This window comes from Monodon monoceros, unplaced genomic scaffold (assembly GCF_005190385.1).
Source record: "Monodon monoceros isolate NGI ecotype Baffin Bay Population unplaced genomic scaffold, NGI_Narwhal_1 Super_Scaffold_6, whole genome shotgun sequence".
Lineage (NCBI taxonomy): Eukaryota > Metazoa > Chordata > Mammalia > Artiodactyla > Monodontidae > Monodon > Monodon monoceros.
The window spans coordinates 37270116-37406627 of NW_021703783.1; the positions used below are offsets into that span (position 1 = coordinate 37270116).

At 51.9% G+C, this 136512-nt stretch overlaps 8 protein-coding genes and 1 non-coding gene across 20 annotated transcripts in view; 3 read left to right on the plus strand and 6 right to left on the minus strand.

The window, feature by feature from the left end:
* Positions 1–7692: 7692 nt before the first annotated feature.
* Positions 7693–7765, plus strand: TRNAK-UUU. The gene has a single exon. It is a non-coding gene; the product is annotated as a tRNA-Lys (tRNA).
* A 3918-nt stretch (positions 7766–11683) lies between these two features.
* On the plus strand, positions 11684–19470 carry CCDC65 (coiled-coil domain containing 65). The gene is made up of 8 exons (XM_029204472.1): positions 11684–12003; positions 12562–12729; positions 15943–16112; positions 16511–16649; positions 17829–18026; positions 18229–18447; positions 18818–18970; positions 19068–19470. Exons 1-8 carry the CDS (start codon positions 11872–11874, stop codon positions 19383–19385), a joined length of 1497 nt encoding a protein of 498 aa, XP_029060305.1. The 5' UTR covers positions 11684–11871; the 3' UTR covers positions 19386–19470.
* A 360-nt stretch (positions 19471–19830) lies between these two features.
* Positions 19831–23592, minus strand: FKBP11 (FKBP prolyl isomerase 11). The gene is made up of 6 exons (XM_029204511.1): positions 23343–23592; positions 23092–23157; positions 22624–22711; positions 22294–22327; positions 21872–21942; positions 19831–20069 (listed from the first exon to the last, which is right to left on the minus strand). Exons 1-6 carry the CDS (start codon positions 23478–23480, stop codon positions 19852–19854), a joined length of 615 nt encoding a protein of 204 aa, XP_029060344.1. The 5' UTR covers positions 23481–23592; the 3' UTR covers positions 19831–19851.
* Positions 23593–24465: 873 nt separating this feature from the next.
* On the minus strand, positions 24466–50425 carry ARF3 (ADP ribosylation factor 3). 3 transcript variants are annotated; one of them, XR_003791021.1, is made up of 9 exons: positions 50218–50425; positions 35811–36050; positions 34884–34994; positions 34523–34647; positions 33794–33951; positions 30999–31054; positions 29919–29955; positions 28725–29563; positions 24466–24541 (listed from the first exon to the last, which is right to left on the minus strand). XR_003791021.1 is itself a non-coding variant. In XM_029204506.1 (8 exons), exons 2-7 carry the CDS (start codon positions 35956–35958, stop codon positions 29927–29929), a joined length of 627 nt encoding a protein of 208 aa, XP_029060339.1. In that variant the 5' UTR covers positions 35959–36050; positions 50218–50425; the 3' UTR covers positions 28346–29563; positions 29919–29926. The 3 variants fall into 3 exon arrangements, 2 of the variants coding, with proteins under 2 accessions (XP_029060339.1, XP_029060340.1); XM_029204506.1 differs by lacking the exon at positions 24466–24541 and having other exon boundaries at positions 28346–29563; XM_029204507.1 differs by lacking the exons at positions 24466–24541; positions 28725–29563; positions 29919–29955; positions 30999–31054; positions 33794–33951 and having other exon boundaries at positions 34573–34667.
* A 5817-nt stretch (positions 50426–56242) lies between these two features.
* Positions 56243–62344, minus strand: WNT10B (Wnt family member 10B). Its single transcript, XM_029204488.1, has 6 exons — positions 62093–62344; positions 61625–61738; positions 60584–60703; positions 60199–60461; positions 58053–58426; positions 56243–57432 (listed from the first exon to the last, which is right to left on the minus strand). The coding sequence occupies exons 3-6, from the start codon at positions 60655–60657 to the stop codon at positions 56974–56976; spliced, it is 1170 nt and encodes a 389-aa protein (XP_029060321.1). The 5' UTR covers positions 60658–60703; positions 61625–61738; positions 62093–62344; the 3' UTR covers positions 56243–56973.
* Positions 62345–69274: 6930 nt separating this feature from the next.
* Positions 69275–73461, plus strand: WNT1 (Wnt family member 1). The gene is made up of 4 exons (XM_029204489.1): positions 69275–69577; positions 70306–70559; positions 71247–71512; positions 71998–73461. Exons 1-4 carry the CDS (start codon positions 69474–69476, stop codon positions 72484–72486), a joined length of 1113 nt encoding a protein of 370 aa, XP_029060322.1. The 5' UTR covers positions 69275–69473; the 3' UTR covers positions 72487–73461.
* Positions 73462–84291: 10830 nt separating this feature from the next.
* DDN (dendrin) lies at positions 84292–88714 on the minus strand. 2 transcript variants are annotated; one of them, XM_029204452.1, is made up of 3 exons: positions 88554–88714; positions 86633–86704; positions 84292–86225 (listed from the first exon to the last, which is right to left on the minus strand). In XM_029204452.1, the coding sequence occupies exons 1-3, from the start codon at positions 88712–88714 to the stop codon at positions 84353–84355; spliced, it is 2106 nt and encodes a 701-aa protein (XP_029060285.1). In that variant the 3' UTR covers positions 84292–84352. The 2 variants fall into 2 exon arrangements, with proteins under 2 accessions (XP_029060285.1, XP_029060287.1); XM_029204454.1 differs by lacking the exon at positions 88554–88714 and having other exon boundaries at positions 86633–86841.
* A 1054-nt stretch (positions 88715–89768) lies between these two features.
* Positions 89769–103705, minus strand: PRKAG1 (protein kinase AMP-activated non-catalytic subunit gamma 1). 4 transcript variants are annotated; one of them, XM_029204493.1, is made up of 13 exons: positions 103648–103702; positions 99609–99657; positions 97628–97719; positions 92716–92825; positions 92435–92516; positions 92278–92336; positions 92092–92137; positions 91935–91989; positions 91496–91622; positions 91222–91387; positions 91026–91063; positions 90611–90757; positions 89776–90475 (listed from the first exon to the last, which is right to left on the minus strand). In XM_029204493.1, the coding sequence occupies exons 4-13, from the start codon at positions 92785–92787 to the stop codon at positions 90371–90373; spliced, it is 897 nt and encodes a 298-aa protein (XP_029060326.1). In that variant the 5' UTR covers positions 92788–92825; positions 97628–97719; positions 99609–99657; positions 103648–103702; the 3' UTR covers positions 89776–90370. The 4 variants fall into 4 exon arrangements, with proteins under 4 accessions (XP_029060323.1, XP_029060326.1, XP_029060324.1 ...); XM_029204490.1 differs by lacking the exon at positions 97628–97719 and having other exon boundaries at positions 89769–90475; positions 103648–103705; XM_029204491.1 differs by lacking the exon at positions 97628–97719 and having other exon boundaries at positions 92716–94546; positions 103648–103700.
* A 1843-nt stretch (positions 103706–105548) lies between these two features.
* The window catches only part of KMT2D (lysine methyltransferase 2D), a 37285-nt gene continuing 6321 nt past the window's right edge, over positions 105549–136512 (minus strand). For 2 of the 6 annotated variants that reach the window (XM_029204432.1, XM_029204427.1), the window contains 50 exons: positions 136305–136467; positions 135800–135965; positions 135586–135700; positions 135282–135439; positions 134928–135073; positions 133386–134789; positions 132183–133291; positions 131596–131709; positions 131135–131245; positions 130503–130607; positions 129575–129756; positions 129261–129425; positions 129056–129165; positions 128910–128957; positions 128030–128251; positions 127681–127800; positions 127478–127591; positions 127127–127257; positions 126895–127042; positions 126630–126695; positions 126341–126451; positions 126002–126175; positions 125813–125897; positions 125341–125582; positions 125169–125242; positions 124909–124959; positions 122971–124782; positions 122683–122862; positions 122468–122604; positions 120356–122235; positions 118698–118821; positions 118467–118551; positions 118291–118357; positions 117958–118190; positions 115215–117857; positions 114941–115081; positions 114650–114817; positions 114331–114490; positions 113630–113705; positions 113283–113458; positions 113044–113174; positions 112223–112355; positions 112017–112144; positions 110728–111868; positions 109725–109861; positions 109496–109626; positions 107523–107808; positions 107207–107280; positions 106971–107079; positions 105549–106831 (listed from right to left, as the gene is read on the minus strand). In XM_029204432.1, coding sequence (XP_029060265.1) covers positions 106739–106831; positions 106971–107079; positions 107207–107280; positions 107523–107808; positions 109496–109626; positions 109725–109861; positions 110728–111868; positions 112017–112144; positions 112223–112355; positions 113044–113174; positions 113283–113458; positions 113630–113705; positions 114331–114490; positions 114650–114817; positions 114941–115081; positions 115215–117857; positions 117958–118190; positions 118291–118357; positions 118467–118551; positions 118698–118821; positions 120356–122235; positions 122468–122604; positions 122683–122862; positions 122971–124782; positions 124909–124959; positions 125169–125242; positions 125341–125582; positions 125813–125897; positions 126002–126175; positions 126341–126451; positions 126630–126695; positions 126895–127042; positions 127127–127257; positions 127478–127591; positions 127681–127800; positions 128030–128251; positions 128910–128957; positions 129056–129165; positions 129261–129425; positions 129575–129756; positions 130503–130607; positions 131135–131245; positions 131596–131709; positions 132183–133291; positions 133386–134789; positions 134928–135073; positions 135282–135439; positions 135586–135700; positions 135800–135965; positions 136305–136467 — 15879 coding nt within the window. In that variant the 3' untranslated portion in view covers positions 105549–106738. The remainder of the gene's footprint in view (positions 106832–106970; positions 107080–107206; positions 107281–107522; positions 107809–109495; positions 109627–109724; positions 109862–110727; positions 111869–112016; positions 112145–112222; positions 112356–113043; positions 113175–113282; positions 113459–113629; positions 113706–114330; positions 114491–114649; positions 114818–114940; positions 115082–115214; positions 117858–117957; positions 118191–118290; positions 118358–118466; positions 118552–118697; positions 118822–120355; positions 122236–122467; positions 122605–122682; positions 122863–122970; positions 124783–124908; positions 124960–125168; positions 125243–125340; positions 125583–125812; positions 125898–126001; positions 126176–126340; positions 126452–126629; positions 126696–126894; positions 127043–127126; positions 127258–127477; positions 127592–127680; positions 127801–128029; positions 128252–128909; positions 128958–129055; positions 129166–129260; positions 129426–129574; positions 129757–130502; positions 130608–131134; positions 131246–131595; positions 131710–132182; positions 133292–133385; positions 134790–134927; positions 135074–135281; positions 135440–135585; positions 135701–135799; positions 135966–136304; positions 136468–136512) is intronic. The other 4 variants (XM_029204428.1, XM_029204429.1, XM_029204430.1 and 1 more) reach the window with 4 other exon arrangements.

Consider the following 136512-nt stretch of genomic DNA (forward strand, 5'->3'; position numbering starts at 1 on the left):
TCTAAATTCGTATACTCGTTTAGCAAAATGTTATGGAGTGTCTATATGTGCCTAGCACTATGCTAGGAGCAAGATTTATAGTGAGAATAGGGTGGGGCCCTTGCCCTCAGGGAGCTTGCGGTCTAATCGGAGAGTCAAGCATTAAGCACAACTGGATCTATAACCTATAATATAGGTTATAAGGGGAAATAATCGGTTACTACTATGAGAGAATAACAGAAGGGATCTAATTCAGAGGTGGGATCCAAGAGGGCCTCTCTGAAGAACCCACAGTGAGGCTGAGATCTGAAGGATGAGTGGGGGTCAGCCTGGGAAAAGGGGAGGGTTGTGTATCTGTGTGCAGGGGGTGGGGTCATTCTGGCAGAGGCCACAGCAAGTGGCCTGGGGCAGGAAAGAACAGTGTGACTAAAACATCGTGAGTGAGGAGACAATGGCAAGGGATGACATTGGTAAGGGAGGAAGGGGCTGGCACATCTTACCTGGTCCCCTGACCTTCTCGCTTACCTAGTTGCCCTTCCCTGGTCCTGGAGCCTTGGCCTTAGTCTAGCAGCTCCCCAAAGCTGCAAGTGCCCACCATTTCCCGTGGCTCCTCCCACTGCCCTGGGACCCCCACAGAGCAGGCCTCCTAGCGCTTTATCAGTGTCCTAGGAGGTGGAATGGTAGAATTCTCACCTGTCTTATGTGGGAGGCCCAGGTTCAATTCTTAGCTCTTGCCACTGCCTTCCTTTCAGGAAGGTAGCATAGCTCAGTGGTGAAGAGCACAGACTGCAGGCAGCCTGCCTGGGTTCTGATGGTGGCTCTGTCACTTGCTGTTTGATCTTGCCAAGGCACTTAACTGCTCTGTCCCTCATTTTCCCTATGTGTAAAATGACACTGATGATCATGCCTATTTCCTAGGAGTGCTAGGAATTAAAATTTGTTAAGCGTTTAGAACAGTGCCTGGCCTGTAGTAAGTACTAGATGAGTGTTTGTTAAATAAAATAAATCACTGGCAATAAATCATTGCAACATCTGCTTCCCTGTCTCATCCCATGCTCTTCCACTTGCACCCCTAAGTCTACAGCAGGGATCCGGGGGCCAAGTCTACTGCTCTCCTCACCTGCTTTTCTAGCCAGGGCTGCTTCTGGCCACAACTCCAGTACTTAAAAAACTAGGCAGAGCTCAGCTCACTCCAGCCCAGCCGTTCTAACCCCCAGAATAAAAGACGTTCCTAACCGTAAGCTGCAGTCAAACCCAGGTGCGCTCGTGATTGCTCCCTCAGCATTCATCCTCCAGCTGTCTCCTGAGGCTGAGGGCATTCTGGATACACCGAATGTATCCCTGAGCCTCATGTCCTAGGCCCGAGGCCTGATCCCCAAGACTGAGCGTTAAACTACTCCCAAGTGCTCCCACGCTGCCCTAGGCTCACTGTCAGGGTTGGACTTGCACTTCTACAGCATAACCACCGGCTTTCCTGCCGGTGTCCTTGAGGGCGGCAGCTGCCTCCCTGTTTTCTGTTTTCTGTTGCATCCCAGGGGCTACATATGGCACTTATCCTCTAGCCCCATTTCTCATGAGTTCTCCACCTGGCATCTCTGAGCCAGCCACACAGCCCTGCTGTTGGCTTCTCAGGTTTCCTGTTCTCTCTCCTCAGGGCCTTTCCGTGTGCTTTTCGCCCTGCCTAACATGTTCTTCCTCAGGCCTTTGCTTGACCAGCCCCTGTTCCTTCTTCAGGTCTCAGCTTACCTGTCACTTTCTCCAGGAAGCTTTCCGTCAGGGCCCCGGTCTAGGTCCTGGTGGGTCTCCCAGCCCCTGCATTTCCCCATTGTATTTTAAGCATTTCCTTACTTATCTGTGTCGACGAAAATAATCAATAAACAATCTATAATAGGAATAAAGTTTTACTTGAGCCAAACTGAGGACTAGAGCCAGGAAGACAGCCTCTCAGGTAACTCTGAGGAACTGTTCTAGAAAAGCATAGTTTACAGCACAGAACAAAGAACATCAAACAAGTCAGGGATACATTCCTTGAAGGTTTCAAAACAAAAACCCAGACCAGCACATACACAGTGAGTCAGTATGGCCTTGGCACGTGGGAAGGGAGTCTTTATCATCGATAGAGTACCAGCATTGGCTTTCTGGGAAGGGAGGTATTTCATCTTTATTTTTTATTTTATTTTATTTTATTTTTTTGATTTCCCATTTAGTTTTTTTTTTTTTAACATCTTTATTGGGGTATAATTGCTTTACAATGGTGTGTTAGTTTCTGCTTTATAACAAAGTGAATCAGTTATACATACACATATGTTCCCATATCTCTTCCCTCTTGCGTCTCCCTCCCTCCCACCCTCCCTCATCTTTATTTTTAACATGGACGTTCTTTACTTCTGGTCAATGTGCCCTTTTCCTTAATAATTAAAGCAGACGTACAATGTATGTTTGATAGGCCATAAACACACTGTTCTGGTTAGCATCAGATTCAAGTTAACTCACGTATAAGCCAGAATGACTTCCCCGTACCTCAACATGTGAAAATTTCTTTTGTCATCTGTGTCTCCCACTAGCCTGTCAAGTTCAGGCAGGGTGGGGATCATGTTTACCTAATTTGTATCGTACCCTTAGTGCCCAGTGCAGGGCTCATAATAAGCCAGGAGTTTAAGTCCTGGGGCCCATAGATGAGCTCCCAGGAGTTCATGAGGCTCCCCAAATCATATAACAGTTTTTGTAGATTTGTAGTGGATTCTTTCTGGGAGAGAGTCTGTATTCTTTATCATAACCTCAAAGGATATATAATGCCATCCCCTCACCCCGCAAAAGGTTAAGAACCACTGTGTAGGCATTCCGTAAAGGCTTGTTTTTGATTGGATGCATTCATCTGTGAATATAATCGTTGATACTCAATAAACAGTTATTGAATGGATGATTAAGCCTCCTCTTCAGGGTTAGGGTGCTTTTAATGTTTTCAACGGATCAAGAAAAACCTCAGAAGAAACCTTTGCCAGTAAAAGTTAAAGTGCCCTTGCCTCAGCCCCTGACTCGGTGGCCCTAAATACCCCCTCTCCCTTCCCCGGGCGCACAGCCTAAGACTAAAGCTTCAGAGGCTCACAGCCCCTGCCAGAACTCATCTCCTGTCCTGAAATCCACCTACTGCGCCTTTGCAGCCTGTCAGCTGAAAATAATCCTGGTGAGAACAGGGGTGGCAGGAGCAGAGTCCTACAGAAGGTTTGACGGAGGGAGACTCTGCCCCCTGCTGGCTGCCCTGCTCCCCTTCAGCCGCCCGGCCGCGCCTCCAAAGAATGAGGTCAGAGCAGGGAAGAGGGGAGCGAGGTGAGGCAGAGGGGCCAGGGGAGGGGGCGGCCCCCCAACCGGGCAGTCTCTCCCATCAAGATTAGGCTCTGTCTTCAAACAAGTCAGGGGCGGTAGCTTCTGCTTTGAAACGCCCACCGCTTCCCCTCTCAGGGCTCCTACAGTCTACTCCCAAATTAGGAGCTTGGGGAGGGCAGGGGCTGCCATGGGGGTGGAAGTCCTTCTGGAGCTCGAAGGGAGGTCCAGTCACTCAGACTTGGCTTTCTCATCGATCTCTTTTCCTGGAGCCTGGCTACTGCCGACACCTTGGGATCCGGAGCCAATTCTCTGCATCGCCTACACTTGGCGTGTGGTGTACCAGCCTCCCCACATCACCATGGAAACAGAAGCCTCTGCATCCATCCCAGGACTGATTTGTGAAGCTAAGAGAAGAATCTGAATTTCAGGGTGGGGTGCATAGGAAGGGCAAAGAGAAAACGTTCACAAAAATTGTGGGGAGAGGGAGAGAGACATCAGGGTGGTGGAGGGATTGCTTTATAAGGGTTACTGGAATAACTTGTACCCTGTGAAGAGAAGCAGCTTCCTTGACAGACCATAAAGGCAGTCCTCTCATGGGCTACTGGTCAGCTCAAACTAACCAATCCCTCCACGGGCTGTCCCTCGTAGCTGTATAATCTTGAGTGAGTTCCTTAATCCCTCTAAGCATCACTTTTCTCATCTGTAAAATAAAAATAATAGCAGCGCTTACTTCACAGGGTTATTGTAAGAATCCAATGAGGTAATGCATACACAGCACTTAATATAGTGCTTAGCACACAGTGAGTGCTCAAAAATGTATTGTTGCACACGCTTATGTTTCTATATATTTATATATTTTTTAACATCTTTATTGGAGTATAACTGCTCGACAATGGTGTGTTAGTTTCTGCTTTATAACAAAGTGAATCAGCTATACATATACATATATCCCCATATCGCCTCCCACTTGCATGTCCCTTCCACCCTCCCTATTCTATATTTTAAAAAATATTTACTTATTTATTTATTATTTGGTTGCACTGGGTCTTAGTTGCGCTCCGTGGGCTCCTTAGTTATGGCAGGTGGGCTCCTTAGTTGTGGCACGTGAACTCTTAGTTGCGGCATGCATGTGGGATCTAGTTCCCTGACCAGGGATCGAACCCGGGCCCCTTTCATTGGGAGCGTGGAGTCTTATCCACTGCGACACCAGGGAAGTCCCCCTATAATTATTATTTGTGTCTCCTTAGCTAAATTGCCAGCCCTTCAATAATACTTGAATACTTCACAATTTTTAAAGTACTTTTGCACACATTTCTCTCACTTGTCCCACCCCAATCCAGAAAAATAGAGAGGAGATTACTCTCCCCACTTGATAGGCAAAGATGCAGATTCAGAATTTAAGCTTGTTCAAAAGCTCAGCTCTAACCTGGTGCTAAAACTCAGGGCTCTATAGAGCCTGGGTTCGTTGCCCTGTTCACTCATATCCTTTCTGCATCCCAGCACAGTGACACAGATGGTCAGTGCCTCATTGTTTGCTGACACTGATCCTGGAGCAGGAGTCTCTGGGAAAAGCTAGTCCTGAAGTGTGGGCCTTGGGTTTGACCATGAAGGAAGCATAAAACTCTTAATTGAATCTATAATTAAAAACATTGCCACAAAAAGGGAGTGACTGCTAATGGTTTGGGGTTTCTTTTTGGAGTGTTGAAAGTGTTCTAAAATTTTTTTCTTAATTTATTTATTTTAATTTCTTTATTTTTGGCTGTGTTGGGTCTTCGCTGCTGCACGCGGGCTTTCTCTAGTTGCAGCGAGCAGGGGCTACTCTTCGTTGTGATGCACGGGCTTCTTACTGCGGTGGCTTCTCTTGTTGCAGAGCACGGGTTCTAGGCGTGATGGCTTCAGTAGTTGTGGCTCGTGGGCTCTAGAGCACAGGCTCAGTAGTTGTGGCGTGCGGGCTTAGTTGCTCTGCGGCATGTAGGATCCTCCCGGACCAGGACTCGAACCAGTGTCCCCTGCATTGGCAGGCGGATTCTTAACCACTGCACCACCAGGGAAGCCCCTGACTATGTTAAATTTTTTAAATATTGTGTTGGTTAAAAACAAGCAAAACATTAAAGTGATGAAAAGGAAAAGGAAGAATATTATGGTATATAAATTAAATTTTTTTAAAAAGTAAAGAAAGTGGAAAGGTAAACCACTGAACTGGAAAGTATAAATGCAAGGGAGTAATAAGATCCCAGGGTTGCAAGGGCCAAGTAGCAGCACTCAACCATCAAAGGTCAGGTGACAGTGGCTACCTCAATAGAGAGCAGATTCAAAGCAGAAATCAGAATATCAGGACTTCTCTGGTGGCACAGTGGTTAGGAATCCGCCTGCCAATGCAGGGGACACGGGTTCGAGCCCTGGTCTGGGAAGATCCCATATGCTGCGGAGCAACTAAGCCTGTGCGCCACAACTACTGAGCCCACATGCCACAACTACTGAAGCCCATGCACCTAGAGCCTACGCTCCACAACAAGAGAAGCCACCACAATGAGAAGCCTGCGCACCACAATGAAGAGTTGCCCCCGCTTGCCTCAAGTAGAGAAAGCCCGTGCATAGCAACGAAGACCCAATGCAGCCATAAATAAGTAAATGAATAAATAAAATAAAACAAAATAAAATAAGAAATCAGAATATCTGACTCACAAAGACAGTGATTGACCTTGGTCGTGGTGTTCCTAGAAGTGACCTAAACAAGAAGCCTACTAAATTCTTACTTGATCCGTATAAGCAGAAAAGTTCTAGGTCAAGGGAACAAAATTCTAACCAGAATCATAAAAACAGAGTCTTAACCCCTCAGTCAATTCCCAGACTTGAGTCACTTTACATACCCAGAGCCCTTTGAATGAAGAAGAGATTGGGTCTTCTTGAGGAAGAACCCCAGTACACTGCCAGGACACTGTTAATCTTTATCCTAGCCTTTCCCAAAAGGCCTTTTACCAGGGTTACTGTGCATTGGGGAAAAGGAAATAATCAGACTTTTCAGGAACACTGTCTCTGAACTGACACTAATTCCAGGAGACCCAAAATGTCACTGTGGTCCACCAATCAGAGTAGGGGCTTCCGGAGATCATAAGATGATCAATCAGGTCTATCTCACAGTGGGCTAGTGGGTCCCTGAACCCATCCTAGGGGTATTTTCCCAGTTCTGCAATGCATTATTGACATATACTCAGCAGCTGCCAGAATACCGACATTAGTTCCCTGACTTGTGGACTGAGGGCTATTATGGTGGGAAAGGCCAAGTGGAAGCCACTAGAACTGCCTCTACCTAGGAAGATAGTAAAGCAAAAGCAATGCCACATTCCTGAAGGGATTACACAGATTACTACCATCCTTAAATTCTTGAAAGATGCAGCAGTGGTGATTTCCACCACATCACCATTCAACTCACCTATTTGGCCTGTGCAGAAGACAGATGGATCTTGGAGGATAAGAGTGGATTATTGTAAACTTAACCAGGTGGTGACTCCAATTGCCAGATGTGGTTTCATTGCTTGACCAAATTAACACACCCCTTGGTACCTGATATGCAGCAATTGATCTGGCTAGTGCCAATAAGGACCACCGGAAGCAGTTTGCTTTTAGCTGGCAAGGCCAGCAATACACCTTCACGGTTCTACCTCAGGAGTATATCACCTCTGCAGCCCTATGTCATCATTTAGTTCACAGGGATCTCGATCACCTTTTGTTGAAAAAGCCAGTCTCATGCTCACAATATTTCATCCCCCACTCAGCAACATAAGAATGGACCTTGGGGTTGGAACACTTTCTTACCAAGAGGTAAAGTGCCCACACAGCCTGTGCACATTGTGTGGGAATCTCTCTCTCTCTTTCATGCTCAATGTGTACTCCTTTGTTCTACTTAAGCAAATGCATCAATGGTCCTCAGGCATGCCCCCAGCTATTTCATATTCTATGGGGGCGGGGGAGGGATCCTTTACTTGGCACCAGAGCAGGTGCATGTAGGCCAATTGCCCAGCATCTGCTTCCAGGAGGGACCCACTGGCCTTCAGGGACCAACACCCACTATTGAAGTTGATCCTGCTCTGTCTCTTCTCTATGTGAGTAAAGCACTGTTCCAACCAGTGCTTGACTACATTGTTTTCCTTGGCAACTCTGTTACCAAGATGCAGTGGGCAGAAGTGTTTAGACTTCTATTCCTGGTGGCCAGACAGCACTGTGATGACCTCAGCTCTTCCTCCATGTAGAGGGAGTCCTCCCCTGACACTGGTCATCAATATATGATGTTCTGCTTGACACCTTTCTGATCCACAAGATATCAAACTTGCCCATTACATTGATGACATTATGTAGATTGGACCTAGTGAGCAAGAAGTAGCAACTACTGCCTGGGTAGCTCAGCTGGGAGAGCATCAGACTTTTAATCTGAGGGCCCAGGGTTCATGTCCCTGTCCAGGCGCCAAGAATAAATAAATAAACAGAAGAAGTAGCAACTACTGCAGACATTGGTTTTTATCGGTGAAACATATGTGTGTCAGAGGATGGGAAATAAATCTGGCTAAAGTTCGAGGCCTTTCCAGCTCAGGGAAATTTCAAGGGTCCAGGGGTGTGGGGCACATCAAGATATCCCTTCTAAAGTGAAGGATCAGGGAGGGAGGGAAATGCAAGAGGGAAGAGATATGGGGACCTATGTATATGTATCACTGATTCACTTTGTTATAAAGCAGAAACTAACACACCATCGTAAAGCAATTATACTCCAATAAAGATGTAAAATAAAAATAAAAATAAAATAAAGCGAAGGATCAGTTGTGGCATCTGGCCCCTTCCACAACCAAAAGAGAGGCACGACACCTTATCGGGCCTCTTTGGATTTTGGAGGCAGCATATTCCTCATTTGGGTGTGTTATGCTGGCCAATTCACCAAGTGACCTGAAAAGCTGCCAACTTTGAGCCGGGCCAGAACAAAAGAAGGCTCTGCGACAGGTCAAGCTGCTGTGCAAGCTGCTCTGCCGCGGGGGCCACACAATCCAGTAGATCCAATGGTGCTTGAAGTGGCAGTGGCGTACAGGCATGCCGTTTGGAGTCTTTGGGAGCGCCTGTAGGTGAATCGCTGCACAGGCCCTAAGGACCTTGGAGCAAAGTCCTGCAGTCCTCCACAGATAACTACTCCTCTTTTGAGAAACAGCTCTTGGCCTGCTACTGGGTCTTAGAAGAGACTGAATGCTCCGAATGGACCACCAAATTACTGTGTGACCTGAGCTGCCCAACAAGCCATAAAGTTGGGTGTGCAAAGCTGCACTCCATCATCAAATTAAAGTGGTATATAAGAGATCAGGCCTGACTAGGCCCTGCAGGCACAAGTAAGTTACATGAAGAAATGGTTCAAATTCTCATGGCCTCCCACACACTTCTCTTCCAGCCTGCACCCATGGCCTCAGGGGAAGTTCCCTATGATCAGCTAATGGAAGAAGAGAAGACTCAGGCCTGGTTTGCAGTTGGTTCTGCACAATACACAGGCACCACCCACAAGAGAACAGCTGTAATACTACTGACCCTTCTGGGGACATCCTGAAGGACATTGTGAAGGGGAATGGTCCCAGGGGGCAGAACATAGAGAAATGCACCTGGTTGTTCACTTTGTTTGAAAGAAGAAATGACCAGACATGTGATTATATTGTTATATTAGCTCCTGTGCTGTGGCCAATGGCTTGGCTGAATTGTCAGGGACTTGGAAGGAACATGATTGGAAAATTTGTGACACGGAAATTTGGGGAAGAGCTATGTGATAAAACTCTCTGAATGGGCAAAAAACATGAAGATATTTGTGTTCCAAGAAAAAGCTCACAAAGAGTGACCTCAGCAGAGGAGGATCTTAATAATCAAGTGGATAGGATGACCTGTTACGGGAATACCGTCAATCTTTTTTCCCAGCCACCCCTGTCATTGCACAATGGGCCCATGAACAAAGCAGCCATTTTGGCCAGGACAGAGGTTATGCACGGACTCAGCAACACGAGCGTTCACTCACCAAGGCCAACCTGGCTAAGGCAATCACCGAGGGCCCAATCTGGCAGCAGCAGAGACCGACACTGGGCCCCCTGCATTGTATCATCCCCCTGGGTGAACAAGTTGATTATACTGGACCACTTCCATCCTGGAAAGGGCAGTGTTTTTTTCTTAATGGAATATATATTTACTCTGGATACACATCTGCCTTCTCTGCATGCAAGTCTTCTGCCCAAATTACCATCTGTGGATTTACGAATGCCTTATCCACCATCGCGGTATTCCACAGAGCATGGCTTCTGATCATGGAAATTAATTCTCAGCAAATGAAGTGTGGCAATGGGCCCATGCTCATGGAATTCACTGGTCTTACCATGTTTTCTGCCATCCTAAAGCAGCTGGTTTGATAGAATGGTGGAATGGCCTTTTGAAGACTTGGTTACAGTACCAGCAATAGTGGCAATCCAGGCAGGACTACTAATGGCCCAGACCTTTCAGGAATGACAGTTTGGGTCACCCCACCAGGTGAAGAACCATGACCAGCTGAGGTGCTTGCTGAAGGCAAAAAGAATGCAGAATGAATAGTAGAGGAAGGTAGTTATAAATTTCCAGTACAGCAAGATGACCAGTTACAGAAACGTAATTTCTGTAATTACAGGACTGTAATAGTTATATTTCCTTCTTGTCTTGTTATGAATATGTTTGTGTGTGTATAAAAATAAAATATCTTTGTTTTTCCCCTCTCTTATTCCTTATCATGTAACATAAAATATATTGACTTTATTTTATAATATTTCAGTACTATGACCTGGTTATTGTCTTTATTTGGAGATTAGGTATGGTTTAAGAACATGTGTATTGACGAGCGGTGGACTTGTGATGGTAAATTTTATGTGCCAGCTTGACTGAGCCACAGCGTGTCCAGATATTTGGTCAAACATTATTCTGGGTATGTCTGTGAGGGTATTTCTTTTTTCTTTTTTTTTTTTTTTTTTGCAGTATGCGGGCCTCTCACTGTTGTGGCCTCTCCCATTGCGGAGCACAGGCTCCGGATGCACAGGCTCAGCGGCCATGGCTCACAGGCCCAGCCGCTCCATGGCATGTGGGATCTTCCCGGACCGGGGCACGAACCCGTGTCCCCTGCATCGGCGGGCAGACTCTCAATCACTGGGCCACCAGGGAAGCCCCTGTGAGGGTATTTCTTGATGCGATTAGCATTTTAATCAGTAGACTGAGTAAAGCAGATTGCTCTCCCTTATGTGGGTGGGTCTCATCCAATCAGCTGAAGGCCTGAACAGAATAAAAGGGCTGAGTAAGATGGAACTCCTCCTGCCTGACTGCTTGAGTTGGGACTTTGGTCTTTTCTGGCCTTTGGACTCAGACTGAAACATCAGATGGATGGAAATATATATTTTATGTTGTAAATATTTATACTTATATTTTAAATATTATATATTTAAAATATTGGTTCTGTTTCTCTGGAGGACTCTGATACAGGCATTATATCTCACATTTAAAACAACTTTATTGAGGCACATTTTGCATATCATAATTTGCCCTTTTCAAGTATATAATGCAATGATTTTTTTAACCCAAATTCATCAAGTTGTCCAAAATAAATCAGTTTCAGAACATTTTCATCAACCCAATATGATCTCTCATGTGCATTTAATGTTAATCTCCCCCCCTCCCTCCAAGAAATTTGTAGTTTACTTTGCATCTTTATAGCTTTGCCTTTTCTGGGTAGTTCACGTAAATGGAAACTTACAATATGTGGCCTCTTGGCTTCTGCGGTTTATCCACATTGCAGCATGCATGCATAGTCTGTTCCTTTTTTATTGTTGAATAGTTTTCCACTGTGTGGAAAGAGCATATTTTGTCTCCCATTCACTTGTTTTGGGACATTTCGGCTGTTTCCAATTGGGCTATTATGAGTAATGCTGCTAAGAACATTCCTGTGTAAGTCTTTATGTGGATACACTCTCATTGCTCTTAGATTGATGTCTGAAAGTGAAATTGCTGGTTCACACTGTAAATTTATGTTTAACATTTAAGACACTGCCAAAGTGTTTTCCAAAGTGGCTGTACCATTTTGCATTCCCACCACCAGTGTATGAGGGTTCCTGTCTCTCCATATATCTCCAAAACTTGTTATTACTTGTATTTTAAAATATGGCCATTATGTGAAAAATAATCCAAAAAAGATTTTTAAATGGTCATTGGGGAAGCTAGGGATTTTGAGAAGTAAAAGACCCTCTCTCAAAAACTGACTGCGGTCCTCCAGCCGGCAGAGGGCGCTCCGAGCCAAGACCTCTTCTCCTAGCCGTTACAGCGCCATCTTAGCGAGATCCCCGTTGCTAGGAGACGGAGATGCGTCTTTTGGTTTGGGAGCCTTGCCTCACCGCTATCCCAGGCTATCTTTTGCCTGAGGTCTGAGATCTAAGGTCCAACTACCCTCCAGGGGCAGTTCCAGAAGTCACCTTTCTGGGGACATTTTCCTCCTACCCCCTCTAGCGCTGGCCCTGGCAGGCGGAGGATCCTCGCCCAGATCCAGCTATGTCTAAGAAAGGGAAAAAGGCCAAGATGCCCCTGTCCGATGAAGAGCAGCTGCTTCTGTTTCAGCAGAAGTTGCTGGCAGAGGAGGAGATGGCCAAGAAGAAAGAGAGGCTCCTGAACCAGTTCTTGAAGGTGATGGATTTTTGCATTAACTCTCTGCCCAACCCCACACGCCCCCTGCACTGGTCCTGTTGCCTTGCTCCTGTCATTGTGGTAGCCTCATTTTCATGCTAGCCTCCGCTCCTCTGGAAATCTTAAGACCCAGATATACTTAGATTTCAGGCAATATTGTCTGGGGGAAGGGGCAGTTCTCTGTGAAGCATGGAGGGAGGAAGGTGGTGTAGAGCTTGACAATCACTCCTGAGCCCCAGAACTGGGACAGTAGGTGCTATCAGCTGTCTGAGCTGTCTGAAACCGTGATATTCTCCCTCGAGATGGGTCATTACAAATAATATCCTGCTCTGATGCTTCCACCCAGAAGGAAATTCACGCTAGCTCTCCCTAAAATGCCATTGGGCTGCTCCTGTCTTACTTCAGACCCTCCCAAAACAAGAACAGGAACTCCTGAGTGTTAGCCATGAAGAGCTTTGGTCCCTCAGAAAAGAAAAAGGGTGATCTTGTTTGTTGTACTATATCAGGGCTTTTAACCCTGACCTCTGGGAGGGGGTGGTTATTTATTCCTTCACACAGGATAAGCTGGCCAAGGAGGAGCACAACTCTGCTCTGAACCTTAATAAGATTAACACACAGTGGAGGACGGTCCTTCGGGAAGTCAAGACCAGAGAGCTTCATAAGGACATTGAGATCCTCAGCCAAACATTTGAACGAGTGGTGGACTGCAAGGACAGTGTCATCAAGGCAAGCTCTCTTCCCAAAGAAACACTTGAATATGACTGTCTTGATCTCTTAATAGAATGGGCCTAGTGAAGTAATTGATCTTAAAGCCCTCCCAAGACACATGAAATGAAAACTAGAATATTGAGCCGTCATCCTTCTCCCTCTGTTAGAGGAGCCATTCTCCTTGGTCATCTACTGCCTCAAACCAGTACTATATTAGAGTTGTAAGGCACAGTAGACATCACCTAGTGACTTGAACTTAGTTCTATACCTTCATTTCAATGTGAGAAGGCTCAGTTCCAGAGGCAGGAACCAGTTTGCTCAAGGTCACACAGCTAGTCAGTGAGAGAGCTGTGACTACACACGGATTTCTTGATCCCCACTCCAGTGCTTTATTCAACCAAATTCTGTTTGGCCTCTTTGATTCAACTTCAGTGGCCCTGGATGAGGTTGAGAAGATCTCCATCGGTAAGAGCAGTTCTGTATCTCTAAGCAATTCAATCAGCCAACCTTATGTTTTGGGGAGGTTCTTGAGTTGAGTATATACCATCTTTTCTTCTAAGGGATTTCTTCTCTTGAGTTCCAAATCCCTTATTCAGGATCCCTCGATATCTGTTCCTGGCTGTGTCACTGTCCTCAAAACTGAGCTCATGAGCTCCTCCTTCTCTAGCCAGCCCCATTTCCCATCCTCCACCATCTGATCTTCCTTATACTCTCTATTTGGGTAGGACCATTCACCAGATCACCCAACCCAGGAATCTGGGAATCATCCCAGCTTTTGCTTCCATTCCTAACTTCTGTTACTAAGTCTTGTATAAATCTTCTGCTTAAATATTTTTCAAAGTCACACCCTGCTCTTCTTCCTCACTGTCCTGCTGTAGTTGAGACGGGCATTATCTATTGCAATAGTCTCTTTTTTTATTTTTTAATTTAATTATTTTGGGCTGTATTGGGTCTTCATTGCTGTGTGCGGGCTTTCTCTAGTTGTGGCGAGCGGGGGCTACTCTTTGTCGCGGTGTGCGGGCTTCTCATTGCGTGGCTTCTCTTGTTGCGGAGCACGGACTCTGGGCGCGAGGCCTTCAGTAGTTGTAGCACGAGGGCTTTGGTAGTTGTAGCACACGGGCTCAGTAGTTGTGGCTCACAGGCTCTAGAGCGCAGGCTCAGTAGGTGTGGCGCACAGGCTTAGTTGCTCCGCGGCATGTGGGATCTTCCCAGACCAGGGCTCAAACCCGTGTCCCGTGCACTTGCAGGTGTATTCCTAACCACTGCGCCACCAGGGAAGTCCTCACCAGGATTATCTTTCTAAAGCAAATATCTGATCCTGTTACTCCACTGCGTAAATCTCCTTAGTGGCTCCCCTCTTCTACAGAAAAAATCGAAACTCCTTGGAAGGAACATCAAACATCAAAGCCCTTCATGATCTGGCCTCTACCTGTACCTTTCACATAGCCAGCCTTGTTTCCTGTGCCTTTGCACATGCCATTCCCTATCTCCCCAGTTTTCCTGGGAAACTCTCACTCCTGCTTCAAGAGTGATACAAATGACATCTCTTCTATGAAGCCCTCCTCAGTGCTCTTAGTCAGATGTAGGCACTAAGTCCTTTATATCCCATTGTCACTGGGAAATCATCAACCTCATAGCATTTTTCATGCTGTAATTTCTTTTCAGGATTTACAAAATCAGAATTTAATCTGAACTTCATACCTGGGTTTTTTTTTTTCAGAATTTATTGTAATTTTCTACTTACATAACTCTTCCTACTGCAAGACCTCAAGCTCCTTTGGGGGCGCGGAGAATGTCTTTTGATCTCTGAATCCTCAGTGTCCAGCATGGTGCTGGTACGTAGCAGGTTTAGTAAACATTTCTTGAGTGACTGAATAGTCTTCCATTATCAGCACCTATTTCCGATCTTTTTCATACTAAACATGTAAGGTAAAAGCTAGCAATGTGGTAGTTTACAGTGAGTGGATCATGTGGGCATTTGGTAAATGCTTTCTTGCTTTATTCACTTTAATTTGTTTTACTTTTTTGAATAGGTAGTTCACTCACAATATTCAAAATTCAAAAGATAAAAAAAGTTATATATAGAAAAGGTCCCTCCCACTGGTGCCTTTCAGCCACCCAGTGCCCCTCCCAATAATTTTAGTTTCATGAGTAAACCTTTTTTTTTTTACACAAATGGTAGTATTACATAGTGTTCTGCCCCTTGCCTTTTTCACTTAATAATATATCCTGGGGATTAGTCAACATTAGCCCATAAAGAGCTTCTCATTTTTTTTTTAACAACTGCATAGTATACTGTATTGTAGTTTAACATGTTACTTTGTCCTCGGTATTTCCTGTGTCTTGGTAATTCGATCTAGAAGCTTGCAGGTGTTGTGTTCTTCTATTAGGAGGCACATTTGTGATGTTAGCAGCTGTTGACTATCCATTAATTCATTGGGGGTTGCAAAATGCTGATTTTCTAATAGTATTCTTTTTTCATTTACTAGTTTGAATACTTCTATAAAGAGATACTATCATTTACCATTCAGTTACCCAGAGGTATACTTTATATAAGAAATGCTTATATACACTATAGGTTATATAAGAAATGCTCTTTCTCTTCCCTTTACAAACCAGTTTAAAAAAAAAAAAGAATCGGTTGTCTGGCATCCTCTAATGGTAACTGATTTTTTTAAAAAGTATCCTGATAAACTCATAATCAGACATATTTGATATGTTTTGATCCATTGCAGTTCTTATCCATATTGATGCTCACACGGTCCCATTTTTTTCTAGTGGACATGTTCTCATTTTTTATTGCTACATCACAAACCACCCTAAATTAGCGACTTACAACAATTTATTTCACTCTGTCTCGTGGTTCTGCAGGTTGACTTAGCTTACCAGGGAGGTTCTTGCCTGACATCTCTCGTACGGTTTTCAGTCAGATGTCATTTGGGGCTGCAGTCATCTGAAGGCTTGACTGAGCTGGATGTGTAAGATGACTGACAGTTGATTCTGACTATCCGCTGGGAGCTCAGCTGGGCCGTTGACTGGAATGAACGCTTCCACATGGCCCCTTCACCAGCACTGGCTTCTCACATTCACAAGTGGCAGAGCCAGAGCTCCCACAGCCAAAGAATTGGCTTTAGAGACTAGGGAAAATAGGAACTAGCTAGCCGAATACATTTTTATTTTCTCACAGAGATGCCATTCAGCCAAAATGGTAACTCTGTGTTTCCTACCCAGTCGTTAGTGAAGGACCTGTCAGAAGCTGAGGAGCAGTACGCCCACGCGCTGCGCAGCCACTTGCACAACATCGACCGGCTCTTGGCCCTGCAGAGACGCCGGCTCAGCCTCCTAGAGGAAAGTTACAACGTGGAGCTGGAGGCCCTGACCAAGGAGTTTGAGACAGAAAGGTATGGGGACCTAAGGGGAGATATGGGGGGATTGAGCCCAGGGGACTATCTACAGCCTATGTCAAGATGCTGGCTGTAAGCAGCCACCCACTTTCAACTATCAAAATCCTACACATCTACCTCTCTGGGGGACAGGGATGGGAAGGAGGCTTTTCACTGCAACCTTTTGTACTTTTTGATTTTTGTATCATACGAATGTATTACCTATTCAAAAATCAAAATAATCTTATTCATTCTTTCTGGCCCTGAAAAGAATAGAACCCGCCTTCCCTCTGTCCTTCTTCAGTACCTAAGAGTTTGTACCGTTCATATAGTTTTATTACATACTGCTTTGCATTGTCATTATTGATCCCTATGCTTTATGCCTCAGAGCAGAGACAGTATCTTATCTCCTACAGGAAGACAATTATTGACCAACATGAAAAAGAGATTCACTACCTACAAGATGTCTTCATGGCCATGGAGCAGAGCTGCATAGATTCTGAGTACGAAAGCAAGCTGGAGTTCCAGAGCATGTGGGAAGATCTCAAAAACAAGGTACAGAGGGAGAGCAGAAGGGCAGGAACTGGGAGAAAGTGAGAGAAAATCGCTCAAGGCTAGTAGAGCTAGAAGAGATCCCTTTAACCAATATAGCCAATAAAATGCCTGTTGCCGCTGTAGGTACCCCTACTGCTTTTTGTAATTTTGTGAAAATTGGTGGGGAGGGGGAACCATTCTGAAATGTCAAGGAAGTGCATTTTAGAGCTAACGCACACCAAGGAGATCGTCTGGCTTCACCTCTGTGATTTGTAGATGAAGAAATTAAGGCCCAAAGAAGTGAAATGACCTGCCAAAGTCATGCTGCTGGTCTGTGGTAGAGCCAGGGGGAGAGTCCAGTTCTCCTGTCCCTTGGCCCCAAGAGCTTCCACCACCCTGGAGGTTGCAGACTTAGCCAGCCTGCAGACCTGGATTTGGGGGGTGAGGCCCTTTGCTTCTTTTTGGCTGCGTTGGGTCTTCGTTGCTGTGCGCAGGCTTTCTCTAGTTGCGGTGAGTGGGGGCTACTCTTCGTTGTGGCGCGTGGGCTTCTCATCACGTTGGCTTCTCTTGTTGCAGAGCATGGGCTCTAGGCATGGGGGCTTCAGTAGTTGTGGCCCGCAGGCTCAGTAGTTGTGGCTCGCGGGCTCTAGAGCACAGGCTCAGTAGTTGTGGCGCACGGGCATAGTTGCTCCGCGGCATGTGGGATCCTCCCGGACCAGGGCTCGAACCCGTGTCCCCTGCATTGGCAGGTGGAGTCTTAACCACTGCGCCACCAGGGAAGCCCCCGCTTTGTTTTTATTTTGCCTCATAATGTTTCATTAAAAATTTTTATAAGCTCTCTACATTTAAAAATTGGAAGATTTCACATAAAAATCCAAATTTTCAGCTTCCCTTGAAAAATGTAAAGATCTGGTAACACTGGGCCACATTCCAAATGGAGACATTCATGTGAAGCTGAGCAGCTGTGCTCCAACCCCCCCAAACACACACCAATGGAGCATTTCCTCTCTGGTTCGCCACAGGCCCCAGCTAGCCCACAGCGCTTATTTATATCATCTGCCTGGTTTGTAGGCATTTTCACTGGCAACCTCTGCACCACGCTGTGCTACAAACAGTTCAAGAGGGGGAGGTTGCTGGTGGAAGTGAAAGGGTGCTAATAGGGTAATTCCAAGCACTGGCTATTTTGGGGCCACTTCCCAGAATTTAGAAGAGAAGCACTTTCTAAGACTGCAACTGGAGCATACAGTAGAAGATCTGTGGAGAAGGTTCCAGGATGCACTCAAGAATTACACTGATGCCACAGAGGATCGAAAGATCGCCTTCGAGACTCTAAAGGTAAAGGACGAGAAGAGCTCCAAAGAGATTGAAGCACAGATGAAAAAAATACAGAGACTACAGGTTAGTGCAGCCCACCTGAAAGACTCACTGCTTTAACTGTTCCATTATCCCCTGTTCTCCTTTCCCCAGTTTCTACTGGGCCTCATCACTGGTTGGGGAAAGATGGTATGCTCTGGTATCAGTCCCCAGACAGTCCTTTTACCTGCTCCCTGAAGACCCTCACCTAGTCAAGTGTTTCCTCTAACCTACCCTGTTCCTCTAGGATTCCATAATTATTTTAAAAGGCAAGATCATGGTGCACGGCCGCGAGAGTGAAGAACAGAACCGGGACATTCGTGAGGACAAGGAGTTGGTCCTTGTACAACTGCGAAAACTTAAGGCCCTAAGGACTCAGGCCCGGGGAATATCACAGGAGGACTTAGTCAAACTCACCCTGGAAAGTAATGCCACCCTCAAGGCCCTGAGGAAGATTGTCGACAAGGTAACAAAGGGGAGAAGGCAGCCAGAACAGAACCAAGGAACACGGCTCCCTGCGAAGCGAAAGGGGCTGGGGAGACATAGAGGGCTTCCCCCTGCTTCCTGCCTGAGTGCACACTTGGAATGCCTATTCTATTCCATGTCCCCTCTCCTCTCACATTTTAAGTGAAATTACTTCATGATGAATGAATTTTAGAAGAGTATAAAATACTTGGAATAGTGCTTGGCACATAGCTCTCTCTGTTGGATGTATTTATTACTTTTGTCTCCCATTTGGATGAGTAGCTCCCCTGGATTGAAGCAGGGGAACCAAATCCACTATTTCCCCTCCCCACCCCCTTTCCTAATGAAAGGTCTCTTCTTGCTTCCAATAGGGTGAAAAGGTCCTTAAACTTGCTGAAATATGTAGGAAATTTGAAACAGAGGAAGAAAAAGTGCTGCCTTTTTATTCGTCGGTATTGACTCCCGAGGAGCAGGAGGACATAGAGAAGATTGACCCAGAGGAGTTTAATGAGGAGCTTGGAAAGGTAAGCTTCCTACGGCCCGGAGGCCACCGCCCAAGGCTGGGGCTACACTTGCTAACGGGTGCTACCACACCCCTTCTCCCTTTAATTCAATTCCCAGGTGATAATGGACTACATAGGGATGGAGAATTTCTGGAAAAGGTACAACAAAGTGAAACTGGAGCAACTGAGCCTTCAACACAGACGTGCCCAGTTGTTAGAAATCAATGAGAAGCTGCGGGAGATGCTCAAGCAGTACTTGGATGGCATCTCAGTGAGTGATGAAGTGCTGAGCCAGCTCAGCCCACGCTTCATCGTCAATCAAAGCAGCAACTTACCCCAGCCCCCATCCATGCCTACAGCCCAGCCAGGTGACCAAAAACCTCCAGCCACTTACAACATCATTGAAGCAGCCCATGTGATCGCCCACATCCTGTGATACAAGGAGAAAATCTCTTTTCAACCCCCAGAGAGTGTTTTGAGAGACCTGAGGACTTTGCTATTAAAAATCTCCATGGAGTTTATGAGCTCCTTGTATCTTTGCCATGTTGGATAGAACAGTCTACTTGGAGGACACTAGGAATACAGCGGCCCTAGGGGGTAAAGAGAATAGCTAGGCAACTACCCAGAGGCTTACTTCTCAGCGATGGATTGCTCCTCAGTCGGGACGCCATGGGAGCCAAAACACATACCTTCGGGACCCAGAGATCCCATGGTCCTTGGGGTAAGTTAAGACAGGAAGAGGAGGGCCAGGAGAAGAGATCCAAAGCCTCCAACCACCCCCATGCCAGGCAAGACCCAACGAAGAATGCCCTTTCTCCCCAGCCCTTTACCTTATTCCCACTTACAAAGGTAGCAGCAGAAAGTATCGGGTGAAAAATGCAAAGATTTTAAAAAATTATTTTTTATTTCTTTTTGCTCTTGTTTCTTTTCTCTTCCTTGAGCTTCTTTTTGGAGACTTTAGGTCTGCTGGCCTTTTTGTATAGGTGACACCCAATGAGGCCCAGGAGGGTTGGCACCATGGCCATGCCTACCAGAGGCAAAATGCCCTTCACCAGCTTTTGCCAGTAGTTGGCTCGGATCAGTGCAATGAGCTCCACGTCAAAATGCAGCTCTGCATCCGCTGGAGGCAGAGAGGAGGTGAAGGTTAGAATCCCTGTGCATGTTACCCAGGACTCAAATCTGAATGAAAGCGGGGAGGGCAGACCACAACCACAGCACCAACTGTAAAGCTGGCAAGATTTAAATGTGGGGCTGAGTTCTCTTACAAAGGCAGAAGCAGAGGAGGGTTATGAGCTATCTAGTTATAGTCACGTTTACCTCAAATATACAGGTGTGGCTTGTATTCACTGACAGGTCTTTGCCAGGACAGAAAAACTTTCTGTGAAAAGTACTTGTAAAGTCCATTTGTAAGTTAGAGACCTCTGTACTAACTGTATTCCGTTTCTAAACAGCCCCATGGAGAGAATCTTTGCAGGGCTGAAATTAATTGGATTTAAACTAGACTTTTTAAAATTTCACCAACCAATAAGCACATCTCAATGTGACTGTTAAAAAAAAAAAAATAGGTGTTTCAACATAAGGGCTAGAGAGGAAGAAGGATGTGGTTTAAGAAGTAAGGAGTGGGGCTTCCCTGGTGGCGCAGTGGTTGAGAGTCCGCCTGCCGATGCAGGGGACACAGGTTCGTGCCCCGGTCCGGGAAGATCCCACATGCCTAGCGGAGCGGCTAGGCCCGTGAGCCATGGCCGCTGAGCCTGTGCGTCCGGAGCCTGTGCTCCGCAACGGGAGAGGCCACAACAGTGAGAGACCCGCGTACTGCAAAAAAAAAAAAAAAAGGAGTGGAGGAATGGACAGGAATGAGTTGGGGGAGAAATGCAAACAAGAAGCACTGGAAATGAGGAGGTAACAGAACTTTGGGTAAAAGAATTTCTCTTTAGTCCCCTGACCCTCTCTATGGGTCTCTGTCTAAGCTGGAACTCGGATAAGAACTTTTATCCCAATACTCTGAAGTACAAGTCATTTTCGCTAGTAGAACATTTCTTATAACCAAAAGCAAGAGATATGCATCTTGGGAAATCTGTCCAGTCTCAGGCCTTCAAAAATAGGTATCAGCAGTGACCTGTGAGGGCTTTTAAAGTTAGGGGGTAGGCTTGGCTTTTTTTTTTTTTTAACTTATTTTTAATTTTTATTTATTTAATTTATCTTGGTTGCACCAGGTCTTAGTTGCAGCATGTATGTGGGATCTAGTTCCCTGACCAGGGATCAAACCCGAGTTCCCTGCATTGGAGGGAAGATTCTTAACCACTGCACCACCAGGGAAGTCCCAGGCTTGGATTTTAAAAGTTGTTTTTTGTTTTATTTTGTTTTGAATTACTTGACTGTGATCATCCTGGTGGAGGCTGAAAGGAACGGTGGAGATGTGGTGAGAAGCCATGCCAACTGCACAACCAACAGTTTGGAGTTGTAGGAAAAGGGCAGGAAAGAAGTCCAGAGTTCTCGGAGAGGTGGCACAGGCAGCAGACTCATGTGGCTCAAGCAGGTGTCTCCTCCCTAAAAAGTTGCTGTCTGCCAGAGGACAAGCCAGTGGCTTTAACAGGTTATATATTCCTAGTCCCTGCTGGTGATCTGAGGAGGAAGAAGGCGGCCCTGCAGAAGGAAGCCTCAGCCACTCCTGTACCTTTCAGGAAACTGGGTTTAGACCTTCTCAAGCTCCAGACAAAGTGCATAGCTCCTTGTATGTGGCTCTTAAAGACTGGGTTTTTTTGTTTGTTTTTGCTGTGCAGCACGTGGGATCTTAGCTCCCAAATCATGGATCCAACCTGCGCCCCGTGCATTGGAAGCATAGGGTCTTAACCACTGGACTGCCAGGGAAGTCCCCGGGACTGGGTACTTTGATAGCCACAGAGAGAGGCCTAGTCAGATTACCTGGGATAGATGGCGGAAATCCCCGTTTTCCATAGGCCAAGTGAGAAGGAACGATTACCCTTCGCTTCTCTCTGAGGGAAGGAATGTGAGTCATAGCCAGAGGTGGGAACAGGTGGGCCAGCCACCTCGGTCCATCTGAAGCCCCACCAACAAAACCCTCTGGATATTCACACTCAAAACGTGAACTTTCCCACCTGAGCACCAAACAGGTTGACCAGCCAAGGCGTCCATCCCCCCACATGTCTCAACTCCACCAACAAAATCCACAGCCAGGAAGCCTGAGGCTTCATCCAAAGCCTCAGTGCCCAGTGACCTTGACCTGCCCAGTGTGAAGCCAAAGCCCATTCTCCTGCCTCCTCTAGGAGCAGGGATAGCAGAGCCATGCAGAGGGGGTACCCAAGCCCACCTGCCCAGATACTCACCCCACACACATGTCTAGAAGGCTCTGCTCCAGACCTTGAGGAAGAAGACACAACTGAATAGGAAACTACCTACATTCCCCAAATCCCAGGAGAGGAGGCTCAAAGGCTCCCCATGGACCCTCAGTTGAGCTCCCCACTGCTGGAATCTCTGGCTTCCAATGCGGTATGGGGCAAGAGGAGTACCAGAAGCGGGGTTTGAACCTCAGGAGGTGGCTGGTAGAGCCCTGGGGTCTTATTCCAGGGGACATTTCCACTGTAGCTTAGGAGTTGAAGAAGCTAAGCAAGGGCTTAGGTTGGGAAGAAGTGGAATGGGAGGTACGGCTCACATACCTGGTATCACCTGCTTTTGGCCAAGTTCTATAACCAGAGGATCTCTGGTCAGAGAAGTGTCAAAGATGCGTCCATCTACCAAGCTGCCCTGGGGGGTGGGGGGTGGGGGGAAGAGCTTCTAGAGCACACACCTAGTACCTCTCCCTCCCAGCAGGGCGCGCACACACCTGGGCCTCGGTCGGCAACCCCCTAGCGACTGCTGCCCAGCATTCCCCTCGGGGCAGAAAGGGCTGGCGCTTCTCGGAGATCCCTCCACCCTTCACTTCTCAGGGCCCGGGAGGAACTGGCGGAAAAGCAGGGAGGTAAAAAGGGTAGGGAAGAGAAGCGCCCCTCCCCCGGCCACGTGCTGGAGGACCCCCAGAGCCGGAGTGACTCGCGAACCGCTTGCCACGTGTCCAAGCTAAAGCTGACGTGTTGCTGCAGGGCGCCGCCCCCCCCGGCCCCGCCCCGGCCCCCCAGACCCCTCACCGAGTAGTGTATGTGAAGCGTGTCTCCAAAGGCAGCAGGCTCAGCACACGGTTCCGGGGGCGCCACCTATGATCGCACTACAGGAGTCACGGAGGCTCCTCCAAAGATCCCGTTCTTGCCCTTAGACTCAGCACCCCCAATTCAGTGCCCGCACTGCCTCTCCTCCCCGCTCCCAGGTTCCTTGAGACCCCGGCATTCTCCTCACGAGGCCCGACCTCCAAAGAGCCCGCCCGGGACTATCTCCTCCTCACCAGAGTCTCTACTTGGAGGGTCCGGACGGGACTTTCGGTTTCGAACCCAGCCTCAGCCCGGCACACCGCCCCACTGAGCAGCAGCGGCAGCAGCAGCAGCAGCAGACGGAGCGGGAGAAGTGAGGGGCGCAGGGTCATGACTGGATGGGGGCAGGGCACGGGACACCCAGGACAGGCTGTTGGGTGGCAGCGGCTAGGACCGCAGTTCCTTCAGCGCCCAGGCCAGACTGGACGGGGCGGGTCGCGACGCGCGCCAACTCCTCCTCCCGCAGCCCTTCCTCCACCTTGTCCCCACCTCCCGGAGGGAGGAGGCCGCGGGAGCTCTCCCTGCCCTCTGAGATTCTGACCTGTCCGTTAGCCGTTCGGTCCCATAGCGAGGGGCTGGGTCACATAATGACACCCATTTACGATTACCTATTGTGTTCCAGACACTTGTCTGTAATCCTCAAAACCACCTTGAAAGGTAGGCATAATTGTTTCCATTTTACAGATGAGGAACTGGGTGTTCAGGTTAAGTAAGTTGCTCAAGGTCATCTAGCTAGGTGGTGACAGAGACAGGATTCAAACCCAGGACTACCTGAGTCCAGCCAGTTTGCGCTCTGGTCTTTCCTCTTAGAGATATATGTGTCCTCACACCTATCCTGGTAGTGTCTGGCTGGCCCACCGCAACCCAGCAGCTGCCAAAGGTCGTATCCCTCTCCCATATCCAGCCCTTCAGCTTGATTTTCTGGAGGTCATATACCCAAAAGGAGGGAGGGTGTTGTCCCATCACCCTGTCCTTCAGGTAACTGAAAAGAGCACAGGCTATTTCACCGTAAGGGTGGGATGAATCCCTGATCTTTTCCTCTGACATTACCATTTCCTTTCTCCTTTCATCAACAAAATTGTCAAAAAACCAGCTACATACACCCATTTTATGTTTGTGCAAGGACTTCGGTTTTTTTGTTTGTTTTTAGAAATTCTTTTATTTTGGCTGCATTGGGTCTTCGTTGCTGCGCGCGGACTTTCTCTAGTTGCAGCCAGCGGGGGCTGCTCTTCGTTGAGGTGGCTTCTCTTGTAGGCTTCAGTAGTTGTGGCACATGGGCTCAGTAGTTGTGGCTTGCAGGCTGTAGAGCACAGGCTCAGTAGTTGTAGCGCATGGGCTTAGTTGCTCCGCAGCATGCGGGATCTTCTCGGACCAGGGCTCAAACCCGTGTCCCCTGCATTGACAGGTGTTTTTTGTTTTTTTTTTTGCGGTACGCGGGCCTCTCACCGCTGTGGCCTTTCCCATTGCGGAACACAGGCTCCGGACGCGCAGGCCCAGCGGCCACGGCCCACGGGCCCAGCCGCTCCGCGGCATGTGGGATCCTCCCGGACCGGGGCACGAACCCGCGTCCCCTGCATCGGCAGGCGGACTCTCAACCACTGCACCACCAGGGAAGCGCCCTGACAGGTGGATTCTTAACCACTGCGCCACCAGGGAAGTCCCAGGACTTCAGTTTTTAAAAGACTTTTAAAGTTATTTCGGGTGACCTTACCAATCCCCTTCTGCATGATTTAAGCCCTCACTGCCCACTCAGGCCTTGGGTATCTGGATTCTGCTCCCTCAAAAGTCATCAGTGAGCTCACAGTCACCATATTTTGGACCACTTCTTAGGTCTTGTCCTCTTAAGCATCTCTCTGGCCCACGATGCCATTGAGCTCTGACTGCCCTCCTAAGCTCTAGGCACCACTGGGTACTGGGGATCTCCACCTGGATGTTTGACCAGCACCTCAAATCAACACACACAATACCGTACTCATTCCTCTTTCTCCTTCCATCCCACCTGCAACAATCTAGACTTCACTTCCAACCTCCTGTTTCTGTTCCTGGTTCTGCTACCAGCACTCTCTTTGATTCTCCTCTCACCCCCACATCCAACCAGTCTGCTTTGGATTTTCCCTCCACAGCCTCTCCAGCTCTTTCCACTCCCACAGCTACCACCCTAATTAAACCTTCATTATTTCTCTTTTGGGCTTTTTCTTTTCTTTTTTTTAAAAAGCCCCCTCAGCAGGAAATTTCTGGGGGTGATGGAATGCTCCATATCTTGATAGGGATGTGGGTTACATGGGTGTATGCCTGTCAAAACTTATCAAACTGTATAAGATCTGTGCATTGCACTTTATGCAAATTATTCCTCAAATTCTTTAAAAAGGAAAAAAAAATCAAACACAAACAGAACTATATTTCCACGTCTCCCTTAAATTTGTATAAGGCCACGTGACTAAGTTCTGGCCTATAAGACATAAGCCAAAGTGTTTGAAATATTGTCCTGGACTTCCAGGGAGGCTGCTTAAAGGAAGTTAATTTAACTAAGCAGTGTGTCGCAGTGCCCCACCTCCTCCCCCCCAGTCTCCTTCCCTTCCTTCTTTCTGCTGCCTGGAATACAGATGAGATGAATTACACTCTAGCAGCCATATTAGACCATGAGGCGACCATGAGGATGTAAGTAGGATAGTGAACAAAAAGAAGTCATCAGAGACTGATAACTGTAGAGCCACCATACCAGTCCCGATTGCCTACCACCAGACACCTTTTAACTGAGGTAGAAATGAACTTCTAGGGACTTCCCTGGCAGTCTAGTGGTTAAGACTCCGTGCTTCCACTGCAGGGGGCATGGGTTCGACCCCTGGTTGGGGAACTAAGATCCCACAGGCCGCGCGGTGTGGCAAAAAAATTAAAAAGAAATGAACTTCTATCTTGTTAAAACAAAAAACAACAAAAGAGTAATAAGCCCCTCAACCTCAGCCTCTCCCTACTCTAGCCCATTCTGTTCACTGTTGCTATCTGTTCAGCTTCAGTCACGCTACCTACCTACCCACTAAAAAGCCTGCATGGCTCCACATTGCCCAGGGAATTCAATTCAGACTACCTGATACGCCAATTGAAAGCTTTCATCATCTGGTCTTAACCTGCCTTTCCAAACCTGGCTTTGATTCCATTAAAATGAAAGCCTTTTAAAGACAGGAACCTCGTATTTCTCATTTCTATATTCTCATTGCCTAGTATGATGTCTGACACATTTGATGCTTGATAAATGTTTATAAATTGAATCAAATCCCCTTCATGCTCATGGCATCAGATGAACCTGCGTTGTGTGTTTTCATCTCTGCGTGCAGTTCATGCTCTTCCTTCACCTGTCAAGCTCCTTCCAGGCCAAGCTTGAAGATCACCTCCGCTGTTAAGTCCTGATCCCCTTAGCTAGAAGTGACTTCTCTTATTTTGGAACTTCAGGCACACTTGGGGACTTTAATGTATTTTCCCTTGTGTTGTGGTTATTTGTGTATTCCCGCTCCTCCCTCCCCCTCTCCTCTAAAGAGCGAGCTCACTGATGGCGAGGACAAGATATCTGGAGTCCCTTAGGTGCTAGCTGCACAATACCCTCCATATAAGAGATTCCAGACAAATATGTTTTATTTTGAGTAAATATTATATACTAAGCAGTACTGAGAAACCATTAAAAAGGAAAACCTAACTATACTAACATAGGAAACCTCTAAGACAAACATATATACCTTAAAGTTTAAAAAAAAAAAGGTAGAATAGATGTGATGAGCCCCTTTATATTTTAAGCCCTCCCCAAATGTGTGTATAGACACATATATTTAGAAAAGGAACTAGAGGATGCACACCAAAACAGCCGAGGGTGGTAACCTTTGCGGACAGTGAGCAGAGGGGAACAAGTCCTACATGCTGCTCTGAACACTTCGGTATTGTCTGGATCTTTTGCAATAAAAATTATTTTGGTTACAAAGATAAATTCAGAAATTAAAATACTGCATGAATGAACATGAGACACAGCAATCCAAGGCGATGTGTGGGAGGTGTTGAGGGAGTTGTGCTAGCGGAGCTAAAGGAGCCAGGCCAGGAGAAAAACGTCCTTGTGACTAGAGGCCATGGCAGCTTTGCATACCTTAAAGGAAAGTAGTGTTTCTAAACAAGGGAGAAAGGGTATAAAGGCAGAGGGCCAGATATTTGGGGAAAATGAACCGACCAGTTTGGCTAAAGTAAGGGATTTAGCCAGAAGACCAGACAGAGGTAACTGGAGAGAGAAGGGAGAGCTGGTTGTGGAGAGCCTTGAATGGCAGTGGGAACCCACTGAAAGTTTCTGAGCAAAGGGTGACCACGCACACCGCACTGAGGCATCGGCTGACTGGAATGGTGCCACTGAGGTGGACGGCTACTGTCTTGTCCAGCTCTGAGGCTTTGTTTGGTAGGTAATCTGAATGGGAAGGGGTGAGAGAGGATGGTAGCAGAAAAGGGCAAAACTAACACAACGTCACCCACAGAGGGCAGCAAAGCCCTCTTGGACCCGGAAGGGACCATGGAGGAAGGAGCTTCCTCCTTGGATCAAGTTAGGAGGAACCTGAAGGACAGAGAAAAGTGAGATGGTCCTGGGAAAGGCAGGGGAGCAGGCCCAACCCTGACTCAAGGCACAAGTTAATCAGAGGGCCACTCCTGGAGAGGTTTCCACCTTCAAAGGTGTCTGTCAGCAAGTAGGAGAAACTACCACAGACCCCTGGCTTCCAAGACTCATGGGGCACCCATCATGTCCAGTCTGGTCAAGGGCAATGACGTCTGTTCATTCATCAAGGTTGAGTGACTAGCATGCGCCACATAGTAAGCAAGGCACTGCTTTTTAAATGGTTTAATATGTTTGATGGATGGTTAATAAAGAAAAAGTGTGTGAGTCAGCATATACAAACCTGGGCTCGAAATCGAATGGCATGTTTTCAGGAGCATGCCTATACCCTGGCTGACTAGATGTTTTCTTTTCAGGTATGGTTATGCACTCGTAACCAGGAATGAAGCATGACCTCCCTCGCCCACCCTGCCCTTTGGCTGTTCTAGCCAGGGATGTCTCATCCCATCAATGCAAGATCTGGCATAGGCAAGAACAGATTCTCCATCTCCTATTTACTACCTAAAGGCAGTATTCCTATATTCAGAATTCAGAAAAAAGCCAGCATACAAACCCCTGTGATTCACTGCCCCAAGCTAAGCCCTCCAACCCTTACCAAGGCCTTGTACTCTGTCTTAGGACAGCTCTCAACGCTTGTGGGAGGAAGTGCCAGGTGGCCAAGTTCATTCTCAAACCTCCCGCCTGGCCCAGACTCACTGTCCAGACCTCCTCAGAGACAGCTCTCAATGCACCTGGTTTGGAGGAAGGGTCGGGGCAGGAAGGGTGCATGGGCAGAACTGGTCAGCTCTGGGAACAGAGAGCCGGAGTTCTGGCTTGCGAGGCACCCTCTCTACTCCACCGCATTCAGCTCAGAAGCCAGCTTTGCTCCTAAGCTCGAGAGCGCCCAGATACTGTCTTCTGCAGCTCATGGCCATAGTGACACAAACAAGGAGACACTTACCTTCAAGGCTTGATGGTGAACAGTCCTGGCCCAGGTTCCTCACTTCCAGACCTCCAACCACTGCCTTCAGCAGCGTTGTGCCCTTTACCACACTCAAGGCTCAGATTTCCTCAGGCCTAACCCTTTCTTCCCTTTGCTCAGGAACTCAGGGTCATCCTTACCCATCCCAGTAATCAGGGCCAGGAAACCTAATGTGAATGAAAAACCTGCAGAGGAAAAAAGGCACCTGGATCCTATGACTCCCCAGTGACCAGCCTGATACTCTAACCTCCAGTTACCAGGCTAGAAAGTAGAAAACTGGACTTTGACCCTTCTACCTCCACACCCTTCTGAACTGGGAAAGAGACTATTCTCGGTAGTATAACTGCCTGCAAAGACGCCACTCCCTGCTGCAAGCAGCAAGGGGATATCCCCCCTACACACTTACTCCCCGACTCTCACTACCCCACGTGGTACTCTACGCTTATCCCAAGGATTCCAGAGTATCTCAGAAATAGATTCCCTGGTCTCTCCCTCAGTACTGTGGTTTGACTCCATTCTTAGCACATGTCTGGAAACACAGGAGGTACAAAATAAATACCTGTCAGTTTTCTGCTTTGAAACTGGAAATGATGCAGTGACTCCCCGAAGCCTTCAGACCTTATACCTCTAGTCTGAAAAAGTCATACATACTCACACTCATTCTCCCTGTCACTGCCTCCATCCCACCTGGACCAATCCAAGTACTTCCAATGGCTTTCTCCAGGCTCATTTTAGAAGCTCCCTTGCCCAGATTATCCTGAAGTGGATCCTAGGCCCAGATCCTCTGCCAAGCCATGAATGAAGAGCTATTCGTGTTTCTGGGAAGACAAGGTCGCTGTTTGTCCTAAGAGCTGGATGCTAAACATTTACCTTCCAGGTTAAGTCTCCCTTTCCTCTCCCCATGCCCCCCCAACCCCAAAAGATGGAAGGTTTAAGCAAAAGCCACAAGAGGGCTCCCTCCACCTCCTTCCTGGCATCCTAGACCGCCTACTGAGGGACAGAGGGACTAGGTCATCCTCTTCCCCAAGTTGTCAGGGGTCAAAAGACCCCCACCGGCCTGCCATCCAGCTAAAGTCCTCTCCATTATCATGATCTTATGCGAGGTTGTAGCTCTAGAAGTTATCTATTTATTAGTATACAAATAACGTGCTTGGGAAAGTGCTCCTAACTTACCGGTCACCTCAGTCACCAAGCAGGACTTCTGAGGAGCCTAGAAGCAGAAAAGCACCATCTGATTTTGAGCCGTAAGTGGGTAGTGTTCAAAGCTGAAGAGGTTAATAAAGTGATGTCTGGTTGGAGCAGTTTAAGGGTTTCATAAGGGCAGAAGCACTGGTCCTTGAGGGTGATGACTTACTTTAATAGCAAGAGAGGGGCTGAAAAGGAGAATTACCAGGGGAGGCAGCAGGGAGGTAACTGAATACAAATGATATACTTCACACTGGTGCTTGGGGCTCTCAGACCTATTATATGCCTGTCCCTTTCCCATATCATCAGGCTGGGAAGACCTCTGTCCTCAAAGCTTAAGAAAGTGGTAAGACTCGGGAAGGCCTGCCGGGCTCATCCAGACTTCACCCCACCCCCACCCCAAGAAAGGGTAGCACCACCCCTTTCTTTGCCTGAGTAATAGCAGGAGAGGAACACAGTAGTGGTGGGAGTGGGATGGGAGGATAGAGGCTTGTCTTTTGCCTCGAAACATTATCTCTGGATGAGGCTTGGCTTCCTGACGATGCGGAACCACACACCTAAAGCAGAGGTGACGCAGGGCCATCCGCTGTAAGGAGGATCAAGTTCATTACACTACCCAGACCTCTACCCTTCACGCTTACTCATTGCCAAAATCCAGAACTAGATGGGTGAACAGACTCCAATCTATGGATGAGGGGACCCTGTTCCAACTAGAAACACCTGATGTGCAGGCCTGGGGAGATCTGAGAGTAGAGGCAGTGTGGGGCACTCCAAATTCAGGGCCCTCTAGCTAATGAAGTCCCTAATGTCCACTAAAAGGTGATAAATATGGCTAGGTTCAGGGTTAAACCCTTTACAACTAGAAAGGCAAAGTCACGAAGCCCTCATACTCTGGGGCCCAATTCATTTTAAGTTCCCTTTTGGGGTATGACGGGAAATAGTAAGCAGTGTGGAGATGAACCTAAGTCCCTCTATAACCTCACTCTCCCCAGTCAAGGGTACGCTTTACCCCGCTGCTGAGAGAAAGAGCAGTCTGGAGAGCGGGACCAGAAGCAGAAGTACCCTCACCATTAAACACTGTCCCATGGCTGCTGCACATCCAAGGATGAAGGTCTGCTCCAGAGCTGCATAAAACAAGTTTAATTTCCAACCAGGGTCACAGTCATCGCGTATCCCACATTTTGAGCAAGGAGAGAGAAGGTGAGTTATTAAACATATACAGTCTACATTCCAGAGGAGGAAAAAAGAAGAGAAAAACCAGTTCAGAACTGCAGTTACCACTGTAACACCACAAACTTTTAGGGGGGAAATTTAGGGGAAATCCCCAGGGAGAAGAAAGGCTGGAACAAAGGAAAGCAAAAAATTAAACCTACCGGAGGAGAGTGGGGGAGGGAGTGGGCAGAAATGGAATGAAACACCCAATCCCCAAAGAGCTTTTAGGTGAGTGGGAATGTAGAAAGGGCCACCCCTGCCAAAGGCCTAGCGGCCTGGGATACTACCAAGATCACTTACTGCCCCCTGCTGGACAGATCCCCAAGCAGCACTTACATAACCTCTAAGGCTGCTTCCTAACACCCTCAGCCCCACTAGTCCCTGAAGCCCCCCAAACCAAGGTGGAGGTGGGTCTAAAATGAGAAAAACCCATTTGGGACTGGCATCTACCTAGGCAGGGTCAGAGAGGGCGTGAGGCAGGAGAAGAGGCAAAGTCCTCACCAGCCACAAAGGTACAGAGTGAAGAATCTTAAGTAGGAAAGAACCAAGGAAAGGGGAGACAAATAGGCAACAGCAGTGACTAAGTTGAGAAGGCAAAGGAAAGCGGTCAGGGAGGGAGAGGCAACAGGGGCAGGAGCAAAAAAAACCTGACAAAATAGAGACAGAGGCAAAGAAAAAGTGTGGAGGGAAGCATCTGTGGGGTCAGGGGAATGAGCGCATGTTAAAATGAGACAGGAGCTCCAGCACCCCCCTCCCCCCACCAAACACACATACACACGCATACACACATACAAGGCCTAGAGAGCAAGAGACCTGCATACACCCGCTGCACCTTGGGTAAGTAACACATCACTAAGGAGCTGGCACTGAGGGAGACACCCCTGGAACCTCTCTTTCACAGTTCAGTCTGGGGTGGGGTGGGGGGTATTGATCCTCCTGCTGTAGACAAAGGTGACAGGAAGCCTGGTCCCATGGGGTGGGGCTTGGGACAGCCCTTCTGGGAAGGGGTCCCCCAGCCACGCTGTGGAGGCCCTGGGCCCTGACGTTAGCAGAAAGGTTACGGGCGGCTGTCTTGGAGCTCAGGGCGCAGCCAGCACACACAGGAGCCCACAGAAAAGCCACGGCTTCACAGAAACCGCAGAAGTCAGGACCCAGGCCAGGATCTCAGGGACAAGCGCCTCCTGTAGACAGAGACATAGTAGCAGCAGCTTCTGAACAACTACATAATAATGAAGGGAGGACTCTGAAGACCGCCGCATCTCACCAGCACCAACAACCACTTCAGAGTCCTATTCCCTCCATTCCAACGCCCAGACCCATTTATGGGAGGTGGGTGAAGAGGGCAGGAAAAAGCTGTTGGGATGGAGAGGGGGGACAGCAGGATGGTCTGAGGGTCTGGAAACAAAGTTTTCCCCCTTCAGCACATCCTGGACTAGAGAGAACTGGAGAACAGGGGGACTGATACTGAGGTCTGCTATGTCACCCCCACTCCCCGCTCCTCATTAAACCAGCCAGCCAGCTCTGGTCAGACCAGCACAACTACCAGGGTGAGGAAGCTTCTGACAAAGGACAGATGAACCACCCAGCCCCAAGATCAGAAGATGGGGGGATAGGAAGGCAGGAATAGGACTGATCTGTGTATCACCTTCTCCTAATAAAAGAGGATGAAGATGGAAAACCTGAGCCCCTCTCCCCAGTGCCCTGGGTCCCAAATACACTCCATGGTCTTGCTACCTATCCCCACCTCCCACCTAAAGCTCCTGAGGAACAGATTTAAGGATGAGGGGGAGGATCAGCTGAACACTCTGAGCTGGTAAGAGTGAGTGGGTTCCTCTCTCCTTCCCACTAAAAGGCAGGGCAGAATGGCATCTCCTTGGGAACAGTCATCTAGAGAGAAATGCCACCCCCCTGCCCTAAGCGGGGTGGAGAGGGATAAAGGAAGATGGTGGCAGAAAGTCCATCATCTGTCCTACCATCCAGGAAAACACCTACCTGCAGAGGAGAGGAAACAGTGCAGGACTGGGGCAGCCTTCCCTCCCCCTCCTTCCCTTTATCTCACCAACATGGGAGGGGAAGATGATAGGCGAGAGTGGGCAGTGTCCTGGCTCCAAGCCCTGAGCTGCACTCCACCCTCCACCCGCTCCTTGGCCCCCATTATATATCTCTCTATACAGGTATATACACGCGCACACATGCACGCACACAGAGAGGCCCGTGCAGTTTCCATGTAGAACAGGGGGAGAGCGGCAAAGGAAAGGAAGACGGGGAGCAGGAGAAGGGCCTATGGGGAGAGAGAAGGGACTCAGATGCCAAGAGCACACCAACCGGAACCAAACGAAGCCAGCTGGAGAGAATACCCCATCCCACCTCCCAACCCCAGAGCCTGGGGAGGGGGGCACCCCATGAAACCATAACAACCTTGTTTTTGTTTTAAATCCGGTAAATTGGAATGATTCATCATTACGACAGCAACTGGGGACTGGTCATGGAGGGGGGAGGGGAGGGAAGGGGAGGCAGGGCTCCTGTTGGGCATGCGGACATGATACCCAGGGCCCTGGCCACACTGGCAACAGGAAGGACGGGCAGGGCTGGGGCAGGGAGACAGCAGGGGTGGGTGGGGCAGTCGGACAGGGCTGGTGTCTGGCTCTCACTTCTTGTTTTTGAGCTGATTGGCCAGCCAGTCCAGGCCTTCGTACAGCCCGTCCCCGCTGGTGGCACAGGTGGCCTGAATGTACCAGTTGCGGTGACGCAGGGAATGCAGGCCCAACTTGTCTGTGATCTCAGCAGCGTTCATAGCATTAGGCAAATCCTGGAGCACAAGGGACACACACAAAAAGGAGCTTCAGGATCTTTCGAAGGCTTCTAGAGCGACCATCTACCACAGACTTGTAGACTAGCACCCTCTCCTCCTCCTTCAGTGTAGGAACCCAGAGCAAGATCCTAAAGAACTACTTTGGATTTAATCATCCTAGAACTCCGGATCCAAGGTACTAAAGATCATTCCACTGAGGAGGTGGAAACCAAATATGGGTTGGCAGGGAAGTGGAGATGTGATTCAGACTGGGCGTACAATCAGGTCTGTCTGACCATAAGAGTGAGGGCAGTTCCACCAAAGCAGACGATAGGTAAGATAAAAGAGGGACAGGAGGTGAAGGATCTACCACACCAGTCCCCCTGGACAGAAATGTTGCTAATTAAAGCTGGGATGGGATGGGGTGGGGACAAGATGAAGAGCATAAAGAAGCCAACTAATCATATTTCCCACACTTTCAAAATTGAGAGCATAGTCATGGGGCTTCCCACACAATGGGCCCCAAGACCCCATGATTTCCACGGCCAGGCTGCCCTCTCTCAAACCCAGGGGTAGGGAGATGTCACACCTGCTTGTTTGCAAAGACAAGGAGCACAGCATCCCGGAGCTCATCCTCTGCCAGCATCCTCATCAGCTCCTCCCGGGCCTCATTTACTCGCTCCCGATCATTGCTGTCGACCACAAATATCAACCCTAGGGAGGCAGAACACGGGCTGCACAGAGACGACAGATCAACTCCCCTCCCCCACCGCCAAACGATAACACCCTCCTTACACCCTCCAAATACCTGCTCCCTTTTCTCCTTGTCTCTCACCCCTAGGAACTGCAGCAGGGCAAAAGCTGGTCACTGATGACCAAGAACAATACCCATACTCTCTGCTCCCACCCAACCAACCCATGCCAGTCCATGGGCAATTCACATGCCCTACCTTGGGTGTTCTGGAAGTAGTGTCTCCAGAGAGGCCGAATCTTGTCCTGGCCACCCACATCCCAAACTGTGAAGCTGATGTTCTTGTACTCCACTGTCTCCACGTTGAACCCTTTGGCAAAAACAGACAATGGTCACTTGGCCTGAAACACCAGGCCTGCAAACGATGCCCCAGTGGGTTGTTTGTTTCCCCCGGCCGTGGCCATGTCCTAGCAAGGGAAAGAAAGCTAAGGCTTCCTCAGACCTGGTGTTCCTTGACTTAGTAGTGTAAAGGCCAAAAAGAAAGCCTACAAGAAGTGGAAGAGGACGAAGAGGGCCAGTCAGGAAGTTCACAATCACCTGGGTGAGACAACCTTCCCCATTCATTCTCTCAGCTTTTGACTCTCCCTCCTGCAAAAGAAATGACTCAGCCCCACTCCTGTACCTTGGCCACCAGAGGCTGCCTCAGCTAAGAAGTGGGGCCTGTGAGGCAGAGTGAAGAACAAGAAGTGAGCTATAGTCCTGGAGCCCCAAATACAGAACCAGCTGCTGCTGATGATCTGGAGCTGCCTTTACAAGGCAAATGTTCTCTCTCCTGCAGACAGGTCTTAACCGGGATCAGGGCCACCAAGGATCTAAACTGAAGCAATTCCAGGCCTCTGGCAGGAACATCAAAGCCCTTCACCTGCTTCTCAAACAACAGAGAACAAACCAGCTCAGTGCCTGAGGGCCACTGTCAGGTGCCAGGCTGAAGTTCCCGCATTAGAGAGGGTCAGGGTAGATAGGCAAACAGCAGCCCCAGCACCTGCTAGTAAGCTAAATAACCATTCTTCCCTGAACCCCACAAACTGCAAGGACTTGCCTGGTGGCCAGATGGGGGATCTAGGAATAGGGCCCCTGTCTGGCTCAGCGGTTGGCATGAAAGCCTACATCCAAGCTGTGCCCTTACCAATGGTGGGGATGGTGGTGACGATCTCGCCCAGTTTTAGCTTGTACAGGATGGTGGTCTTTCCTGCGGCATCCAGGCCCACCATCAGGATGCGCATCTCCTTCTTCCCAATCAGGCTCTTGAGAAGGTTTCCAAAGATATTACCCATGGTCACAGCAGCCGCTTTCTGAGGACAGTAGGGCGCAGTGAGGGCAGTGGCAGTCTGGTTTTGGCTTGGTCCCTGGTATGGAGGACTTGATCCTAGGCAAAGAAATGCAAACTTATTACCACCATCTGCTTGTCAGGATTTCACATTAATGGCACTGGCTAAAGTCATGGCTGGAGTTCTTTCATGACAAACTGAGAGCCTGAGGGTACTACAGAAGATCAAGGCCCACTCAGACACATCCTGAGCCTTTGGGAGCAGAGATAAAGCAGTGAACATTCAGGACCCCTGTTTCTGCCAGTAATCTACCCATGTGACTTTGGATGAGTTATTTCACCTGTCCTTATCTGCACCTGTAAATGGAGGGGGTTGAACTAGATGATTTCTAAAGTCCCTTCAGTCCTGAAATTCTACTCTACTCTATACCCCAAGGCATTGGGAGACCATTAATGCCTCTGCCTCCCCCAACCTTATCCTGAGACTTCTGGAAAGGGTGGGAGAGGAGGGAGTGGAATGAGGAGTGGCTCTTTGTGACTCCTAACGAGGTTCAGGCTTGCCAGGTTCCCAAGGTTTATGCTCTCAGCTCCAATCAAGACACTCTGCTTCTTCCCTTCCTATATTTCTACACCTTCCTTCTACACACCAAAATTAATGAGGAAGAAATAAGAAAGCAGCACTCCTAAGAGAGGCTGATCTTTTCCACTCTGTGAAATGCCAGCTGCTAACGTCATGCCCTGTTCATACAACAGTGCACTGAGAGCTGAGAGATGGGGTAGCGAGAGGCTGCCCCTCATTCCTCAGCCACATAGGTCCTAGGCTCGCCGTGGCCCGTCCCAGGACAGCTGCTCCACATGGCCACCTGCAAGGAGGCAGTCAGCTCATCCTCTGCCTCTGCTCTAACCCCCTTCAGTCTATTCTCCACAGAGCAGCCAGACTGATTTTAAAGCCAAAACCAGGTCATGTTGATCCTCTATTCAAAACCCTCTCTGGGCTTCATAGCTCCTTTTCAGTAAAACCCAAAGCCATACCATGGCCTATAAAGTCCGGCACAATCTGTATTCCCGTTTCTCTCATCAGATCTCCTACTCTCCCCTGTGTACGCTCCACTTCAGTTCCCCAATACTTTCCTGCCTCAAAGCTTCTGTCCTTGCTGTTCACTCTGCCTGGAACGCTCCTCTCCCAGACAACCTTCAGGGAGCACTCCCTCACTTCCTTCGGGCATCTGTTCGACCGTCACTTTATCAAAGAGGCCTTCCATAACCACCTATAACACACACACACCACTCTCTACACCATTTATCCCACTTTATTTCTCTTCACAGCATTTATCACCATCTGACACGTTACGTATTTGTTTCCTGCTGTACTGTTTTTCTCCTCCTACTGTAATGTCAGCTCCTTATCTATTTTGTTCCCTGCTGTGTTCCCTACCTTGACTAGTACCTGGCACACAGTAGCTGAATAACTGAACTAACTCCCAGGTCTCTACTGACCTGACTAGCAGTTCACTCAGGTTAGACATTTCTGCCTGCTACATGATAGGGAAAGATGAAGGGAGCAGTTGAAACACTACAAAAATACAAAATGCCTATCTGCCCACCCCATCCACTGCCCCCGACAGACAGAATCAGGGTCATTCATTCCCTCTCTTCTTCCCTCCCTTCTCTATGGCTCAGGACAGCCACAGAAATGAATCTTTGAAACAACAATGAAACGGGGGTTCAGAGTCACCCGTGCCAGCCAGTTCTCTGGGCCCGCGGGAGACATGCATCAGCGGGCAGCTTATTCGGCAATCACCATATACCAGTGGCCGGCATTCTCTACAGAGTCTAGGAACCAGAGATAAACACACGCACACCCCAAACCCAGTAGGCGAAAGAACAGGTTAAGACAGAGTGCACCCAAACCCAAGAATGTGAAAGGTGGATGGGGAGGAATCCTATTTACAAGCTAAAGCATGGCGGGGTTTGGTGGGAGTTTAGTTGTTTTTTCAAAAACAATTTCAGGTTTTTTTGTTTGTTTCCTACTCTCCTCAGTTTGCAGCGAATTCCAGACCAGTACAAAGGAGCCAGATCAACAGCTCCTGGAGACCAAAGTACTAGTTTGTCCAAAAAACAGAAACAATGAGTGCTTATGGAGTGTTTCATCTTCAAAGACCTCCCCAGACATCCACTAATGAGCCAGGCGTGGTGCTCCGGGTAGGTTCCGCAGATGAGCCCTGCCCCTGACCCAGAGCGCTCACGCCCCAGGGGGAGGGCCTGGCTCAACTTTGGACTCAACTTCAGTCAAGTCACCCACTAGCCATCCTCCCTGCTCATCCTGCCTCAACCACCCAGGCAGACAGATTCCCGAGGATTCCTGAGGCAGGAGGGGACACCTGCCCAGCTAATAAGATCAGATCCCGCCAACCTTGGTAATCTGTGGTAGACAGACTTCTGGTTCTGCTGCCATCACTTCCAGAAATTTAGACCTTCCCCAAGTCTTCCTAGTTTTTATCTTGTCTCCAGTTCAGGTGTCATTTCCTTCAGCTCCAGATGATACTCTGCTTTAAAGCTTAAGTAACAGGCTTTGGCCCAGATTCTGAACTGAATTTATACCATACATTTATCTTGCTTCCCTTCATGACTGGAACTGTTGCTGGCTAAATGATTACCAACTGTGAGTCAAGCAGTGGCTGAAAGATATCCCTTGCCCCAGAACACGCATACACTGTCCTTTGGTTTGCTCCTTTGCTAAGCTCTCATGCTAAAGTCTTGGTTCAAAATCTGATCCCAGTGTTACACTTATTTCTATTTTCTGGCATGCTACATAAAGCACCCTGAATTATCTGAACCACTCAAGTGGCACTACGTTATGGAGTTTTTTCTTCTTTTATAAGTCTGTATATTTACCGTCTTCCCAAGTTAACTGTGTACTCACCATGGGCAAGGACTATGCCTTTTATTTATTTGGGATCTTTCCTTGCTCCCAGTGCCAAGCCCACCGTAGGAGTTCAATCAAGCACACTGGCTAATTTTAGCCTCATCTGAGGAGGTCCTTATATCATTTCTTCTGTCCTAGCAGTTATCTCCGTGTAATGCACAGATGGTTGCTTAGCTTTCCTGTCAATTCTTGGCCATTTTCCACATATACTGACCGCAAGACTGGTTTGGGAAAGCCATGAAAGGATCAGAAGACTAAAATTGGTAAAATTTTCTCTTGTCATTTAATACTCAGTGGGGCTGATAGATAACTAACAAAATATTCAAGTAGTTACCATGTGTCCCCCATGACAGCCCAAAGCCTTGAAATTAATGGACATTACAACTCTTCTTTAATATAATCAGGAGCTTGATTGACTCAGATGAACATTCCAAAGGGGGTGCTGGCTTTCTTGTCTTGGCTTTCCCTGTCCCTGCCTGTTTCCAGATAGCATACTGCCCCTACCATCAGGATGGTGGCCACTTTCAGCTTTGTGCCATGAATACAAATCTACAGCTATCTAGCCAATTCTCACTTTCACCATAATGCATTCCTAGAGAAAGCTCTGGGAAGCAGGTGGCAAACAAACAAAACCTGGATTGTATCCCTATGTACTGTACTGCCTATAGTCATTCTCTTTTGCCACAGATGGCACTCCTGTGTCAAGAGGGCAAAATACCAGAGTTCTATGGGCTGGTAGAAACAGGAAGCAGTTAAAACTAAAGGTGAGTGGCTCAAGATGAAAAATGGAATATAGTAATATCTCTATTAACAAAGAGTATGTCTCAACATTCTATTTTACAGTTACAAACTTTGTTATCTCCTCCGTGTGTGCGACACTGCAGGAGTTCAACCAAGCACATTGGCCGATTTAAGCCTCACCTGAGGACGTCCTCACTGACAATCACTTCCTGCCCCCAATCCCTCTCTCCCATCCTCCAGGAGGGGCAGGCCATTGCTGTCACTGTTCAGTTATCTGGACTTGAGGCATGCCTGCTCCACCCTCCAGGGGATTCTGAGAGTCCCAGCTCAGTCTGCCACACACACTGCCCACTCCTGATGCAGGCATGTGTCCTGAGACACCCCGAGGGGACTCCTGATCCAGCACCTCCTCTTCAGGCTGCATGGGCCCAGGGAAAGGACGACCAGAGCCTCCCAAATCCTGTGCTGTCCAGGCAGGGCGCACTAAACTGCAGGGCGCAGCTTTATTCCCAAACAATCTTCCAGTTGAGATATCACGAATACAATCTCTATTAGATGCTATTTTTGGCACAGCCAATGGAGCAGACCAAAAAATTTAAGAAAACCAAAGCAGGGTCTGCCTGTATTTAGTTTCCTTGGTGCAGCTGGCTTGTGACCTCTGTAAACTTTCCACATTTTTGCCTCAAGAGCACTGTAATCATGACACAAGAGCTCCCAGATAGTATCTCAGTGAGTCCTATTAGGCTCCAAGACTTCCCAAAGCCAGGAAACAGCTTCTGATGCCAGCTTCCATCCATTCATTAAACATGTATTGAGTATAATGAACCAGGGATGGACAGAGGAAGACAGTTTCTGCCTTCATGAAGCTCAGTCAATGGGAGAGAAAGACTAGGAAACAGAGGATTACTGTGGGAAGATAAGAGTGGGATAAGCACATAGTTTTACGGGGACAGAAAGCTGGAGCAGTTGCTCAAGACTGGAGGATAAAGGACGATGCCCAGACATGATTCTCAGGTCACACCTGAGCTGACTCTTAAAGGAAGAATAGGAAATAATCAGACACTAAGGAATAGGGAAGGTGGGAGAGGGAACAGAGTGTGCACAGGCACAAAGACCTGAGTTAGAGAGGGCGTTTATTAGCCAAATCCAGGTGCAACTGGGAGGTCGTTTATGTGGATGCAGCATGGTGAGTAAAAGGAAGGATGAGGCTGGAGAGAGAAGCAGGAGCTAAATCATGAAGGGCCTTAAAGGTCATACTGGGTAACATGATCAGATACGTGCTTTAGAGACCATCCTGGGCTTCCCTGGTGGCGCAGTGGTTAAGAATCCGCCTGCCAATGCGGGGGGCACGGGTTCAAGCCCTGGCCTGGGAAGATCCCACATGCCGCGGAGCAACTAAGCCCGTGTGCCACAACTACTGAGCCTGTGCTCTAGAGCCCGCGAGCCACAACTACTGAAGCCCGCGCACCTAGAGCCCGTGCTCTGCAACAAGAGAAGCCACTGCAACGAGAAGCCCACGCACCACAATGAAGAGTAGTCCCCACTCGCCACAACCAGAGAAAGCCCGCGCACAGCAACGAAGACCCAACGCAGCCAAAATTTAAAAATAAATAAATAAATAAAGATCATTCTGGGGCTTCCCTGGTGGTGCAGTGGTTAAGAATCTGCCTGCCAATGCAGGGGACACGAGCCCTGGTCCGGGAAGATCCCACATGCCACGGAGCAACTAAGCCCGTGCACCACAACTACTGAGCCTGAGTTATAGAGCCTGCGAGCCACAACTACTGAGCCCGCGAGCCAAAACTACTGAAGCCCGCACGGCTAGAGCCCGTGCTCCGCAACAAGAGAAGCCACTGTAATGAGAAGCCGGCACACTGCAACGAAGAGTAGCCCCCCCTCGCCGCAACTAGAGAAAGCCCGCGCGCAGCAACAAAGACCCAACGCAGCCATAAATAAATAAATAAATAAATAAAAGACCATTCTGACAGCAGTTTAGGGAATAAGTTAAAAGGGGGAAAGACTGGAAGCATAGAGACCACTTGGGAGGTACAGTAATACAGATACGAAAAGTTCTGAAACAGAGGCGTGGCAATAGAGAGGACAGGACAGATTTGAAACAACAAAATAGTAAAATCCACAGGATTTAATGACTAATTAAATGTAGGAAGGAAGAGGAGAAGACTCAAAGATGATTCCCAGGTTTCTGGCCTGTGTGATTCAGTGGCAATTCTTTAGGCAGAAAACATAAGAGGAACAGATCTGAGAGCGAAGATGTTTGTTCTTAGATTAACGTGAATTTTGAGGTGCTAAGGTATGAAGCTCAGGAGAAAAGTCTGGTCTGGGTATATGGAATCTACATAGATAGTAACTGAAGCCCCAAGAGGAACCAAGACGATCCAGTATGGCAACAGTTACTGGCTGCCTACCAACAGCCACCTTCCCCTTCTTTCTTCTAACAGAACCCCTACTTTGTTCAGAGGTTGGCAGGGAGTGGGTATGAACTACCCCTCGCCAGCCCTAGGGTATGAAAACTGATCAGCTGAAGGGATGTGGGCATTCCATTTCTCTTGCCAGTGACTGAGTCATGAATGTTTAGGCACTACTTCTGGGCAATAAAGATGTAAGGAAAGTCTGCTGGGAGTATCTGGGAAAGTTTTCCTCAATCTTAAAAAAGAACATATGTCAAAGCTCTCTCGTCCAGCCTTTGGATGTTAATGTAGAAGGGTGAGATGCTGGAGTATCTTGGGTACATGAAGGGACAGACATAAGAACACTAGGATATCAGAGCAGAAAAACTGAGAAAACTTGGGTCCTTAATAACACTGTCAAGTTGCTGGATTAAAAAAATAAATTAAAAGTTATGTGGCAGCCTGGAAGGGAGGGGAGTTTGGAGAATGGATACATGTACATGCATGGCTGAGTCACTTTGCTGTGCACCCGAAACACAGCAACGATTAACACTGAAATCAACGATTAACCTGCAACGATTAACATTGTTAATCGGCTATACTCCGATATAAAATAAAAAGTTAAAAAAAAAAAAAAGGGTTCTACCCCTGGACTACTTCTGTGTGTGGTAGAATATACATAACATAAAATTTACCATTTTAACCATTTTTAAGTGTACAGTTCAGTGGCATTAAGTATACTCACACTATTGTACAACCATCACCACCATGCATCTCCAGAACTTTTTCATCTTCCCAAACTGAAACTCTGTACCTATTAGACAATAACCCCCCTCTCCAGCCCCTGGAAACAACCACTCTACTTTCTGTTTCTGAATTTGACTATTCTAGGTATCTCATAAATGTGGAATCAAACAATATTTGTCCTTTTGTGTCTGGCTTATGTCACCTAGACTTGTTGCTACATGTTTAATAAATCCTTTGATTGTTTGAGCCACAGGTGTGTTTTCTATCTTTTGCAACTGATACATCTTAATTGATATATCTAGGGAGAGCATGTACAGTGAGACAGGAGAAAAGGCCAAAGTCAGAAACCTAGGGCACATCAACATTTAAAGCAGTGGGCAAAAAAGAAGGCCAGGAAAGAAAGTAGGAAGCAACCAAAAGGGTAGAAAGGAAATCAAGAGAGTGAGACATCAGAGACACCAATGAGGAAAGAACGTTAAAAAAAAAAAAAAAGGAGGGTCAAAGGCTGTAGAAAGGTCAAATTAAGATAAGGCCTGAAAAATACCTACTGAACTTAACTACTAGGCAATGAGTGATGACCCTGTTATAAATTAGAACATATCTAACTAAAATTAGCCTCCATTTAACTCAACTAGCAGCATTTAGGCTCAAGCCAGAATCCTACGCCAGTTTCCCTTCTAGTCTGAGAGGAAGACTCCAGTACAGGATGACCTGAAGGAGGCCACAACACCAAGTGAAGAAGGATTCTAAATTGCCCTGATAAAGACCCAAACACCAACAAAGGGTATGGCTTTTCCTACGGACGACCCTCAGCAAATGAGTCAGAGCAGAGCATTAAGTCTGTTTCAGAATAAGTGACTTCGCTAGATAAAACAGTGACCGGATAAAAACTAGACTCACTTGTTTCCTTGGAACATTCTGTGGCACTACCCTCTCACCAAAGCTTTCAGCTTGCCCTATTCTTAGAATCTGACCAGTTTACAACTGCACCATCTCCTGATATTTGATGGCTGCTCCAATGCCCACATCGATAGCCTTGGATATCCAGAACACTGTACTTTCCTAATTACAAAAATCACTTAAATTCCATGAGTAATCAGCCTAAAGCCCTAGTAAATCTTTGCCCCAATCTGGTCCCACCATGCAGGTCAAGATGGAATTGCCAATCTTAAAATTTGTATGGAGACACAAAAGACCCCGAATAGCCAAAGCAGTCTTGAGGAAAAAAAACGGAGCTGGAGGAATCAGACTCCCTGACTTCAGGCTATGCTACAAAGCTACAGTAATCAAGGCAATATGATACTGGCACAAAAACAGAAATATAGATCAATAGAACAAGATAGAAAGCCCAGAGATAAACCCACGCACCTATGGTCAGCTAATCTATGACAAAGGAGGCAAGGATATACAATGGAGAAAAGACAGTCTCTTCAATAAGTGGTGCTGGGAAAACTGGACAGCTACATGTAAAAGAATGAAATTAGAACACTCTCTAACACCATACACAAAAATAAACTCAAAATGGATTAGAGACCTAAATGTAAGACCAGACACTATAAAACTCTTAGAGAAAAACATAGGAAGAACATTCTTTGACATAAACCACAGCAAGATCTTTTTTGATCCACCTCCTAGAGTAATGGAAATTAAAACAAAAATAAACAAGTGGGACCTAATGAAACTTCAAAGCTTTTGCACAGCAAAGGAAACCATAAACAAGACGAAAAGACAACCCTCAGAATGGGAGAAAATATCTGCAAACGAATCAACAGACAAAGGATTAATCTCCAAAATATATAAACAGCTCATGCAGCTCAATATTAAAAAAACAAACAACCCAATTCAAAAATGGGCAGAAGGCCTAAATAGACATTTCTCCAAAGAAGACATACAGATGGCCAAGAAGCACATGAAACGCTGCTCAACATCACTGAGTATTAGAGAAATGCCAATCAAAACTACAATGAGGTATCACCTCACGCCAGCTAGAATGGGCATCATCAGAAAATCTACAAACAACAAATGCTGGAGAGGGTGTGGAGGAAAGGGAGCCCTCCTGCACTGTTGGTGGGAATGTACATTGATACAGCCACTATGGAGAACAGTATGGAGGTTCCTTAAAAAACTAAAACTGGAATTACCATATGACCCAGCAATCCCACTACTGGGCATATACCCAGAGAAAACCATAATTCAAAAAGACACATGCACCCCAATGTTCACTGCAGCACTATTTACAATAGCCAGGTCATGGAAGCAGCCTAAATGCCCGTCGACAGAAGGATGGATAAAGAAGATGGGATATTACTCAGCCATAAAAAGGACTTAAATTGGGTCATTTGTTGAGACGTGGATGGATCTAGAGACTGTCATACAGAGTGAAGTAAGTCAGAAAGAGAAAAACAAATATCGTATATTAACGCATATATGTGGAACCTAGAAAAATGGTACAGATGAATCGGTGTGCAGGGCAGAAACTGAGACACAGATGTAGAGAACAAATGTATGGACACCAAGGGGGGAAAGCGGCGGGGTGGGCAGGGGTGGTGGTGGTGTGATGAATTGGGAGATTGGGATTGACATGTATACACTGATGGGTATAAAATGGATGACTAATAAGAACCTGCTGTATAAAAAAATAAATAAAATTAAATTTAAAAATTTTTTTAAAAAAAGACGGAATTGCCAGTGCATAGATGAAAACAGGAGGCAATGATTTGGACAAAGCCACCCATCATAGAGCAGCCTAAGGATACAGAAGACAGGGAATCACCTGCCTTGAGCGATAAGAGCCATCTGTGATCCCCTAGCACCTCAAACACACTTCTACTCTTATTCACCTTTGCGTGTTTTGCTTCCCAGAGCTGGAACTTCCCAAATAATGTGCCTTTAATGCAATACAGGTCAGCTGGAGATACTGGTCCCGTCAATACTGGACAGCTAGGCAGGGCTTAGGGTGGCTAGAGCCCATGGGCCAGTCATCTCAGGTTGCAAGCAGCTATGCCTATTTCACTATTACCATTTTCTCTGTACGCCATGGTGGGAAAAAGTTTGGGAAGTATTTCACTAGACTCTCAGTCCCTTGCCAGCAGGGACCATGCCTTATTCATGTTCCCAGCACCCAGCTCCATGACTGATCTGTAGCTAGTGACTGATATGCTTGTTGCTGAACACGGCTCTACTGATGATGGCAAATGTCTGTGAGGTTGAGGAAGACAGTCCTCTTCAGGTGATCTCCAATCCTTTTCCTGTATCTGACAAACTGGAGAAGTGGCTTCCATGTTCTCAGAACCCTAGGGTTCCCTGGATGAGATTCAGAGCCTGCCTGGGGGAAAGGGAGAACTATATGAGAGGCTCTAATTATGTCCCGCCACTCTCCACCACTACCACAGCAGCAGCACTGTTATGCATTTTACGTATCAGGCTTCAAATAAGATTTTATATAAGGTAAAGTTCAATTGCTTTTTTTAAAAAAAGTGGAGGATAGGGGACAAAACCACTCCAATACAGAGCAAATGTTCTTCTGCATCCTAAATCATGTTGACATTTAAACATTTATACTTGACACTCTTGTGTTTAAGCTCATAAAGGACAGGTTATGGGAATTCCCTGGAGGTCCAGTGGTTGGGACTCTGCGCTTTCACTGCCGAGGGCCTGGGTTCAATCCCTGGTTGTCAGGGAACTAAGATCTGCTACACCCAGGTATTTCACCTTTCTTCAGGAATATGGTGCTAATGGTGGATCCCTGAAATCCTGAGCCATTTCCCTTCTGGTCCATATGGTGCAGCAGATCCTTTGCAGAAGTCCATGACAAATCTCTAACACCTTCACAGACTCCCTACCTCAGTCAGTTCTTTCCTAGACTACAATACAAAGCCTTCAAACATTTGCAGAACTTTCTCCAAAGGCTCCCCATGTCCTTTCATTATCAAAAAGCTTTATTAGCATTCTACCTATATTTGCAATAGATGTTGGAAAAGGTACAGTACACAGAATTACAGATATCGCAACTCTGGATCTTAATACAGTACATTCTGAAACAAAGGCAGACATTTAAAGGAGATATGACTAAGTGAAAAGAGTGGCCCAGGAAATGGAGGATGCTGAAATACTATCTGAAATCTAAAATAATGGGCACCAGGAAACTAAATGCCCAACCTAGGACAATCAGGGTGCTCTTTTCTGGAAGAGTCAGCCATTACCTCAGAGTCACACTGAACACTATTTTTGAGCCCCCATATCCTCACCCTACATCCAAGTTGATAGTTCAGGGCCCTTGCCTTGCTCCAGCTTCACCTCCCACTTAGGCAACAGGAGCTGCCTCTGTGAGGCTGATGCTGAAAAAAAGATTTCATTGCTCGTAAGCCTACGACCAGCACAAAAAGTCATGGTAACAATCATCCCTCTACACAGGCGCTTCAGGCGGCAAGCTGTTCTTTTGTAAACCTCCTCTTTAAGGCAGCCCTGAGTGCTCATGTTATTATTTCTATGATGATGGTGATTATTAATAGCAGCTAACATTTACTTGAGGCTTACTATGTGTACTTTGTATAATACTAAGTGCTTTACATGTATTATCTCATTTAATTCTCATGCCAACACTATGCATAGGTACTATCATTATCATACTCTTTACAGATGAGGAAAATGAAGCTAAAAGAGGACAAATAATTTCACCAAAATCACACAACTAGTAATTAGCAGAGGCAGGATTTGAACTCAATTTTGTCTGATTCCAAGGTCCACACTCTTAATTACCATACCATTTTGCCTCTAAATTCACCTGCAACAAAAATGGTGAAGGGGGGCTTCCCTGGGGTGCAGTGGTTGAGAGTCCGGCTGCCGATGCAGGGGACACGGGTTCGTGCCCCGGTCCGGGAAGATCCCACATGCCGCAGAGTGGCTGGGCCCGTGAGCCATGGCCGCTGAGCCTGAGCATCCGGAGCCTGTTCTCCGCAACGGGAGAGGCCACAACAGTGAGAGGCCCGCGTACCGCAAAAAAAAAAAAAAAAAGGTAAAGGGAACTATGCGTACACCCGAAACTAAAACAATACTGTAAATCAACCATACCTCAATTTAAAAAAAAAAAAATGGTGAGGAGAGCCAAATACAGTGACATGTTTTGAGTCTCAAGCCTCTTGACATCCACTTCTAAAGGTATTCCACAGAAAGCAGATTCCATCTGTAAGCAGATTCCACAATTTCCCTCAGTTATTGATTCAACTTTAACAAACCTGGGTTTAAAGAACTTCCTCCTTCTGACCAACAAATCCCACCCACTGTCCTCTGAGTCCATTTTCTCTATTATGACTCCAGTGGAAGAGACTAGCAGAGGTAAACACACTTTATGACCCTTTGTGCACTTAAGACTTCACTTCCACTCTTTTAGCCTGCTGTCTGCTCTCCTTTACACTTGCATTCGGTTTAATAATAGCAGCTACCATTCACTGGCACCAATTCTATGCCAGACACCACATACATACACTGGCTCCCTTCTCCGTAATTACCAGGATCCCAATCTGCAGACAGCACTCTGAAGGACTTAGGTCTAATGGAGAGACCCCTTTGCCCACAATGGGGAAGCAGGAGATCTGGGATTTCTGATAAATAATGACTCTGTGTTCTAATATTTTTCTTTTGGGGTCTTACTTTCATGATCCATGACTGTTTTTTGCCTCTTAGGAAGGTGGAGAGACCAAGACTTCTTAATTACAAAGGCTAAGGACCTTTACACTCTCACTCAGCTATCTTCAGGCACTCTCCTTGACAGCCAAGCCCTCTCCTCCTCTTTCCTTAAACTGTGGTCAGAAAACCTGAGCTCACTCACATCCTGTATTCATCATGAGTGCCTAGTGTGTGCACAGACAGTGTGGGAGATACAAGATGAGATCCAATTCCTGAACTCAAAAAGCTTCTTCTCTTTGGAAAAGCAAGACATACACATAAAAATTTTGACTACGCAAGGTAATAACTATGCTGGGAGGCAGGAGGCATGTGTATATGGGATACAGGAGGACCCTTCCCAGCTGAATTCCACGGTCAATGATCCATTCTGTGAAAAGGTGAGTCAGCTTCTTTCTTAGAATGAGCTTTTCTAGACGTGTTATTCAAACTCGGGTCTAAGGTACAATGACCAATTCACTGACCCATTCCAGTCATAGCAAGTGGAGACCCCCCAACAACAAGCTCAAGACAAAATGGCAGCAAAGACTGTCAACACCTGATTAGGGACACGGAAGGAAGTATGCAGAGACTAGATTCTGCCCTGTTGCACCGACCCAAGCAATCAGACTCCTTGCAGCAGATCTCCTACCAAATAAAACTTTCATGCCATAGACCAGGGGTGACCCAATCCAACCGCGGCAGAGACAGGTTTTAAGTTACATTTCTCCCTCACCCGATGACCTCACTATTTCTTCTCACTCCTGACCACATACCACACTCCTCCTGGCCTGGCCAGAGAGAGACCAGCAGTAATACAACCCAGAAAGAAGGCAACTCCCCCCAAAGAGGAGCTACCACTTTGCTAATCAAGTGGCCCGTTTTCAACAGGGAATTCCACACACCCCCGCCCCCTTCCCGCAGACATTGGTATAAGCAATGGCTCCATTTTCTGTTCCGGGAATCCTGGTACTTCCTAAAGAAAGAAAGCGGATTGGAAGACAGAAACTCTGAGCCAGTGACAAGATGCTCCCTCCTCCTGTGAGACCGCCCCCGCTTCGCCTGGGGGAGGAAGGCACCACCTCTCTTCTCCAAGCAAGATCAGATCCCCCCCCCCTCCTCCTGCCTCCTCTCCTCTTGCTCCCCACCTGCTGCCCTCTTCCCAACGTGCGGTCCCCAAGACCCGAAAGCTCAGCCTCCACCAGAATAGTGCCCCTGGAGTGCCCCACTAGCCTGCGTTCCCCGTTAATCCCTAAACCCCCTAAACACCCCTGCGCCACGATGTGGGGACGGGGTGTCACCATAGCAAGGCTTCTCTCTGGTCTATTACTAAGGTGGAGGGGGAGAAGGAGTAGGAAAAAGCGACATTCCCTAGCCCTTTAATAGGAAAAAGATACAAAACAGCCATCACCGCCCCCGCGTCACCTCACCTTGGACTGCTTTCCTCTCCCTCAACCCCAACCCTTCAAAAGCCCACCTCCTGCAGGCGAGGGGAACCTAACTGCAGCCCAGGTCGCCCCCTTGTGCGAGGCGGAGGACAAATTCATGTGCGCCCTCCACCCCCACCCCAGCTCCGTGTCCTTCAAATGCGGGGGCAGGCGTGTGGCTGGCCCGGCGCCCCCTCTCCAAGCTCTCTGGTGGGAAGGACCACACCGGCCCATGCCAAGCAGTGCCGGGCGGGCGAGCGAGCAAGCGGGGGTGGGGGTGGGGGTCTATCTTCTCAGCTCCCACCCCGAGTCTCTCCTCTACCGGGACCCGCCTTCCCTCCTCCCCAGCCCCTCACCTGTTCCTGCTCCCAGCTCCGCCGCTGCGGCCGCCGCCTCCGCCCCTGCAGGTTCCGCTCGGCTCTCGCTCCACTCTCTCCGGCTCCCTCCGCCGATTTCAGCGCGGCTGCTCCCCTGGCCCCGCTCCCAGCTCCCTCCTTCCTTCCCTCCACCTAGCACCGGAAACCGCGAAGGCTACAGGAGCTGTACGGCGCACCCTCACCCCCAGACCAGGATACTTCTCACCTCCCCGATCGCGCGAGAACTGCGCGGCGGCGAGCGGCAGTTCTCGCGAGATCCATCACCATGGCAGCTGCTGCAGCAGAGGCAGCGGGCGCCTGAGTGGAAGACCTGGCGGAGGCCGATGTGGGGGCTGGAAACTGCGGGCGGCGGAGGCGGGAGCTAGGAAATGGGGGTGAGACAGTGGGGGGAGAGGTGAGAATCCCAAGCCTCAGAGCCATGTCTGTTATTTAAGGACTGGGCCGCATAGTGGGCACACTGGAGACTGGGACTCCTTGGGCAAAGTCAGGAAGGAGCAGAGTATGAGTGCACAGCCCTTGCTTTGGACCTTAGCTCTCATCTTCATTTTTTTTTAACCTTTTTTATATATACATTTATTTATTTATTTTTGGCTGCGTTGGGTCTTCGTTGCTGTGCGCGGGCTTTCTCTAGTTGCGGCAAACGGGAGCTACTGTTAGTCGTTGCGGTGCACAGTCTTCTCATTGCGGTGGCTTCTCTTGTTGCGGAGCACGGGCTCTAGGCGCGCGGGCTTCAGTAGTTGTGGCTCGCCGGCTCTAGAGCGCAGGCTCAGTAGTTGTGGCGCACGGGCTTAGTTGTTCCGCGGGATGTGTCCCGCGCCAGGGCTTGAACCCGTGTCCCCTGCATTGGCAGGCGGATTCTTAACCATTGCACCAGCAGGGAAGTCCTCAGCTTCGTTTCTTAATCAGGGCTACGTGCACCCCCCTGAGAGCCCTCACTGCACCAGCGTTTCTACTCACTACTAAGACTAGGTTGCTTGGGGGTGAGAATCAAGAGATCCTTTCCATAGGGAAGAGGGAGAGTGATGAATTTAAGAGACTGAAGGAAACAGCTGGACACTGGGCCAGTTAGGAAGTTGGAACTTGAAAGACAAACGGTTGAAGACCAGTATTCAGAGGTATGGTTTGAGGAAGTATACCTAGATGAGTATGAATCTTAGGATTACAAGGAAAGTGAGGGATTTTGCACCCGTGTTTCTCTATTCCTGCCAACCCCCACTTTCCTCACACTCATTTCTGCAGCTGGTCTAGACATGCAAAGCTGCCTTGGAACAGTCACAGCTGTGATACAAGAAGGGCGCTAGTAATGCTAAGAATGGAAAAAGGTTCTTGAAGTGCCCTTTCTCCTCATTTACAGCAGTACAGATCCTCCTCAGCTTACAATGGGTTACATCCCAATAAACCCATCGTAAGTTAAAACATCTTAAGTCAAAAATGCGTTTGCACCTAACCTACCGAACATAATAGCTTAGCCTAGCCTGCCTTAAACATGTTCAGAACACTTACATTAGCCTACAGTTGGGCAAAATAATCTAACACAAAGCCTATTTTATAATAAAGTGTTGAATATCTTATGTAATCTACTGAATACTATACTGTACTTAAAGTGGAAAACAGAATGCTTGTATGGGCACAGAATGGTTGTAAGTGTATCAGTTGTTTACCCTTGTGATGGTGTGGCTGACTGGGAGCTGCAACTCGCTGCCACTGCCTAGCATCACAACAGAACATCATACCAAATAGCCTGGGAAAAGATCAAAATTCAAAATTAATTTACAGTTTCTACTTGAGGCAGATCACTTTTGCACCATCATAAAGTAAAAAAATCGTAAGTCAAACCATTGTAAGTTGGGACCATCTGTACAAGGGAACACATGGCTCTTCCCTAAAGCTTGAGCCAAAATTGTTGCTTTTTTAATTTGTTTTTGTTTTTGCCTTGTTTCTTGTCTCCTTCCAAGAAGAACTAGACTGGTAGATAGCTACACTCTGTCTACCCCGTATCCCCATCAATCCCTGGTGTATGAATTCACCAGTCCCTTCCTCTTATTCCAGTTTGGGTTTTTTTTGTTTTAAAGTCTTTATTGACTTTGTTACAATATTGCTTTATTGACTTTGTTACAATATTGTCTTGTATTGACTCTGTTACAATATTGCTTTGTTACAACATTGTTTTTTGTTTTGGCTTTTTGGCTGGAGGCATGTGGGATCCTAGCTCCCCAACCAGGGATGGAACCCACACCCCTTGCATTGGAAGACAAAGTCTTAACCACTGGACCGCCAGGGAAGTACCCCCAGTTTGTTTTCTCTCTTATTTTAACCTGAAGAATAACACAACTCTGGAATGTGAAGTCAAGAGGCCCTTAATTTAAGATGGTGAAGGATGAGTGATAACTTACATGAGAAAAGAATCCAAAAAAGAATGCATATATGTATATGTATAACTGAATCACTTCGCTGTACACCTGAAACTAATACAACACTGTAAATCAACTATACTCCAATAAAATTAAAATATTATTTAAAAACAGAAAAAGGATGGTGAAGGATGATTGAAAACAAACTTATGGTTACCAAAGGGGAAATATCTGGGGCGGGGGAGAGGGGAAGGAGGGATAGATCAGGAGCTTGGGATTAACATACAGACAATACTATATATTTTTTTAATAAATTTATTTATTTTATTTATTTTTGGCTGCGTTGGGTCTTCGTTGCTGCAAGCGGGCTGTCTCTAGTTGTGGTGAGCGGGGGCTACTCTTCGTTGCGGTGCGCGTGCTTCTCATTGTGGTGGCTTCTCTTGTTGCAGAGCACAAGCTCTAGGCGCGCGGGCTTCAGTAGTTGTGGCACACGGGCTCGGTAGTTGTGGCTCGCAGGCTCTAGAGCGCAGGCTCGGTAGTGGCGGTGCACGGGCTTAGCTGCTCCACAGCATGTGGGATCTTCCTGGACCAGGGATCGAACCTGTGTCCCCCGCCTTGGCAGGCGGATTCTTAACAACTGCACCACCAGGGAAGTCCCCACATTACTATATGTAAGGTAGGTAACCAACAAGGACTTAATGTACAGCACAGGGAACTCTACTCAATATTCTGTGATAACCTATATGAGAAAAGAATGTGAAAAAGAATGAATATATGTATACGTATAACTGAATCACTTTGCTGTACACTTGAAACTAACACAACAGTGTAAATCAACTGTACTCCGATAAAAGAAAAGAAAAGATGGTGAAGGGTGAGATGGATAACAAGGATCATGTTTATAACAAAGAGAGTTGTATCCATCCTGGGCTATTGCCATTAAGGGCCTTTGCCCTCCTAAGCTCTCTGTTTTAAATGGCAGAAGACTCCTCTAGTGTTATTACAGACTCCTAGAGTGGGCCCTGTGATACCTCCACATGATTACTCTTTTCTTTTCCTAGAATTTTCTAGGCACACCCCACCAGGTTATGCCCACACACTGATCACCAAAATTATGCTTTGCAACTGCCCTTGCTAGTGCCTCAACCATACCAACATGCCTTGTGGGACTCTGACAGGAGGTGACACCTGTCAATGTTCCTGCCGAAGTCTTCAGATCCTCTCAAGGTTGGGCCCAGGTGTGACAGAAGGATGGAAATGGTGACAGTCTTGTATGGTTAGCAGCAAGTACCATGATATTTGAGTCAGAACTGTTGAATGGAACTGGAGAATCTCCCAGGCCTTCTATCCTTCACCGTCTGGAGTCTGGAGAGGAAAGTGTCTGTTGCAGCATTACTGGGCACTTCGCATGGAGCAAAGAGGAGCACAGACAGGAGGGGTGCTGCTCAGCTGGCAATAAGCCAGCCAGTGCCACTCCCCAGCTCCCCAGCCACTTGAAAAGCTAAGGGAAGAAGAGCTCTGTCCAGAGCTGAAGGAGGCCAAGAGGCCTGACTTACAGTTCATCAGTCTTTCTCCCTCCCTCTGGCTGCCATTGGCACTAACTAAAGCTGAAATTTTAGCCACCCGCTCTGTGGGTTGCACACTCCCCCTCCCGTCACTGACCCCAGGCCTGGGCCTGAGCCCAGAGCGTGTGCCGGGAGCAGGGGTGGGGAGGGGGGTGTTGGCCTTGCTGACAAAATCCATTTGGAATTTCTCAAGGTTGTGGTTTGGGGCTTAAGTTTGCCACAGAGTGTGTCTGACGAAAGAAGAGAGAATGCTAGAAAGAGAAAGGGAGCCAAAGAGAGCACAGAGGAAGGAAATAGGGGAAAACTGAAATATTCCTGCTGTGATTTCATTGGACCTTCTCCTCCCTCTTCCTGAGTGTGAGAAATTCCCATTCTGGATATTCCTTATCATTATTCTCTCTCATATCCTGTGTGTATTCTAGCTGCATCCCTCTCTCCCCAACTATCCCATATATACGTTAGGCTCAGTCAGTGCCTAAAGCCTACCTCCATCAAATTTCCAAATCAAGAATTCTCAGTGCACAAGCAGAAATTCAGGACATAAAGTTTTGCCATAAACTACTGCCCTAAACCAACACCCCTTGTGGTTCTTGCTACCCTGATGCTACCGTCATTTCACCTGATTTTGAGGGTAATTTGGGTAGCAGATATAGCTATTGCCTAGAGGAGCGAAAAGGACTATTTCTACATCCCCTAGCCAAGGAGATGACCTGATAGAGTCAGCATCTTGGACCTCCATAAATATTCAGTTATTTGTAAAGTTCTAAATTTGTGATGCAGATTCCTTTTCTGAATTGAAAATAATTGTTTCTTTTCTTTTTTTTAATAAATTTATTTATTGTATATATATTTTTAAATTTTTGGCTGCGTTGGGTCTTCGTTGCTGTGCACGGGCTTTCTTTAGTTGCGGCGGTGAGCGTTGGGTCTTCGTTGTGGTGTGCGGGCTTCTCATCGTGGTGGCTTCTCTTTTTGCGGAGCGGAGCACAGGCTCTCGGCGCGCAGGCTTCAGTAGTTGTGGCACACAGGCTCAGTAGTTGTGGCTTGCGGGCTCTATAGCGCAGGCTCAGTAGCTGTGGCGCATGGGCTTAGTTGCTCCGCGGCACTGGGATCTTCCCGGACCAGGGATCGTCCCCTGCATTGGCAGGCGGATTCTCAACCACTGCGCCACCAGGTAAGCCCTAATTGTTTATTTTCAATGATACTGGGCTAGGAATAGAAAGAAATCAGGATTGAAATAAAAGAAATTCTGTTTTCTCTAGTTATGGTTATCTCCTAAAAGATAAAGGCATTGTTTTATTGAGATTAAATGCAGAAGAGCTCTGAATAAGGAAAGACAAACTACATAGGCAAATAATTCAGTGGGAGAGCATGCTGGTTTTTCTGGTTTCCAAAGTAAAAAACTCCAATTTTGAGTGTAGGAATCCTTTATGTATGTTTCCCATTAGTCTTGCATCTATCTCCAAGTTCTTTGATTTGGAGCCAGAGAGAAAAGAACCTGCCCTTTTGGGTCCAGGTTCAATGTCGGGACATCTTCAGGACTTGAAAACCCCAGAAAGGAGGTGACCTCATGGTGTGTAGGGTAGGGGTCAAAACAAACCACAGCCAGAGGACCAAATCTGGTCCCGCAGTCCATTTCTGTGAATTAAGTTTTATTGGACATAGCCATGCCCATTTGTTTATGTATGGTCTACGGCTGCTTTTGAGTAATTATGACAGAGTTGAGTAGGTTCGACAAAGTCCAAAAGCCTAACGTATCTACCATCAAGCCCTTTACAGGGGAAAAAAAAAAAAGCCAACCCCTGTTTTAGGGCAGTGACCAAGGCAAAATTTGGAGTTGAGGCCCAGAGAACGTAAATAGGGCCTATGTTTACATCTCTAGTCCCTCACACCTAGAAGTCCCCCCGCCCCGCCCAGGTTTTTCCACACTAAAAGTCGCCAGGTCACCTGAAGACCATCTGAAATCCTTTGTGGAACCAGGCATGATATACAAAAAGTCACTGAGTGTGGGAGGGTAGGAGAAATCACCCGGCAAAGAATCCAGGACTGGGATCCCAAGTGTGGGTAGAAATATCACCATCTGTATTCACTGGTCCAGTAACTTAATTTATTTTTGTTACAAACAAGAACCAAGAACAAGTCTCGGTACAATAAATTATCCATTCCCACCCCCACTGCTGAAGAAAGAAGAAGAGGCTCAGAGAATCTTAGGTAAAATTCTTCCTTTGGAGGGTTCCCTTTATCATCTGAATTGGGGAGACAGCTTCCCTAAGGGCCTAGACAGACAACTTTCAGGGTTTTTGAGTGCCCTGTGCTCTGTCCCTTCCCTAAGAAAAACCTCTCTGCAACCATCTCCCATTACTCGCTAAGAGGGGGCCCAGGCTGCAGTAAAGGAGTTTGGGAACAAGCAAATAGGAGTGAGTGGTCTCCTGGATACAGGTCTTATGGCTCCACACAATGCCTAGGGCTATCCCTCAAAAGAAAAGAGTGGTCAAACTATAGGGACTCCCCAGCCAAAAGGAGTGTGAATGAGAGTTAAAGGGACCCCAGGTTGGGTAGAGGGGGGCACTACAGTTCATTTCATCTTAGTCCATTCAGATGTTCAAGGAGCAGAAGAGGGTGACAGCTCCCCCTCAAGGCCCTCCTACTGTGGGGGAGAAGGCCACACATCACAGACTCCACCTGACCCCTACCACCCCCAAAGCTGTTTCTAGGTAGATACTTTGAGCTTCCAGGGGCCAAGATTGACCCTGGACAGAAATCAGAGCAAAAGGCTGCAAGGGTGCCCCTCCCCTTCCCCAGCCCCTCAGTGAGGCTGACCCTCACTTACACACGTTGACCCATTCTGTGACCTTGCACTCATCGCATAGCACGTAGCAGCACCAGTGGAAGCGGCAATGACAGCGCTCAACTCGTGTCTGCCGGAGCACGTTGTGGCCGCGGCCACAGCACAGGCTGCCACAGCCATCCAGCAGGCGGCTGGTCTTGTTGCAGGCCCGGCCCCGCGTGCCTGGGGAGCCCACGGTGGGGTCTCGCTCACAGAAGTCAGGAGACTTCTCAAAGTAGACCAGTTCTCCTGAGAGGCGACGGGGACGAAGGCGGGGTTGGAAGGCTCCAGAGTTGCGGTTGTGAGTATCAATGAAGATGGCCCGGCCCAGCCGCTCCCTCAAGGCCGCCCCTACCACCCGGAACTCTGGGGCTGACCTCCAGCACGTCTTGAACTGGCAGCTGCCTGATGTGCCATGGCACTTGCATTTCCGCTTCAGGTTTTCAGTTACCACCTAGAGCATCAGCAGGGAAGAGGTGAAAGGGGAGGGCAGCAAATGGACAGAGCACAGAGGCACAGGAGAGGGGAGGGAACAGAGGGCACAGAGGGACAAATAGAGGGAAGAATGACAAGGAAATATCAGAAGAGAAAGGGCACTTCGAGGCTGGCTAATAGCCCAACTCCCTCATTTTATGGTTGCAGAACTGAAGCCGGAGCAGAGTGTAATTTGCGCATCTTCAATAACTAGCTGGCAACGGGACTCAGCTCCAGTTGTCCTGACTTCCAGTCCAGTGCTCTTTCCAGAGTGAGCACTGCTAAACCAGGGAGTCTAGCACCCCTAAATTCTGTAGGGAAGACAGCTATAATAATAGCTACCATGTAATGAGCACCTGCCAAGGACTAGGCACTATTCTGGGTGCTCTATTTGCTAGCTCAGTCTTAATGACACTGTAAGGTAGGTATCATTAGACTCTTTTTACAGACGCAAAACTGAGGTTAGTGACTTGCTCTGCTCCAGGCCACCCAGCTGGTGAGTGACAATCACCCACCACATCCTCTTACTATGCTGTGCCTCCCAAGATCTAGCCAGGCCTCGAAAGCTAGGGAGACGGAGGGCAAGTTGCACACACATACCTGACGCCCCACCCTGTTGTTGTGGATTCGCATTCGTGCCTGGATGTCCCGGGGAGCTTCCCTGGAGTCCAAGAAATCCCGAGAGAACTTCTCTCCAAAGTCCATGTCATGGTTACAGCCACCCCATTCCCATGTGTCCTGGGGGCCAGGGCTGGGGCCTGAGCCAGGGCCCGGGCTGGGCAGCGAGTGGGGAAAACTCTTGCCCCGGGACAGTGCCTGCAGCTGCAGCAGTTTGGCCCTCAGCCGATCCTGCTCGCCACTGCCCTTCCAGCCGCAGCTGCAGCTCACCAGCTTGCCCAGGCTGCAGGCCGTGGCTACCGCATGCATGACCCCAGCAGCCAGCATGGAGAAGGAAAAAGCGCTCTCTCGGAAACCTGGGGATGAAAAGGTTATGACGGTAGGGGTAAGTCTGACAGGCAGCTGACAGTAAGGAGGGCAACGGAAATAAACAGCCACACTCCAATTCCAGAAACTCCTGACTCCTGATCCTGCCTTTTACCAGCTGAGTAATTTGGGAGCAAGTCACACGGGAAGTAAGGGAACCGAGAGAGCACAGAGCCTCAGTTTCCTCATCTTTAAAGGGAGAGGATGGTTTGAGATCATCCCTGAGGCCCATTCTTGCTCTGTAAGTCTGGGATTTTCAGTTATGGATGAAAGAGCTAGCCTAAAGGGAAAGACCCCTGGGGTTGAGAGATGACTAAGAGAGAGTCCCTGAGGTCTTTGAAGATGTGTTCACTCAGTTCTACATCTGAAAGCCTTAGAAATTCCCCAGCCCTGCAGGTGGGGTGGAAGCAGAGTCCTTTGGTTTTGTGTGTGTGTGTGTGTGTGTGTGTGTGTGTGTGTGTGTAATTCAAGGTTATTTTAATCAGTCTTTTAACCAACCTGCCCTCCACCACTCCAACATCCCCAAAGTATGGGAGCTGTGGGGCTGTCCTTCCTCTTTCCAGCTTCTAGTTTTATATTTGCCCATTAAGACTAGTCTTTATGTTTATCCTAACCTGCTATTACTCTATAAAACACTGGGAGAGGGAGAGAGGTGTGGGTGATTCTCCCTAAGGCCCTCTTAAAATGTTGACTTCTTTGTTATGTTTTGGGGGTCACAGAGGCTCAGGATGACAAGCCTTTCCCAGGCTTAGATAGACATGCTTCTCATTTAGGCATCAAAGCCTTCGCCTACACCAGGCCCTGTGGAAATGGAGGGGGTCCCTCACTTCCTTCTAGGCAGGGGCTCTCTGGAGCCCTGAGTGGATGAGAGATAGCACCTCTCTAGGGGCCAGGCCTCTCCCACCCCAGGATGCAGGGCTCCTGGCCCAGCCTCCTGATCCTCCAACCCCAGCCCTCCAGGGGGGAAGCTGTTTGCACAAGTCTTGGGAATTCCCCTGAAGATGGCAGCTGCCTATTAACCCTGTGGTCCCCAAAGTATTGCCCCCACCCTTGGGCTGGGCCTGAGAAAGATGTTTACTCCTCTAGGGAGTAAACTCCGGCATGGCCTGGCAAGAGACAGGGCTGCCTCTCAGACCAGGGCCCCCAGACCAGGCCCCGCAGTGACCTGTTCTCCGCCCCTCTAGCCGCTCCTCACCTGCTCAGGTGAGAGCCACCTGGGGCCCTCACAGCACAGAGGAGGGGGATGCTCCCCGGCTTCAAAGCCATCAGGGTCTTTGTTCCCACCTTCTGCTCCTGGGAACCCCAGTAATTAGGGGAGTAGGTTTAACCCTTAAACGGTTGAGGGCGTCACCCCACCCCCGCTGAGGCTCTGGGGACACCAGCCTGGGCTTGTCCCATGGAGAGGGAGGGACAGAAAACTGGGGGAGGGGAAGAAGGGGGGCATTTGAAGTTTCCAGGGCTGGGGGCATCTCTTGCTCACAGGTGCAGCCCAGATCAGACGGGCGGAGGCAGGAAAGGGGCGGGGGCGCCTAGGGTAGGGGAGCAGGGACCCAGCTGCCTTGCCGGCAGTGCGCAGGTGGAAGTCAGAAGCTCGGGGCCCCAGACGGGTGGCCAGACCCTACTCCGCGCGCGGCTCCGGGGGGAATTCCCGGAGAGGCCCCTCCCGGAGTCGTGAACTCGTCCCTTCCCGCCTCCGCTCGCCTCGGCCTGCCCCCCGCCCCCCAGCCCCGGCGGCGGCACAGACCCGCCCCGCCAGGCTCACCGCGCTTGAGGATGGCGCTGTGGTGCGGCAGGCGGCCGCCGCCCTCGAGCGCCGAGCAGTTCCAGCGCTGGTCACGCAGCTGGTGCTGACACTCGTGGACCGCGATGTGCAGGCCCTGAAGCGCGGACGCCGTCACGTCGGGGCTGCGCAGGCACAGGCCTAACTGCCGTTTGCTCAGGCCCGACAGCGTCAAGCATACGGTGTTGGCGGTCAGCGGCGGCTCGCCGGGCAGCTTCAGACCCAGAATCTCATTGCTTAGGGCCCTGGGAACCGAGAAGGCATTTGAGGGTCAGTGGTCCAGGCCTCGCGCCCCCTCTGACTCCTCCCGCCCCGCCTCTAGCCCAGGGCTTTCTCTCGTGGGCTGGGTGACAGGGGAACTGCTCACCGACTGCACAAAGCCAGGAACAGGAGACCCGCGAGGCCCGAGGGCGGAGGCCGCGGCCGCGGCTTCTCCCGCATGTCGAATCCCGGGCCCGAAGGCCCTGGTGGGCAGATCGGTCAGGTCCTGCGGGACAGGGAGACTTAAGGATGGCTCCGGAATAGGGTGGCTCGCCTAGGCAACCAAAGGATGCTCAGCTTCGGGCACCTAACTCACCAGTGCCACCCCACCGACCGTTCTCACCCCCCTCAAACAAAACAATAAAGATCACGCCTTGATTCCCAGAGTACCTGGGCCCTGGAGGAAGAGTCCCCGCCTAGAAGCTGGGACTTATGCTAGTGCTCTGGAGCCGATCTAGCCAGACACAATGCCTGGCACACAGACACACTCGCGTGCAAACAGAGGTATAGACCCACAAACAGCTCTCCACTACCTTGCCCACCGCTGCCTTTTCAAGGGCCCCAAGACTGGCTTCCCCTGCCCAACACAGCTTCACCCTCTCACTGGGCTGCTGGGCAGGACCGAGAGGGGGTTCCCCACCACCCCCAGCTGGCAGGGTGGGGGTGGGGGGCTGTCGCCTCCAGGCGCCGTCTAAGGCCAGCAGCTTCTCTGAAAAGGGTGGAGAAATGGGGTCCCCATCCCACTCTGCCCGCTTCGGCCCCAGTAGGGAGCGAGGGGAGGCTCCAGGTGCGGCCAAGTCAGGGAAGGGACTTTGGTTCCCTCCTGAAAGGGACCGTGGCGCAAGCTGAGACCTCTTCCTCATCTGCCACCTTTCCTAACTACATGTTCCCCTCCTCCTAGCATCGCCCCTCTGGTCCCCACCAGGTCCCCAGTCTCAGTCCCCACCCCTTTGCTCTCGTTCATTGCCCTCCAAATCTGGGGCCACTCCTTTATTTGCGGTGTCTTTATTTCTGGCGATATCCCTGGCTCTCTCCGCATCTCTGTGCCCCCGTGGGCGGATGCGTGTCCGTCTGTCTGACTGCCACTGTGCCCGTCTCGTCCCCGTGTGCGAGCCCCTGCCCTCCCTGCTCTCCCGGTCCCGATTACCTCCAGCTGCTCTCGTGCGGAGTCCGCCACCGGCGCGGTTGGGTAGCCTGGGCTCGGGCTGTTCAAACCGTGGGGAGACTGCGTCGGGCTCTGCCCCCTCGGCAGAGCCGCATTCTTCCAGGGCAGGGCCACTCCTCTTCGCCGCTTCCCCAGCGCCGCCGCGGCCGCCGGGAGGAAGGGAGGGAGGAAGGGAGGGAGTGATCGAGAAAGCTAGCAGGCGGGCGAGCAAAGAACTGGGGGCTCTGGCTCTACTCGCACCGAGCTCACCGGCGGCTCTGCCGCGGCTGACAGAGCTGCGGCCCCTCCCCGAGCCCGGGGCATCCCCACCCCACTCCTCGCACCCCCCGCCATGACCCGGGGAGCCCAGCCGCTCCCCCTCCTCCCAGCGCACACACACACCCTCTCCCCCGACGCCTGGGTTCAGGCTTGGCCCCGCTGAAGGGGGAGGTGGGCCAGAGTTCCGCTCACCTGCTCTGGGACCGCCCAGGCTGCAAGAAGGGTGCAGTGACCCAGTCTAGGGAGCCAGGACCCTGGTCCCAAGTGGTCATTTCTCTTTGCCTCAGTTTCCCACTGATAGCTGGATGGCTGCAAGGTGCCCTTGAGAAGATGAAGATGGAGCTGAGATCGAGCTTTTGTCGCTGGACAGTCTTGGGTAGAGCCCTCAGAGAGAGCACAGTGCAGGGCAATCGGAGCCAGCAGGAGCAGCTCCCTTCTGGGTGGCTTGGCTTCCGCCCACCTCCGAGCCCTACGCCTGCCCCTTGGGAGGGGTCAGCTCTGGCCTCAGAGTTTGGCTTTAGCAGCGGCTCGGGTAGCTCCAGAGATCTTCAGCCTGCCCCAATGCTTCCCCTTGGCTTACAGACATCCTTGCCAGCAGAGGTCTCCTGCCCTTCCTAGGATCCCGGGTCTGCACTCCGCGTGGCCCATATTCCTGCTCCAGACTCTCAGACTTGCTTCACGTGGGAGGAGGAGGGCCTCGGGATCCCAAGCTGAGCCCGGCCCAAGGACAGCCAGGGAAAGAGCCTGATCCTGGGTTGCACATACGGAGGCAAACCACCTTAGGGAGCCCCAGTGGCAGCGAAGGGGTTAGGCGCCGCTGCGCTCCTGCCTGACTCACCCTCCCAGCTCTAACCACTGTGGGCTATTTTTGCCAGAGAGGGGCCCCAGGCTTCCCAGCCGCCCCCCGCCCCTGCCAGACCGCAGCCCAAGGCACCGCTGGCCCCGCGCGCCCAAGGCTGGCACGTTGACTCAGAGACAGGCCCCCCGGGGAAGCAGAGCCACGGGGCTGAAACCCACAGCCCCAGTCATCGCTTCCTTGGTACTGGCCATGGAGCTCTGCTGGGCAGCCAGCCTCCAGTCTGTGTGGCTGCAGGTCCTGCCCCGTGCTGCAGGGGGCATTGCTGCCTAGGGGGGCGAAGCTGTCTGAGGGAGATTAATGACTTTCATCTGTTGGGAAATGTATTAATCACCTTTATGTGCCAGGCCTCAGGCAGGCTAGGGAGGTGAAAGCGCCATGGTCCTGACACTGGACAGCTGTGACCACAGAGGGTTGCCTGCTTCTCTCTGCTGTCCTACCTCGGGGGGAGAGGGGAGTATAGGAGAAGGAGCCCTAGAGCTCTTGCCCCTCTTTCCTGTTTAGGGGCCAAGAACCAAACCGTGTGTGTGGCTTTTGAGGCCACCAGAATCTGCACCCTGACTCAGTAGCTTTTGTCCTTACACCTGGATTCGGTGATCCTCACCAGTGTCCTTGTCCTTCTCCCTGGATGTCAGCCTGGAAGTTTACCTAGGGCCCTGGAGGGGGGGGACGAGGTTTCCTATGCCCCTCTTCTCCCACAGGGGGACCTCTTGGACACTCGTATTTCTCCATGTGTCTCCAGATCTCTCTCAGGTTTCAGACTGTTCCTTCTTATTCTACCCTTGTTGGGCTGCAGTATAGCCAGGTGCCAAGGAAGGGCCAGGGTCAGAACTACTGCCACAGATTACAACTTCTTAGTGACCCCAGGGCTCCCCAAGCTGGCCTATCCCAAGTCCAAGGACCCATACTCCTGTTCCCTCTCCCTGCAGAAGCCCAGCTCTGGGACATGAGGCCACAGGCAGGCAGACTGGGTGGCCTGAGCTGGCCCCCAGTGCCCTTGGCCCGACCGGCTGGCCTGAGCACTGACCCGCAGGCGGCTGGAGGGTGGTGTGGCAGGCGGGGCCTGGAGAGGGCTGCGGGTACACACCCATTGCCTAATACCCCAAGCACGCGGCCAGCTCCAGGAAAGGAGAGGGGCGGGAACCAGAGGGACCTTGACAAGGGTTGGGGCCATGACAGCAGGGGGAAAGTGAGGGACTGTCATTGCTTCAGGGAGGGAAATGGGAGCAAGCTGGTCCCCCTTGCCCTCAATGGGAAGGGTAGGGGGCTGCCTTCCCATCATGGGGATGGACGCATCGAGAGCAATCTGAGAAGAACACTGGGGCCCTATGGGGCGGGGGTCAAAGAAAAGAGAGATTGGGGGATCGAGCAACTGAGGCGTCGGCTAAAGTTGAGTACAGTCTCAAAAGCCTCCTCCTCTTCCTCCCCCTCCTCCCCCCACCCCGTGTTTGCCTTGGCCCAGGGTCCCGTGTGACTCATCTATTGCTGAGCCGCTGATAGGGGCGGCCAGGCCCGGGGAACCCAAATTATAGGCCCTGGAGGGATGGATGCGCCCGCGGCGGCGGTGAGCTCAGCTGCGCTGCCCACCCTCCGCCTCTCACGCCTTCTGCTGCAGCACCGTAGGCCACCACCCGGAGGCACCAGAGGTTCCGCAGCCCGACTACGCTGGACTCCCGAGAACCCCTCCCACCCCCACCCAACATATCTGTGAGATTACCCTCGACAGAACTTTGCCCCCTTCTCTACCAGAGACTGATGCCTTCCCAGCCCAAGGAGATAGTGCCACCTGCTGGTGCTTCAAAGGAAGGTAGGCTCCTCTGCCAATAACTCTCAGCCCTGGCCCCCTGCTTCCTCCCCACACCCCATCTAGGTAAAGCCTCTCTCCCCTCTGACATATCTCTCTCATTTCTATTTCAAGGGGGGCGGTGGCTTGCTACTAATTTTCTACTTTAAGCCTTTAAAGTTATCCATGGTCAAAAGTGATACAAAGAAAAATAAAGCAGGGTAAAGGAGATAGGTAGTGGAATTAACATTTTATAAAGGGGGAGGAAAAGGGAAGCAACAAATTAATGGAGATAGCTGAGGAAGGGCATTCCAGAAGACAGAAAAGCAGGTGCAAAGATCTTGGGACAGACACTTACTTGGTACGTTCAAGGAATTAGCAAGGAGGCCGGTGTGGCTGGAGGGAGGAACCCACAGGGGAGAGAGTGGTAGGCAATGAAGTTAGAGGACAAGGAAGGAGCAAGGTATAGAGCCTTGTAGGCAAAATAAAGATTTTGCCTTTTCCTTTGAGTGAGATAGGCAATCACTGGAAAATTCTGAGCAGAGAATGAAACGATCTTACTTTGTTTTAGAAAGAATGGCTCTGTGGAAAATAGACTATGGGGCCAAGGACTGGGGCAGGGAGAGCTGTTAGGAGGCTATTGCAATAGTACAGGAGAGAGATATGATGGTGGCTCTGACCAGTGTTGTAGAAGTGGAATGGTAAGAATGGATCAGATTCTACATATATTTTGAAGACAGAAGGGCAAGACCTTTTTCTTTTCTTTTTTTTACTGATTTGACACACATTATAAGAAAACAGATGAGTCAAGGATGGCTCTAAGATTCTTGTCCTGAGCGACTGAAAGGATGGAGTTGCGATTTACTGGGATGGGGATGACTGAAAAAAGAGCAGGTGCAAGGGAAGAACTGGGAGTTCAGTTTTGGACATTGTACATGTTGAGGTGTTTATCCAAGTGTTAGATATGCAAGTCCAGAGTTCAGGGCCAGAGATAAAAGTAGGGAGCATGAGACTGGATAGCTCACCAAAGGAGTGAGTGTAGACTGAGAAGAAGCTCCAGATTGAACTGGGGTGCAGTTCAATTAGTTATGTAGAAATTGGGTACAAAGGTGGAACCAGATAAAGAGACTGAGAAGGTGAGCAGCCAGGGAGGTAGGAACAGTGTTCCAGAAATCAAGAGAGAATATTTCAAGGAGGAAGTGATCAACTTTGTCTGCTATTCCTAAAAAGTTTGTTAGGATGAGAACTGAGATTTGACTGTAGAGCAAAAGGGAAGTCATGGTTGATTTTTATAAGGAAATGTAGTGGGTTAGAAGGTGTGATTAGGGTGGTGGAAAGACAGAATAAAGAAAAGAAACCGGCACTGGTGATTAAAGCAACGCTTTTGAGTTCTGCAGTAAAAGACAGCAGAGAGGGGCTTCCCTGGTGGCTCAGTGGTTAAGAATCTGCCTGCCAATGCAGGGGACACAGGTTCCAGCCCTGGTCCGGGAAGATCCCACATGCCGCGGAGCAACGAAGCCCGTGTGCCACAGCTACTGAGCCCACGTGCCACAACTACTGAAGCCCGTGCTCCGCAGCAAGAGAAGCCACCGCAATGAGAAGCCCGCGCACCACAATGAGGAGTAACCCCCGCTCTCCACAACTAGAGAAAGCCCTTGCCCGGCAATGAAGACCCAATGCAGCCAAAAATAAATTTATATATATATATATATATATATATATAAAGACAGCAGAGAAATGGGGCAACGTTGGGTGGTAATGTGAAGTCAAACAAAGTTCTGGGGTTTTTTAGATGGGAGACATTACAGCATATTTGTATGCTGATGGGTATGATCCAGTAGCTAGGTAAACTGATGACGCAGGAAAGAAAGAAAGGACGATTGATAGAGCGACGATTTGATCTAAATAGGAATTTGGGCCAGGTCATACAGAGTGTGACCAGACCTAGAGCCCTCCCACTCTTCCCCACTATTCCTGGTGGGTGGAATGGTGGAACAAAGGATACTGAATCCTTCTTTCCTCTCTTCCCACCTCTGCTTGTCACCAGTGGCCACAGACAGGACTGCCCTGTCTTCGAGCCCAGCTCCCTCCTCCATGAGGTTTTATCAACCCACCAAGCCCAAAGATGTGACCCAGGCCCCAGTGGGGAGAAACTCCTAAAGGACAAAGGACAAGCTGCCCATGGTACACTGTCTATTTACTTGAGCCATCTGTGCTGGGTGGCCTCTGCAGAGGCCACTGGCTTTTAGACCTGTGGAAGATGCTGGGCCAGTACACCTTGTCCCTCAGGGTCAAATCCTTGGAGGGGACAAGCATGCTGGACTGGGCAAAGGGCCTGGAAAATACATTTCCCTCAAAAATAACCTCCATCAGGCTTCATTTGTGTTAATATGCATCTCTTTTAAAATGCAAGTGCCCCAGGAAGATTCATTAAACTTATCAAGCATTTATTTCTTAGCGTGATTTCCCTGCATTGGAGGGGAGGCCTGATCATTTCTGGGACTTGGAACAATTTAGGATCAGGCCTGGGTATATTGCTCAGTCAAAAAGCAACCGAAAGGCAGAGGAGAGGGAAAAGAGAGGATCAAAAAGGGAGGCAATCAGCTCGGTGCTTTGTGACCACCTAGAGTTGTGGGGTAGGGAGGGTGGGAGGGAGACGCAAGAGGGAGGAGATATGGGGATATATGTATACGTATAGCTGATTCACTTTGTTATACAGCAGAAACTAACACAACACTGTAAAGCAATTATACTCCAATAAAGATGTTAAAAAAAAAAAGGGAGCGACTGCCCTGATGGTCCAGTGGTTAAGACTCCACGCTCCATATGCAGGGGCCCAGGTTTGATCCCTAGTCAGGGAACTAGATCCCGCAACTAAGACCTGGTGCAGCCAAACAAAAATAATTTTTTTTTAATAAAAAAGGAGAGGCAGGAAGATCCTAAAGACCATTTTTCTTTATCTGCCAATTTCAGGAAGAGCTCCCAGCCTGCTATTGCCACACAGTCACGAGCAGCCAGTAAGGTGGGAAGAGCAAGGGCTTTGAGTCAAAACAGTCTGGGTTTTAACCTGGCTCTACCGTTTATTCCCTCGTTAGCTGTGTGGCCCTTGGCTAACTGCCCAATGTAGTTTTTCCTCGGTAAAATGGAGAGACAGGAGAGACCTAAAGGAGGAGATCCTCCGTCTTCCAGGGGCCATCTGTGTGTGGTGGTGGGGCATGATAACCAGGCTGGCAGTGCCCCCTATGCCCCATATAGGGAACAGCTGCCACTTCTTCGATAGGAGGCAGAGGTGGCCTTGAGGCTGAGATGGAGTCCTAGGAGGAGGGACTCCCAGGACTCGTAGAGATGGTCGCAGGTGCTCTAGGTATCCTGGCACGGTGAGAGTGAAGAGAGCCGGAGTTTGGGGGGAGAAGACAGAAACCTGGCAGAAAAATTCAGAAAGAAGCAGAAACTTGGAGACACAAGTTCCCTCTTCTGGGCTCAGTTTAGCCAGGAGCCCTTCTCTTCCCAGCCCCTCCATGTACACCCCTGACATCTGCTCCACTGTCCTTCCTTTCTGAGCCTAGTCCTTAGAGACACTGCCACTCATCCATCTTGATACCACCTTGGTTACAGGCATAGTCGCCCCTCCCCCAGTGACATGCACAGGCTGACACATGCCACAGGGTGACACACTATAGGATGACATGAGGTACGCCGGGTGAGAGTGACACACCTATGCATATTTAATCTCCCACTCAACCGCCCACCTCCGCACACAGTTCCAGACACTCTTTGTTCCTCGGCCAACCTTCTGGGTCTCTCCTGACGTAGCTGCCACCTCCTTCCCGACACCTAGGAGATGATGCACTGCCCCAGGTGGTGACAAGACGACTAGATGACCCTTTCTGACCTGAGCTAAGTTCCAAGATTCCTGGGAAAGGCTCCTCACATCCCTCTTCTGAACATGGATTTTCTGTGCACAAGGACACCCGTGAGTGTGCGCTCTCAGAACACACTCACACATATTCTCACCCGGGGTCTCATTTGCACTGTCCCACTTTAGCGCGCACACACGCAGCCACTTGTGCACTCCTTCCAGCCCACCTCACAAGCACAGACTGCCGCTGCCTCAGGCCCCTCTCCATGGTGGGGCTCTGTGTGGTCAGCGCATCCCCCAACCCACCCCTGGGATTTCCCTGACCACAGCCCCAGCCCCACCCCAGTCTCCCCGCTTTTCCTTCCCTGCCCAGCCGTCGGGGGTTCCTGGGAGGGGAGGTATCTCCCCAGAGTCGCTGCCCAGAACCACAGCTTTCCTTCTTCCACTCAGGATGGGGGAGAGAGGAGACGCCGGCGGGGACCGGGGTGACGTCGAGGGGACAGCCCCACAGCAGGCGGCGAAGCGGTTGAGCTCCCGGCAGTTTGTCCCCGCAGCACACTGGTCGCCGCGCCCCCTGGCGGACGCTGGTCCCCGACGGGCTCCGGACGCGGAGAGGAGTGAGGCGGGCGCGCGTGGGAGGGCGTCCCAAGGGGAGGGGTCGGCGGCCAGTGCAGGTCCGGAGGCGGGAGCCACCGGGTAGGGGGCGGGGGTGAGCCCCGACGGCCAGCCCGTCAGCTCTCGGCTCAGACGGGCGGGAGCCACGGCCCCGCTCGCTGCCCATTGTCTGCGCCCCTGACCGGTGTGCCCTGGTGCCACAGTGCGGCCCGGCGGGGCAGCCTCCTATCGTCACTTCAGCCAGCGCCACAACTATAAGAGGCGGTGCCGCCCGCCGTGGCTGCCTTCAGCCCACCAGCTGGGACCGCGAACCATGCAGCCCGTCGCCCGCCCCCGGGGCTGTTAGAGCCAGACTGCGGACTCTCGCCACAGCCGCCACTGCCGCGTCCAGTCCCACCGCCGCGGGCAGCAGCCAAAGCCGCCCCAACTGCAGCACAGAGCGGGCAAGGCCGGGCAGGCCATGGGGCACTGGGCGCTGCTGCCTGGCTGGGTTTCCGCTACGCTGTTGCTGGCGCTGGCCGCTCTGCCTGCAGCCCTGGCCGCCAACAGCAGTGGCCGATGGTGGTAAGTGAGCTGGTGCGGGGTCGCCACTTGTCTCGGGGCACAGAGCCAGGGGCCAGCCCCATCCAGCTCCCACGCTCTGGGATCCGTCCGCAGACAGGCTCTCTCCAGCGCTCTGACTTCCCTTTGAGACACCGAGGGGCGCTCTGGGGCGGAGCTGCTCCAGAGGATCCAGCTCTGCTTAAGTGGGGTGAATGGTCCGCCCGGTGGCCCACGATACTCCAGCCAGGGAGCCCACTCCCATCTAGCACCGCCCTTCTTCCAAGAGCCCCAAACCGAGCCTCACGGCGGTAGTCACACCACAGGTTTCCCAGCCTCGGGAGAGAAAGGGCAGGCGTGCACTCAGAAAGAAGCCAAGTAGAGGGTGGAACTCCCAAGCATTGCACGCCTTGGGTGGGCATGGATGGCAGGCCAGGGTTTGCTCACCAGGCTGCCCGGAAGCAGGCTCTGAGAACCAAGGTGAATATCTAGTCTCCCGTTCTCCGTGCCTCTGCTGTCCAGCTCCGGGTGCAGGGCCCCCGAGCAGCCCTAAGATCCCTGGGAACACAAAACTCTGGACGCCAAGTCCTTTCAAACTAGTGAGCCTGGGAGCGCGGAACTGTTACCTTACTATTGATCCCGCCGCTCTCGCCAGCAAATAGCTCCAGGAAGAGGACAGGGTGTGCGTGACCTTTCTGGTTAGGGTGCAGGTCCCCTTCCAGAGCTTGAGCTCCTATCATGCGTCTCACCAGGGGCATCGTGAACGTAGCCTCCTCCACGAACCTGCTGACCGACTCCAAGAGCCTGCAACTGGTACTCGAGCCCAGTCTGCAGCTGCTGAGCCGCAAACAGCGGCGGCTCATCCGCCAGAACCCGGGGATCCTGCACAGTGTGAGCGGGGGGCTGCAGAGCGCTGTGCGAGAGTGCAAGTGGCAGTTCCGGAACCGCCGCTGGAACTGTCCCACAGCTTCGGGGCCCCACCTCTTCGGCAAGATCGTCAACCGAGGTGGGTACCCAGGAAGGTGACGCTTCCTGGACCAGGGGAACGCACGGTCACCCCCAGGGCAGGGGCGGGCAAGTGCAGGGAAGATGTCCGGGGCACCTGCAGGGTCACACGATCCACTCGCCAAGAGCTTCATGCCAGCACTAGCTCTGGGCCAGACTCGTTCTACCAGGGACTTTCAAGCCGTGCACCTCGGGCACGAAGCTAACTTTTCTGAGCCACTGCCCCAGAGAAAGGGAGTTCCGAGTCGTGGACGCTGGCTGGCCACTGCTGTCCCTCAGCCCCTCTCAGAGCTGGTCTCTGCGGGCGTCTCTTACCTCCAGCCCAGCAAGTCTTGCATCGCTGACGAGGGCCGGGCCGAAAGTTGGGGCTGCGCAGAGGTCTTGGCGGTGCAGAATTCCTCCAATCCCCTCTTTCCGGCTTTTCTCTCTGGGGCTGCCCCACTTCCACCGAGAAGCCAGAATGCTCCCTGAGTCTCAGTAACGTGTGATTACAAGCGTGGCCGTGGTTGCGTGCCCACGCACTTGCTTTCTCCGTGGGACCAGCTTCCCAACACAGCCGGTCGCCGGGCTTTCAGGAATCTAAGGAAGGATTTGGGGCGTGGGACTCAAGGGTCCCAAGCCCTCCACTGAAGGTGCCTGCTGCACCCCCGCGTGCCCCCTAGCTGATCCCCGCTCCCTTCCCCAACAGGCTGTCGGGAAACAGCATTTATCTTCGCCATCACCTCGGCCGGGGTCACCCATTCGGTGGCGCGCTCCTGCTCGGAGGGCTCCATCGAGTCCTGCACGTGCGACTACCGGCGGCGCGGTCCTGGGGGCCCCGATTGGCACTGGGGAGGCTGCAGCGACAACATCGACTTCGGCCGCCTCTTTGGCCGGGAGTTTGTGGACTCCGGGGAGAAGGGGCGGGACCTGCGCTTCCTCATGAACCTTCACAACAACGAGGCGGGCCGCACGGTGAGCGGGCTTGAGGGTCACCGCACCCGAAACGGAATGGCAGGGTTCTCGGAGTCCCTCGCAGAGGCTAACCTCGAACTTGGGAAGTAACGGTCGGTGATAAGGTCAGGGGGTAGGGTAAGGAGCCAGGCGAGGGCGTCCGGAGAGCGCGGAGGCTTGGAAGGAAGCCAGAGAGTGAAAGAGACAGTGGCTGACAACTGAGAGGTTAGAAGTCATGTAACCCATAGACTGTATTGCCTACAGCCCCTCCACTGTACAGGTTCAAAAAACCAGGTTGAGAGGCAGAGACAGATTCGCCGGGTGGAGCAGAGTTGGGCTTAGTGTCCAAATCTCTGCGGGACATTTCGCGCCTCCCTTCCTCTGTGCGCGGCTAGGCCTGGGCCTTTGCTGAGGTTCCGGCGACGTCCGGGAGGGGGCGGTATCTGGGAAGGTGGCCCTGACTCTGACAGTGCCCTGGAACACCCTTTCTTCTCCGTTTCCCCCAGACCGTGTTCTCCGAGATGCGCCAGGAGTGCAAGTGCCACGGGATGTCCGGCTCGTGCACGGTGCGCACGTGCTGGATGCGGCTGCCCACGCTGCGCGCCGTGGGCGACGTGCTGCGGGACCGCTTCGACGGCGCCTCGCGCGTCCTGTACGGCAATCGCGGCAACAACCGTGCCTCGCGGGCGGAACTGCTGCGCCTCGAGCCCGAGGACCCCGCTCACAAGCCTCCCTCCCCCCACGATCTCGTCTACTTCGAGAAATCGCCCAACTTCTGCACATACAGCGGACGCCTGGGTACAGCGGGCACGGCAGGGCGCGCCTGCAACAGCTCGTCGCCCGCGCTGGACGGCTGCGAGCTGCTCTGCTGTGGCCGGGGCCACCGCACGCGCACGCAGCGCGTCACCGAGCGCTGCAACTGCACCTTCCACTGGTGCTGCCACGTCAGCTGCCGCAACTGCACGCACACTCGCGTACTGCACGAGTGCCTGTGAGGCGCTGCGCGGACTCATCCCTAGGAGCGTTCTCGTCAAGCCCACCCCCAAACAGATTCGCTGGCACCTAAGACCCCGATCCTCGCCCACCCAGCCCCTTCAGCCACACTCCGCGACTCCTACGTATCCGATCATTTCTCCCACCTGCTCCTACTTGAGGACTCCTGAAACCACTCGCCTGGGGCGGCATGAACCCTCTTGCCATCCTGACTGACCTGCCCCGGACCTACCTCCCTCCACCTCCGCGGGAGACCCCTTGTTGCACTGCCCCCTGCTTGGCCAGGAGGTGGGAGAAGGATTCGTCCCCTCCTCCATCAGCGTCAGCTCCTGACGTGTAGCTCTGTCTCCTCCACCGCGCCAGCAACCTGCCTGCCTCTCTCCCTCTCCTTTATCCTCCGTTTTTTCCAGGTCCCCACATGCCCTTCCCATTCTCCTGCCAAGGGTGCAGACCCTGAACACACACCTGAGCATCAGGGCCTTTGTCCTCCCCACCTACAGCTGAAGCGGGAGGTTGCAGGGTGAAAGGGCAGCTGTGGTGATGTGGAACATGAGGTTGGGGGACCCCGCAGAAATATCCCCATTCTTCCAGCCTCTGTCGTGGAGCCATTGAACAGCTGCCAGCCATGCCCCCCTCAGCCACCTCCTACCCCCTTCCTGTCCTGCCTCCTCATCAGTGTGTAAATAATTTGCACTGAAACGTGGATAAAAAGCCACAAGTTTGGTTGTTGTAAATAAAACTATTTATTGTGCTGGGTTCCAGCCTGGTTTGCAGAAACCACCTCCACCCAACCCAATCCTCTCCATTCTTCTCTCCTTTTGCCCTCCAGCCTTTTCTGACCCCTCTTCTCCTCTCCCCAATTTCTCAAAGATGCCTCTGCATACCGGAATCAGTATTTCCCTCCGCTGTAGCTATTAGTGGCTCCTCGCCCCCACCCCTGTAGTACCTTCCTCTGCAGAATAAAATCTCTATTTTTATCAGTGACTTGGTGGCTTTTCCTTGAATCCAGAACACACTATTGCTTACCTCCTTTAAACAAATAAGATACACTGATGGGGAACCGGTTTCCTGACCCTGGAAGAGGACTCTGAGATTCTGTCCCTTGGATGACCCTAATGAGGCCACTGGGGATCCAGATCTCCAGAAGAACCCGGTCAGGAGTCAAAAGATGCTGCAGGGTCCTTCTTCCTCTTTGAACACCAGCTGGCTCTGTGATATTAGGCAAGTCCATAACTCCCTCAGTTTCTTCCCTTGCGGAGAGGGGATGAAACAAACAGACTTGGAGCCTGCCTTTCCTATGTAGATGAGCTGTTGTGAAAATCGCTCTGAGTGATAGCTGTGATGGTGTTCTGAAAAGAAACCAAAGAAGAAAGAGAAACCCCAAACAGAAGGGGTGCTGCTGCTCCTGGTGTAGAGCTTTTGGTCCCCAAAGCCTATCTGGGCCAGCTGTGGTCAGGGTGTTGGGCAATGGGGAAGCCACTCCCCTTCCCAAGACAAGGAAATGCCATATTAGGATGCCAGCTTCCAAACCTTGGGCTAAGTAGGATCCAGGTAACAGGTGATAGGCTCTATTCCTGGACCCAAAAGCTCAGAGATGATGATGGGGGAGAAGAAAGGAGCAGGAGGGTTAGAACTCAAATAGAGGCTAGTCTTAAACCAGTGTAACCGAAAGGAAACCCAGGTGTGGTCCATAACCAAACCATGAAGCTAGGCCATTTCCATAAAGAGCCCAAATGAGGATTGTTACTAACAAGACCAATATGATACTTCTGTGTGCATTTCACCGGATTGGAGGGGAGTGCTAATCCTGCCCACAGCCCGAAACCTACCTCTAACTCGAATCCACTCCCTTTCCCTAGGTCTAGGCCCACCCTTAGGCTTAACCTTACTTCAGACAAACACCAACCGCTTCCTAAGCTCTAATGCCTGTCCCTCATCCTAACACGTCCCCCTAGGGGAGGACCCAAAGAGCAGGGGGGAGCTATGAAGCACCGCACCCCCAAGGGCAACAACTGATCCCAGCCTACTAGAGAATTTCCCCCTCTCCCCAGGACTCTTGCTGTTGTTGCTGCCTCCCACCTCTCCCTGGGCGTGTGAACTCTGACCCCTGTTGGCCTTTGGGATATGTGTGGGGGTAGGGAAGTGGAGCCAGGAGCTGCTCAACCCTGCAATGACATCCCTTTTCCTTTCTCTCCATCCAGCAAGCTAGCATCAGCTCAGCTCTGATGGGCAGTTGAGGGGGAGGAATAGAAATCTTATTGATCCTGGGTAGAAGGCACCTGACAGGCCTTGGTTTCCAGTAAAGAACCCCCTGCAAAGGATGTCCAGTTTATAACCCAACGAGTTATTAGATCCCCCAGATCCCAAAGCACGAAGTTAATGGGCTGCCAGAGGCAGGAGGGGGGCTTGGGACCCTGCTAGACAATACCCAGATTCGGGGAGGAGCAGCAGGGTGGGGAGTCGAAGGGTTCGCGGCTGTACCCAACCACTCTTGCCTAATTTATAACTCTAAAAACTAGAATCAGTATCTGTTTTCAGGCCTGGAAGCTGGGAGGCTCTGAGCTGAGCTGACACATAGGAGCTGGAAGAAGAGCAAGGGAAAAAGTGAATCCTGTTCTGGTCCCAACTAGACTTTCAAAAATTCCGTTCCTTTCTCAGCCTCAGTGGCTTTGTCTATTCAACAGGGATGGTTAATGGTACTTAGTCTTCTTCAGGAAGGTGATAAAGTTGAGATGAGATCATGTACGTGAAACCTCGTGTCATTTGAACACTTGCTGACACCTCTTCTGTGCCAGGCATATATGCCAAATGCTGGGGATACAGTGATATATGAGCCATAGAGCCTGCCTGGAGAAGTTTACAGTCTGGCCAGGGAATCAAGCACGTCAAAAGATGTTGTCACGATAATGGGGGCAGCGCAGTGAGGGCTCAGTGAAGTGTAAAGCCCTCTGCACATGCATGAAGTTTAAGGACAGACTCCCATACTCAAGTCCTCAGCATGGAGGCCCTTCACTTCCAGGCACTGGGACTTCAAGGGAGGAGGTAGGGAAGTACAGAATGGGGCTGGGCCCTCAAGGGGGCGCGCAACGATAAAAAGGAAAAAAGCAAGCTAAAGGGCTGTAGGATCTGCAAAGCACTACATAGGAGCTAATTATTTATTATGATCATCTGTGCCGTCCTCACACCGGGCAGGTAAATCCTGGGGAGGAAACAGCTGTGCCTAGAGAGAGGCCTCACAAAGGTCTTAGGGCCCAGAGCGGGCTCAGGGGGGTCACCATAGGCTAGTGCTATCAGGAATGGGCCTGATGCCCCAGCTAGCCCCACCTACCCAGGCTATCCTCCTGCCCACCTCTGATCTTCCGGTGGTATCTGAGACTGGCAGGGACCCCGGACACAGGGTCGTCCTCAGTGAGTGAGGGAGGCACTTGTCCTGAAATATCCTGGGCGGGGGGAGGGCGGAAAAGCTGAGAGGACTGAGCCTGCACAGTCCCCGGAGGGTCAGCAAGCTGGCACCACACACACCCTGCCACACGCACCCTGGAAAAATCCTGTCAGTGGGGCTGCAAATACCCCAGGGTCTAGCACCCACCCCCCCAACCTCAGGCTGGCTCAGTCCTCCTCTCCAGGCCAGAGGGAGAAAAATAACAAAATGAGGAGAAAATAAGCTGTTTGGCTGTGGTGTGAGCAGGAATATCCATGCAGAGCTGCCCACCACTCACCCTTACTCACTCTTTCCACACCCAGCCAGGGCGCCCAGCATGAGACAGACCACCCCCCTGCCCCCTCCCCCGTCTGGGCTAAAAGCAGACGCTGGTGAGCGAGCAGCAGGTTATAAATATGCCCAGGGAACTGCCGCCAACTCGCTCCCTTGTCATCCCCTGGGAGGGTATAGGGTGGGGTAGCTCCTAGGGAGGAGCCAGGGCTGCCCTGTTCCCTGGGGCCCAGGAGGAAGTGGGGCTTCCAAGAGGCTACTGCTTTTTTTTTTTTTTTTTTTTTTTTTGCCCTTTTCAAAGGGAAGGAGCCACTGCCACTTCATTTTTCCTGGACATTTGCTCATCTGCTCAGAGGTGGGGTCCCCAGCCTCCTTGGGCCATGGCTGGAAGCTCTGAACGAAAGGGCCCAAGTCCATTCACTCTGTGTCACGGTGGAGCCCAGCGCCACTGCTCCTCCTCACACCCAACACCAAAATTCACTCATTCACTCGACAGATATTAACAGAGGGCCTGCTGAATGCCCTGTGCACAAGCATGTCTGCACATACAAGCATACGCCCGTGTATGTACACGCACACAGCAGCCCCTACTCCCACGCACTCACACCAGCTCCAGCCCCTCCTACAGACTTCTTGGCTTTAACCTGGCAGCCTCATCAGGAAGGGTAAAGCTTCAGGCTCCTGGTCCTGTCTCGGAGCAGGTTGGGCAGGGGGAAGGGGGGACCTTGAGAAGAGGGCCCCTAAACATTCCTGCTTCTACTACCTCCCTGATAAATGAGAGGGTCCTTTCTCTCCTCCCCGTCCAATCATCCTACACAAGGAAGAAAGAGCCACTCTGTAGGATGCTGGGGGGCACCTGCCCAGGCTGCCAGAGCCTCCTGCTTCCCAGCCACTTGCCAAGTAGGTAGCAGGCTGGGCAAGAGGGGGCAGTGCCATCCTGGAGAGCTCTCAGCTCTCACCAGAGCCAAACCCCTCCCTTTTCTATCCTCCCTATTAATCCTCGGAAGTGAAGGGGCCGGCCCTGGCGGACCCTCAGCCCTATTGTGGCCCCTCGCCCTCCTCGGCTGGCGTCTAATTAACTCCTCCTGCCCCCGGTTTTGTGCGCCCCCCTTACCCCACCTTGTCGGCCCCGCCCCTCCGCTCGGCCGGCTCCCCCCCACGGACATTCCAGCCCGGCCGGGCTGGTGTGCCAGGGCAACCAAGGCCGGACCGAGGCCTAATCCCCCCGCCGCCTGGCCCGGCTCGGGGAGCCCCACTCACCTCCCCGCTCTCTGGGGGCTGCCCGGCTCTGCTGTGGCGGAGACACACAATCGGGACAAAGGCGCAGCCCCCAGGGGGCTAACTCAGCCTTCACGCCCAGGTTGTGCGGCATTTGGGGAGTTTAATGAATTGTCCATCACGCCTTTCAGGGCCCGCCCGTCAGCCTGGATTAATCTTTGGAGCCCTGGTGGGGTAGGAGACACTAAGCCTGTATTTATTACTCTCCCATTGTCACTAATTGAGGTAATTATCTGTGACTCTGGCCTGGCCAACAATGCGGCATTCACTCCCGGGACCTCGATGGGCCTGGCTCCCACTCTCAGCACCAACCCTCCCTCCTCTCCTCTCCCAAACCCGCCAAGGGCTGAGTGGAGCCCTGGAGCATGATGGGAAAGTGGACAATGTCCCATAATGCTTCACCTCCCCACCAGTATGGAGCTGCAGCCAGGGAGAGGCCTGGTGCCTCCAAAGCAGGCGAGAAAATAAGGCAGCCTGTCTGGGGACAGGTTTGGCTGGCAGAGCCCTCAAGCCACAGAGGGGCATGTCTTGAGGTCTTTGGTTTTCTGGACTCTCCAATGCCCCATCTCTGGGTTTCTGGCGCCAGGGTCTCCCAGGGCCCTTCTGTGGATCCACCTTGTCCCTGTAGCCTCCAGAGCTCTAGGGTATTAGGAGGCCCCATCCCATACCAGGTGTATTTTAGGGAGGTCCCTAAAGCTTTCAGGGTTGGCAGAGTGGTGTGGGTATGATGGGGGAGGTGGGGAGAAAGAATAGGAAAGGGCTCGTGCGGGAGCTCAGGGGAAGAGGAAGAGGAGCCGTCCCAGGAAGGAGCATCCAGGGCTCACGCTAATGCGGCCATGCACTAACCTTGGGGAGAAACTTGGATTTGAAGTGGTGAGCAGTGTCAAAGAGTAGATTTCACATGGAGATGGCCTCCCAGGTCAAGGGGATTGGCCGTGGGGAACAGGTGTGTGTGTGTGTCTGTGTGTGTGTGTAAAAGAGAGAGATAGAGAAAGATAGCAAAGGAAGATTTGGACAGGACTGGATGGTGAGCTCCTGGAGGGCAGAGACTGTGTCTTTGTCACTGTTGTTTTCCAAGAGCCTAACATTGTACCTGGCACACAGTAGATCCTGTCAGATGAATGGATGGGTGAGGCCTGTACTTTCATTGGGGTTAAGATCTGTCGACTCTCCTCTTCCATAGCTGCACGCAGACTCTTCATTCTGCCTCAGGACTTGCTGAAAAGAAGTTCTGACCATCCCCGGACAGTTCTTGAATGGGCACTTCACCAGCTGCCGGTGTCAAGGACCTTGGCAGAACTCAGTGCTACAGTTGGAACAGCGCCACCTTGTGGTGCCTCTTGGGAGAGCTCCTGCGAGACCCCAGCAAAGGAAACCGGGTCATCCCTCCCAGCAGGGGGATGGGGGCGGGGGTGGTCACATCAGGCAGCAGCCACCCCTCCCCCTATATGTTGACCCTGAGTTGCTGTGCCGGTGTTCCTGTGGCACAGTTTTATCATTTGTTCCTTCCTTCCGCCAGCATTTGCTGAGAACCTGCTCCAGGCCAAGCTTGTAGGTGATATGGAGCTAAATCAAAGGCGCTACTCTTGAGTAGCTCATGTTCCAGTGGGGAATTCTACAAAAACTCTCTGCCCCTCACCTCTCCGTCAGTTCCTCTCACCAAAGCTCAAACGTTTTATCCTTGCTTCCCAGGGACACTTCATGATCTGGCTCCCACACGTCATTCCAGGATCCCATCCCTCTGCAGCTCTGCCTTCCCCAGTGCCTTTGCTCCCAGTGAAATCTGTGTGCTTTCCCACCTCTCTACCTTCACCCACACCCTGGAATGAACCTCTTCCCCATCTCCCGCTGCTGAGATCCACCTCAAAGCTTCCTTCCTCTTGAAGCTCTTCTAATTTCCCCTGGCAAAGTGGCCCTGCCTCCTGAAGCACCTTCTTGGCAGGGCTTTCATTAACAGCACATACTGGCTGTTCCATGGGTGGTGATCTGTGTATGTTATTCATGTTCCTATTGGCTTCTAGCTTTCTGAGGACATGGACTCTGTGTTTTGTTCATCTTGGCATCTCTTGCAACACTGAGCTAGGCACATCATATGCCCTCGTTAAGATAGATGGATGGATGGATAGATGACTGAATGGATAGATGGATAAATGGATGGAAGGATGACAGATGAGTTGGTGGATGAATGGATAAATGGATGCGTGGGATGTATAGATGGACGCATGCATGCATGGATGCATGGATGAATGAACAAAAGGATGGATGCATGCATGCATAGATAGATGGATGGAGGAAGCAAGTCTTCTTTAAAAAAGATTCACAAAAGGCTATGTAGTACCAGGGGCTTCAAGGGAGGGAGGCTACCCCATGCCAGGACACACAGAGGAGAGAAGAGTGTCCAGGCCGAGACTTCCTTCACTAACAGGTGCACCCTCAGTGACTGGTCTCCCAGAGGCCTGGGTATATTCTGACTCCCCAGTAGTTATAGTTTGGGAGCTGTTCCTTCCGTCATGCTCACGTAGACCCTCTGGAATGTCTTCATCAGCATATATTATATTGTACCGCCTGCACGGTGATGATTCTGTGGTTTCCTCTTCCACATCCCGTACCCTGTCTCACACACACCCTAGATCTGTGAGCTCCCTGAAGATAGGTAACATGTCTGAGTCTCTTGTGTGTCCCTAGGGCCTGGCATACAGGTTTAATGGGTGTGTGAACAAATGAATAACTGAGTGAATGCCGACTCTCTTCCCCACAGACACATTTTGCACACTACCACTACTATTCATGTTCAGCCATCTTTGCTTGTCCTCTCCTCCTCACACACTTCCACACACGCCAGAGTTATGGCCTGGTTCTTTGTTTCATTACCCATTTGTGGCCGATCTAGGGAAGTCCCAGGGCTCTCCTGAAAGTCTGAAGGGGGAGGGGGCTCTTAGCTCCTCTAAGGCCATATTAGCTGGGACCCATTCAGAAAAGGGCTTCCCTGAGAAGAACCTGGCTATTGGGAGGGTAGGAGCATCCTGTGCCAACCTGAGGGCTGCTGCCCCTACCTGGCCACACCCTCCAGCTTTGCCTTCCCTACTCCTGACCTGTGAGGCTGTCCCAAGGTGGGGGTGGGAGGAGAGAGGTAGTTGTGGCCTCTGTCTTGAGGCTGGCTGGCTGGCAGACACAGCCAGATTTAGAAGTCATTTTCACAGCAGGGAGTCTCCAGCCTTCCACCCACAGGGCCCTGCAGGGCCAGTCTGAGATATGGCTCACCAAGGGCTGGCCCTGAGACCTGCACTAGCTCCTCCTCTTCTCCTCTCTCTGCCTTTCTCCCCAGATCTTTAGCAGCTGGTGCTGATTCCACCCTTAGGCAAAGATAAATGGAGTCTTGGTGGGGGGGGGGGGCGGCTAGTGCACTGGCACACCATTCACCCGTTCAAGGGGCTGTTTGTCTCCACCCCAGGGATCCCCTCTCCTCTCCGCCTCTGCTGCCTGTTCCTCCTCTTCCCTTACCTCTACTTCTCTCTTCCCATCTCCTAGCCCGATACCCCAACACTAATGACATAGCCCTAGGGAGAAATAATAATCAGAGCTTAACACTTATGTATCACTTACTATGTACCAGGCATTGTTCTAAGTGCTTTACGTATTGAATCATTTCATCCTCCCAACAAGCCTATGAAAAAGCACTATGAATAACCTCATTTTATAACTCAGGATACCAAGGCACAGAGAGAGGTTGAGTAATTGCCCAAGGTCACACAGCTAGTATGAGGTAGGTACAAGATTTAAACCCAGGCTGCCAGGTCCCAGAGTCCGTGTTCTGAACACAACACTACCATAGTTCTCTAACAATGATAGCAGTGTGGGTAAGCTCTTAGAAACTGGCCTCCTGTGTGCTCAGCCTCAAAGAGGCCCGGGCAGCAGAGTGGAGCCCACCTCCACAAGGCCAGCCCCTCCACTTTCCCATGCAGCTCACCTCTCCTGCCAGCCCCAGAGCCCTGGAGCCCCTGGGCTACAGCAAAATCCAGGCAGATGCTCTCACCACTGCCCTGGTCTTCCTCAGTCTTCCTCCTAGCCTGAAGTCCATCCTCTTCTCAGGCCCAGAGGTCGGAGGCACACACCCCTCAGCTGGAGCAGGCTCACCCCAGCCTGGCCTCAGTTTTCACTCCTGCCTTTATCTTCCACAACTCCTCTGAATGTATCCTCAACTCCAGGCAAACCAGACCATTTGATAATTTCCTAAACATACCCTGTTTCCCTATATCCATGCCTCTATTTTTGCTCTCCCCTCTACCTGGAACCCCTTTCCCCGAATTCTATCTCAGATGCCGCCTCCTCCATGCAGGCTTTCCTGGTCTCATAAAATCCATACAATCTGCCTTGTTTGATTCCTTAGAGTACTTAACACCCACTGCTCAATCTATCATTATTTGTGTGTTGTCCTCTTCACCGCATTGTCAGGCAGGTCTTACTCATCTCTTTCCTGGAGCCCAGCTTAGTGCCTGGTTCCCCTCAGGTGCTCAGTAAATGCTCAGTAGTTATAATCGGTAGAAGTTAGAATTGTAGGTGGAAGGGAGACAGAACTCAGGAACCTTTGATCTCTGCCCAAGGTGAACCCCAATTACTTTACTTCCTCCAGTAAGAGCTAACTTGAAACCTGGCAGTGTGGGTTCCCGGCAGCTTCTGGGATGGAAGGACCTTCCCGGGTGACTGACCAAGGTTCTCCATTTAGGTTCAAAGCCCAAAGAGGACACCCCTCCCCGCGCCCCATTCCACTGAACCAAGGCCCGGCTTAGGGTCCAGTCCAGCGGCCTCCCTACCCTGCCCCCTCCCCGTCCTGCCCAGCCTCTCCTGGTGCGGGTGGGGAGTGACACTGAGATAATTGGAGACCAAAACTATACGCGGTTTGAGAGCGGGGCTGGGGATCTGAACGCTGAGCCTGAGTTGGAGTTGGCAGGACTCCGTGGGGGTGGGGGGCAGAGGCGGGGCCGAGGGCCGGGCCAGGACTCGGAGACTGAGTCTGAGCGAAGCCCCCGCGCCTGCCGAGTCGGCGGCTAAATTTACCCAGGCTGACTCAGCCCTTGCCCGGAATGGGGGGTGGGGGGAGGGCATCGGGGCAATGGGAAGAGCCAGCGGGGATGGGGTGGGGGGCAAGGAACAGAGAGTCCGGCCTGGGGGAGACAGGGGTGGGCAGGGAGTTTCCAACCAATAAAGGAGTCTCCTCCACCGCCCACCAGGCGGGAAGGAGCGCAGGAGCCCTGGGGAAGGGACACTATGGGGAATGGGTCGGTGAAAGGAAGAAGATGCCAAGGCTGGACAAAGGGAAGCTTAGATTTATTGAGCGCCTACTGTGTACCAGGCACTGTGCAAGGCGCTTTACATACATTATCGCATTAAGTCCTCACAACAACCCTGCGAGGTAGGTGTTTATAAACCCCCATTTGACGGATGAGGAAACTGAGGCTCAGGGAGGTGAAGTGATTTGGCCAAGTTCACATGGCTAGTAAATAGAGACAGAAGAGGTGCCCGAGATCGAAGAAAAAAAAATACTTCAATGTCTGGGTCCCAAGCCGTTTGGTGTGGATAGTAGTACAAAGAGGGGCTCCGCGCGCTCCAGAGGTCTGCAAGGCCAGAGGCCTGCTCCCGATCTCGCAAGACTGGAGACAGCAAGGCGGGGGACCCGCGCGCAGTAACTAGGGAGCAATTGATTAACTGGCAGTGCCGGGGTTGGAGGGACTCGCGGACTAGCTACCAGGGAAATCCGCGACCTGCGCGCGCCCCGTAGTGGCTACAGCGAGTATCACACCCCACACCTACAGGCTTTTGGGGACCAGCCTCCCTCTTCCTTCCCTGGCTGGTTTCTGGAAGAGGCAGACATGCAAGACATTCTCAGGGTTCTTTCAGATGGGTGATACCACCTGAGTGGGAAATCGTGGTCACTATTCAGAGCATCACTAAGGAACACTGGGGAGGAGGAAAAGGGGAAGGCCTAAAAGAGTCCCAAGCTGCTCAGCTCAGACCACCACAAACCAGGGACAGTGACAAGGCCACCACCCTGCACTGCCTTGGGGATCCTATGCCTAAACCTGAGACTGGAATAGGAGCCCTTGCCCACTTACTCGGCTATTCTGCAAACACTGCACAGTCTCTTGAATTGAGAGTGAATGCAGGTGTCAAAGAAGCCACCCAGGGACGCTCAGACTCTGTTCACTTATTCCTAACTGTCTTGGCTTGTGCAGGGGAGGAGTAGATAAATGCCTCCTCAAGGACTCCAAAACATCAGGGATGGACGTTAGAACTCCCTTGTTTTACATATTACAGGGCCTGGAGAGGGGAGGAGACTTGCCTAAGGTCACCCAGCAAACCAGTGTCAGAGTTGGGATTGGAAGCCAAAACCTGTGACACCAAAGTGAGTCCTCTTCCTGCTTTGCTGGTGGCTTCTGCCAAGAGCCCCTCCTCTTCTGCCAAGGGCCTCTCCGTCACCTGGTCACCTCAGTCCGAAGCCTCTCCATCACCTTCCCCCTCCTGCCCAGAGGCCCTGCCCTGAAGTTGCCCTATGACTATCCCATCCCTGTCCTCCTGCCTTATCCTGCCTAGGCCTCTCTGCTCAGTTCCATGCCTAGTGCGTCGGCCCCTTCTGAGACCTTACCCGAGTGCCCTGAAGACCCTACCAAACGTTAAAGTCTACTGCGCACCCTCACCTCTCCTGAAAAAAAAAAAAATCATGAATTGACATACGATCCCTTTCCTTTCATCTGTGCGCCTTCTATTTTGAGTATGGGAACGGGTATAGGTAAGAGGTACAGGGAAGTCTGTGAGGAAGAAAGGGGACACAAATACAATAAAGGGCCTCTCACTGTCGCTCCCTATTTCCCTGTGGGGTCCCCTTAGTGTCCCTCGCCCCCGAAGAGGACCTCCTCGGTTTGGCTGATGACATCTAGAATCTCTCGGATATTGTCGCTCAGCTCGGCTGCCTTCCCGCCTTCCGGGGGCCCGGTCCGCTCGTTCCGCCAGGAGGCGCCCGAGGCTTCCGTGTCGCTTCCATCAGAAGAGCTGCTATGGACGCTGAGCTCCGCAGCTTCGTCGGAGTCGGAGTCCGGGGCGGTGTGGCGGCGGATGCGGGACACTGCTTCCCGCAGGGCCCCGGCATAGGGCCCCGGGGTCCGCGCCCAGCCCCGGCCTGCGCGCCGCGGGACCGCAGCCACTTCCTCCGAGCCCTCGGCACGGCGCGCGCCTCCCGAAGCCGCTGGGCCTAAGGCTGAGTGCTCTGGGCTACCTGGCTGCGTGGGGGCATCCTGCAGGTTTACTTCGCCGACCGGGAGCCCCAAGATGCGGGAGGCGCGCTCCTCCAGTGAGGAGTCCGCGGACTTCCCGCCCTCAGCTTCGAGCCCACGTCCCCCACCGGGCTGCTGTGAAGGGCGACTGCTCAACAGCAGCTTTCGGCAAGGGGAGGGAAGGACCGCGGCCCCCTCTCCCTCCTCCTTGTTGGGCTTCAGTTGGGTGGGGGCATTCCCCACAAGGCGCGGCACCCCAGCGGGCAAAAGCTGCACATGCTGGGTTCGAGGGGTCGGAACATACTGGGACCGTATCACCACGCAAGTGGCGTCAATGACAAAGACGCCTTCCCCACGAGCCGGGCCACGGGAACTTCGGGGCAGGGTGTGGGGGCGGCGGGTCGCCTTCCAACCCTCCAAGGTCTCGGGTCCGGCCTCCTCTCTATGACCCAGGGACTCCCTCCATCCCGTGCCTCCCGGAGCCCAGGGTCTGGGGAGGGTCTGGCTATGTCGGGGCGGCTGCTTTTTAACGGAGGGCATCCAGCACTTGGGGAGCCAGCTCTGTTCTCTCCCTTCTCTCCCTTCCCCGGAGCCCTTGGGATGGGGCCTGGACCTGGGAGCAGGACGCGGGGGGCTGGGAGTGGCAGGTGCAGACCCCGCAGGAACTGTCTCCGTGCCTGGGTTCCCAGCAGCTTTGGCTTGGGGATGTCCGTCGCTACCACTCTTCAGGCCAGCAGCAGCCAGCCTCAGGCTTCTCTCCGCGGCCACCTTACCGGACTCCAGCCTTGGCCTGGCTGTTCCACAGCCTGGGGATCCCCCCAGGAGACCCCGGCCCTGACGGAGACCCCAGGCCCCTAGGACGTCCCGGTAGATCCGAGGATCTAGCCTCTTCTTTGTGCACCCTCCCTCTGTCCTGGTCGGAGCAGAGGTTGAAGAGGCGGGCGCCTGCGAGGGCTCGGGTCCTCGCTTAGTCCCCAGGGTCCTGTGGGGGCCTTCGTAAGAGGGTGGAGCCACGTAGGGTGGCGGCCGGTCCCAGCGGCGTCGCGGGGCCATTCCGGCAGCACCTCTCAGCAGCAGGTGAGCTTCGTAGCTGGGAGGCCCTGGCCGCCGACCTCCCCAGGGCCCCGCCCACGCCGCCCCTGGATTGCTCTGCGGCTGCGCGGATGGACGGGGCGGTCGCCCCACGGACCCCAGGCGCTCCGGCCGTGAGGGAGCTGGGAGCCCTGCAGGCTGGGCCACCCGAGGGGCGTTCCGAGGCTCCGGGCGGGGCCGACCGGGGGGACTCCTTCGGGCCCCACCAGCCTTGCGCCTTTTTCGCTCAGTCTCCTTGGCCTCCCGCTCCTGCGATGCTGCTTTCCTTTTCTCTTGCTCCCGGGCTCGGGCCTCGGCCGGGGGCCCCGCCCGCCAGTTGGTCGCCTCCTGCAGCACCCTGGAGGCCCAGGGCCGGCGGGGCGGCGGCTCAGGGGATCCCAGGCGCGGCCCACACCTGGGACAATGAGCAGGAACCCAGGTGAGCAGTTTGTGGGGGAAGGGAGGCGAGGTCCGGGGAGCTGGGAGCGCAGCAGCCCACTTGGGGCCGCCTTGTGGAGGGGAGTGTGTGAGTGTGTGCGCGTGTGCACGTGCGTATATGTTAAGGTTGAAGTCGAAGCGGGACTCCTCACCATCTCTCCATACACACTTTAATAGCGTCTGCCCCATCTCACCTGCCCTTTCTCACGCCCACTCCTGTCCCCCCAAACAAACGGGATGAGTCAAGCCCCAGCCCTCGGGATGGGGTGGGGGGAGGCGTGGGAAAGAGAAGGGGGAAGAGCAGCCCTGGCTGGTGCCCACGGTAAGGTGCGGACCCCAATCCCTGCCCCACCACTCTCTTCCCCTTACCCCTCCTTCACTCACGTGCGGCTCTGGGGCCCGCGGGCCCAGTGGCTGGCCTGGAAGTCCATGAGCTGTCGAGGAGGGGCGCGGCGACTATAATGACAGGAAATAGTCTTCACTTCGATCACCAGCAGCTTTGATTTCTGCACCCAGAGGCAGCTGCCAGACTCCTCATCCTGGAGCTCCCGGGGGCTATCGGGCCCCTCGGAGAAGAGCTGGCCATCCAGCATCCTGCCCCACCCCACCCCGGCCCCCCACCCTCCCACCCGCCCCGAAAGCCCCCTCCCAGCCCGGGGAGCCGGCGCCCACTGCAGAGCGGCGGGCCCAGCGACTGGGGACTATATATACCCAGGCACACGTGTGTGCCTGTCTGTGTGTGTGCGCGCGCATGTGACACGGCGCGGACGGCTCCGCGCTGCTACCTCCCCCACGTGCACGACCGCCTCCTGGGGCCCGGGATTGGGCGCCCCTTCCCACTGCTCTTGTCCCCCAAGCCTGATGGGACCTGCACGAGTGGGCAGGGGATTTCTTATTCTTGCCAAGCTGACAGCGCCTGCACCCCCGCCCCCATTTCTTCAACCTTCCCGCCGTTTTAACCCTTCATTCTCCTGCTTGTCAGGGTGCCTGACCAGCAGCGTTCTGCCCCTGCCTCGGACTTCGTTTTCTCCGACAGGGAGGTGATGGGAATGGAACTCAAGGTCTCCGCCTGCCACTCTCTGCTGGTTTCCATGGGGTTGGGGTGCAGGAGGGGCTGGCCCACGGCTGGGGGGGGTTATTTTTAGCGGCAGTGGCGTTCGGGCGCAGAGAGGAGATGAGTAACCAGCTTCCACGGGGTGGAGGGAGGAGGCGGTGGCTTTCACGCAGCCTTTGTGCGACTCTGGGGGAGAGCTGCCTCCAAGCTCAAAAAGGGTCACCCCCCCCCCATACATACACCCTTAACTCCTTACCCTCTCAGTGCTGTGCTCAGGGCTGCTGGTGCAGCAGGACAGGAGTCTGTCTTAGCCATCGAAGCTGCCCGCACTCTCATTCTAAGATGTTTGTCCTTGGGCACCCGTGGAGCCCTCTCCCTGAGGCGGGCTCTCTCCCCTAGCCCAGAAGCGTGGATTTGGGGGGTCATAATGTTCTCAGCCTGAGCTCTGCTCAGCTTTATGGAGGACTAGGCTGCGCACCCACTTGCACCCTCAGAGGGTACAGAGGAGGAATGGTGTGCTCCCTTGGCAAAACTAATCCCCTAGCAACTGAAATGATAAAAGTGGGCCCTATTTCCCAGCGTAGATCTCTCCATCACCACTACCACAATGCCTGGCTGACTCAACCCCCACCTGAAGTGGTGCTGAAGACCATCACCTTTTAGGCTCGTTCTGTCCCGGGGGGGTCGTTACTTACATCTACATGATCCCTCCCCCCAAGCCTATACCAGGTGTCCCCTGATTCACCATGGTAATGTTAGTGGCAGCACGGCCCACGCCAACCCTTCCATGCAGAGACTTAGCAACCATGCCTGGCAACCATGGCAGCAGTTCCAGTGGAGAGGAGGGGTGCAGGGAGGTGGGAGAAAAGAGTGTGTATGGCAATGGCTCCTGAAGAAGGGATAATTCGCCTCTCCTGAGAGGAACAGGTAAGAATAGAAGGCTTTGAGGCTCCCAAATTTTGTCCCTTGTCTTTCTTTCTGCTCCATCCTCAGACTCTGAGACTGACTGGTTGGGTTTTTAGGGGGCAACGGGAGACGCAGATCCCCATTTGTTTTCCACCAAAGTATATGCAGCCCTTAGGCACAGACCCTTCCTTTTAAGGTGATGAGCCAGGAGGGTTGTTTTAGGACAGAGACTGACTTACTGAGAACCAGAGAAACAAAACCCAGGCCTCCTGCTCCCTAACATGGAGCTTTAGAGAGAACCCAAACATCCCCTATCCCATCCAGTCGACCCCACTTTACACCTACCAGATGCACCGATGTCTCTTTGCTTGAAGGTGCTTCCTTCCACCCAGGTCCCAACAGAGCCCTAAGGCTTTAAAAGTCCTTGCCTCCTCCCTAGACGTGATGGAATGTGACATAAGGAGACATCTGTCCTTTCCACCATTCACCCACCCCCACACAAACATACCCTAATTCTAATAACTTGAAAGCCTCCCTCCCTCAACTCTGGGAATGTGCTATGAGAGCTGTGAAAGGATGAATGCAGAAGCAGGGGCTTCTCCAAAGCCATGATGCAGCACTGAAAGCTGACCTCTGACCAGTGCCCTGATGCTTCTCTGTGTTCCATCAAGAAGCCTGGTTTGGAGGAACCAGTATGGTATGGCTGGGTTCATCCAAGTTCTTAGGCACAGTGTGGGTAGGGATACACACAGGAGTTACTCTGAAGTTCTTTCAAATCTTGGATAGGAAATGGTTATCATACCTGTAAGGCAGTGGTGAGATGGTACCCAGAATTTGGTTCATAGCCAACAATCTAGCAGTCCTTACAGTGCTCGGTGCTGACTACTGTTTTGGTCCACATGGTTTCAGCACAGGGAAAGGGTCTGATGGAGTGACCATAATCCTGCTGCTCCCCACCCCCCACTCTCCAGCTCATATCTACCTTGGAAGAAAGGGATTTGTGAGTTCAAAGACAGTGCCAGCTCAGCAAAATCCAAAGAGTCCCACCTTCTCTAAGAAAAGTTGATAGTGGCAGGTCTCTCTGCCTACCTAAAGGAGATCCTCAGTCTGTGATGGGATTTTCCTTGGGTGCCAGCTATGGTCCAGGCAGAGGAGAAAGTGAGGTGGTAAGGAGACTGCAGGGAATAGTTACGAACAGTGAATTAGAAAGGCAGTAAATCTAGTGTAGTGGTGAAGCGCATGAGCTCTAAAGCAAGACTATTTCGGCTCAAATCCTAGCTCTACTTTTTATTAACGGTGTGGCCCTAGGCTAGTTACTTAGCCTCTCTGTGCCTCAGTTAAAAGAAAAAAAAATCTGTAAAAATGAAATAGTATCTACTATTGTTCTGAGGGTTAGTTGAAGTAATATATGTAAAGCACTGAGAATGGTACCTGGCACACAGCTTTATATATACGTGTGTGTGCTATTATTGTTGTTATTAATGATGAGCTGAAGAAGCCATATGAAGTAGGAAGGCTGGAGTAGTAGTGTCTATCAACTACAAAAATCAAACACTGAAATACCATGAAGAGGCTCCTGTCATTTTAATTAGGTTTGCCACAAAAAGCAATAACCTCGGCTAACCACTCTGCCCTCCCCCTCCACCTGAGTCTCATCTCCCTTCATATGCATACAGCACAGGAACCCAAAGGCCCTCCCCCCCATGATCCTCCCCACTCCCACTATGGGAAGAAATGCCATTAAATGGACTCAGCCTCCTCCATACAGCATGAAACAGGATGAATAAAAATATCTTTATGAAGAGTTTTGTTGTGTCCATTATCTTAGGGTGGAGTCAGGGACAGAGATAGAGGCAAAGGCTGGGTGAGGTCTGGGGATCTCTCAGAGATCAGAATTTGCCTGAGAAGCACAGAAAGGGGGCTATGTCTAAGTGGGCAGGGGCCAGACTGAAAGTTTTCCTCAAGGGTGAGGATAAGGACAGCTAAAAATCCATTCTCCTTCCTCCCCCACACCTTCCCTCACTCCCATGTAGAAGGGTAGGGGGCTCCCGGGCAGGGAACAGAGTCCCAATTCTCTAAAGTTCTCGTCTCTGGTTCCCAGAGCTTTGGGCAGGCAGTGAGTGGGGCATAACCCCTGGTGCTGCATGACCCCTTCCCCCGGCTCAGGGCTTCTCTCCGCCTGTGAGCACCAGGGCCTGCAAGATGTCAGACAGTGATACAATTCCCTTGACCACATCATTCTCATCCACCACTACAAGTCGGTGAACCTGCACAGAGCAACAAGGAAGGGAGAAAGGGATGTTTAGTGCCAGCCTCAGTTAAGGTGAGCCCTTCAGCCCCTACCCTCCATGCCAAACCAAAGATGCTACCCCCAGCACCTTTTGGGTTGCTGGCTCCCCTACCTCTGCTTCTACCAGCCTGTTGATGATGGTTTCCAGAGTCTCATGCAGGTAGCACTTGAGGACACCCTCAAAGTGATGCGATCGATGTTGCAGGGCTTTGGTCACTGACACATCTAGGTTGTTGTAGGTCTTTTCTGCTGCCAGATTCTGGGGAGAGAGAGAAACATTCATGCAGGGAAGCAAGGGAGCCGGCCCGCAAACTCCGAGCCCACCCAACCTCACCAGAGTGATTTAGGGTAGCTGTCAGCCATGCCCACAAGCCATACCCAGCTCATTCAATTCCTTTTCAAATAGGATTTGAAAGCTTGGAAGCTTCTAAAACCCTCAGGTCCCAGAAGAGACTCTCTTCTTCTCCCTCTCCACATCCAACACCCCACCCCTTTCCCTGCCTCCCAGCACCTCCACAATCACTCACGATAACATCAAACTTGGAGTAGATGTCCACCACACGCCCTAGGGGGACAGAGGCAGCTCAGCAAGGAGGATCTGGCATCCAAGGCTCCCCCTGCCTATAGAATCACCCTCCGGGCTGAGCTGAGGGGACAGCAGATTTTCCCACAGCCTCCCTGGCTTCCCTGGAGCCCTCCCTCTCCTTTTGCCCAATCTCTCACCTTTCTCATCCACCACTGGCAGGGCTGAGACTCGGTGCTGTACAAAGATGCCCAGAGCCACGTAGACGGGGGTAGTAGTGCGGACCATAGCAATGTTAGCATAGGTGCCAATCTGTAGCTCTTCCAGAGACTTAGACATGAACTCTGGCTTGGGGAACTCAGTGATCTGAGGAAATAACCATCATCTTGATTTTTTTCAAGGCCCCTCAAACCACCTTTGGATACCCCTCCGACAAGTATGTAAGAAGTAAAAACTGGGCCGAGGAACACTTACAAACAACTTGAGGAACTTGAGGATGCGCTTGTGGGTAAGGATGTACAAGGTGTTGCCTGATTCCGGGTCAATAACTGGCAGCCTGTGGATCTTGTTTCGAATTAATGAAGAGACAGCATCAAACAAGCTGTGGGAAGGTAGGGGATAATGATAAGTTCCACAGTGCTGGGCCTGAGGGTGGTTAAATAGCTCCTTAGAGTTTGTTTATAAACAGGTGGTTGGGGAAGAGGAGCAGTGTTCAGACTAGACCTAAATAAATATGTGTGTGTGTGTGTGTGTGTGTGTGTGTGTGTGAGAGAGAGAGAGAGAGACAGAGAGAGACAGAGAGAGAGGAGTGTCTTGCCTCTCTTCTGCCCTTGGATCTTTGGGTATCTACGGCCTTAGCTATGATGATGGCAAGGCTCTTTCCCCTCTGGACAAATGGTTAGCTGGAACTCACCTGGCATTAGGAGAAATGCAGACAAGTGGTTTAAAGGAGTCCTGCAGGTACACCTCTGAAGGGAAAAGGGAGGTTCACAAAATACCACCATGAAAAACTGTTTCCCAGGAAACTTTCCATCCCTTTATCCTTTTACAACCCCCAGTTCTCTACATACCTCTCCAAGTTTCTATCTTGTGTTCTTCTAGCTCATAGATCTGTACCTGAAAGCAGAAGCAACAGAACTTGAGACTTGATCTCCCTGCTTCACTAACCCCTTGTAGTTTGTTTGGAAGAAAGGAAATGAGAATGAGGGACTCTGGGCAGGGAAAGTGGTTTTGGTCATTGAGCTAAGGCTCCTTACCAGGGCTGATTTATAGTAGCGGTGCAGAATATTGATGAAATCAGTGATGGTCAGCATGCCTAGAGGCCAAGATAAGAGCCCTCAGCACTGCTCAAAGCTTCTCTCCCTGCCCAGCACAAGATGCCAGTAAAACTGTGTTCCAACAACTTCTGCTTACCCACAAAGCTTTGCTTCTTACTATCCCACAAAGGGGCAGCTCGGACACCATTAGTCACCAAAGCAAAGAAAGCTTTCTTCACCTGTAGTGAAAGAGTAACAGTCACAGAGGAAAATTCCCGGGGGGCAGGATTTTAACAGAATAGGAATTGGGTATGCTGGGGAAAACATGAGCCTAACCCCACAGAAGGACAAGGGTATTAGCCTTGGGATGAGGTAGGATGAGAGGTATTGAACCAGAGGCTCCAAGGAAGGGGGAAGGGAAAAGAGGATTTCACCTACCTGAAGGGAAGTATCAAATACAACCAATTTTGAGCTTGTGGGAATCAGGTCATAGCAGCGATGAGACTTCATGAAGGAAGTATACACGCTATTGTTGGATTCTGGAGTCTCTGCATAGGGTGGGACAGTTAGTAGCTTCCTTCCATGCAACAACTCACAATCAAAAGAGGCAGAAAATAAAAGTATTGTAATTGCTCAAGTATTTACAGCATGATTTTATAAGGCCCCCTATTCTGTTTTGTTCCTATTGTTCCCACAAAACCTGGATAAACCCCTTCGAAACCATTTCATCCAACCCCACCCCCAGGTAGAACTACATAATCTATTGGCTCCTTAGCCAAAAGATGGCTGACTAAAACAGAAAGTCTGTAATACTTTCACTAACCTATTCTAGTCTAAAAGCTTTTTTTCTCATCCTTAACTCATTTTCCTTTTCATATATTTAGCACATTTTCACTTGTTCTCTTTTCTCAATTCAGATGTAATTAAGCTTCTTAAAAATCCACGTAAACTTCTTAAAATTCTTCTAAGACCCACAGATGAGAAAGTCATGGCCCAAGTTGGGCCATTTCAGAACAACACTAAGTTACAGCCCAGTGCTCAATCAACCTGGCCCCAAACAACCTGAGAGTCCATCTTGGGATGACCGTGTGAATCAGAAATCAACCCACCTACTCTAGACAAATGAGAGACCCTGGCTGGGTTTACCTTTCCATTCCCCTGATTTTAACTGCTTGCTCTCAACTGGAGAAGCAAGCCCCAAAATAATAGCCCAAATGTGCTACATAGTATGCTATGCGTACTTAAAAATATTGCACCATCTAATCTGCAAGGCAAATAACTACTGCCCTCATTTTTCAGCTGAGAAAACAGGTGGAAAGCAGCAAAAAAAAAAAAAAAAAAAAAAACTGCTCAAGGTCATACCATTAGTAACAAGAAAGACTCAAACATGGATCTACCTGATTCCAAAGTTCACGCTCTTAAATCCTATGCCAGTTGTTTGTTTTTAATTTTTTACCAAAGTTATACAAGTACACAGTTTAAAGAGTCAAATACTTCTACAAATTTTGTTAAGAAAAACTGCAGTCCCTAGCACCCACCTCCCTGTACGACCCCTCCCCAGAGATGAGACCTCTTTTAGCTGAGTATTTTGGTACTTATTTCTACGTCTATAAATAACATGCTTATATTGCTACTTTTTTTGCTCACTTTTAGGCATTAACTATTATCATGCAAGGAAGATGAGAGGCATTATCTATTATCATGCAAGGAAGATGAGAATTTTCAATTCTCTTTACTACCAGGACCCCATTATAAACATGCACCTCCCATCACTCCGTTCTCCCAGAAGTTAAACTGTACGGTTGGTTACATCAGTATTTAAATAATTTTGACTAAATATTCATTATTCAGAGCTAAGTCAAGTAGTAAAGTCTGATTTTTTTTTTCTTTCACAGCTTTTTGTTTTCCTTGGAGTTAATAACTGTCTTGTCTTTTTGTTTGCTTAGTTCTCTATGCATAATACTTATAACTAATTCAATCCCCAAACTCTTTATCAATTGTTTAAATCTCCTTTCAAGAAGTTCAGAAGCATGAGATAGTCTAACAATTTAAACTACCCGAAGAAGTCTCTCTGGAGCCTTCTGACCTGCTCAGATCTGGGCTGGTGTGCCTGGTGTGCACTGCTGTCATCCTTAGATCTTCCTTCATCACCATCCAGGGGAGCCCTTTCACGTCTCTCCTGTACTGGCACTCCTGTGTCCTGTATCCCATGTTTTCATCTTTTTTGATTACTCCCTTGTTTTGGTGGAGCACATCTTCCAGTAGCTTCCTGAGAAAGGGTGCATGGGAAGTAAATTTTTTGAGACCTTGTAGCCTGCAGATATCTTTATTTTACCCTCATCTTTGAATTATAATTTGGCTGGATATAGAATTCTAGGTTGGAATTTATTTTCCTGCAGAATATTGAAGCCACTGCTTCATTGCCTTCCAGCTTCTGGTGCTGTTGAGAGTCCGGAGTCCCAGGCAATTCTGATTCTTTGTGCGTGACTTGTTTTTTTCTCTTTGGAAACTCAGGATCTTCTCTTTGTTCCCAGTGTTCTGAAATCTCATGACGATTGTGCTTTGGGTGGGACAATTTCACCCATTGTGCTGAATATTCAATGAGTCCTTTCAACATGAAAACTAATGTTCTTCAGTTCCAGGAAATGTTCTTGAATTACTTCCTTGATTGTTTCCTTCCCTCTGTGTTGTCATTTTTCTCTTTCTGTAACTCCTATTATTTAGATATTGGACTTCCAAAAACTGACCCTTTAAGGTTTGTTTTTGTTGTTGTTGTTTTTAAAATACAGTAGTCCCCCCCTTATCCAAGGTTTCACTTTCCACAGTCTCAGTTACCCGTGGTCAACACTAGTCTGAATATTAAATGGAAAATTCCAGAAATAAACAATTCATATGTTTTAAATTGCACGGCATTCTGAGCAACATGATGAAATCTCTTGCCATTAAGCTCAGTTCCAGCCCTGGGCGTCAATCGTCCCTTTGTCCAGCATATCCCGCCTGTTAGTCACTTAGTAGCCATCTCAGTTATCAGATTGACTGTCACTGTATCACAGTGTTTGTGTTCAAGTAACCCTTATTTTACTTACTAATGGCCACAGAGCACAAGAATAGTGATGCTGGCAATTCGGATATGTAAAACTGAAGCCCCAAAGTGCTTCCTATAAGTGAAAAGGTGAAAGTTCTTGACTTAATAAGGGAAAGAAAAAAAATCATATGCTGAGATCTATGATAAAAATGAACCTTCTGGACTTCCCCGGTGGCACAGTGGTTAAGAATCCGCCTGCCAAGGCAGGGACATGGGTTCAACCCCTGGTCTGGGAAGATCCCGCATGCCACAGAGCAACTAAGTCGGTGTGCCACAACTACTGAGCCTGCGCTCTACAGCCCGTGAGCCACAACTACCGAGCCCATGCACCACAACTACTGAAGCCCGCACGCCTAGAGCCTGTGCTCAGCACCAAGACAAGCCACCGCAATGAGAAGCCCGCATACTGCAACGAAGAGTAGCCCCTGCTCGCCGCAACTAGAGAAAGCCTGCGTGCAGCAACGAAGACCCAACGCAGCCAAAAATAAATAAATAAAGATAAAATGTTAAAAAAAAAAAAAAAGAATCAGCATAAACACAATTCACTGATTAAAAAAAAAAAAGAATGAATCTTCTATCTGTGAAACTGTGAAGAATGAAAAAGGAATTCATACTAGTTTTGCTGTCACACCTCCAACTGCAAAAGTTATGGGGTCAGTGTGTGATAAGGGCTTAGTCAAGATGGAAAAGGCATTAAATTTGTACAATAAGATATTTAGAGGCAGACAGACCGACCAACCCCATTCACATAACTCTTAATATTTGTTATAACTGTTCTATTTTATTATTACTGTTGTTAATCTCTTACTGTGCCTAATTTGTAAATTAAACTTTCATAGGTATGTATGTATGTACAGGAAAAAAAATAATATATACAGGGTTTCACAGTATCTGCTGTTTCAGGCATCCACTGGGAGTCCTGGAATGTATACCCCGAGGATAAGGAGGTACTAACTACTGTATCTTTTCTCTCCTACTTTCCTCTTCTTTGATTTTTTTTTCTTTTCCTTTATAGTTTATTACAAGATATTGAATACAGTTCCTTGTGCTATACAGTAGGACTTTGTTGTTTATCTATTTTATATATAGTAGTTTGTATCTGTTAATCCCATACTCCTAATTTATCCCCCTCCTTTCTCCTTTGGTAACCATAAGTTTGTTTTCTATGTCTGTGAGTCCACTTCTTTGATTTCTAATTCTACTTTATGAGAGATTTCTTCAACTTGATTTTCCACACCTCCTACTTAGTTTAAAATTTTTGCTATTATATTTTTAATTTCCAAGAGCTCCTTTTTTGTTTTCTGAAAACTGCTTTTCTTAAAAAAATTACTTCCTGTACTTGTTTCATGGTGGAAATATTCTTTATCTGAGTATGCATTAATGTTAATTTTTTAAATTTATTTTTAATAAATTTATTTATTTATTTACTTTTGGCTGCATTGGGTCTTTGTTGCTGCGTGCAGGCTTTCTCTAGTCGTGGTGAGCAAGGGCTACTCTTCATTACGGTGCGTGGGCTTCTCATTGTAGTGGCTTCTCTTGTTGCGAAGCATGGATTCTAGACACGCGGGCTTCAGTAGTTGTGGCACGCCGGCTCAGCAGTTGTGGCTCACAGGCTCTAGAGCGCAGGCTCAATAGTTGTGGCGCACCGGCTTATCTGCTCTGCAGCATGTGGGATCTTCCCGGACCAGGGATCGAACCCGTGTCCCCTGCACTGGCAGGCAGACTCTTAATCACTGTGCCACCAGGGAAGTCCATTAACGTTAATTTTTAAAGTTCTCTTCTCTATGCATTGACTTTTCCCTTCTGTTGCTTTTTTTCCTGTTTGTTTGTTTTTTTCCATTTGTGGGGGGCAGTTTGGATCACTTTTTTCAAGTTACAGGTTTTCTTTAGATGTCTAGTAATCCTTGGTTTAAAGGAGGATTCAAACCATATTTTAAGAGTGGAGTCTTTTTTTTTTTTTTTTTGCAGTACGCGGGCCTCTCTACGCAGGCCTCTCACTGTTGTGGCCTCTCCCGTTGCGGAGCACAGGCTCCGGACGCGCAGGCTCAACGGCCATGGCTCACGGGCCCAGCCACTCTGCGGCATGTGGGATCTTCCCGGACTGGGGCACGCACCCGTGTCCCCTGCATCAGCAGGCGGACTCTCAACCACTGCGCCACCAGGGAAGCCCAAGAGTGGAGTCTTTAGAGCTGATTAGAAGCTCTATGTCTGTAAATGAACCTTGTTGACGGTGAACCATTTAGACGGGGAACACTCAATACTTACATTTATAGGGCTTTCCCCTCAATGGGATTCTGAAGAGAAGGATTATTCATGCAATTTTGTGCTTGGAGGATGAAGTCTTTTCTATTAGCACTCTGAAAACCGAATGGGGGAAAAGGGCTGGGGTCTCAGCATCCAGTACAGTTCACTTCATGCTCCTGTTTTCAGCACAGTACCTCTGCCTTCAACTGGGCCGGCGCCCCTTTCCATACCTCCAGTCTTTGCCAAAGTTGGGATGGGAGTTTCCCAGCTGCACTGAGTGGGGGAGGGAGTCTTGGGATCTGACTGCTTCTTAGACCTTCAATGCTTTTGGGCTTTCCTCACTGCTAGTTTATAATTCAGTTTTCTCAGGTCTGCTAAGTCACTTACCACACTTCTGTCTGCTTTCCAGCTTCCAAAAATTCATTGCTATTATCTCCTCTCTTGTTCTCCCTATTCTGATGGTTTGTACCTTTTAAAAAAAATTCCTTCATGGTTTTAGTGGCTTTTTGTGAAGGAGCGAAAGTAGATGCATGTATTCAATCCACCATCTTTAACTGGAAGGCCACCATTGTTCCTCCAATTTGAAAACTCACAGACTCCCAAGAAGACTCCCATGTCTTTTGACACCAGTTTAAGACATGCTACACTGATAGTTAAATACCACCATTCCAGGCTACAGGCCTACAAACATACTTGACTTGGTTTTCCCAGGATTTTTAAAATAATTTAAATCAGTTGCCCAATTTAAAAAATCTGGAGATTTACATAAAAATCCAAACTCCCAGTTTCTTTTCATAATCAGAAGATTGTGAATTCCCAAATAGTAGCAATTGACCAGACCTGGATAGTTGCTGCCTCCTTTTAGATGCAACGAGATCTACAGGTTATTGTAGTCATACGCAGCTCACGTCACTGCTTGATCCATGGAGACAATTTGAGTGTCTTACCCCTGCCTCAGTTGGTGCTAATGTGAATGCACTCAGAAACACAAAATGAGCACTGATATCATGGGGCAGTACTCAATTATGAAGAATCATCTAGGTAATTCAAAATATGACTATATTAACTTTTTTGGATACCAACAACATGAAAACAGAACATTTAAAAAATTCTTGTGGAGAATTCACGGACCTTTAATAATATGTCCTAGGATCTCATCCCATATTTCAATCCTCTGAGAAAGTGTGTACACCTAATGCCATAAACATGTCCTAGGAAGACTAGGAGTGTTCCTGGGCAAAATTCTTTACCAGAGATGCCTATAAATTTTGCTTCTTTCTAGGTGACCTAGGGTTGGACCATTCCATTCTAACCAAGTATTTGGGCAGGTGCTGGAATTGCCTTCTCCTGTGCCCTGAATTTTAGGGTTTAGTGCCTCTATTTCTAGATTAGTTCTAAGGGTTTCAAGTCCCTTCTATAATTTCTTGTGTATACTCAGTGGTCTTAGTGAGATCGCTGTATGATGAAATCCTAGTGGCTTTGTTTCTGGGCTACTCAGAACATACCAGGGATTTTTTTATTTTTTATTTTGCAGCATCAACTCATTTATTCATTCACTATTCTTTCTTTCTTTTCTTTTTTGGCCGCACGGCATGTGGGACCTTAGTTCCCCAACGAGGGATGGAACCTGCACCCCCTGCATTGGAAGCACAGAGTCTTAATCACGGGAGCACCAGGGAAGTCCCCACCAGGGACTTCTAAACCATGGTTAGCCAGCCCAGAGTTGCCTATGGAAGTTTTCCCCGTACCTCAAAAGTTTCTCTCAAGTGGTATGACAACTGAGGATATTAATCATTCTCACCCTGCCCAAGATTTATTCCTAGGTGATCCTGCCAAATTATTGTTCCTGACTTATGTGGTTTGGCACATTATCTGGCCCAGCTTTGATCTTCCCAGGGAAGACTTCGGGAGAAATTCAAAAGCACTGCTGAAGACAAATTAGGATTGGGCTACTGGTATGAAACTGGTTTTCATACCAGTTTCCTTTCTTCAGTAAACTTACCTTGAGGGTGCTCATTTTCCAGAGCTGAGTAGTTATCTGAAGAAGTGACCTGGAGAGACAGAGGAACAAAGATTCAGCCTATCTTAGGCTCCATCCATTTGAGCCTAGCAACATTAGGGAAAGGGCTGGTTAACTAATGACTTCCTTGTCCTTCAGAAATATTATCTCATTTAATCTTTATAATAACCCTGAGGTGAATACTATTATTAGCCTTATTTTCACAGATTAGGAAACTTAGGTTCAAGAAATATTAAGCAAACTGCCCAAGGTCGCATGGCTGGCAAAGGGTGGAATGGGGATTTGAATACAGATCTGTGCTGTTCCAAAGCTCATGCCCTTATATACTACCTTGCCTAATGAAACGTTAGGTCTTAAAAGCTGAGACTAGAAAATATGAGCTTAAGGTTGGCCCCACAACACTCTCACAGACCTATTTTATAAAAATATGGAAGCCAGAGAGACAATACTGCTTTCCCCCAAACAGTCACTAAGCGTAGTTGTGGGCACCTGAGTCACTGACGTACCCCTTACCATGAGAGGGAGCCGCATCTGGGGAGGATCCCAGCAGCTGACTACCAGAGAGAGTCAAAGTTTGAATGACTGAGGGGTAGATAAGAAGGATAAATGTTCTGAAACTAGGGAACCGAGTCCTCTCAGCACCCTTGTGAGTCAAAGGCTGCTATAGCCCAGAGGGTGCTGGTTTTCCAAGTTTCCTTGTTCATGACAGTCTGAGATTAGAAAGTGCTTTGAATATAGAGAAACCTTCAGAACCATCTCTGTGCTCCCTCAAGTGGGAACATTTGGAAATTTCATTGTTATCTAGGAACCCAGGAGAGATCATGATAATTTCTGTCAGCTGGAATCAACAGTTTTGCCTCTATTTTGCTCTGTCTGGGTAATATCCCCAAACTAACTTAACGTCATACTTTACCTCCACAGCTGCTGTAGTAACATGAAGTTAAAGGCCTTGGCTTGACGCTGGGAGGTTGGCTGGTAAACAGGGTCAAGTTGGCAGGACAGCCCTAAACTTCCCTCCTCTAATGGGCCAGGGTGTGGGCAGGGGATAATCTCCCTCTCTTCTGTCTGGGCAGCATAAGGCTATCAGCATGGCCCGGCATTTTGGCAAAACTATCGGAACAACAGCCTCATCACTTCTAAGTGGGAAAGAGGTCTGTTTAGCAGTAAAGCAGTCTTACAAAGATCTATACAGAGACACAGAAACAGCTACTTCTGTAGAAATTATTGTACCCAGCGTATGATACCTATTTACTGCACTGTGCTACAGTTACTTTGTTCGTTATCTATCCAAACAGACTGTAAATTCCTGGAAGCCTGGAACTATCACACAGGTCTTTGTATCACTCCCTCATACCACGTAGCATGGGGGTTTGCATATAACTCTCAACTGTTTTGTTTTTTAACTCTCAAATTGATAATGATACACACTGATATGAACAGAGAGACCTAAGATTACGTTACAGAGAGAGAAAAGAGACACACAGCTAAACAGAGACACAGATACCTACATAAGAGAGTCAGACACAATTGAATATGACTTTATCTTTCTGCCTGTTTCTCCACACAGGAGTGGGATAATTATGTCCACTCTCTCTACACTTAATAACATAGGGGACTTGTGCAAACTACTATTTTCAGAGACACACCCTAGATCTGACACACAGACTCACAATTTCTTCCAAACTGCTGATCCACATTCTCAGTTGTTTGCTGGACCACCACAGATGTCACAGAGACTCCTCAAATGCTTCAATACAAAACAGAACAGCATCTGTCCCTCCAATCCTATTATTCTTACTGTGGGTCCCACCTTTGTTTTTGCACTGCTGTCTTCCCCTGATGCCTAGAACTGTGGTCTTGATTCCTCCAAGAACAAGCTATGCCAACATGTCTGCTTAGAATGACAGAGCAGGGCGCGGCCTAAACTCGTCCTTAACATCTATCAGCTAAGCTGCTATGTTAGAAATGCCTCAAAGCCATCTCTCTCCTTTCCACTTTCACAGCTTTAACTTAGCCTTTTACATCCCACTTCTACAGCATTCTCTAAGCTGGTCTCCCCGCCAGTTTAGAGAAGAGGAAGTCTAGTTCCTCTTCAATTTGTCTTTCATGCTGTCACCAAGTTCCCTCACCAAGCATCTCAGGTTTGGAAGGGACTTTCAACTCCAGCAACCAAGACCTCACTACTCTGAAGCAGCTTCATCCATTTACAGAAAGCCGTTAGGAATATTCCTAAAGTACACTCACTACCTTGCTCATGAATCTTCCATGGGTCCTCTTATTACAAAACCAAGTTCAGACTTAATGTGGTATGCAGTATCTTCAACCTGACCCCAGCCTACTTCTCCATTCTCCAGTCATTTCTCCAACTGTGACCAAAATCCAAAGCTCCGGCAACATCAAGCCACTGGCTCACCCCAATTAATCTCTACATGCCCCAGTTTCTATGCCCTTGCTCACACTGTTCTCTCAACCTGCAATGCCCTCTCGTGGGCTGACAGCAATTTCTCCCTCCTCTATGCTGCCACGGTCCTTTTTCTGCATCTTGATGCTAGCATTTATTACAGTCTACCTTAAATAACAGCTGTCACTGACTTGCCCTCACCCCCACTCCGGTTAGGCTAAGCATTTTCAAAGCAGGAGTTTTCCTTTTTCTTTATTTTATTCAATTAATTAATTTATTTATTGGTCAAGACACGTGGCCTGCGGTATCTTAGTCCCCCCACCAGGGATCAAACCCAGACCTGGCAGTGAAAAGGCTGAGTCCCAACCACTGGACCGCCAGGGAACTCCCTTTTTTTTTTTTTTTTTTCTTTCTTTTCAAAACTATTTCTATTCCAAAAACCTAATCCAGTACATCAAGTATGAGGGCTAAATTAGAAAACCTATATTAAAATGCTTTGTAAACCATAATATATTTATAAGTAAGTAAAAAATAATGTTATTTTGAATTTAATGGAATCAGAACTTTCATTCTCGTTCAAAATTCTCTTAATCTGTAAGAACTTACTCCCTTGCCTGGGTGACCAGCTGCAAATCGTTTTACCACTTTGGTCTGGTTTCTTCTTTATAACCTTAGGGACATGACCTCTCCGCAGGCAAACAAAGGGTACAGTAAGGGAATGACCCTGGGCGTGTAACTGATCCAAAGAGAGGTGAACCTGCAGTCCTCACACAACTACAGTAGCAGATGGTAAAAACCAAGGTAGTTAGAGTTACTCTGCCTGACAAAGGATACATGGAGGGAAGTGAATGGGCACGGTTCCAGAGTACTAGACAAAGGCTCCTGAGAGTGAGGATGGGTCCAAACAGGTAGTAGGCAACCTGCAGCAACTCTGGGAGGATGACAGGGACCTGCCACAATCCGTCAATGCGTGCCTGCCAAGAAGGAGCTATGCCAACACACCTGCTTAGAATCGCAGAGCAGGGCGTGACCTAAACTAGATCAGGGACACAGTGGCCTCTAACACTGAAAGGTTCCCCCCTTCGGGGAAACCCCACTTTTCAGTCTCATTAAGGGTACGTTACCTCGCTGGACACCTCAATGCAGTATAAAAGTCTTTCAGACGTCCCTCCTGCCAAGGACTGCATGAATCACACTCACACAACTGGGGACCAGGTGCTACCTGCAAGCGGGGGTCCCTCGGAACCCCCTGCTTCACCCAGGAAAGCTGGCTCACAACCCTTCTCTCTCAGGCAAACCTCTGAAGGGCTCGAGGCGCTAAAAGGAAAGGAAGCCCGATATCGCCAAGGCGTGCGTAGGTTCCAAGGAGGGAGCTAGGAGTCACTGCCCGCTCGGGCTAAAAGTACCACGGACCGAAGGCAGGCACGGGCGCGGCCCAGTCCTAGGAGATGCACTCAGCGAAGGAGCGGAGGGGCAGGGTCACGGGATAGGACAGACACCCTGCTTCTCGGTTACTGGGCACCAGCGCCGGCCCCAGCCTCCCCGTCCCCTGACGGCGGGGGTGGGGGTGGGGGTCTCAAGCTCCACAGCGCCCTCCCGCAGCCCTCCCGCGCTCCTCACCGCTTCCATCGCGACAGACGCCGGCTGGGTTCGTTCGTTTTAGGAAGCTTGCCCGGGGCGGGAGGCGGGGAAGGTCCCGCCCCACGTCCGGTACCGCGACGCCACTTCCGCCTACGTCAGGACTGACGCAAGCCAAGGGCGGAAGGCCAGGAGCTGACCCTTCCGGCGTGGCCTGGCCTCCAAAACCGCCCTCCCCCCAGTCCTCCCGCACCTCACGGATCCCACCGACGGCGAGGGTGACGGGACGGAGCCGCTTGTATTTAAAATGTTCTTTTTTTATTTGTCGTTTAAAAACAAACTTGGAAGAAGCAAAATCCAAAACTTGCCCTTTGCCTCTTGCAACATAAATTATGTACAGTTCAGAATGATCGCTGATACAAAACATGCCAAGGACAGGGGCGCTGGGGGTGGAGGGAGAGAGGGCGCTTTAAAAAAGGGAATCATTTCATCCGTTGTTACGAAGGACCAACCTTGCTGTACAGGATACACACAACACAAAATAAAGTCTTCACGGGATTCACACTTGTCAGAGATTTATTTTTTAAAAAGGGGGAGGGAGGGTCCTGGAGGTGAGGGGAGAAGACCGTAAAGGGGAAAAACTGAAAATTGAATATGTGCAAGTGTAAACCAACCCAAAATACAAACATGGGGCACGGGGAAGGGCGGGGCGGGGGAGAGGGAATTCTGATGCAATTATACAGGCGGGGTACTTTAAAAAAAAAAAAAAAAAAAAAAACCAACAACCAAAATTCCAACCTTGTAGCTTGGGTCTGAGTTAGTTTATATAAAAATTAAAAACTGTATAAGGTTTCTTCACTAAATTCTACAGGACTATCAGATACCTAGCATATGCTTACAAAGTCTGCCCCATCCCCTTTTCCCAATCCCAGGGCCCAAGCCCCAACCAGAGCCTGACTCGCAGGAGCCAATCTCCCCCTCCCTGTAGCCTAGACCTTCTTTGCTCTTGGAAAAGGAACATCCAATGGCTTTGGGGGCAGCAGCCCAGTCTCCCCACTGTCTGATTTAACTACAGTGGTTTCCGCGGGGCTGAGGGGATGTTATTCTCTTAAACATTTGCAGCTTGAAACAGTTGAGGAAGCAGCTTAAAAAAAAAAAAAATCTCCCTACCCCCATCAATCCGCAACCCCCCAAATTCGAAAACAAACAAAAACAAACCTAAAATCACAACAGCAACCGTGCTCCCCCTCCAGCAGGCCCGCCCATACACCACCACCAAGCCCACCCCTACACTCCAGACATTTGATTCTTGAAAATATTAATTACAAAATGCCCTTTGCCCACAGCCCCTAGGAGAGAACTGCATATAAGCTTCATCTTCATCCCCATGGCTCCCTACCAGAGAGGGGTCTGGGGCCTCACCCACCCCCTGACCTAACCCTACCCCCAGGAAGAGGTTCAACTGCAGCACAAGCTTGGGCAGAAAGGGGAAGGACAAGGGAGGAGGCAGGGGAACCCATTACCCTCTGGCTCCCCCTGGGGCCAGCTCACTTTTGTGCGTTATAACATAGTCCAACTATACAAAAGGGGGTGGGAGTCGCCCAGCCTCTATACCCCCCCCTTACAGCAGTCACAGCCAGGGGGTGGGGAGGAGGGGGTGAGGAAAAGGGCGGTAGGTTGGGTAATGGAGGGGGCTCCCCCACAAGGGGAGCTCCATGTGTCCGCCCCACGCCCCCCTACCATTTATAAACTGGTTTTGTAAAAAGAAAATAGATATATTTATATAGAATATATAAAGCACAAAAATTAGTAGTTTTACATTTGCTCTCCCCGGGGGTGGGGGGAGAGGGGAGGGTTCTCACCTCCAGCTGGCTCCCCCATGCCCCACAAGACTATGTACAATCCCATGTATAAATAGATAAATACCCCCCACCCTCCCCGCGCTGACACTAAGCTCCCCCAGCCCCACATCACCACCCCTTCCCACCAGACCAGCAGCAGTTTGGTGACGGAGGGAAAGTGGGAGCTCCGGGCCACACCCTGCCTCACTGGGTATGGGCATGCCACTCAGGGATAGCCCTCACCCTACCACCCACCCACCCTATCCGGGGGCTGGAGGGCAAATGGGCTCATGATGGGGTTGGGAAAACCGGAGGGAGATATCCTGGTCCTAAGTTTAGCACACCCCTCCTGCCCCCATGTCCAGATGGAGAAGGAAGTCCTAGAGCAACTAGGGGCCAGTCATCCCCAATCTTCATCATCATTAGTCTCAACCACCATCCCGTGCCCGTAATTAAAAACAAAGATGGATTTTTTGTTGTTGTTTTTTCTTCTTCCTCCTACCCCCCTTCCACCCACTCAGAAGAGGGCAGTGAGGTGGGGGAGAGGGATGGGGCAGTAGGGGGCTTGGAGAGGGTCTCACATTTCAAAACAGCAAAAAATCCAACACTTAAATGAGGTAGGTGTGGGTGCGGGGTCTCCTTGCCCGGCTTGCCCGGCTTGCCCTCCTGGGCAGCGGGGCGCCTCTTTCCCGTTCATGTTGCATTTGTCAGAGTGGAAAACAAGGAAACACAACCCATAGAGAGACAGAAACACAGAGGAGAAGAGGGAGACAGAGACAGATTGAGAGGGAAGGGGATGGGGGTGAGGGTGGGGGCAGGACCCGGCAGGCAGGGCCAGGTGTGGGACCCGGCCTTTGGGATTGTCAAGCTTAGTCAAGTCTCTTTGCAGCCTCGAGTTGGGCCAGAGAGGTCGGTGGGAGCAGCAGGGCTGTGAGGCCCGGCCACACATCCTCCTCCCCCCTCCCTGCTGCCTCCCAGATGCTTCTGGGTAGTTCCCAGCCCATATCCCCCTCAAACCTGAGATGCCCAGTGGCTGCTTCTGTCTGACCCCTCCTGGAGCTGGGGGCAGAGATGCCAGCCTGGGGGCCAGTGGCGGGGAAGAGGGTCATCCCTGGTGCCCAGGGTGGGCGTGGCCTAGGGCCCTCTGCCCCAGCCTCCCGCTCCAGGGGCTCCGGTCAGCCGGCAGCCCCAGCCCTGGGTCCTGGCTCTGGCTGCTACCTCTCTTCCCCCTCATCCCTTTCAGGGAAGAGGTTGGGGTGGGGGACTCCCCTGCCTGGTAGCCTCAAAGCTTCTTAGTTCATCCATTTCCGACAATTCCAGGCTCCACAGTGGCAGGGGATCTTGTGCTGATCGTCCTCAAAATCAAACTGATAGTCATATGTCAGCTGGAAAGAGAAGAGGGCAGAATCAATGCCAGTCCCCCAGAGGAAGTGCGGGAGGGCAGTGGCCTTGGATTTTGACTTGCGGCAAATGGCAGAGAAGAGGGAGCTGCTTTGTCACTCACTGAGGGATGCTTCCTCTTACCTCCTCTCCTTTGGGGATTCGCCGGCTGGAGATGATGATGATTTTGTCCTCCTTGTCAAATGTCACAACTTCCGCCACACAGTTAGGGGCACAGGAATGGTTAATGTACCTAGGCAGTGGGACAAAGTCAGAAACGCCGAGCAACTGGGTTGGATGGTTCTGGTTCCCTGTTGGCCCACCCCCAGGATGCCACCCTCGGGGACTCTTAAATCCCTTCTTACTCATCCCTCTCTCACCTGGCAGGGCCTCCGGTCAACGTAGCATCAATGACATGTTCGTTGTTTATTCGAAACATGTAGATGCCTCGATTCTAGAAAGGCAGAGGTTGCAGAGGAAGGGGCAAGAATATCAGAGAACGGCAGCGGCGGTGGCGAGATCAAGGAGTGGACTTGGGCAGTGGGCTTCTCTTCATTTCCTATTCTTCCGTTCTCCTGCCTCTCCCCTCCTCTTCCCACAGCTTTCCACCTGCTCCTCTGGCCCCAATCCTGCCCCTTGCCCCTTGGCTAAGTGTGGACCACCACACACCATGATGGCCCCTCTGCCAGCCCATACCTGCTCCTCATAGATTTTCTCCCGCCGGTTGGCCACCTCATTGCGAATGATGGTGCCAATGTACTCAATGACCATTGTGTGCTTTTCTAGGTCCTTGGCCGCATAGAGCCCCAGGCCCTGGATACGGGAGCGAGCCAGATATACATTGTTCTTCCACTCAGTGCGGAGCCGCCGGTACTGAGATGACTTCGAGTGCACAAACTGTTTGCTGTACGGGGTGTTGGTCTCGCCTGTGAAGGTGCTCTGATATGCCTTGGACATGCTGGTGCTGTTCAGAGTGTGGGGCCTGGGAGGTGATATAGTCCATGACAAGACAGCTCTCCCCCAGACCAGGCACACGCCACCCGCTTCCTCCCTGGGTTGTGCAACGCTCCAGTTAGGGGCACTTGCTGCCTTGGGAATGGAGTAGAGGCATCTGAGTCTTGGCCTTGGTGAGGCAGCAACTAGCTATGGGGACCCTTCCAACAGCCTGGGTGGCAAAGAAAGCCCAGGATGGGGGGTGGGGTGGGGCATGGAGGAAGGGAAGGGGCACTGATTCCCCTACACTGAGCCCGCTCTCCCATCTCCCCACCTTCTACCACCCTCCTGCCAAACCAGACTCAAGGCTATGCTCAAGACCTCTGGGAGGTCTTCCCCAAGCAGCCCAGGCCTGGAATTTAAGCTCATCATTTGTTCAAATATCTGAGTCCTACTTCCTGCTCATACTGGAAGCTCTGAAAATGGGGGCCATGTCTACCACATTGGGCTGGATTTTAATTAAAATTGGCTCTGAATTCATAGCCAAAAGGTAGCATCCTTTCCTTTCTTTAGACTGTCCTCTTCTCTGACGTAACGTTGGGCTCTGTGCAGATGGCTCAGTGCAGGGGAATGACTGCTGCCTAGGAGGATGCCTGTTCACCACCCTAGGGCACCAGCCAAATTCTTGCCCACCCCAGAGCAGTGGTTTTCAAACTGGTTCTTTTTTTATACAGAAGAAATCTTTTTGTTTTTTTCTTTAACAAAACATTACCGGAACTCCCATACATAAACTAGATGGAAAAGGAACTCTTCTGGTTGAATCCAATTTGGGGAAGGGGGAGTTATTATGCATGGAGAGGGCCAAGTTCTGCCTACTCAGTTTATGTGTTCCAGGGCTTTCTGGAACACGCACAGTTTGAAAACCACTGTTGTAGAGCATCAAGGACCAGGGCTGGCTGCGGTAGAGTCTGACGCTCTACAACAGCCTGAGGAGCAACCGAAGGCCTTCAAGAAAGCCCTCCTAGCGTGGATTTTGCCTCCCTCTACCCAGGGACCAAGGTCAGCCTACTGCGGTACACAGCAAGAACAGTGGACCACAAGTCAAGAGGTACGGCTCTGGTCCCAGCTGTGACCTTTGTCTAGTCACTTAAATCTTTCTGGGTCTCAGTTTTCTCAGCTGTAAAATGGGGATCATACCACCTGCCCTACCTACCTCATAAGGTTGTTGTGAGGATCAAATGAGATAATGGATGTGAAAACGCTTTGAAAAAAAAAGTATAAAGTGCTATACAAATGTAAGGTTTTATTATTTTCCCTATTATATTCCTAATTATTTATTTTTGACACCAACTCAGTCTGGGGAAGGGAAGGCGAACCTAGCACTCAGGGGGCGTCTGTCTGAGGTTTGGGAGAATCACAGGCCCCCTGGAAGCAAAACAGGAAAGGAAGGTGGTGACTGGGTCGTTTATACATTTCATATGATTTCACCACTGTCTGCCCAGAACCTCCCCAACGGCCATTCCCAGAGTGCCCAAGATAAGTCTATGTCTAGACTGCAGGTCAACCCAGAATACCTGAGCAGGCTCGGGGAGGAAAGGGATACCCTAGTGATACCTGCGCACCCTCTAATCAGGAGGCCTAGAGTGAACCCCCAGCCTCTCCAAGGGAACTCTGATCTGTAACCCCAAACACTTGTAATTGGCCAGAGGGTCCCTACCAACCCCCCACAAGCTCACCGTTTGTAGTGTGTGAGGATTTTAGGCTCTGATCGAGCACAACCAGTGGGGTTGATCATGAGTGGCAGCTCCATCAGGGGGTGGCGTCCATAGCGGAATAAATAATTTTGACAGCTTTCCACTCCAGGCAGCTGTGGGCACAGGTCATGCTCACTTTAGCCTGAGCACTTCTGGGGCAGAACCAACCTTCCCCACGCCCACCTGCCCCCACCCCTGGCCCCTTCCTTACTGATTCAGCTATGCGCAGCACAGCGTGCACGGTCAGCCCAAAGAGCTCCTCGCCTTTCAGGTACTCAGGGAAGAGCCGCAGCATGTCAGCCTCTTTTCTCATGGCAGCCACAGGCTCAATGATGCGATTCCACACAGCTAAGAGGCAAGGAAAGAGAGCAGCCCTCAGAGGCAACTTCTGCTCACTGACCTCGGCCCTAACCTCCACCTGAAGCTACATTTGTTTTCTGTAGCCTGCCCACCTTGCTGTCAGAAGGGTGTGTGGTTCTTCAGGAGCCCCTCTTGGCCTCCCAATCTCAGTCTCCCTCAACAAGCCAGGAGGCTTCCCACCCTGGAGGGGCATCAGAGAGCCTTGTGACACAGAAACATGAACCCAGGGCCCAGGATACCCAGCACAGGCATGTTTTGGAGTTGAGAAGACTTGGGTTCAAGTTCTAATATTGGCCATGGGACCTTAAGGCCAATACTTAAATCTCTCCACTACTCGGTTTCTCTATGTGTAAAACTTGGCATAATAAGAGTACTCGGCTTGCAGGGTTTTGTGTGAACAAAATAACCCGTAAAAATCACTCAGCTTAGTTTATGGCACACAGCACATGCTCACTACAATGTAACTCTTACTGTTACTTTTATCAGTAACACTGAAACTAAGATCAAGATCTTATCCAGGGAAAAGCAACCATAAGGAACTCAAGGCTAGAATCAGATTGGGTGAGCTGGAAGACGGAGTCTCAGAACTGTATCCTTTAGATCCACTGAGTTAGGAGAAGGAGCTGACATACGTGTAGTCAGACAAGCAAAATACCCTCAATCACAAGGGAATTCAAGGTGACTGAGCGGTCAAAACACTTTCTCTGGAGATCTTCAAGAGACCTCTGCCTGCCCTAAGTGGGAGAGAAAGATCACTCATGAGGAGCCTGCAGGTCTCTTCTCAACACCGTAAAGGGGACGCTGGGAGACACTTGCCCAATTCCGTATTACCACTTCAAGGGCCCCGTGCTCACCCTGGGGAGAGGCGTCAGTGAAGACCAGGTCCTCCAGGCCCTGCTCCATGACTTTGATCACAAACTCCGGCCGCCCGTTGTTCTCGCCGATGGAGCAGCGGTAGCAGCAGCGGCGGTTGTTAGTACGGAGGCTCCAGTAGATGCGTGTGGCCTCGTAGCCCACGGGATAGAGGGCGGTGGCACTGTGGAAGTCGGCCATCTGGTGGGGCAGCAGCTGTCCGATGGCGTGGAACACAAGGCCCCCTACACGGAACATGTGCAGCCGCTCCCCCCGCTGGATGATGCTGGCGATTTGCTTCACCTCATCTCGCTCAATGTAGACCCGCCGGAAGACAGCAAAAGAGCTCAGCTCCTGCTCGCAGGGCCCCTTGATCTTATGCATCGGACACAGCATGGTCTTGTCCTTGAAGAACATGCACTTGGCGCGGATGGCGCAGGCAAAGTGGTAGACGCTGGGGCAACGCATGCGATTGCAGCTGCTGGTGGCACCAGTGCGCTGGCACAGGGAGCACTTGGTGAGCAGTCCTCGGTGCAGGGCAACCTCCACGTTCATCAGTGCCCCACCCTGGGTCTCATATACCTCCGTGGACCACAGGGCACAGTTGAGGTGCACCCACAAGTCCAGGTCCAGGTTCAGCAGGCGAGCGGGCCCATCCGTGGCCCCATCCCCCTCCTCATGACAGAAGCAGCAGCGCCGCATGTCTCGAGGCACCTTGTCAGGTCGCAGGGCTGTGCCAAGCTGCTCCATAAACTCTGCCACTTCCCGCTCATCCTCCTGCCGCACACCACCCTTCTGGATGGTCAGCAGCAGCCGGAGACGCTTCCAGCGCACCCCCTTCCACTTCTTGAGGCGAGGGGGCCGGGAATCTTCGCCTTCCTCAGAAGGCCGGGCTCGGGGCTTGGGCCGGGCTGATTCAGGGGACGAGGCAAGTGGCAGAGGCGAGGGGACTGGTGGCTCAGCTGAGGGTTCAGCTGGAAGTTCAGCCAAGGGTTCAGCAGGGGGGCTGGCAGGAGAGGGTGCCAAAGGGGAAGGGGGTGGGGAGGGTGCTTCAGGAGGCGGGGCCGAGAGCTGCCGCACGTCCAGGTTGGAGACGTTGTAGGTGTAGCTGTGCTGGGTGGGTGGCTCTGGGGCAGGGCTCTCCTATATGGGAAGACGCCCTGTACCATTAGTGCCAGCTCCTCGCTGAACTAGTCACCTCTCTCCTCCCACCCAGATTCCACTCGCCCAAAAGCCCTGTGCCTTCTCGGTCCTAGCCAGACACCCACCCCTTTCCCGTCAACAGACCCACCTGTTTGAGGAGGCTCAAGATGTCCAACTGGCTCTTGAGGGTATAGCCGGGCAACACAGCATCAAACTGCTTCAGCCAATCAGGGCCAGCTTCTGGGCTCTTGCCTCCCAGACCCTTTTCTTTCCCACCTGCAGGAAGGAAGGGGTCAGAGCCTCCCACCAGAATCATTCCCTGCAGGTCCCAAGGAGTTTTCCTGCCAAACTCACCAGGGCCCTCAGCTTCCCCCTTCTTAGGCTCAATGCCTGCCCGGGCAGGGCTCTCTGGGAACAGCACCTCATAGGAGTTGGGGATCTTCATGCTTAGTAGCTCTGCCACTGCCACCATCACACCATTCAGGTTCTGCCAGGGCAGGAAAGGGGATGGGACAGCCGTGTCAGCAGAGTGTGTGGAGTGAGAACTACCACCAGCTTGGTAGGGACAAGGACACTCAGGAGGCAACTCCCCAGGTGGCCATGTGCCATCAGTCTTGCCCCTGTGCCATCCAGCTCTTCTCATACGTTTCCTTTACGGGCAGCCTCTCCCTAACCGCTGTGGGTACTAACGGGAGCTCCACAGAAAGAGACCTGTGTCTGCTGGGTTTGGGAAATGACACACACTACATCCACTACATGGAAATTCACGATACACATTAGCAAAGTAAAGGATCTGAAGAGTCTTGTAATAAAGAAAGCTGTTTTGCTATTTTAACTGGGATTTCCAGTTTCCTTTGACCGCAAAACCCTGATAACATTTTCAAAAAACCAGAATTCCACCCAGTGTGACTGGGGACATGCCGTTTTGTAGCACTCGTCGCATTATACACACTCTCCTATTTGTTGACTTGTGTCTTTACCACTGAACTGTGAGCCCCTTGAGGGCAGGGACCCCTTGTGCTACATTTTTCCTAATCCCACAGTCCAGCTCAGGCTTTCATACACTGTAGGTCCTCAATACATAGTTTTAAATGATTGTATTTAACCAGAGAAGCTCCCGGGACTGCCCACTGACCAGCATCCCCTTGGCCTCCGAGGCACCCCCAGGAACATACCTTGGCAGCAGCGGCAGAAACCGTCAGCATGACTGACACCTCGCTCCCTTTGCCCTTCTCCCAAGTTGTGGCAGGCAGCTTCCCAGGGGCCTCCAGGTCCAGGGCCCCATAAGGTTTGCTGTCTGGGAAGACTGAAGGAGAAAGAGGGACCTGTGTAAGCTCCTGCTGCCTCTCTCCCCAACCTCTGACAATGCAGCCCGGCCTGGCCAGGACCGGTCCATGCCCGGAGCAACCTCTACCTGGGATGCTGGCCCGAGGAATGATGGGGATGACGGGGGAGAGAGCCCGGTCATCCTGCTCCCACCGGCCTGAGCCCAGCTGAGGGAAACGAGGGGCTTCCTCCCCCAGGATGCTCTCGGGGGACGAAGCTGGCACAATGCTGTCAGGAGAATCGCTGTCCTCGTCACTCTCCATCCTGTGGGCCAAAAGCAGACATCCATTGCTAAGGCCCTACAGATGCCACCTCCCAAATCTAGAGATTAGTAGATGTCACAGCCCTGCTTGAAATCTGCCACTGTCCAAGGGAAAAATAAGGCGACCCGCCCGCACCCCAATTCCTCATCCCCATTTCTGGTCCCGCCCGCACCTGACATCCTCAGTCTGATTGTGAGGGGGCGTAGGCAAGGCGGCCAGCAGGTCTAGACTCTTCACCTCTGAAGCATCTGAGGGGCAGGTGGGAGAAGAAAAGTCAGGCTGAGGGTGGCCAGAGCCCATGGCGCTTTCTCCCACATGTTTCAGGCCTAACTAGTACAAGACCTAGCTTAGCTATCATGACCACTGTCTACCCATCCACCCACCTACCAGTTTAGGGCAGACAACCTATATTTACTGAGCCTTTCTAAAGAGGTACTCTGTAAGTACCTTCTTTGTTTATAGTCTTTTAGCGACTCCATTAGGCGAGCACTATTTTTATTCCACAGTGAGAAAACTGAGGCTCACACAAGTCAATCAGTTTGGCTGCAGTAACACAGCTAAATCAATGCAGGAGCCAGGATTCAAGTCCAGATCTGACTGTAGTTCGTACCCGCTGGGTAAGGAAGCTGGGCTATTCCCTGTAAGTGAAAGCCTCATAAATACGCTCCCTGTCCTGTTGCCTTTGCTCTAGACTCCAGAAACCAACCACTGCCTCCAACAAATCAGTCCTGAAGAGGCCCTTCTTATCTCAAGGACCCTGTAGTGCACGCACACAGAGCAACACACAGCCCGCTCCTATCTTAAGCTGTACCACATGACCCCAGCCACCCAGACCCAGCAGAGGAGGAGAAGCTCACTCCGTTCCTGACTTACCCCTCAGCGTCCCTTCAGCATCCCGGGCAGAGGTGGCGTCCTTGGGGTGCTCCCCCAGCTCCTCAGATGGAGTGGCGCCATTCACCATCTTCTGCTGCACCGACGGGGGTGGGGTGGGGGGCAGCGACGAGGGTGGTGTCGGCGGGTTACTCAGGTTATTCTGGGGGTGGGGGTGGGGTGTTGTGTGCAAGATGGCATAGGGAGACTGACATGATCTCCTGGCCCTACACGATACCAGCAATTTCCACAAGTCTGCCATCCCCATCTCCACCTCCCCAGGAACCTCATCGTCCCCAAAAGGTACTGCCATTTTTCTGACCTTGGTAAGCAGCTGGGAATAGTAGTCAGGGCCTGTGGGCAGCGTCCCACTTCCAAAGGCCCCCCTCAGCTGGCACTGCCCATTGACTGGGCAGCCGCTGCCAAAGGGAGCAAAGAGGCTAAAATTGGCGGTGATGGTAGGCTCCGTGAGGGGCAGCAGGGACAGCTCCTAGGAGGGGCGAGATGACAAGATTGGAAACCTGCAGCGTGTACATCTCTGCTACTGCACAGGTGGGGGCCAGGCTGCCCCCTATCCTGGGACGGGACCAGGGGACTGGCTCCTGGGGGTCACCTGTTTCAGCTGTTTCAGCAGGGCCTCGCTGGCCCTGACCCCGTCCTCCTTCCGCAGCTTCTTTCGGGAGCTCACCAACCTGTCGCTTGCCTTCTGTACCCTCTTGGGCTTCGGTGTCAAAGGCTTCCTTGCTGCTGTATCCTAAGCCAGATAAACCCACGGTGAAGGCCGCCGTCCCCCTCGGAGCCCTCACCTCATTTCACCCAGACCTGTTCACTCTGCCCCCGGGCTCCAGGCCCCGCACCGTCTGCTCCACTCCAGCTAGAGTACTCACCTCCTTGTTGCTGGGGGTACCCTGTAGTTTCTGCTCCAGCCCAGCCAGCTTGCTGTCAATGTGCCCGTTGATCTCAGCTCGCAGCCCCTCGGGCCCCCGCCCAGTGCCGAGTTGCACGTTCTTTGCTCGTAGAAGCTTCTGCAAGAGCAGATGCCCGGCCTCTGAGCGAGGGCCTGCCAGCAGGAGGTGGTTGCTGGTACCTGGTGCCCCTATTGGCTCTCCGTTGGCCTCCCTCTTCACTGCCTGGGCTCCCAGGGCACATGGCTCTTCCCGAGGCTCCTGCTTGATGCTGAGATGGGGTGGCTCGGGTACCACCTGCCCATTCACCTGCTCCAGATGCCCAGGTACCAGGCTGCTTTGGTCCGGCTTCTGGGCTTCCGCTAGGTTGTCTGGGGGGTCCCAAGGTCCCAGCCCCTTGCCAAAGAAGGTATCTGCAAGCTGGGCAGCAGCAGGTGAGACTCTCCCAGGAGGCAGCTCCAAGGGTGGCCCCTGGGGTTTTGGGGTTCCTGGTTGGGTGGTAGGGAGCTGGGCCTCAGAGGGAAGCTGGGAGCTGGGGGAAGGTAACTGTGAGGAAGGTCTCTTTGGCTCTTGGGGGCTGGATGGTGGAGGCGTGGGAAGGACAGGGCCAAGGACTGGTCCTGTGGATAAGGCTCCTTGTGGGGCGGGGAGCCGGGGTGGGCCCTGAGGTCGAAGCCCTGCCCCCAGCTCCTGAAGAGGGCCTGTCTGGGATCCAGGGAAGCCCCCGAGTTGGGGCTGGCGGCCCAGGAGGCCCTGGAGGGGAGAGGGCTGGGCCCCAGGCTCCTGGTAGGGCAGGGCCTGGCGCGCTGCCTGACCCTGCTGTAGCTGCCGCTGCATGAGGAGCGCCTGTAGCTGCTGCTGCTGCTGAGGACTCAAGTGCCGCAGCTGTGGGTTTTTGGCCAGGACTCCTTGAAGCTGCGCTCGAAGCTGACCCACTGTAGGCATGACCCCAGCCCCAGGCAGGCTCTGCCCAGACTGGGGGACAGATCCTGGTTTGGCAGGCTGTGGCCCTGCATTATTTTGCATGGGCCGCTCTAGTCCAAGGGGCTGCTGGGAGCTCAGAAGGTTCTGGGTCATGGGTCCAGGCTGTTCCCCTAAGGAAACAGAGGATGGGGCCAGCACGTGGGGCACAGATGAGGCCTCAGAAGATGATCCACTGCCTGGTTGCCCGTGGCTTCCCACACCCGCTGCGTGGAGCAAGTTCACTTGCTGCTGCTGTTGTCCCGGGAGCCTCAGAGGCGGCTGCAGCTGCACAGCGTTGGGCTGAGGCTGGGCCTGGGGTTGGACAAGGAGGAGTTGTGAGTCCCCGGAGAGTGAGGGCTTTACCTCCCCTGGTTCAGTGGCCACTGACTCCGGTACAGTCCCTACTGCTAACGGCCCTCCCTGATGCGTGGAGGGCCCCTCAGTGGCCTCCGGAGGAAGAGCCGCCTCTACAATGTTTTGTTCCTTGCCCGTTAGGATGAGGGTTGGGCCCAGGGCTCCGGGGCTAGAAAAGTGTTGCAGAGGCTTGGCTGGCAGGCCCGGGCCGAGTGCCACTTGCTGCGGCTGCGGCTGCGGCTGCTGAGGAGACAGTAAAGTTCGACTCTGGCTCAAGAGGCCCGTCTGCGGCTGCGGCTGCTGCTGCTGCTGCTGCTGTTGAAGCTGCTGCGGCTGCAGCTGCTGCTGCTGCAAGGAGGCCACGGGCTGAGCACTCAGTTTGGGCTGCCCGCTGTGTGGCATCAGACCCTGCTGAAGATGGGGAAGCCCCGCCATGGATCCCTGCTGTTGGTGCTGCTGCTGCTGCTGCTGCTGCTGCTGGGATGTGACCAGCCGGTGTCCCATAAGGCCCTGACCCTGCTGTGCCAGCTGGGGGGAACTTAGCACCCGGGGCTGGGTCAGGATCACCTGTCTGTGAGGGCCCTGGGGGCCCAGAGCTCCAGGGTGCTGTTGCTGCTGCTGCTGCTGCTGCAACACTGCCACCTGCGCAGGGCCCAGCATGCCCTGGGGCCCCTGGGGTGGCTGGGGGGACAGCTGCTGGACCAGGAGGCCCTGATGGCTGCTGGGAGGCAGAAGCCCTTGGGGCTTGGGACCCAGACCCTGGTTTGCCGGTACCCCCGCGCCCTGCTGCTGTTGCTGCTGGATTGCCACCTGTCCTAAGAGGTGCTGCTGCTGCTGTTGCAGTTTCTGGGCAAGCTGCAGGCGTTGCTGCTGTAGCTGCAGCTGCCTCTCCTGTAAAAGCCTCGAGTCAGGTCCTAGGCCTCGAAGAGCAAGGTTGCCAGGGAAAAAGCCCCCCGAGGGGCCGGCGAGGGCCCCAGCCCCACCAGAATGTTGCTGTTGCTGCTGCTGGGCCAGGGTGGTGTTGAGGAAGGGGCCACCAGGCTGTCCAGGTAGCGCCATGCCCCCGGGGGGCAGGCGAAGACCTGCAGCTTGCCCCCCGGGGGGCCCCTGCGGTGGCTGCAGCCCATGGCCAGGGAGCAGCTGAGCAGGAAGCTTGGTGAGCAGCCGGGGACTCTGGGAAGGGCTAAGGGCCAGTACAGCCGAGTGCTGCTGCTGCTGCTGCTGCTGCTGCTGCTGCTGCTGCTGCTGCTGCTGCTTATTCCGATACTCTGCCATGAGGTTAGTGTGCTCCTTCTGCTGCTTCCGGACCTGACGTGGGAGGGTCAGGAAGGTCAGCCTGGAGCCTGCCCACCCATGCCATCCCTCTTCCCAGGATCCCGGCTGCTAGGCTGAAGTCTGCCTTCCCCACCTGATCCAGCTGTTTCTGGATCTTGCTCTGTTGTTCTGTAACCAGCTTGAGCTTCTCAGCATCAGCCTCTGGGAACTCACGGCCGGCCTTCTTGGCAGTGCGCTGCTTGGCGCACAGAGCTTTCCGGGACTTGCGGTGCACCCCAATCTGCTCCTCTAGCACCTTCAGTTGCATCTGTAGGAGCTGCTGGGTATGGAACAGCCACTCCTCATACTGCCGCTGGTCAGCCTCATCTGGGAAAGGAAGCGGGCGGGTGTCAGGCGATCCAAATCCCTCTTTCCCCACATACCCCAAGCCCCTTCCTTGCACTCTCCTCCCCAGCCCCATACTCACTGATCACTCCCTGGGCAAAAGTGGGTGGATTGGGACGAGGCTGGGAGGGGTCACCGGCACTCCGCTCCTGTGACGAGAGAGACAGCTAAAGGGTCACTGTTCTGTACCAGGCCCTAAGAAGGGTGGCCTGATGGCATAGGACCCAAGCTCCCACTCCCACCTGACCATTTATTTACCTGGCCACTCCCAGCTGCCACGTGGTTCTGCAGGTCACTGCCGGGCCCCCCTGAGAGTCTCTGGGCTAGCAGGGACACTTGCTGCCTGGAGTCCGCCAAAGCAAAGAGGATGTGTCGGTGATGGGGAAAGTTGAAGGGCAAAGAGGTGGGACAACAAGGAAGCAGGATCAGGAAGAACAGGGGAAGGACTGGCAAAAGGAAGGGCCAACCCTCCCACTCTGCAAGTCTTACCTGTTCATACCAGGTGCCACTCCAATGCTGCCCTGAGCCATCACCTTCTTGATGCCTTTCAAAGCAACCATCTTGGCCTTTGCAATAGGATCAATGATATCTTCTGCAGCAAATTTGTCCAGGTCTGGAGAGGGAGGAGCCAAGTGAGCTGGGCACTGAGGTCAATGCCCCATTCCATGTCTGCTGTTCCAACACCTTGACCTCCACTAAGCCAAGCAGAACAACGGCATGGCATGGTGGAAAGACCACTGGACTAGGAGCCCGACAGCATAGGTGACTCAGTTCTATTATTCACAGAACATGTGGCTCCGTTTTTACTCGCACAGTGCTAGGAAAAGGTACTCAGTAAATATCTGTTGAGCCGATATATCAATGTCATTTCACCTCTTTGGGCCTCAGTTTACTCTTCTATTTTGTAGAGATCATGATTCCTTATTCTGCTCACCTCATAGAGCTACTGAGAGGATCAAATGTGACCAGAATACGAGTACACTTTATGACCTAGAAAGCATTCTTCAAAAGTAGTGTTCTTAGGGCAACTAAGCGCAGCCCAAGAACCCAAGATGCAGGCACTGTGCCAAAGCCCAACGCCAGAGCTGTTTTGGGCACAACACGCGTCACCTACAGACCACTCTTCTGCCTGTCCAGGATGCTGGGCAGGAAAAGAGAAACCAGCAGCCACCAAAAACTTAAATCTTCCTAAAATCCTGTACATTATATATTTCTCCACTGCTCAGAAAGCTTAACTGACTCCCTACTTTTTTTTTCTTTTTTTGGCCCCGCCGAGCGGCATGGGGGGGGGTCTTAGTTCCCCAGTCAGGGATCGAACCCTCGCGCCCTGTATTGGAAGCACAGTCTTAACCACTGGACTGCCAGGGAAGTCCCCTGACCCCCTACTTTTAAGAGGACTAACCCAACTCCCTCTCCTGGTTATTTTGAGGCAGTAAAACAGTTAAGAGGATATGAGGGCCAGGGTTCAAGTTCCAGTTCTGTTAGTTGTGTGACCTTGGGCAAGTTAACTTAACCTCTCTGCCTCAGTTTCCTTTTCCATAATCCAAGGTAATAATAGTACCTTCTTAATGTGTCTGCTGTGATGATTAAATTATACGATGAACGTAAAGCGCTCAGCACAGGGTTTGGCATGGCAAACCACCATTATTCAGTAGATGCTATTATAATTTGAGGTCTTCTTCAATCTGGGCCCTCTTCTTACCTCTCCATAGCTACGGTAGCGCCCCCTCACTTCCCTCCGCAAAGCCTGCTCCAGGCTAACCGTTGTCTCCACTCGTTGTCTCCAAATATACCCCATCGGCTTTCCTGCTGCTAAGTCTCACTAAGTCTTTTCACCAACCCGGTTGCTTTTTCTTGCACCACTCCTCTCCAAGTCCTAATCTTTGGGCCTCACCCCAGCTGCAAAGCCTTTGCTAACCAGACGTCATGCGTCTGTCCCATTCATTCATTCCACATCTGAACGCCTGCTGTACGCCGGGCACTATTCTCCCTTAAAAGCTACAGTCCTTCTGCTTACGCCACTCGTATGGGATTTGGCCAAAGCTCTTTGTGTCCCAGCCCCTTTAACTAGGGAGGATCTTGGGTCTGCAGCCTCAGTGAGCATTTAGTGGTAACGGTGATAAGCCAGCGCCCCCAGATGAGGTTACCTGTATCCGGGAAGAAGCTGTTAGCCAGCTGCTGCTGCATTGCCAGCTGCTGCGGTTTCATGCACATGGAAGGTGGCATAGTACCCATGGGCTTCTGTGCCAGCACTGGCTGTGGGCTCTGCTGGGGCACCAAGCCTGCCTGTCCCCCATGCTGCCCACTTAGCATATGCCCTTGGTTGGACACCATGGTCATGGATGGGGCCAGGCGCTGCTGGAGGGCGTGAGCTGGTGGCTGGGTGGGCATCAGTGGCTGGGCCAAGCCCGGCTGTCGGGAACCTCCAAGTCCCAGGGCAAGCTGCTGCTGGGCGCCAGCCAAACTGGGAGAAGAGCCCTCATGTGGCAAAGACACAGCCTGGGCAGGGCCCGGGGTGGACAGTAGGGAATGCTGCTGCTGCTGCTGCTGCTGCTGCTGCTGCTGCTGCTGCTGGGCAGGCTGCAGCTGTGCTGAGAGCTGCTGCTTCTTCTGCAGCTCCTTCTTCTCGTGTTCCAACAGGTCCTCGATGAGCAGGGGCAACTCACTGGCTACCAGTGAGCTCTCCATCTTGTCCAGCTCATCCCCAGATGCATGTCCACCGGGCAAGGTCAGGGCCCCACTCTCTAGCTCAAACTTCTCCAGCAGGGAGGACCCTCCTGGGCCACTCAGTGGGCTGGGGGTCAGCAGGTGAGCTGGTGGTCCTCCTGTGGTCCCAAAGGGGACCTTCTCAGCTGGGTGCCCACTACTGGAAAAAGGTCCTGTGCCCATTCGAGTGTCCCGGCTGCCCACCACACTCTGTCCTGGCTTCAGCCCCAGGCCTAGGGAAGTGGTGGCTGGAGATGGCTCTACCTTGGGGGCGGTGATGGTAAACTGGCAAGGGGAAGGGTGGCGCCCACCCTCCTCCAACTTGGGCTTCACCTCGGGGAGCACTGACGCCAGACGGGGCTCAGAGGCATCAGCGGCGGGGGGAGGGCGCTCCTCAGGGCCCAAGGGTCCTGGCTCCACCCCCCGCAACAGAGCCTCCCGCTCAGCCTTTTCATTGGCCGACTCCACCAGCCTCAGATGCTCATTGAAGATGTCCTTCTTGTCCCCGGTGTCCAGCTCAGGGTCAGTATAGGCCAACAGGTCAAACTCATCCCCGTTGAGCAGGTCGTCCAGGTGGGGATCATTGGTCTCCAGGTTTTCCAGGGTGCCCAGCTCATCATCTCCCTTGGCCACGTCCACACCCAGGCCCAGGTGAGCAAGCTCCTCATCGTCCTCCAGGGCCTTGTGGGCATCAAAGTCATCATCCAACTCAGGATCCTCACAGGGTAACTTCCCAGCTTCCAGGGCCAGAGGAGGGCGGCCAAGCTCAGTGCCTGAGGGGGGCCGGCTGACTAGCTCCAAGCCAGCGGGCGCGTTGGGACCCTTGGTATGGGGCGTTGGATGGAGGCCGTTGTTCAGTTCAGGGGCCGGCGGGGCTGAGGGTTTCTGAGGAGGAAGGCCTGACACTGCTAGGCCACGAAGCCCTTCAGGGGCCAGTCGGTGAGAATCCTCAGTTACAGGGAAAAAACGGGGTCTCTGAGGGGGGCCCTGACCAGGAAACGGAGGCACCCCCGGTCCCAGTCCTTTCTGTACATTGTGCCGCAACTCAATGAACTGGGCAGGACCAGCTGGACCAGGCACTGGCTCTCCAGGGCCAGGCAGGCGGGTGGGAATTCCCGCCAAGGGGGAACCTATGGCTTGGCGGCCAAGTTCAGGCCCCGGAGTTGACGGAAAGCGTGTCGACATGGCAAGTCGCATGGAAGTTGCTGCTGTTGCCTGTTGCTGCTGCCACAGTTGCTGCTGCTGCTGCTGCTGCTGCAAGGGCAGGGACCCAGGATACGGTGCTCGCTGATAGAAGGCTTGGGAGCCTCCCACCAATTGCCTGGAAGAATATGCAGTAGTCAGTGAGACGGAAGCAGGATGAAAAAGAGCTAGAACACGGGCTGCCCCGAGGAAGGAAGGATGGAGTTAATGCAGTGAGGGGGAAGGAATGGGGAAGAGAAGTTAAGTGATGCTGAAGAAGGATTAGAGAGACAGGAAAATCAGAGGCAGCACACAACGGAGGTACAATATGTTCCCTTGATTTCCCCCCAGGGCACCCCCTGGAGCCTCACCGGCTGTTCACATCCATAGAGGAAGGGGTGGCTGGTGGAGGTGGCCGGGAGAGTCGGTCATCACTGGGGAAAGCCCCTGGCCCCAGGATGGGGCCACCCAGCTTGCTTGGGGGCAGCCCCACAAGGCTGCTCTTGTCCTAGGAGAGATGAGGGTAGATGAAGGTGGGGGCCACCTTCAGTATCTTGGATCCACTACCCCTTGCCACTCTACCTACCTGGGTGCCGGCAAAGGGGGTCTGGCCTCGACCCAGCTGCTCAAAGGCAGGGCTACTAGGCTCAGCACCCCAGCTGCCCGGGGGCCCCACTGCTCCGGCAGCTGCCGCGGTTTCCTTCTCCTGCCGAAGGGTGTTGCGCTGGATCTGCTGCCGAATCAGCAGCTCCCGTAGTCGTTGGCGCTGCGCAGAGAACAGAGAAGAGGGGTGAGTCCATTCTACTCAAACCGAAGGGCTGGCACAGAAACAGGGGAGACGTGGAGGGTGCTCAGGTCCAGGATGTCGACTCACCTGTCGTTGCTTCTCCAGCTCGGTCTGACTGAGGCTGGACATGCCTGGGTCCTGGGTACCTGGAAGTTCAGGTGCCGCCAAAGAGCTGCCCATCCCAGCCCCTGGGTCTTCTCGCTTCTCAACTGGAGAGGTGATGCCTGCCCGCTGTGAGGCTCCATGGGACAGGTAGGGGAGGGATCCATCGGGTGCAGGTGGTGGAAGGACTGATGGGGGGCGTAGTGGGGACAGCCCATAGCCCTCTCCTGTGGACCCACTGCTGGGTCCCAGAGGGCTGCCCGATGGGTGGAAGTTCCCTGTGGCTACTGTGTAGTTTGTGCTTTGAGGCTTGCCCAAGGTAGGGCCGGGCCCAAAATGGCTGTTGATCCCATGGGGTGGAGGGAGACCAGGCTGAGGGACAGGGGGCTTTAGCGAAGGCTCCCCTACTGCCTGAGGGAAAGTGAAACGCATGGGAGAAGGGGTGCCTACAAATGCACCAGTCCCAGGGGACCGGGCAAAATTGGGGGGCTGCACACTTGGGACCTTGGCATGGAGCTCACCTGCCGGCCCTGAGGGCAGGGCTGCTGGGAAACCCCCAGCCCCCAACGGAGTGTGGGCTAGAGGCCCAGCCTTGAAGGCAACTTCAGGGGGCTGGGGGCGGGGTGGCTTATGCAGTGGGGCAAACGGGTCCCGGGACTGAGGGCGTGAGGGCGGGCGGGAATAAGGGTCAGGGGACTGGAAGCGAGGGGTAACAGGGGATGGGCAGAAAGCCTCAGCAGACAGAGGACGGGGTGTCAATGGGGACTGGGAGCTGGACTGGGACTGGGGACTGGCGGGCACTCGGGAGAAAGGGTCAGAGGGCAGTGAGCGAGGAGGCAGGGCACAGCAGCTCTCAGGGGGTGGGGGTGGGGGCCGAGGGGTCAACGGGGGTTGGGCATAGGGGTCAGGGTAGGGGCCAGGGCGAAAGACGTCCGAGTGGCTGGGAGGAGAAGGGGCCAAAGCCTGGGCAGGGGGTGGCTCCTGGGGCCTTAGGCCCAAGCCTGGGCTCTGGGGCTCTACCTGAGATGCCCGAGGGGTCAGGGGGGCTTTGAAGACATCGGGTGCCTTTAACTCCAGGCCACCCAGATGGGGGCCTGAGGAGGGTGAGTCAACAAAGCCTAGGTTTGGGGGCCCATAGCTGGGAGACGACGCCCCAAGCTCTTCCTTCTTCACCTCTAGGGCCTTCCGAGACTCCACGAAAGGCAGGGGCGACAGCAGAGGCTCAGAAGCCTTGCCTCCCCCTACCCCTGGGCTCTCAGTCACAGCCAGGTTGTCCAGCGAGGGGCAGCGGGGTTTGAGGAAGGGGTCAGGTGTGGAGGGCTGGTGTCGGGGGGTGCCAGGTGGGGTGGTGTGGAACTCCCCTGGCTGGCCGGTCCCAGGACGAGATGAGGCGCCCAGCGTCGCGGGCTGCGCGGGGGCCCCGGTCGGACTAGGATAGGGAGGATAGGTGGGTGGTGCCGTGGGGAAGCGGGGCTCCAGAGCGTAGGCGGGGGCCAGTCCAAAGGGGTCCTGCGAAGGCACTTGGGCGGGCACCTGGGGTGGGAGCTTGAGGAAGAGCTCACCGGGCGAGTCGGGGCCGGGCACCGTGCCCGCCGGCGGCTTCAGAAACCCATCCGCAGAGGTAGACAAGCCGGCGGGGGGAGTGGGGCTGCCAATGAAAATGGTGGGGGCAGCAGCAGGAGGCGGGCTGCCCAGTGCCCCTGGCTGGGGGGGAATGCGGAGATGTAGGGCCGGTCGGTCAGTCTTACGGGCCATGTCGCCCACCTTGGTCTGCTTGTTGATCTGGCTCTCAGCCTGCTACAGGGGGAGACCAGGCACAGAGCAGTCAGGCTGCTGTAGGCAGGCCCTACGTCCCCCCTACCCTTAGAGAGCCCGCCCCACTACAGGCCTTGGATGGCATGGCCCAGCCTGGCCCCCACTCACCTTTTGCACCTTGTTGATGCGGTGAGCTGCCCGGTTATCTTTGGCCTTTTGCTGAGGAATAGAGGACACAACCTTAGGCTAGGACGCAATCTCACGCTCAGTCCCCAGCCCTCGCAATGTCACTCACACTGCCTACCCAGAAGCTGATCCCTACTGGCCCAGCTGCTTTGGGAGTGGGGAATGGCAAGAACTGAGGCGACCTTCCCAAAGTCACCCCACACCCTCAGTTCCCACGCTGGCCCAGGCTCCCTCTGTCTCACCAGGTAGGGGGCTTTATCAGCAGCTGGAACTTTTCTCCAGAGCTTCATGATTTGTTTGCAGCGGCTAGACCAGTCTGGAGGGCAGACAGAATGTGTTAGAGAAGACCTGGCAGGTGACCCCCTGCACGTGCCAAGTTACAGGTTGTCTCCCTTGCCCTCATCCCACGGGTACCTGGGTAATCTTGCTTGAGATTGGGAAAGTTAATGTTGGCATAGAGCACAGGTGAGATGGTAGAGAGCTGGCCCAACTCCTCGTCCTTCTCCCAGCGCTGAAGACTCCGCTGGTTGTAGGAGAGCCCGTCGCCCTCACCCTCTGTGGTGGGCGTGGTCGGGGTGGAGGGCGTGGTGCCCCCCGAGCCTGTCCAGGGGCTGTCTGGCTCACCGGGCTCCGGGCTAAAGAAGCCCCCGCGCTCCCTGGGGCGCAGGGGCGGAGAGTCACAGAGGGCAGGGATGCCAAGTCCCACCCCAGACAAACTGCCCAGAGTCCCCAGGCCACTGCCCTGCCCCAACAGAGGACAGTCACTAACAAAGGAGCAGAGAGAGGTGTTGCTACAGCAGCACCCAAGAGTCCAAGGTTCCCTCCCTTGGCATGGCCCCAGTTGGAAGGAAGAGACTGCCCACGGGGGTTAAGCATAAATACCAACCTAGAATCCAGGAATGGGGACTGGCAAAGGCCCGGGTAGGAGTCCATTGGGCTGCTGGAGGGGAGATTGCCCAAAGGGAGTCCACCTACAAGAGGCACAGCATCAGCGAAAGGAGTAAGTGGCCCATCCTGGAGGCAGGCTTGGCCATACCTGCCCACCCAGTTTTCAAACCACTCCTATCCGGATCACCTTGAAGAAAGGGCCTCTGTAGCGGTGTACGGCTGCCGTCGAGGCCAGGGGTTCCACAACCCAGATGTTGCTCTCGTTCAGAACCCAGAACATCCTTGAAAAGCTGCTGCAGGTCCTTGGATTCCATCTTGGGCAGTTCTGTGAGGGATCGATGAAGGATGCTGCTGAGGAAGACTGGGGAGTTGAAGGGACACCACAGGGCTACAAATGGTCACGGCCAGGGAAGGTGCCCACGACTCCCCACTAGAGAAGCTGTAGAGATGAGAGTCTCACAGGTAGGATGCTCTCCTTCTCCCACAGAGGACCCTTATAGGCAAGGAGTGCGGGTCACAGCCTCACCTTCTGTGGGAATCCTGTCTAAGTCAGAGCTAAGCATCCCTTCCCCCGGGGTGCCTGGCTTCTCAGGGTCACTAGGCACTGGGGATGCCTTTACGCCGCCATCCTCAGGTCCTGCAATTGCCAGGAGAAACCCATCAGCCAAGGCCAGTATGGAGGTACCACACTGGCCACCCTGAGCCACAGAAGGCATGGAACACTTTCCAGCCTCCATCCCTGATAGTGCTCAGGGGCAGAACAGATTCACAGAAGCAAAACCAAGATGGCACACAGTCCTCCCAGCAGCCCTCACCTGATGTGTCAGCCTTGCCCTCAGGACCACGGGATTCTTCATCGGCAACATCCGGACCATCATCTCCTATGAGCAACAGTCGCCATTCCAATCAGAGATGCCCTACATGTGATGCCCCGAATAGGACCCCAGCTCCAAGGCCAGGGCCCTTGGCCCACCCTCAACTCCTGGAGACCAGCCCATTTCCCACTAAAATCTCTTACCAGCTTCTAAGCACAGAGCGAAATTGGACCCCTTCAGACCACCTTACCCCCACACGACTGACCTTTCTGTGAGGTCGGGAGCTCCTTCCTATCTGAGCCTCCATCCCCCTTGGCTTTTGGGGTTCCTAGTCCAAAGCTTGGCCGGCCCACCCCAACTGCAAAAAGGGCCTTCCGGCTCAGGTCCAGCAGCTCCTTCCCGAAGAAGGCTTCCTGTGGGAGGAGTCAGGGAGAAACAGGCTTCTTCATGCCCTGCAGGACCGACACTGCCCTTGCCCCTCGGAGCCTAAGACCCACCTGCAGATAAGCAGGGAACATGTCCTCTAGTTTGCTCTTCTTGCGCCCTCGCCGCTGCTGCTTCTTCTTCTCATCCCCATCAGCTAAGCTCTGGTCCACAGAGCCCTCTGCAGGCAGGTCGGCAGGCAACACTGGGGACCGAATGGGAGGTGTCTGCCTCTCTGGGGACAGCGGGCATGCTGCTCCCAACTTGGCCTGGGGACGCTTTCTGCCTACTCTCTCCCCAGCACCAGTAGTGGGCCCACTACTCCCCTGGCCCTCTGAGTGGACTCCCCTGCCCCAGGCCTCCCTGGCAGTGTCCCACAGGTCCTGTGATCCCCACCTTCTCCCAGGCCCCACTGGAGCCCTCACCCGTCTCACCCTCGTCGGGCTGCCCATCCCCACTCAACACCTCCGCCTGTGCAGCAGGCCCCTTTTTCACACGTGTGTGGGATTTCCGCTGTCTCACCATGAAACCACCGATGCCTATAAGGAGACAGAGCTGAGGCTGAGAAGCCGCTGGGGACCTGGTGAGCTGCCCCTCCCCACCCCACCTCTGCATCCCAGGGCCTCACCAGGCCGATAGGGTTTGCGTTTGCGTTTTTTGCTTTCCTCAGTCTCCTCTTTGCCAGGCTCTCCATCAGGGCTGACGGGGCCCTCTAGTTTAATTTCGCATTCCATGTGTTCCACACCACCTGTGTACGGGGACAGACGAGATGGAAGCAGGTCAGAGGCATGGACCCTTTTAACCCTGTCATCCTGCCACCTAAGAACAGAGCTGAGTGCCCTGCCACAGAGCCATCTGGACAAGACCAACAGTGCCTTGAGGGTGACTGGGAGTCATAATGCAGCTCCTACCCAACACTCAACTCTCACAGGCATGCTCCCATTACTTTGGCACTCCCTGAGACTCCTCAGCCTGACCTTCACCCTTGAGCAGCTCATCAGTGTCCAGGTCTCCATCCTTCTTGTCATCAGGGCCAAGGGCATCTGAAGGCTCAGAACCCTCCAGCCCTGCCTCGCCTGGGAGGCCAAGCCGTCCTCGCCGCTGGCGCCGCTTGTGCAGGGGCGACATGGTCAGGTTACGCAGCACAGCCATGCCAGTTTCTGTCAGCCACACACCCTCGAAGCGGAAGTACTGGGGCTCTGCACAAGGGGGAAGAGCGTGTGACCCCTGATGGAGGCCCCAAGGAGCGCAGAACTCCAAGTTTCGGCCTAAGTCCCTAGCTGGGACGAAAGCAGCGAGAGAGAGACAGACTGAAGTCCAGACTGGGGTCTGAGGGCTGGAGAGGAGAGACCACCAGCGGGCGCCAGCTGAGGCCCGAGTGCTCCCTCAGGTAACCAGGGGGATCAGAGAGACCGCTCCTGCTGAAGCCAGACTTTGCTCATGATCAGTTCACCCTATATATTCTCTAGCTGTCTGAGGCCAGGAGGGCCCCTCCTTGCCGAATGCCAGCTCACAGTGCCCCAGATGCCAGGAGCAGTGCCCACATCACGATGGAGGTGGGAGAGCCCCAGCTCCTTCATTAAGGAGAAAGCTGTGCTCCGTGCTCTCCGGAGGTGAGATTCTAGCCGTACAAAGGCCGCGTTGCCCGGTGGAAGGAACTCTGCCTGGGAAACTGGATGCCTTGGTTCTCGTCATAACTTCACCACTGACCTATGGGGTGACCTTGGGCAGGCCACTCAACCCCCCTGGGTCTTAGTTTCCTTCTCCGAAAATAACGAGATAAAGTTGGGGGGCTGGAGCTGGACTAGGTGCCTAAGGTCTCCTCTGGCTTTGGCATTCAGAATTTCTGTGACTCACCCGGCTCTTTCACCTTCATAGGCACCAGCTCTGGAGGCGCAACAGGCACTGTGGAGAGGACAAAGCAAGGCAGCTAGAGGCCCTGTCCCAAAGCAAGGCACCCCTGCCCGACCCCTCCTCCCCTCTCCCCCGCCCCTGGTACTCACCAGCAGGCTTTACCACGTAAGGCTGGCAAGAGACACAGTCAAAGCCCTCATCGGCCGCCTGCTCCACGTCATCCTCTGTGAAGAGGCTCTCGCAACCAGCATGCATCCACCTGGGAGAAGGGAGACAGGAGGGGATAAACTGAGACAACGCCAGGCTGAGAACAGGGAAGAGGGGGCTTATATGAGGAGAAAGGGGCACCCTCACCGTTCACAGTGACGGCACTGGATCAGGAGGTCCTCTTCCACATACGGGGCATGACAGATCGGGCAGGTCACCAGGCTGGCGCAGGGCCCGCAGTGCGTGTAACTATTCTGCCATTCACAGTGGAAGCCAGGGGAGGCGGCCCCACACTGCATACAGGACACACACCTGGTGGGGGCAGAAAGACAGACCCTCAGCACCTAACCTACCCAAAGCACCCAAAGCCGCCCGGCCTTCTAAACCCCGCCTCTGCCATGTATTCAACATCACACCCACTCAAACATTTCAGGCCCCTCTGAAGATCCCAGTCTCCTTACCACTTGCACTTCCAGCCACCCTTGGGCACGGTGAGCAGTGGCGGGTCCAGGCAGTACGTGTGGTAGCTAATGTCACAGTCATCACAGAGCAGCAGGCGGGAGGGGTCTGAGGCCTGGCCGCATACCTCACACACGATGCACTCCACGCAACGCCAGCCCTTCAGCAGCATCACCTTGGTGATCTGGCGCAGAAGATGGCGATTCCTCAGGAGGTGATGCGGAGGGCAGGGCAGACCTCTCAGGGGAGGGGGGGGACTTACACAGGTGAGGCTGGAGGACCCCAGTACCCAGGCCAGACCTCCACTTGAGCACAGGGAATCTACACAGAGCACCCTCACCCCAAAAATAGTGGATCTTAAACTTAGGCTTCCAGGGGTCTCTGCTGATCAGAGAACAGCCTCGCCCGGCCACTGCCTCATTAGGATCTTTCACTAGCGAAGTCTCCAAAAAGACTGTGGATACAACTAGGTTGTATTTCCCCCAGTTTTTCTTGAACATGTAGAGCCTGCTACTGCTACAAGTTAGTGACTGTTAGCAGTGGACAAGTTCTAAATTAACATTAGTGAAAACCCCAAAATGACTGATCATACTTGAGTCAAAAACGCTGCTTTCTCTTTGTGGACATGTGTTTGATTCTGATTTTACATTTTATATCCAGACCATATCATGTTTTCTACTAGTAAAGTTCTCACAGTTCACATGATGGACTGAATTATACCAGCAAGTCATGGTCTACCACAAAGAAACTCGTAAAGACCACTACGGTTTCCGAAGTATTTTTTCCCAAGATGAATTTGACAACCACTGGAAACTGATGGACAACTTCCATGACCAATGGCCACTTTAAGTCGAGTGGCCAGGACAGGGGACTAGGATAAGCAGTAACGACCCCATCCCTCAGGCCAGACCTCTTGGGCCCTGAACTCACCTTGCTGTTGACACAGTAAGGGTGATAGCACTGAGAGCACTGGGAACAGGCAAGAAGGTGGCCCTCTGCCCCCCGGCCAAAGCTGCCACATACCACACACATGTCCTGGGGAAACACACAGAAACCCAAATGTCCAACCTCACATCCTCAATACCACTCAGTCCCAGTAACTGACGACACCACTAATCTGAGAAGGGGGAGTCAAAGAACCAGAAGCCCATCCCCAGCATTAGGACACGGTGAGCCATCACGGGACCCCGTTCCTTCCTAGCATGCCTTGCCCATCTGATCAGGTAATTTGAAATGATACAGCCTGACATGGGTAACGCTAAGGAGAAGTGAAAGATAAGGCGGGTAAAGACCGGTCAGGATGAGACAGTAATATATGCGACAAAATTCTACAGCTTCGAGATTACCCGTGTTCCCTAAGCTTCGACAGGGCAGAAACCATTTCTGCCTTTTTCACTGCTACATTCCTAGCTGCTAGCTCAGTGTCAAGCTCATTCTCTGGAATGCCAGGAGTAGGTCCCTGGTTCTCCCCATTTACCCTCCCACCGAAACACACATAGCCAACTGCTCAGGCTGCCAGGCCTCACTGCTGAAGGCGGGACTACAGAAGTCAAGTACGGTACCTGCATTAGGACAAACTTGTCTGTGTTGGAGAAGAGAACCACAGTATTCTGCATGGTGTCATCATCATCGTCTTCTTCCTCCTTGCCGGGAGAGCTATCGATATCAGCAACCTTACAGGCAGAGAGTTGTGGAAAGTGAGGCAGCTAAATCCGCCCGCACTAAGCTGCTTTCCTCTTTGGTGTCGGGGCAAGGCGGCATAAACCCCTGGCTAAGGTGAAAGCCAGGAGCCAGGACTAAGAAGCAGAAGAACACCCCAGCTCCCAAACTGGGCCTCAGCCCAACATCAGATTTCAGAGAAGCCTGGGGGCCGAGAGCACAGAAGGAGCACAGACATAGCTGGACGGGCCCTAGGCTAGCAGGCAGGCAGGTGAGCGTGCAGGGGACTGGCAAGATTTAAAGGGTGTTTAATCTTGAAGGGGCCAGCTGAAGCATGTTTGGGGGATGGGAGGCCTCTCCTTACTACCAGAGTCTCAATGGAAGAAGTAGTTGATTTTAGCCGGGCCCGTCCTCTCCCACGTCCTCCATGTGCTCCTCCACGTGGCCGGCGTCTTCCTGGGAAACTACTGCTGCGACCCTGAGTGAGGAAAGGGGACGATTACAGGAAAAGTCGAGGGCTAATATGCTGCATCCACAGGCTTGGAGGGAAGAGAAGAGACGAAGGGACAGAGTACGGCAGGTAACAAGGCCCAAAAGTCCCAGTCAGGGCCAGGGAAAAAGCCAAGCTCTCAGATAGCAACAGGTAGGTAACTCTGGTCCAAACCACTCCACATCTTCCAAGAAGAGTGGTCAACGTGGTACAACAAGAAACAATACTGGCCTGAGAGACCTGAGTTTCTAGTCCCGATTCTACGGCTGAGGTACCATGAACCTGGGCAAGTCGCGTCCCCCTGTGTATCAGTATTCCCCTTGATAAAATAAGAAGGTGCACTCAAGGATCTCTGACAGTCCAGGATTCAATAAGCCAGGCAGGAAGGTATCAGTGACACAGGACTACACCTCTGACAGTGGCATGACACCAAGCACATCAGTGGCTGGATAGCCCCTTACCTGTTTGATGCGGGAACGAGCCGGGGAGCTGCGCCGCCTCCCCTTGTCCCCCTCCGCTTTGCCTCCTCCGATAGCTGTCCCAGCATCACACAGCAGCGACTCATCGGTCTCTGGCAGCGAATCCGTACAAAGTCGCAGGGAGCCCTCATCTCGGGCTGGACTAACGTCTGTAGATACCCCCAGCTCCATGGACAAGGAGCCACCGCCCTCGGGGTCGGGAGAGCCCAGCAGGGGCTCTGAGCCAGGAAAACTGGCACTGGCATCGCCCTGGCTCAGATTGGAGATCTCATTAACGATGTCAGATTTGATGAGAGTAGGTGGGGTGGGGGCCACTGGTGCACGTGGCTCCTCTTGCTCTTCACAGGGTGAGCCCTGCCCTGCCTGCTTGCATTCTGGGCCATAGACCTCCATAGGGGTCACAGGGGCCAGCTCCTCGGGGTCCAGGAGCACAGGGGAACCCTTAAGTTCACTAGCCAAACTGCCGGGGGTCTGTCCGGCCTCTGGATGTGATCCAGGAGTGTCAGTCCCATCCAGAGGGGCTGTATCTTCCCCCAGGCCAGAGAAGTCATCCAGGGCTGGGGCAGGGCTGGGGGCAGGGCAGGAAAGGTTCCCCATGGGAGAGGGGAGAGGACTAGTAGGGCTGGGTTCCAAGGCTGGGCACTCAGGTTCTGGGGCTTTCTCAGTCTCCATCTCATGTGGCTCAGCCTCATCTGAGACCTGCACTGCCTTCTGTATGGGACTCAGTGGGGAAGGAACAGACAGTGGCAGAGCAGGGGGAGAGCACTGGGAAGGAGGGGAGTTTGGGGGAGGCAGGGAATCCTGGAGGAGTGGGGAACAACGAGGGGGAAGGGGCTCCATCAGCATGGGAGAGGCCGGTCCTACCGGGGAGCCTGGAGATGGGGGAAGGATCATAGGGGGTACAGGCTCAGGGTCAGTGCAGTTAGCTTCTGGTGGAGGGCTGATAGGTGTCTCTAGGATGGGGGCAGCCAATGGCGACTCAGGGTCACTGTCCCCTTTGGCACCAAAGGGGTACTCTAACTCTCCCAAAGGAGACAGGGCCGGCGGGGCCACAGCTGTGATAATGGGTGAGAGCGGAGGAGGAAGAGGATCTGGAGAGAAAGAAGAAAAGAGAGGCTCTTAGATTAGATGTGCCATAAAGAGTAAAGACTGTCCCAGAGTAAGAGGGTACTAACGTCCCCGTACCTGGTGGCATCAGCTGAGGTGACAAAGATGGCTCCCCGGATGGGGACAACGGCAGCTCCTCAGGCAGAGGGGACAGAGGTGGCTCCCCAGGCTCAGACAGGGCCGGCTCTCCAAGCAAAGGGGATAAGGGTGGCTCCCCAGGTGGGAGGAACGAGGGCAATTCCTCAGGTGCAGGGCATAGGCCTGGCTCCTCAGGGGGCTCTTCAGGTCGAGGGGACAGGCGCGGCTCCTCGGGCACTGGGGACAACTGCGGCTCCTCGGGCACTGGGGACAACTGCGGCTCCTCGGGCGTGGGGGACAGGCACAGCTCCTCAGGGCGAGGGGACAGGCGCGGCTCCTCAGGCTGGGAGGACAGATGCAGCTCCTCAGGTGCAGGGGACAGACGCGGCTCCTCGGACGCAGGGGACGGGCGCGGCTCCTGGGGCGCAGGGGACAGATGCGGCCCCTCGGGCACAGGGGACAGACGCGGCTCCTGGGGCGCAGGGGACAGATGAGGCTCCTCGGGCGCAGGGGACGGGCGCGGCTCCCCGGGCCGGGGGCAGAGTCGCAGTTCCTCAGGCAGTGGCGATAGGGGTGACTCCTCCAGGGGTAGGGACGTAAGCAAATCCTCCGGTGGCGGGGAAGCAGGTGAGTCCTCAGGCGGTGGGGACAGGCGTGAAGCCTCAGGTGGCGGGGATGTGGGAGACTCCTCAGGTGGTGGGGACAGAGGAGATTCCTCGGGTGGTGGGGACAGGCGTGACACCTCAGGCAGGGGAGACAGGCGTGACACCTCAGGCGGGGGGGACATAGGCGAGTCTTCAGGTGGCGGGGACATGGGTGAGTCCTCAGGTGGTGGCGACAGGCGTGATGCCTCAGGTGGTGGGGAGAGGGGAGACTCCTCTGGTGGAGGGGACAGGGGCGATTCTTCAAATGGTGGGAACAGACAAGATGCCTCAGGTGGTGGAGACATGGGTGACTCTTCAGGTGGAGGGGACATGGGTGACTCCTCAGGTGGTGGGAACAGGCGCGATGCTTCGGGTGGTGGGGAGGTAGGCAATTCCTCCGGTGGGGGGGACAGGGGAGACTCCTCAAATGGTGGTGACAGAGGTGATGCTTCAGGCGGTGGGGATAAGGGTGTCTCAAGCAGGGGAGATGGGGGGGACTCCTCTGGGGGAGAGAAGGGTGACTCCTCCAGTGGAGAAAAAGGTGATGCCTCAGGTGGGGGAGACAGAGGAGACTCCTCAGGCGGTGGAGAGAGGGGTGAGTCCTCAGGCGGTGGGGACAGGCGCGATGCCTCAGGCGGCGGGGATGTGGGTGATTCCTCAGGTGGTGGGGACAGGGGCGACTCCTCAGGTGGGGGCAGCAGTGGCATCTCCTCATTGAGGGAGGCCTCCAACTGGGGCTCAAGTTGGGCCCCTTCTCTACCTGCAGACATAACACACTATGTTCCTACCTAGTTCAGCTGCACTCCACAGAAAGTACAGGGTCTGGGGCAAAGCAGAAACTGTCCCTTGCCACACGATAGAAGGGGATTACTTTCAGGGACCCTCAAACCCTACTCACCTAGTGGTTTGGCTTCACATTGCAGGGGCCCCGGTTCCTTGGGTTGCATAGAGGTCACGTGCCCACCCTTTGGCTGCCCTTGGCATGCAACGTACAGAGCATCGGGCTCATCAGTGGGGGTATCGCCAGGCTCTGGGGGTGAGAATCTGCAGAGGGTACAGGGGAGCAGGCACCATGGCTCTCATCAGCTATCAGCTCCTCACGAGAGCACACTGGGGCGAGGCACGAATGCTATGGATTGTACTGCCCACCTGAGGGGCCCTCCTCTCAAAGTCAACTTGCTTTAACACGAGCCCTGCCAATCTCAGCCCTTCCGATCCCCCAGCCTGATCTCTGCCAGTCCACACCACTTACCTGCTACAGACCGGGGGGTGCTGCTCAGCAACAGAACTGACAGACTGTCCTCCCTGGGCTTTGTGACAGCGGTGACAGAGCGAGTAGTTCTCAAACCACTCAGAGTTGGGGTTCAGCTCTGCTGAGCCTGCCCCACAGGCCCGGCATACCCGGCATGCCTAGGGGAAGGGAACGGGCAAAACGGGCACTTGTCAGACAGCCAGAGACTGGAGGAGAACACGGGACTCGTCACAACAGAGAAACTCAGGATGCTGTAGGAGGCAGACTTAGGGAGAGTAAGGCAGGAGGATCAGGGGACACTCACCTTGCACTTCCAAGAGTGAGCAGGCAGCTCCTCCATAGGTGGTTTCAGGCAGAAGGTATGGTATCCTTTGTCACATGTCTCACAGACCAACATCTTAGAGTCATTCCCAGGTTTCCTGCAGGGGCACAGGGCACGTAACAGGGTCCTCCTTGCCCTCATTTTCAACCTTAACCTGTGCCCCGCCTAAGGTTCTCTCCTGCCCTCCCACTCTTACCTGCAAGCTTGGCACACTTTGCATTCAGGGCACTGCCAGCCAGCACGCTTGCGGGCAGTCAGAGCAGTGTCCAGGCAGGCCCCGTGATAGTGATGCCCACAGCTGGTACAGAAGAACAAGTCACACAATTCCCCTGGCCCCTCACATACGGCACAGCGAGCCTCCTCTGCAGTGGGAAGGGACAGAGGACACGGGTCAGCTATGGATTCCTTACAGGACTCCGTACGGTGCTGTCTACATAACAGGCATTCCACAGACACAGAATGAACGAATAACAAAAAGTTACTAAGTGTCTGCCTAATATATGCCAGGCACTGCTCTAGGCACTGCAGACACCATGCTAAACGAGACAGGCAAAGCCCCTGCACTCACAAAGGCCACACGTATTTTAGTGGGGCAGACAGACAGTATGTAACTGTAGACTACTGAGTGCTCTGCAGAGTACGGAGCCCCCAGCGCCCTTGGACCCTCATCTGCCCTCCGTCCAAAGGGCAGGACTTCTCACCCAGATGTGCGGCCCCCTCACTGTGCTCCGGGCAAAGCAGCTGCAGTGTTTTCATGGATAAGAAGGAACCGCTGGCAGCTGCACAGGGGAAGTGGTAAAGACGTGGACATCCAGGCGAGCGGCAAGGGATGGAGGCACCGAGTCTGGTGCAGTGGGAACAGCGCTGCCAGGGTGAAGACAAAGCCTCAGTGCTAGCCAGCTCTCTCCA

What these genes read in the sequence shown, in the direction of transcription:
- CCDC65 (XM_029204472.1), top strand. Translation starts at nt 11,872, where the DNA reads ATGTCTAAGAAAGGGAAAAAGGCCAAGATGCCCCTGTCCGATGAAGAG. An exon ending in AAGGAGTTTGAGACAGAAAG is followed by an intron (nt 16,113 to 16,510) that starts GTATGGGGACCT and finishes TATCTCCTACAG; the next exon opens with GAAGACAATTATTGACCAAC. An exon ending in TTAATGAGGAGCTTGGAAAG is followed by an intron (nt 18,971 to 19,067) that starts GTAAGCTTCCTA and finishes TTCAATTCCCAG; the next exon opens with GTGATAATGGACTACATAGG.
- FKBP11 (XM_029204511.1), bottom strand. Translation starts at nt 23,480, where the DNA reads ATGACCCTGCGCCCCTCACTTCTCCCGCTCCGTCTGCTGCTGCTGCTG. An exon ending in CTTCTAGACATGTGTGTGGG is followed by an intron (nt 21,943 to 22,293) that starts GTGAGTATCTGG and finishes TCCTTCCCTCAG; the next exon opens with AGAGAAGCGAAGGGTAATCG. An exon ending in ATTTCCGCCATCTATCCCAG is followed by an intron (nt 20,070 to 21,871) that starts GTAATCTGACTA and finishes CTCTGCCTCCAG; the next exon opens with CGGATGCAGAGCTGCATTTT.
- ARF3 (XM_029204506.1), bottom strand. Translation starts at nt 35,958, where the DNA reads ATGGGTAATATCTTTGGAAACCTTCTCAAGAGCCTGATTGGGAAGAAG. An exon ending in TTGTCTTTGCAAACAAGCAG is followed by an intron (nt 33,952 to 34,522) that starts GTGTGACATCTC and finishes CTTGTGCTCCAG; the next exon opens with GATTTGCCTAATGCTATGAA. An exon ending in AATCAGCTCAAAAACAAGAA is followed by an intron (nt 31,055 to 33,793) that starts GTGAGAGCCAGA and finishes TGTTTTATGCAG; the next exon opens with CTCTGGAGCAGACCTTCATC.
- WNT10B (XM_029204488.1), bottom strand. Translation starts at nt 60,657, where the DNA reads ATGCGGGAGAAGCCGCGGCCGCGGCCTCCGCCCTCGGGCCTCGCGGGT. An exon ending in TTCCTGGCTTTGTGCAGTCG is followed by an intron (nt 60,462 to 60,583) that starts GTGAGCAGTTCC and finishes CTCGGTTCCCAG; the next exon opens with GGCCCTAAGCAATGAGATTC. An exon ending in ACAACAGGGTGGGGCGTCAG is followed by an intron (nt 57,433 to 58,052) that starts GTATGTGTGTGC and finishes CTGATGCTCTAG; the next exon opens with GTGGTAACTGAAAACCTGAA.
- WNT1 (XM_029204489.1), top strand. Translation starts at nt 69,474, where the DNA reads ATGGGGCACTGGGCGCTGCTGCCTGGCTGGGTTTCCGCTACGCTGTTG. An exon ending in AACAGCAGTGGCCGATGGTG is followed by an intron (nt 69,578 to 70,305) that starts GTAAGTGAGCTG and finishes GCGTCTCACCAG; the next exon opens with GGGCATCGTGAACGTAGCCT. An exon ending in ACAACGAGGCGGGCCGCACG is followed by an intron (nt 71,513 to 71,997) that starts GTGAGCGGGCTT and finishes CGTTTCCCCCAG; the next exon opens with ACCGTGTTCTCCGAGATGCG.
- DDN (XM_029204452.1), bottom strand. Translation starts at nt 88,714, where the DNA reads ATGTTTGTGTGGGGGTGGGTGAATGGTGGAAAGGACAGATGTCTCCTT. An exon ending in AAGAGACATCGGTGCATCTG is followed by an intron (nt 86,705 to 88,553) that starts GTAGGTGTAAAG and finishes CTGTCATTATAG; the next exon opens with TCGCCGCGCCCCTCCTCGAC. An exon ending in CGCGGGCCCCAGAGCCGCAC is followed by an intron (nt 86,226 to 86,632) that starts GTGAGTGAAGGA and finishes TCATTGTCCCAG; the next exon opens with GTGTGGGCCGCGCCTGGGAT.
- PRKAG1 (XM_029204490.1), bottom strand. An exon ending in GCTACTATAAATCAGCCCTG is followed by an intron (nt 92,138 to 92,277) that starts GTAAGGAGCCTT and finishes TTCTGCTTTCAG; the next exon opens with GTACAGATCTATGAGCTAGA. An exon ending in TGCATTTCTCCTAATGCCAG is followed by an intron (nt 91,623 to 91,934) that starts GTGAGTTCCAGC and finishes ACCTTCCCACAG; the next exon opens with CTTGTTTGATGCTGTCTCTT.